Below are 134,231 nucleotides of genomic sequence, written 5' to 3'. Positions count from 1 at the left end.
AAAATTTAATTTTTTTATATTTTTAAATTATTTTTATATTTTGATATTACAAATATTTTTTAAAAATATTTTTTAATATATTAAAACAATTTAAATTACAACGATTATGACAGTCACATAGATACCACGCTGACATTTGTTACGAGGAGCGAGCAAGTAACTGAGAGGAGCATCACGCAAGTGTTAATCTACTCCTTCATGGCTTCAAATCTCGGATGAAAGTGTTGATAATCAACCACATGTCTTCAATATCAAATTTCATTGCTCGTGGTGGCCGTTCTCTAGAAATGCCAGGATTCATTTTCTGTGATCCTCCCATAGTAGTGTGGTGGCTCAAGGAAGTTGGCTATGGAACGCCGTTGAAAACTCATATTATGAGATACCACCTTGGGATTTCAAGGATCCATTTTTATACGGTTTCTTGTCTCTCCAGTCAAAAAATCTGGAGAGAGATTGTTTTTTCTTGTTTTTGACAGGGATTATGTTGGAGTTTTAAACTCAAACGGCTAGTTTTTTCTTTTGTCCTGCAGTTCAAGTATTTACTTTACTTTTCTAATTTTGAATAAGTCTTTGGGTTTGAATAAGTCTGTAACTTGTCGTGCAGATTTTCTTGCTGATTTTTTGTTAGTTTGTTGAGTATGGTAATGCCATGCAAATAGAAGTGTTAATTTGAGAGTCATCTGTTTCTGTTTCTATTTTTTTACCTATATATAGGTATTGTTTCTACGAACATTAAATTTTTATTCAATAAGAATTATCTGTCTCTCCCACTTTGTTTTCTTGTTTTTTCTTGTTTACTACAGATTACTCATATCCTGCTTTTGTGTTTTAGAGGGTGTTTGAATAGGAAGTAGCTTTTGCTTTTTGGAAGAAAAAACATGTTTTTATAGCTTTTAGAGGTGTGATTTGTGCTTAAAAGGTATTGTACCTTTGACAAAAAAACCACCACACCTCGAAGCCAAACACAACCTTGCAATGTGTGTGTGCAAAGGGGAAAAAATAAAAGAGTGAAAGAAGACAGCGGAATCATCGATCCCAATTGCTCAAATCTATCCTGTCCGGGCTATTTAATGCGATTTACTAATGGAATTGGATTCGAGGGAAAGTTCTATGTTTTGAGTTCACAAGGAACTCTTGCAGTTATTGAACCCACTGATTCCCATCTTAGAATCACGGCTTTGGGTGAGAAAAGAGCCGTTCCTTCAGTCTCATCTACGCATTTTAGAGAGTGTGCTGGAATCAGAGGGAGAGATTTTGCCAGCCTTTCTTATTTATAGAAAATCAAGTTTTTAATTTTTTGATCATGTAGAGGTTTACCGGCATGATCTTGATAAACTAAATTGGATTAAAATGGAGAACCTTGGTGATCGAACATTGTTTTCGGAACTAATAGCAGCATGTCTGTCTCGGCAAGCAAATTATGTCTATTTTAACCATCGATTTTGGGTGGTGGAGATATGATTTGGGCCAAGGTACAATCCGTCCTTCCGAAAATTCTTTATCTTGGGCTGAACCTATATGTCTAAAAATAAAATATTGTCTGTTGTTTTTATTAATTCATGTTTGTGTTGTACGGAACTCGAGAAAGAAATGCGAAGTCGATCTTTTGTCAATACTTACATGATGTCCATGATTTTTCCAGTCTTCATTTTTTTTTTATAAGAACAAATTTCTTATCCAATATTCCAATTACTAGTAATCGGTGTTGTGCAATTTTTTCTAATCCTCTCGTACGTATATTGAACTGGTGGTTAGTTGCCTTATGGAGCTGATAATTTCTCGAGGGAGAAAAAAGCACACAGTGGATTTTCGATGGAGTTCAATTTCATATGCAATCTGAAGATCATGTTCTTGGGCTTTCCACAGATTACTGAGATGGTGGTTTGTGGACCTAAAATGGAGACTGGGATCTTCTCATATATACATTTGGGACATTATTCATCACGTTAGCTTAGCCTTTTTTTTTTTTGTTGCACTGTTAGGCCACTGCTATTTTAATTTGTAATTAATAGACCTTCCTTCTAATCTTACTCTCATCCATAAAAATAAATATTTTCTAAGATTTTCATTATAAAAAACAAAATAAAGAAAAAATGTTAGGTAAATTTAGTTTATAAATTTAGGACGCTTTATTAATATAATTACTATACGATATTTATTTTTTAAAAATAAATAAATATAGATATAAAATGAAAAAAATACTAGACTGGGATATTTCTATTATTTTTTTAAAAAATAATTATATAAAATAACTAATAGAAGGATTACTCATAAACGTTATAAAATCTTTCAATTTAATCTACCACACCATCTTTCTTCATAATGGTTGATATGATAGATAAATGTCATGAAATTTGTAAATATATTTTCATTAATTCCATGAAATTTCTAGTAAAACAATATTCCATTAAACTGTCAAAATAGTTAAATTTTCTATGTTGATAACTTAAAAATTTTTTTAAAAAAAACTGTAACCTAATTAAAGTTAAAAAGTTTTGAATTGTGACAATCTGAGCCATTGTTTTGAATAATAAACCGATTATTAATAATCTGGAGAGAGAGACAGAAACTCAATTAATCAAAACTACTCCCTGAACTAATTACTCGAGAAGACAAATCTTTCCCATGTCCTCAACAGATAAAGATCAAGAAACTTAAGAGGAACCGAATCCAAATAAAATCATCAACTTTTCTAAAAAATTAGAAAGTGGGTCTAACTTATTTACTCATGTCTTAACTCATAGTATAATTTTCGGGTCTTCTAGACGTATATATCCTATACATGTATATACTTTATCTAATGCGGACTCCTATACGTTCCTTCCCCCCAGTCTCTAGTAAAAGAAGTAAAGGAGAAATTAAAAAACAGGGAAATAGAAGTCAGATATACGTTGGGACTTTCCCCCTATAATCTACAAAATGTATTTCATAAATTCTGTAAAGTTTTATTGCATGGAGGCCACGGCAGCAGAAGATGTTTAATTTGTTGGGTTTGTGTCGTTCTTTCTTCGTTAATGGTTTGATATTCCGGTGTTCTAGACGTAAAAAACCACATCAATTCATCTTGAACTTAATGATTAAACTCTATTATGGTGAAGATATTATAGGAAGATCCTACGAAAAAATAGCTCGATTCCATGATGATAAAAATCTTAATACTTTTTATTCTTATTACTTTTTTTAATATGAAAAAAAAAATCATTTTTTTAATTTTCTATTTTTTTTTAGTTTTTAAAAATGAGTTAAAAAAATAAAAGATTCTTATTACTTTTTTAATATGAAAAAAATAAAAATCATTTTTTTAATTTTCTAATTTTTTCTATGTTTTTAAAAAGGAGTTCGAAAAATGAAAGTTCTTTTTCGGAGAACCAAAAGGAATAAAATGCATCCATTTCCTCTGTATTGAACCGATTTATGATACTATGGAGTGAAACAAGGGAAATAGAGTGCCTGCACACTGATGAGAAAGGTCGATGCCTTTCATTGCCTTTGCCTCTACGTGTCAAAAATGATTTGAAGGGTCCTGATGCTTTATGTTGTCACGTGCTCTACCGCACACAAGCATGTTCTTCAATGTCAAATACCATAAAAAAAGAGAGTAAAAAACTAAAAATAAAAAAATATTATTTTAATATATTTTTGTTTTTACAATACCAAACTAGTTCTTCAGCAAATGAGGGAACCAGACTAGACTAGAATGCTTTATATCGAATGCTATGAAATTTATAATCCTTTAATTAATTATTCATAGTCTTACCTAAAATTTCTTAACTGCAAGGTAATGGCAGTGCAGTACACTGATTAATGACTTGAATTCATAGTGATAATTACTCTATTATCCAAATCGAAGGTGATGGCTTCAGGAAAATAAACCTTGCCCATGGGTTAAGGACAGAGCTCAGGTTCCCCACCCTGGAGCACACTCTAGGAGACAAGACCCGATGCTATTGCCCCGGTTTAATTTTGGCGATCAATGTTTGCATGATATAGGGGTCTGGATATGTTTAATTTTGGCGATCAATGTTTGCATGATATATTGGTCTGGATATTTAACACTGAGATGACATCTCACCATTATGTTTAATTGAAAAATGCATCAGGTTCCCCTTCCCCACATGTCTCGCTACTTCAGAAAAGTGGATATGGCCACAGGTATAAGTGGACACAATCGCAATCTGCCCTTCAGAAATTTCTCCAGCTCGGGATCATCCACGATCCTGAAAAAATAAATCTCATATGCTGCAATTGCAAAGTTGTTATATTGATTAAGATTGGTTATTCCTGTCATTAATCCCAACGAAAGATCAATTGAAATTCCCATAGATAAATCCTCTTAGCATTTCTCCAAGTCTCGCGTATGCTTTTATGAAATTCTGAACCAGATTTAGTCATCCAGTGCAGCCACATATTGAAAAGTGTTTTTTATGCTTTATCCCATGTGAATGCAACTATCAGTTTGAGAAAAAAAAACCATTATTATCTCAGTGTTAAATACGATCTCTAATGAAATAAATCTTACATCAAGAATTTAACTTGGAAATTATGATACGTCTGTATTAAATTCAAATCTCATAAAAATGGAGATAAGGTGTCTTGTGGATTGACACAGGGTTCCACAAATCAGCTTCAGGGGAAAATAATATTTCCATTCAATTTAAATTTAATAGCTGGTATTTCATTTCCATTAAGTAATCAGACCAGAATGCTATCTATCAGATGTTTCACATGATCTAACCTGTAGATTCTTTACTAAATTTATAACTCGTTATTCTACTATTCACAAGTTTACCTGGAATAACAAGTAATTAATCACAGTGCTGTACAAACTTGAAATCATGTTAGTTATTGCCTGTATTGAAATGCATTCTGTTGGAATTGATGTTAATGGCCTTAATTTCTACTGTCCTGTTTTTGTTTCGAATCATTGCAGACTCTCATTGAAGTAGAGGCACTTCTTCAGGACACCCTTATTGCTCAGTAATTTGGAGTTTTTGTTTGTAGTGTCTTCTTTTAATTTTTATGGCCTTTTGTTTTTTTATTAGATATTGGGGGGCAAGGAAGTGGAAGGGTTTTGGGTGGGTAAACTTGTTGACCAAGGGTCATCAGAGAGCTTGGAGGCCACGTAAAATACATGTTTATCAAGACTTTTTTCAGAGCATGAATCTCACGAGATCATTCTCTTTCTCCCTCTGTCAAACACATTTGTCCGCGGCAATGGGACTCAAGGAAAACAAGGAGAGCAAAATCAAACAAGTTCCATTGTCCAACAAAGAAGCCAATAGCCAGAATTTATGGCCAGATCTTCCACAGCAACTTCTCCACTTAATAGCTCATGAGTCGACTTCATTCCGCAACATTTGTTACAAGGGTGTGACGAAGTCATGGAGAACAGAATCTTACAGGTGCAGTTCACGAAATCCTACTCCACCATGGCTTCAAGTTTTTTTTCATGACAACGAAGGTGCTGATAAGCAACCTCACATCTTCAACATTGCATTTAAGCAGTTGGGATTTTGGTATTGGAAAAGGTGCTGGGATTTTGATCGATATCCTAAGTTACATTTTCTTGGATCTTCCCATGGTATCGTAGTGGCTAAAGGTCATGATGTGTGGAAACCAGTTGGCGGTTCACGGTGGCGTCTCCCACCATGGGATTCCAGGAATCCATTTATATGTGCGTTTTTGTCTGCATCACCATGGCAATGTACTCTGAAGATGGAATGTTTTGTTCTAGTTTTGACTGGAATCACTCATCCAGCTTTTGTTTTCTACCAAATCTGTGGGGGCTGGGAAAAGCTAATTATAAGATGAGATATTATATTTTTTTTAAGATCTATTTTTTTTACTTGGGCTACAGTCCACCTTAGTCTTCTATGCTCCTCCGCCCCTGGGTTCAAGGGAAAGTTCTACGCTTTGAGTTTACAAGGAACTCTTGCAGTTATAGAAAATATTGATTCTCATTTGAGGATTACAGCTTTGGGTAAGAAAAGAGCCATCCCTTCTGACTCGTCATTGCATTTTCGAGAATTAATGGTCGAATCTGGTGAAGAAGTCTTGCTAGTTTTTCTTATCTCTAAAGCATCTTCCAACATTGTGGATTCGGTAGAAGTTTACCAGCTTGATGTTGACAAACTCACGTGGAATAAAATGGAGAGCCTCGGAGATCGAACATTGTTTTTGGGCTCTAACTGCTGTATGTCTGTGTCCGCAAGCAAAGTCGGATGCAAGAGAAATTGTGTCTATTATTCTCATCGCTCTGGTGATTATGGCTGGTGGGTGTATGAATTGGACAAGGCAACCATTTCTCCCAGTTAGGATGATTCCAGTCCTACCCAAAAATCTGCTGTTTGTGTTCAGCCATTATTGCACCAAAAGAACGAATTTTTATTTCGCAAATGCTGAAACTGATGTGATACGTAGTTGACTTCAGGTGCATTGACTTTTCAAAGCTGCTATTTGAATTAATGCAACAGAAGGAACTGTGGTGGGCTCTTAGGCTGCCATGACTTGGAATAATCCATTTCATGTTTTTTTTCCTTTTTGATGTTTTGTCAACCCTTTGAAATAGCATGAGTTTTAAGGTTATGTAATAAATAAAACTTTTACATGTTATACGGAAGTAATTTTTTATTGTAATTGAATTCAATAATAATATTGAATTTAAATTTAATTGAGAATACATTGAATTTATATATTTAAAAAATATAAAATTCAATTTATTTTATGTTTTATATTATCCTTGTCACTATCATCTTATTTCTTCAAAAATTTCCTGAAAGAAGATATGGGTAAATAGATATTTTGCAAAAGCTAATTTTAACTTTTTTTTTAATTGTAAATTAAAGAGGTTGACTTCTAATTTATTTATTTTTTATTTTTTGAAATTAAATTTTATCATAAAATTTAAAATAATTATAAACATAATATTTTTATTAAAATTTATAAATTGAATTAAATTTAAAGGATTGCAAATATGCTGTTAGGGAGTTCTCGAAAGGACTCTCGGGAGTTTTAAGAGTTACCTTAGCACCTTCTCTAGTCAGAAACAAAGGAATAAATTGAGCCGCAGGCCCAACAATGATTATTTGATCAAAGATATGTGATTGCCGACGTGTATGGGCTTAAGTCCCAATAAATGGACAAAAATGTTAACGAGCCTGAAGCCCAACTAGTTATCCTTCTTTTTGCAAGACGGCTATGCTGTTGGGCAAAGTCATTTAATTATTGCGCCGTTCTAGTCTTTTTAAAATATTTTTTTATTTAAAAATATATTAAAATAATATTATTTTTGAAAAAAATTATTTTTAATATTAAAATATAAAAATGATAAAAAATATTAGAAAAATATAATTTGAAATACAGCACCATAAACAATAGAATTTCAAATAAATTTATAATGAAAGAGAATAAAATGTTCGGTGTTATAGATATGTTTTAAATATTTTAAATTAAAAAATAAAGGGATAATGTTTGTATTTAGTATAGTAAATTAAAATTTTATAAATTAATAGATCAAAGAAGAGTTATTAATGCTAATTAAAAATTAAAACAGACAATTATTTTTTTAGAAAAATAAAAAAAATCTGCACATGCTACTAAATATACCTTAATTATTCTTTTTATTCTATATATTTTTATTTACTTAATCTTAAAGGTTAATAATTATAGTTGCTAAGAACAAATGGTTTTCATTTGTATAAATACATCATGTAAATATAACTTATTTAAAGTAAACATAAGAGGAAAAAATTAAATATAAATTACAATATTTTTTTGAAATATTAAAAAAGTAAAAAAATATTTTCTAAATATTATAAAATTAAAAAAATCAATTACCATATGAAGAATTAAAAAAGATTAGATGCTGCCAGGCATGGCAGCACTTTCAGCATGTTTGCAGGTAAGATGCAAGAGAAGATGAGAGGTTTGAAGGAAAGAAGAATTTGGTCTTGTAATTTCTTCAGGGTTATTCGTTTTACCTGGTTCGAATCCTGGTCTTCCCAACCACCATTCTTGTACTATGGGATGAGGTTCCATCTTCAGCCTCTTTTCCACAAGTAAAGAAGATCGATCCGCGCATAAAAATAAATAATAAAATTTATTATAAATCAAAATATTTAATTTTTATTCATGAAAATCATCTCATTAAAATGTTACCACAATCATTTAAATAAATAAAAAACTATAATCTAAGTAGAAAAATAGAATAGAATCCAAAATTAAGTATCCTGATAAATCTCCTCTCTACTCGAATAAAACTAACGAACCCTAACAAATTTAACAATTAAATTAATTTAACAAGGCCAGAATATTGACCTTTGTTAGAAACAAATTAATGCCACTTCCAGGAGGGGAACCTTAATTGTGACAAGCTATAATTATATATTAATTCAAGCTCAAATCCGTTAGTATTAAATCTTTCTATATTTTAAATTGTTAAAAAGTGAGTGCTTGTTATTTTAGTGGTCAGGGAAATGTGAACGCCTTCTATTTAATTTAATGAACTTGGTAGCATACAATCCCCCCCTCAGCACATCTCAAAAGTATAAGTAAATCCGTGATTAATCAAAGCATAATAATAAAAAAAAGCCAGTCCAACCATTGAAGTAGAAATTGGCTTTTTCGCCTTCATTTCCCACTATGTAAACAAAGATCCAGTAGCGTGAGTCTTTATATTTAGTTTTGGACGTCAGGAATCATGCTAAATAAAATAATAGTAATAACAATAACTTCTACCCCACACTCTCTTGAAGTAGACATACTCGCGAGTTTTGCAAGACTTGATTTCTTCTTTTTTTTTTATATATTTTAAAATTATTTTGATACACTGATATAAAATATAAAAAAATATCATTTTAATATATTTTTAAATAAAAAATATTTATAAAAATAACTATTATTATAATATTAATCACTATCTTTAATTTTGACTTTCAAATACATGTTAAGCTACCATTAATAATATTATATACTAATAAGCGAAGTATTCTTAGTTTAAAAGCTTTTCAATTATTTTGTTTAAAAAAGGAGATGAATTTGAACATCTAGATTTTTTCATTTCTAAACATATATTTTTATATTTTTTATGTTTCTTTTCTTTAAATTGGATAAACTAATTATGTCAAAAATGATATTCATGTTATATTCATATTGCATGATAAAAGCATTCACTAAATTTTTTATTTTTAGATTTTTATATTGTTCAATCTCATATACCAACTCAATATTACTTTACTAAAATTATCCTAAAAAATACATTATTAATTTTTCATTATATGCTATTTTTATGATTTTATCGCGGTAGTAATGCACTCATGAACACAAATTTCTTTAAAACAATTACATTTGAAACTAGACATATTTTTACTAATCATATTAGGTCCTATAAATCTATCCTTTTAATAACTCTAATTCTATTAGGACATATAAATCCATCCTTTTAATAACTTTAATTCTAGCTTCTAGTAACACCATCTTATCTTGGTTAATTTCATTTAATGACTTAGTCTTTCATAGGTAAATGTTTCAACAACTACAAAGGTTAGTGTTGTTGCTACCCACACTAAAATAATTAAAAAATATATAAAATAATAATTTAAAATAATAAAAATCAAGATTAAAAAAATTTATTTTTCTCAACAATAATATTGTTAATACTAATTTTGTTATGAACTTAGCGCCGAAACTCTGATCAGCTTACAGATTTACATATGTGGTAATTAAGACAAAACGTTACTCTACTTCGATGAACAATTCGAGAAATCAGCCAAATGCAAATCAACCACAAGTGGTAAGAACTCAAGTTTTTTTTGTTCTCCAAGATGAAGAGGCTTTCTAGTTCAAGTTTCTAGTCTGGGGACCTTCCAAAGAAAGATGTTGTGGCTTGCACGCACGTTCGTAGCTGGTCAATGATTGTATTGATGATGGACACTTGGGCTAATCTCTTACCTGCAAAGCATGGAGCTTGGTTAATTACCTTTAATTAAGTACTCCATGTTTGGTTAATTCAATGACCTAATTGGCGATTAAGGAAACATCGTATCTCTATTGGACAGCGGAATCTCCATCACGTGGTCTCATCCAATCAAAGGTTGAGTTCTCAAAACTTGCACCAAGTCGCATATTTAATAATCTTTTGGTGTTTTAGTTGGTGCGGTCATTACCTAAGGCTGTATGGGTACTGAATAAAGTGATCATCCGTGTTTCTTGAGCGATAATGTTCCTTTTTGCATCCCGTTTGGTGCCGAGGGATAATTTTCTTTTAAGATTCGAGATTTGAATTGGTTTAGCAGTCTAATTAAGCTTATCTCCCCTTTTGTATTTCCTTTCTTCTTCTTATATATATTAAGTGCGTTCATTCATGTTTACGCACAAACAAACACACCTACGTCCCAGGATAAATCAGTTTTAATCCAGTCTAATCTTAAAATTAGCTAGAAAAATAATAATTTAATCTATAATTTGAATGTAAATATGCAATAGGGTAGCCAGATAACAATAATATCATAACGAGAGATTGTGTATATTAAGGTACACGCAACTAATGTTCTTTTGACATGACAGTATCATATATTAACGAGATGGACCATGTTAAACATGTGCAAGAGGTCATGTAACCTGCGAAAATGAGGAATATATATATTGTTTATAACCAGATAGGCACACCTAACCTCCCCCGTCGACATAAAGTCCAGAGGGCCTTCTTTTAAAAAATGGGTGAAAAATGATGTCAATATTCCGATCTACAAGCCGATAGAGTGGGAGAAAGCGTGACTCATGCAAGCAATTTATGGTATTCAATGATAAAAAATTATAAAATACCTGGACAAAGTCACACAGATAAAATATATACCATAAAGAATTGAGCCCTAACTAATGAGATTCAAAATGTTTTCGAAGAAGAATCGTGATTTAATTAGCTATTCAAAATAATCTGATTTGTTATCATATTTGTAGTTACTCTTTCCTCCAAATTAAGCACTAGGAAAACTGTACAACTTAATCTTAAGAACAGCAGAATTTCTCAAATTCTATCAGCCTCGTTTCCCGAAAGCTGCTTACAACTTTATATATGGCGTGTCTCCTTGAAATTAAGTGCAAAGTTCATTGGCAAATAATATTGTACACGTCAATTAATTAATTCAGATCTTAGAATAAATTAAGCATGATGGAAATCTTTATATGTATGTCAAGTTTCTAATTTATCTTTTTATCAAGATTCTTAAACCACTGAGATTTGCTATGTGATCTGCACACAAAACACTTTCATTTGTCTAGGAAATCTTGAGGGATGTCGATGGTTGAATTAAAGATATAATAACAAGTTGAGATATTAACTTATTCATCATGTAAGAACATAATGAGCTCAAACATAAGTAGACTTAATCAGAAGATATGTGTGGAGAACATATTCTTCTGCCTTAATTAGTCATCTTCTGATCACCAGAAAGCAATTCTTTTCCCTTTTTGATGAAAAAGAAAACTAGTGAGTATCTTTTTTAAGTACTTAATGCAGTGACCAAAAGAGTAGAACTTAGCTATACTATCTCTGTGTGTTTTCTTTTTGTTCCTTTTGGCTTCGGAGTGTACAAGCAGTTGCTTGTTCATGACAGTTGCAACTGCCAACCAACAGCCTGGAAACAAAGAAGAGCAGATTACTTTTCTGCTTCCGAATTTCTGTATCCTTGTTATCTTTTTGCCTCTTTTTGGTAACCATACCAAAGCTAATTCTTTGTCATCTCACAACTTGGCGTTTTTAACTCGCTTTGATAATTACGTACGTTAATGCATTCTTTTCCCCTCGAAGCACACTATAGCCAGCTCGTTACATTACTTTTCCTGTATAGCCACTACTACAGCTAATGTGATGGAGCATTAGTCGCCAAACATGCCGTAAATCATTCTCCACAAGCTTCTTCGATCCCTGGTCCTAATTGGTGTCTTCTGGTTCCGATCTATATGTGATACCGTGTTTTAGCTCTTCTTTTTTTCTTTATTTTTTTTTCTTGAAATGTCAACACCCGCACGTCGTTTCCAATTAATTGGAAGTCAGAAATGCTCGAGCAACATATATTTGTCAAATATTTCTAAATGGGCGGTGGAATATTAGTAGCTAGACTTCTGATCCAGCGAAGGCATGATATATATATATATATATAAACTAGTGAATATATAAAAAAAACTGGTGAATATTTGAGACTTGAATGCGAGTCCATACTAGAAGAGGGGTGTCGTGTTGTGCAATATTCTAATGGATACTGTAGCCATAGTGTTTGTACCAATTGAAAGAATGGGACCCTGTGAGAAAATCCAGTCAATTTAACCCTATATTTGTCAATTTCAGGCCATTCCAGCCATTTGGTAACAGTGCGAGGACGTCTATTGTTCTTTAATACTCATCGAGACTTGCAGTGACGGAATGTAACTTTCAATGCTTAGGCCGCGAGGGATTCATGATGGCCGCCTCCCAGATCTTTAAGAAACTAAATTAACTTCCACCCTCATATTTGTGATTTCTCAGGTAAAGACCTTCTAAGATGTTAACTTGTTACACCTGTAGCCTTATCTCCTACTTTATATTTATTTTCATATTTGCCGTTGCATGTTTCTCATGCCGCCGCCCTTCAAGCGCAGAAATCTGAACATGAAAATAAAAAAGAGCTTGAAGTAATATAAAATAAATGACTGTTTTTTGTAGGTTAGATAAAGACGGGAAATGGCTGAAAACAAGAGCAATTCAAGATTTTACTGATTTGTTTGAACAAGAAGATCGAGTCAAATTACCAAGATTATTTTCCTCAAGGGCTACTTTACCGAGTGGGGACAAATACAGGGTCTAAAACGAGGAAGAGTACTTGAGCAGATGCTGTCCTAAAATAAGAAAAATATGAACAAAAATAAGGAAACAAGTGCAAAAAAAGGCAAGGCCCGGTTTTGGTAACAGCACGTGTCGATAATCTATTAGATAGACAGCTAAGCAGGGAATCGGGGACCCAGGTACGAGGAAATCATATTCTCCACTTGATGGGGTAGCGCTATCAATCATACTCGCTCCCAACTACCGACATTTGTCTTTAACAATCTCGTGTCTTCTTCTTAACCCCTCATTTGATTCTCTTGACCCTGAGGAATGGTCAATTAAGACACCTTGGTTGGATTAACCACTTAATTAAAAGAAAGAATTTGTTTTAATCTCTCATCAAAGGCCAAAACACCCACTTTCAACTTTCCACATAAAGCAAAAGATTGGCATCCTCAACATTTCTCCAAAAGAGGAGCAGCAGCTGCTCTTCATCCATCCATTCTCCATCATACCTCCTGCACAAGTATGCTTCTTTTCTCTTCTTTCCTTTATTTATTTTTTCTTGCTTTTTCCCCCCTGATAAATAGTAAACTCCCTATTTATAGACTTTTCTTTAGTTATCTATTTACATGAAATTACTTTCCGTTTATTCTCACTTAATAATAGACCAATTACTCTCCTATGCCTAGACTAATTAATACCACGTCTTCATTTCTATTTTTGAAAAAACAAATTACTGTTTCATTCCCTATAGTTCGTGATCCCTTCGCTTTAGTGTTTTTTTTTTTTTTTTTGTGGAGTATTTTTTGGACGGATCCCAACTTTTTATAGATTTATACGATCAATTTTTTTTTTTGGAGATTCTTTATCAGCACTAAGCAATATATTAATTCAAGAAGGATTTTTCCTGTAATGTTTTTGACAATTGACTTAGTTGTGAATTCAGATCTTGGATCTGCCTAGCAACAAAAGAAGAGTGAGAAAACCCCAAGATCAGCGAGATGGGGAGAGGAAAGATTGTGATACGCAGGATCGACAATTCGACGAGTAGGCAAGTAACTTTCTCCAAAAGAAGAAATGGGTTGCTTAAGAAGGCTAAGGAGCTATCAATCCTTTGTGATGCAGAAATTGGAGTTATTATCTTCTCCAGCACAGGCAAACTCTATGACTATGCAAACACTAGGTCAGACCTCTCTCTCTCGATCTATCCTCTTGTATTTCTATATATTTGGTTTATACAGGATATATGATTTAATTAACAGTAATTAGTTCACATGTACTGATATGCTTGCTCTTGATTTGTCCTCCATCTCCATCTTTATCTTCCTTTTCTCCTCCTCTTTCACAAAATAAGCAGTTCACATGCTCATCAGGTAATTGGAATTTAATTTTTACATAAAATACAGCTTCTAAAATATGGTTCATAGAGATAAGGTTATTGCATAAAATAAAGTTACGACTTTGTTTCGCGAGAGCTTTCCTACCTGAAGACCACCTTTTTTAGACGCATGCATGTTATTACCGGCCGACACCTTAATTTCTCATCAGGGATTCAAGGTGATCAGCCCGGTTATTATATTGTTGATTCACATTTATTTTTTTAGGCACATAAGCAGCTTATTGCAGATGGTAATGGCTGTAGTTTGAGTCTGAAATACAAGTAGCTGTAGTTTTACACAGTTTTATTACTGTTTGAGAGTGTCGGCAGCGGTTATTTTTTAAAATATTTTTTTTAGAAAGATATATTAAAATAATATTTTAATTTTTAAAATTTATTTTTAATATCAATATATTAAAATATCTAAAACCACAAGAAAAGAATAATTTAAAATTCAAAAAATAGCAAAGGTCTAATTACGTTACAATCCAACATACAACCAGGAAGAAACCTGTATTTACTAGGTTTTAACGTTATTCACCAACTACTGGCTAGATACTGTATAGCCACAGTACAGATCAATAGTGTTTTAACAGTTATTTTTTTAGATATACATTACGTATACAGTGGCTTCGATGCTGACACGAACATCTGTTTTGTTAAGATAAAAATCAACAATTAAGATAAAAATCTCCTTGATCCCTTACATATACACAAAAACAAATTCCATGAGAATGAATATACATTCTTCACTTTTCATCTAAGATTTTAGACATTGGATCTTTCATATAGTATAAGAAACTTTTGGACTTCAATGAAGCTCCAGGTTTTTGGATACTGCCCATATAATTCTTTCTTCAAATTAATTAAATTGATATTTCAATATCAGGCATGTTGGATCATGCACGACTCAAGCCTCGGTGGGTTTCATTTTCACTCGAGGAGGAGATACAAGTGAATATTATATGATGTAATAAGAACATAAATATTAGAGTCGATTTTTGCTCTCCAACTAATTACATGTCAATCAATAATAATTTCTCTATAAATGACTTTAAGAGTGCACTTCTTATATGGACTCAATGTATTAAAAAAATAAATTATCTAAATATTACTGAGGAAGGAATGCGCACATTTTTTAACCATCGAATCAACCTCTTAAGATGTATTAAACTCTTGAATGAATGATCTTTTTATAGTCTAATTCTAATGATTCTTTTTAGCTATATATAACTCGAGAGAATATCTAGAAATTAAAATTTTCCCTTCTTATCTTGTAAAGCATTCAATGCATTCTCAATTAATCATATAGTATAATTTTACAAGATATCATAAACAGTAGCTCTGTTATGGGGAAATCTTTAAATTGATATTTAGATGTTACTCCTTACAACCTCTCTTTTTAAAACCGTTCATAATAATAACTTAGATTCATTTACTGGAAAGTAGTTTTTTTTTTAAGATGTTACTCCTTACAACCTCTCTTTTTAGAACCGTTCATAATAATAACTTAGATTCGTTTGCTGGAAAGTAGTTTTTTTTTTTTAGAAAATGAATTTTGAGAAAGTAAATTATTTTCTGATATTTGGTAGTATAATGAAAAATAAGTTAGAAAACATTTTCCAGTATTTGGTTATGTCATGGAAAATAAGCTAGAAAATAATTTATTAATATTTTATTTTTTAAAAATTTATTAAAATAATGAAGAACAAATCTTACAAATTCAAAAGTTGAATGAGAATGAAACTAAAAAAAATATAATTTCATAAATTATCTCAAATAAAATAAATAATAATCAAAATAATAGAGATCAAATCTAAAATATAAAAAAATAAAAGATGAAGAAATTAAATTAATAGTATTAACATTTCATAAGTTATTTCAAATAAAATAAGTAACAATCAAAAGTTTGAGGATCAAATTTGATATAATCAGCAAATAATATAATATTCTTAAATTTTGCACAACTTTCAAAAAGTGTTTTTCACCCAAATTTTCTAGAAAAACACTTTTCTTGAAACCAAGCCAATTTTTTCTTTGACTGGAAAGTGTTTTCTGTTGATCAAATTTTCTAATGACAAACAAACACAATAAAATTTGAAAAGTGATTTCTTGAAAACCACTTTTCGAGAAACAAATATGGCCTTAAATTAATCTTAATTATTCAAATTTACCCTTGTCGTATCTAAACATTTACCTTCTTATTTTTTTAGAGTTAAGTGATTTCCCGAAAATCACTTTTCGAGAAACAAATATGGCCTTAAATTAATCTTAATTATTCAAATTTACCCTTGTCGTATCTAAACATTTACCTTCTTATTTTTTTAGAGTTAAGTGATTTCCCGAAAATCACTTTTCGAGAAACAAATATGGCCTTAAATTAATCTTAATTATTCAAATTTACCCTTGTCGTATCTAGACATTTACCTTCTTATTTTTTGAGAATTTGTTCATTGGTCTAGTATATTTGCCGTGCTACACTTATGGGTTGGATTGAAAAAAAATGAATATAAGAAAAAGCGTTTGGCTAGATGGAAGTTATTTGATATTCTCATCTTTTTATCCCGATCAAGTTTAAAATTAAATCATATAAAAATTATTTAAATATAAATCAATTGATTTAGTAGGTCTAAAAACAATCCAAATGATTAATAAAAAGTATAATTTGACTTAAAAAATAGTGGTGATAATTTTTTTTAATATTAAAATAATAATATATTGGATCAACTAGACTTTACAGCTTAACCCGTGATCTAGGTCATGAATTTATTAACTTACTATAACTTTTTTTTTAAGCTATTGTAAATTATTTTTTACTTAATTATACGATAACAAAAATAGATATTCATAAAATTAAACATAGACTAAATATCAAGATATTTGTTTGAAACTACGATAATCTTATAAACAACAAATTGAAATAAATTATAAATATCAATGCAAAACTAACTAAATATTGAAAAATAAAGCAAAAGTGAATCTAAATTTAATGTTGAAGAATAATAATAATAATAATAAAAGATCTCCTTCACTGATTATGGGTGGTTCATGCCTCATTTTTTCAGCATGTGGTGGCATTCTTACAAAAAAAAAGTGGGATTTGTAGTTGTTTCAATTCAGTTATAGTGTTTTATAAAAATGAAGCAACACTTACCATTAAAAAAATAAAATTAAAAAAAAAAAGAGAGAGAAAAGGAAGGGTCTTCTTCACTTGCAAAAAAAAGCGGGATTTTTAGTTATTTCAGTTCGATTAGTGTTTTACATCTTTGCATTCAAGGCTTATAAATCCTAATCCAGCTCTTGTTAATCCCACTTTCTTTTGGCAAGAGTGCCACTAAATTACAAGATCATTTGTAAATTACTAACTTGCTATAACTATTTTTAGGTCATGAATTTATTAACTTGCTATAACTATTTTTTTTAAGCTATTGTAAATTATTTTTTACTTAATTATACGATAACAAAAATAGATACTCATAAAATCGAGCATAGACTAAATATCAAGATATTTATTTGAGACTACGATAATCTTATAAAAAACAAACTGAAATAAATTATAAATATTAGTGCAAAATTAACTAAATATTGAAAAATAAAGCAAAAGTTAATCTAAATTTAATGTTGAATAATAATAATAATAATAAAAGATCTCCTTCACTGATTATGGGTGGTTCGTGCCTCGTTTTTTCAGTACGTGGTGGCATTCTTACAAAGAAAAGTGGGATTTGTATTTGTTTCAATTCAGTTACAGTGTTTTACAAAAATGAAGCAACACTTACCATTAAAAAAATAAAATTAAAAAAAAAGAGAGAAAATGAAAGGTCTTCTTCGTTATTTATATGAACAGTGAAAAGGTGGTTCATGTTTAGATTTTTTGTATGTAGTGGCACTCTTGCAAAAAAAAGCGGGATTTTTAGTTATTTCAGTTCGATTAGTGTTTTACATCTTTGCATTCAAGGCTTATAAATCCTAATCCAGCTCTTGTTAATCCCACTTTCTTTTGGCAAGAGTGCCACTAAATTACAAGATCATTTGTAAATTACTAACTTGCTATAACTATTTTTAGGTCATGAATTTATTAACTTGCTATAACTATTTTTTTTAAGCTATTGTAAATTATTTTTTACTTAATTATACGATAACAAAAATAGATACTCATAAAATCGAGCATAGACTAAATATCAAGATATTTATTTGAGACTACGATAATCTTATAAAAAACAAACTGAAATAAATTATAAATATTAGTGCAAAATTAACTAAATATTGAAAAATAAAGCAAAAGTTAATCTAAATTTAATGTTGAATAATAATAATAATAATAAAAGATCTCCTTCACTGATTATGGGTGGTTCGTGCCTCGTTTTTTCAGTACGTGGTGGCATTCTTACAAAGAAAAGTGGGATTTGTATTTGTTTCAATTCAGTTACAGTGTTTTACAAAAATGAAGCAACACTTACCATTAAAAAAATAAAATTAAAAAAAAAGAGACAAAATGAAAGGTCTCCTTTGCTGTTTATATGAACAGTGAAGGGGTGGTTCAAGTTTAGATTTTCCGGTATGTAGTGGCACTCTTGCAAAAAAAAGCGGGATTTTTAGTTATTTCAGTTCGATTAGTGTTTTACATCTTTGCATTCAAGGCTTATAAATCCTAATCCAGCTCTTGTTAATCCCACTTTCTTTTGGCAAGAGTGCCACTAAATTACAAGATCATTTGTAAATTACTAACTTGCTATAACTATTTTTAGGTCATGAATTTATTAACTTGCTATAACTATTTTTTTTAAGCTATTGTAAATTATTTTTTACTTAATTATACAATAATAAAAATAGATACTCGTAAAATTGAGCATAGACTAAATATCAAGATATTTGTTTGAGACTACGATAATCTTATAAAAAACAAACTGAAATAAATTATAAATATCAATGCAAAATTAACTAAATATTAAAAAATAAAGCAAAAGTGAATCAAAATTTAATGTTGAATAATAATAATAATAATAATAATAATAATAATAAAAGATCTCATTCACTGATTATGGGTGGTTCATGCCTTGTTTTTTCAGTATGTGGTGACATTCTTACAAAAGAAAGTGGAATTTGTAGTTGTTTCAATTTAGTTACAATGTTTTACAAAAATGAAGCAACACTTACCATTAAAAAAATTTTTTTTAAAAAAAGGGTTTTCTTCACTGTTTATATGAACAGTAAAGGGGTGGTTCATGTTTAGTTTTTCCGGTATGTAGTGGCGCTCTTGCAAGAAAAAAAAGGGATTTGTAGTTGTTTCAGTTCAATTATAATGTTTTATATTTTTACTTTTAAGGCTTATAAATCTTAATCAAGCTCTTGTTAATCCCACTTTCTTTTGCAAGAGGGCTTGGATATTTAGATTGCAAACCTTCTCTTTCACTGTTGTGCTAGGCAATGCTCTTCTCTTGCCAGGATTGCAACTATGCAATACAAAAAGCTTCTTGGAAGACCAACGTGGTATTAGATTTTCCAGTGATACACGCACACTCAGATATATCTATATATCTGAGTGTGCGTGTATCAGTGTGTAAAATCTAATAGTGAGAAAGCTTTTACGTGCATGGGCTAGCTTAATTAACATGCGTAGCATTAGGTTTTTCCAGAACTGCTAATCGAAAAATTGCATCACGGTAAAGAACCTTGATGACAGTGAGGATTCCGGGCCTTTTTGCCTAACCATTATCGAGATGTAAAGTAAATTTTTTTTAACTGAGAGATATGAAGTAAATTGTCCTAGAATGAAGTTTTTACCCAGGTCTATGGGGTGCTTGGTTCAAGAGAAAAATTGTTGATACACCTGTGCTGGGACTTGGGAACCAATGATATATATGCACCTTCAGTATATACACATTAACCGAATCAAACCCTTAAACAAGTTTACCAATTGCATAGGATTAATTAAAATAAATATAGAGAATTTTATGTAATAAAATTATCATCTTTGAATGTTAATCAAACGTTTTTTATATATATATATATATAACACCTTTTAAATTTTCAATTATGCTTTGTCGGCTTCATAGTTTACACCTTTTTTCTTCATGATGCCCACGCTTCTTTATCATTTTCATTATGTTTATTCATATTTATATTTCCTCGTTAGTTTCCTTTGCGAGCTAGGTTCAGCTCTGTAGAAATTGTTCATGAACTTGAATTAACTATGAAATTTAAAGGATAGACAACGATCAGTCAGCCAAATTCAAAAGATAAGGTCATATTTGTCAAGTAATACTAGAAGTGAAAATTGAATAGCAACAGGTATAAGAAAAACGTACGGTTAAGATATTAGAAGGCAAGATAAACAAACCTGTAGAACACCAAGTTAAAGCATAATTGAGATTTGTTTCATCAATATTCTGTGCGGATGATGAAGATCTCCTTATTTATAAATTAAAAAAAAAAGCTTAAGGACTAAAAGTAATTTAAATAATTAGAATTTAGAGCCTAATAGTAATTTTTCCTAAACAATAATCATATAATTAATGATAATGAATGAGTGAACACCTCATGGAACACTCATCCATGAGGCTGAGCGTTTGAGCCTCACCTATCGCCACCTATAATTAATCCCCACGTCTAATTGTAGCTTCTTCGTTTAAGCTTTGGTCTCTAAATAGGAGTGATTAAGAGTGATGTGATATATGCATAATATTTATATTTCATGTACCAAAAAAAAGAGTATAATTAACCTCTCCTTCGACTGCTGCTTGTTTTCCAAAATTTTCTCATAATTTAGATTCAAAATATATATAAAACTTACCACAAGATACTTAATTGTCTTTCTAGTTTATACGAAAAATAAAGGATGCCTTTGATTTTCCCTTAAAAGATATATAGACATGTATGTGCAACTTTATTTAATTTAGATTGGAATAAAGAAAATTGTTTAGATAAAGAAGAATAATAAAGGGCTTTTGACGTTGAGTGCCTTGTGTCGCTTCCACCTCTTCCATGAAGATCAAAGTCGTTCCCATATCTAGCAAGTTATAATACCAATATCCAAAAGAGTATATGCATCCTCAATTTCTTATATTTGCGAACTTTAACGGTCTGTTTTTATATCTAGCAAGATATTCCCATATCTTTTTTTTTTTTTGGTCTTATCAAAAGCAGCAACTCGTTTAGTATGATTGGTTTTAATTTTTAGTTTTTGATTTCCAGAAGTGATGGTAATTACTAGTTGTTGTTATTAGTTCATAGCGGTGCATACTCGCCAAAGGTGGTGGTGAATATTGGAGTTGCTGGTGGCCTACGGGTGCTAATATGGTGGTGATGGTAACTAGTAAGATACTGGTCGGGGGCACCGGTAGTTGGGCCATATGCCCCTTGAATATCTGTAGTAGCGACAATAAACGAGTCTACGATATAATTGCAGTGGTCACCACGTGCTGGTGGTGATGGCAGCCCCCACTGACCTGCGGCTGTGGTAGCAACCAGCCAAACACTTCACCAAAGCACCTAACCTTGGATCAATAGCGTCAATGTTGGCGTGGTTACCTGTGGTGACCGGTGAAAATTGTAACATATAGGAAGGTCGCAGTTTAGCTTGCTGCAACCGGCCAATCATGGAGTTGGCTAGGCGGGCCCAGTGGACATATTAAGTCTGTATTCAGCGATGAAAAATTGAATAACGTTGATAAAATCAGGTATTGTTAGTAAAATCACTCTTTTATTTTAAAAAATCAAGCCAATCAGTTGCCAAATTTAGTTTCTTCAAACGAAAAAACGAAAATATTGGCAACTTTTCATTTTTAGGCTCGTTGAAAACAAATTCAAAGCGCTGAAGACCGAGGGGGGCACAAGAAAGATATTTGAGTACGTTCTCTTTGCCTGTAACTGAGACCAAGGTCCTAGGACCCTGGCCAGTAAAGGGCAATATTCCACACCATACGTCGTTGCAGCCTTGAGAAGTGACAGGTAAAGACAGGGTGCGCCAGCAACTCTCATTTGTTCACTTGCATCTAAACTGTAAATCATTCGAACAGTGACCAGAAAATATGGACAGTATCCCAATTTCACGTGCAAATTTAAGAAGGCATTAATTAGTTACATCAGATGCGCTATAGTTTTCTTTCAATTGTGAGCATGCGTCCCGCTTCTTACTTGTGGATTGCACCTTACTAGTATCATTAGTTTATGAAATTCCTGGAGGCCAAATTCTAAGAATTATCACCACAAAGAAGAAACCATGACTTTCTTTCCTTTTTAACTTCCTGCTCTCATTCAGTATGAAGTCCATCATCGACCGCTACAACAAACAGAAGGAGGAGCAACAGCAGCTGTTAAATCCTGCTTCGGAAGTCAAGGTATGTACTCCGCCCACCACCCCTATAACTTGGCAGCTTTTACAGCATGCATAGTGGCATATGCATTTGAGTAGTTGAATTACTTCAGGAGGATTGCTGTCAATGGCTCTGAAGGTCAATCTATACAGGAACAATTATAACCTGTTACGCGGTTTTTCACCGTTCCCATAGGGGAACTTTACTGGGATTTAAATCTGCCCCTGATTTTTTTATTTAATAAAAAAAAGAACGCCAAAAGTTGGCGTCAACAAGCCACAGAGCAGTTGGTTCCACAAATAGAGCACTGTCAGCCAGAATTAGGGATTTGGATCCAAGGCACCCGTCATTCACAAACACTAGATAGATTATAATAACTGTATGTCAAAGAGATGGCTCCAAGGCTAAACTTCGCATGGCAGCATTGTGGTTCCAAGTCATATACAATAAAGATGCATGGAAGATCATCAACTCTGAGCAATCATTATCACACCATGCATGAGGTTAACCATGAATGATACGATCTTGTAACGGGCCAAGCAACGTCCACTTTTAACTTTCTGCAACCAAATATGGCAGTCAATCCCCCTACAGGAACATCTACAAATTTAAAACATTTAATTACCTTGTGTGCAAAACTCTGTACACGCATAACCATCTTATTGGTTGTAATTGCAATTCAAAATGTTTTTTGGTTTATAAATATCCGATGACAAATTTTTTTAATTTTTTAAAATTTATTTTTGACATGCACATCTAAAAACACAATAAAAATGAAGTTTGATCAAAATAAAAATACAATAACATTTTCTTGAAATGTAGGTTTGGCAGCAGAATGCCAAACACACCCCAAGTGTTGTGTGTAGATTGTTGTGTGACACTCAAATTTCTAAGGCAGTCACTTCTTAATGCAGCTATCATCAATTCTATTCTACATGAATTATTGATTGTCAAATGATTTGTGCTTCATTTAGTTTTGGCAAAGGGAGGCAGCGAGCTTGAGGAAGGAACTGCAATACCTGCAAGAATGCCATCGGTAAAGTTAATAATCACCCAAAATTCTCAATAGATGATCTCAACAACACGTCACCCCTGGAATTGAAATGATGATGTGTAGGTTTGTCTGATCAAAAAATTTACTGCCGTGTGACCTTACTGGCAAAAATATCTCTAAATGTTTCATATCATTGATTACATTTGCAGCCACATCCGCCAGAAAGGAGAAGCTACCAGACTTTTTAAGTATTTGTGGACAGTTTTTTTTTTTTTTCAGGACTATATTCATGGACAAGTATAAGACTCCGGCACCACGCCTAATACTTGCATCTCTGAAATTGCAGGCAATTAATGGGAGAAGAACTGTCTGGTTTGAGCGCCAAGGATCTACAGAATCTAGAAAACCAGCTGGAGATGAGTTTGAAAGGAGTTCGAATGAAAAAGGTAAAGCCCTCCTGATCTCAAGATCACTTTTTATATGCATATGCAGCATGCACATAATGCTGATGCAGCCCTTTTCTTTTTACACAGGACCAAATTTTAACTGATGAAATTAAAGACCTGAACCGAAAGGTTTTCCAAGACTATTGACTTCAATAATTCCCGAATTGATTGTGAAGACATTCTCATGTTCACTGGCTTTCATTGGCTTCATTACAGGGTAATCTAATCTATCAAGAAAACCTTGAGCTGCACAAGAAGGTTAAACTCGTCAGTCAAGAAAATTCGGAACTGCGTGAGGTACAAGTCTTGGCAGCACATGAATCACTAAGAAATATTTTTCACCTCCCCTTCAGCTCCAAACTTAATCTTTTACCACCAAAAAGGAACCTTGACAGAATATATACACCCGGTCGGTGTAGAATGCACTCCCAATCCTACAACCAGTTAGCTCTTCAACATAGAATAGAATTTAATGTCTTGTGCATAGGAACCCTATCAAGAGCAGTAAGCCATAACTAACATAAAGTGAAACCTAAACTTCAGGATTTTAGAAACTGAACACTCATAACCGCACTCTTATCCCAGGTTTATGGAAAACAGAATGTGGATGGAGCAAACAGAGCTTCCAAGGCCCCTTGCACAGTAGGAAATGGATATGACTCGCATGCCCCAATCCACCTCCAATTGAGCCAACCACATACTCATAACATCGAGGCACCAGGAAAATCAATGAAACTGGGGTAAGTTCTTTTCGCGAGATATGGGAAACTGTACAACTGATAGTTATGAGAAATTGGCTTAACCATAATCCAATGACATTCTTTTCAAAATTTGCAACAGGCTGCAACTTCAATAGTGAAAGCAGTTTATATCTGAAGATGGTTATCAATCATCATCCATTAAATTGATCCCAAGTTGAAGTGTGCACGCTTTCTAGCGATGAGATCTCAAGCCTCAGCTAAGATAAATATGTTCAGCAGCTCAACCATCCTATTTGGTATGATATATTTTATACAATGTTTAGAGAATGATGTAAATGATTGCTGGACAAGCTATCTGTATCAAATATGCAAGAATGGAAAGCTCAATATGAGTTGGGTACTCTAGACGTCTAAAACATTTAAATGTGATCAACAATATTGAACTACTAGAAGAAATGTGCTATGTATATATGCTTTGCTTAGTGAAGATTCATAAGACTAAGAGGGAGACTTGCGCAACTGATGATAGTTATTTTATTGGACGATATAATCCGTATATGCTTTCCTGTAATAGCATACATTCTTCGATTCTTTAACTAGAAGTTCACAAAAGAACATGTAGGAAGTCAATAAAACAATAATATGCTGCTTGACCTTACAACATACTAACTTTAAATGAGACGTAGTATAGTTACCAAAACAGAATGCTTGATTTATAGTGACAAAAACATAATCCTTGTAGTTAAACCCAATAAAACCTAGTACATTTGTCATATAGATGCAGCAAAATCTAGGCATTGAGGGAAAAAAAGCGTAACTAGAACAGGATTTTTCATACTGTAAATGAAGAAAAGCTGCATTTTAGTATCATTAAATGATTAAAGAATAAAAATGCTGTCACAAGCTTATGTTCTCTATCAGAAATTTCGTCAACTATAAACCTTGAATAAAGACTAAATTAAAAATCACAGCATAGTTTATGCAGTAATATTGCAAATAAAAAAAAACACGCAATATCTCGAGAATACAAGTTCATAAATCTAAAATCATCAGAAGAATGATTTACAGAATAGATAACCGTACCTCATTTCCCTTTGCCAGGTCTAGCATAGAACTCGGCTGACGAGCTCTAAGCAGACAGGACTCCTCGGTAAAAGCAGTGGATAATATCCAATACCTGAAGTTCAAGACCAATCAGGATTCTTTAAAGTACAAGACAGAGCATATAAAAGCATCGTGCTTGTGTGTGTGCAAAGGAATTCAGTAAACAAAGGGCAGAGCATCTACCTTTGGCCTTGTTCAAAGATTTTCCAGCGCCATTGTTGTGCTGTTACCCAAAGCAACATTAGTTTTAACTGCTTTCTTTTTTCATTTAGGGTTTTAGTTAAACTTTTTTCCTAAAATAACAAATGGATAATTTTCGTGTATAGCAGCTTCTGAGCGGTGTAACTTGCCATTTCCAAGTCTCAGGTAATTCCTAACACAGACTAAAAATTGCCTCTCTGAAATGGCTCATCAATATATAATGGGAAGCCAACAATAAATTCTCCATTTCAAAAGTGAAATTCCAAATGTTTAAGTATACCATCAAACTTCACAACATGAGAAAACAAACAATTGGGAATTGATAGTGACAGAAGCAAGTGATTAAAACCAGAGCAACACAACTGTAAAGGACATTTAGATGTTCATTAGTGGAAAAATCAGAAGACTGGCAAGTACAACCACTGTCAGCAAGCGTGCATGCTGATGCATCTTCCAATATTCATGCTTTACCAAACCTATGTTTCACTCACATGTGTCTACACTACATTAAATAAAGGAGATGGGAATGGATAGTGAGACAATTTTCATGGAACTTGTATTGTTTTGATATCGATTTTCAGATTAAAACTAAAGACATTCATAAAAATAAAAAAATTATACAAAAAAATCCACTTATCTGTGTTTCCAGCATCCACTGAGTTGCCTTTGCAGTAATCAATATATTTGTACCTCCACTCATAATAAAAAGATGTGCTGTAAAGAATAAAAAGATAATTTTTTTTCAGATTCATGTGTGCGCGAGTGTGACCAAAATTTCTCTTTGAGCCTCCATGCTGTTAAAGATTTTATGATTTTAACTTGGTCTTACTTTCGCAGACATAATAACACAACCATGAAAAATAAAAATGGAATTACTTCTACAGAATTTTAATACCTAGAGATCCCTCATGTGAGGCACTTGGCAACACATGATGGAGGCGAACTTCTTTTAGTTTGTTAACTTGGGTCTAAGTGATTTTGGGCCTCAATTAACTTCAATTTAGGCATTGATTCATAAGCTTGAGTATGTCAACAAGCAGCAACAAAATCTAACCTTTTATGGGCTCAGTTAGTTTTAATCTGGAGGTAACCTTACCCATACACATTTTCCATAAAGTTACTTTGTACAAAATTCAAAACAGCATCTCTGCAACCCAAGCCAATAACTTTACCGTTGCATAAGCAATGGCCCTTGAGTAAGATGGCTCTCTGAAATCAGGACCACGAGACCCATGTAAGCAAAAGGCAACAGTTAATGTGCCCCCTACCAGAACTAATACCATAATATAGAGACTGGCTGATTAGGAAGTGACGTGTCATAATGCCAGTGGCAAAAAAGGTTCTTAGTTCCATCAGTTAAACTACATAATGGATTGAGTGAGTCACCAAACCATGTATTCTCAAATTAATTTATAAAGAATTACTTTGTTTTAGAGACATACGAGCAAGATTTATTACATTTAATTTAATTTAATTTACTTACCATACTTTTCAGAGAACTGTGTAGTGTTACTGCCAGAAAGTAGTTACAAGTACCAAAATCAATCCACGTCTCCTGAATAAAAGCATATCTTGTTATTTCAAAACCAATAAAGGGAAGCTAGTAGCAAGACCGGAACAAGTTTCATGCAATGTAAATGAACATGATCCACAGTGGTTCTTTACTAACAGTTAATAGAACCATATAAATTTTATCTTGCAAAACACAAGCCCATTTATTTGAATTTCAAGATTTGATGATGACTATTTTCTTTTGATTTAAGAACATAACATGCAAGCATGATGACATATAACATGACCTACATGATTGTAACCTGCTTTCCGATTTATAACCTATCTTGAAAACAAATTTCTTGAACAATACCATAACCTGCAAGCATGATGACATAAAACATGAGCTACATGATTGTAACCTGCTTTTCAAGATATAACCTATCTTGAAAACAAATTTCTTGAACAATACCATATATTGCACGTAATCTTCAGACAATCATTGTTACACTATAACCTATCTGTCTAAGCAAAAATAGTTTTAAACAAACATGATATGAGTACACAATGCTCCCATTTAGCAAAAACAAAATGTGCACTAAATTCAATCAAAAAACCACTTAAGTGTCCTGAAAAAAAAATGTTGTAGCACATGCCATGATAGTGTTGGTTTGGGGAACTCTCTCCTCAGGAATAGATCCTCTGCTCCAAGGTTGCCAATTGATGATTTTAAAAGTCTTAATAACCCTTGAAACAAAGAGAATAGAGTGAAAGACTTGTGATGAATAAAGCATTGACTCGTAGCCTTGTTGGTGATGGAATAGGCTAAACCCACCTGAAGTATGGGGTCCAGCCAATAGACATACCTATTAGGGTTAGGTGTTTTAGCAACACATGTGAGATGCAAAAACCTGAGTTGAATGCATAAGGGGTTGGACATAAACTCATGTCTTTTAGGATCTACTTCTGGGATTCAAGTAGCTTTTCATGCCCGGTAAAAAGGGAAGTGGACGAGGCTAGAGTTCTAAGAGAAGAGGAGGAGGAGAATGGAGAAGGTGCTCTGAATTGCATTTATTCAGGTTAGGTCAAGGACTCACTACTCTACTGATATTAAAATACCCGTTTTCATCGAAACATTGAAAAACTGGGCTAGACCCAACCCGATCATTTTGGCCTGAGTCAACGCTACCTAGCCTAGTAAACAGTGGAGGATCTCTCCACTATTCACACCACTTACAGTAGCATTGAAGCTCATAACTCCCCTATAGGAACCATAATGCTTGACGAACACCGTAGACTATGAGCAATGCACTACAGGCAAACAAGGAAACTAGGCAAAAGGGGTATAATCTATAATGTATTCATCCTAGGTCATGGAAGAAGGCAGGCAACTCATCCAAAATATAAGATACTACGGACTTTTATTTTAAGGGGCTTGGTAGCCATGATAGGGATCAGGGCAATAGCTTTAGGGCTAGGGTTGTAAGGGTGTGTTTGTTTTTAAAGTAAGTTTTGTGGTTATGGTTTAAAAAAAAAACAGTTTATAAAAAGCATTTTTAGTTATAGTCAATTGGATTTAGATACGTGTTTTGTAAAAATTATGGTTGAAGTTTATACGTAGCAAAAAACATATATAAAATATTTGGATAACATATTATGGATTTTTACAAAGAGTTAAAAAGAGATTAGTAAAAAATATTTACAAAACTCATTTAAAAAAAATGTAAAAACTATTGTACAAAACCTGCGTTTTGAACTCAATTTTTTAGTGGGTCCTGTAACATAAAACTCAGTTCTCTTTGATACCAAACATGTTCCATTTAATTCACCGCTAACGTGAAAGCCAGCGGAAAACAAACAGAGTCTTAATTAGCTTGCTTCCTTTGTGTGTTATGTTAAATATATTTGGCCTCAGCAATCCACTCCGCTTCCTTCTCTCCTTTCCCTATAGTTTATATTAGCTAGAGGACCTCCACGCATTAGGCCTTGCTACTTATCCTAATGCACCCGTGTTCCTCAAATGGATCTCTTAGTTGTTGAGAGGGTTGCCTAAAAGCAATATATAAGGCATTCCCGGTAAATCTTACAAGTAAACCAGGTATAGAGATGGTGAATAGGGTTGCTATTTCCATTATTATATAATAAGAAAAGAATAAAAATTTCCATACCACAATGGATCTATGATAAGATCATTTATTTACAACAGAATGGTATAAAAAGTCAACATATCCCAATTAATACAAAAAATGCTACACAAAGCTTTGAGGGGAGTTCTAGATCTGGTCCAAGACAAAATATTGTAGAGGTTCATTGAAACCATTGAATTTGGAATATGGTAAAGTAGCTCCAGGGTGGGGAACTACTCCTTTGATAAGTGTCACAATGGCACTATTAGGGTGGGGAACTACTCCTTTGATGAGTGTCACAATGGCACTATCTGCAGTATTCCTTTCTATTATTTATTTTTTTATAATGATGGGATTTGAATGGATTAGATTTTCAAGAATCACTAAATTCTAGCTTTTCAATACAAAGTGAAGAGTCCAGCAAAAATAAAAAGTATAAAATAGAGTTACCAACTTCTAACTTTCCAGTGGTATTGAATACCCATAAGGTTTAAAACATGGAGGGTTTGATAAACATTAGAAAAAAAAAAAAAACTAAAACATGGAGGGTTTGATAAACATTAGAGAAAAAAAAAACTTGTCCTTGAGCATTGAAAGAATAGCAACCATTAGGTTAGGCAGAAAAATTAAAGAAAAGAAAGAAAACTCTACCTTTACTACAAGAAGCAGGAGAAAAAAGACACAGTGAGCCTACAGCAAATCATATCTTAGAGATAAAATCAGGAGAGCAAGAAATCATAGTCCATTCTGTTGAGATGGAGTAAGTGGTGATACAAATGTATAATCCCAATAAAAATTTCTCTATTAATTGAGAAGTCACACATTAAAATGAAACCTGAAATTTCCCTTCTGTACTTTATGGTTATTAAAGCAACCATTAAAAGGAGGGAGAAAGAAACATTGAACGTGGCCATGGCAGCACCCAGAACCATCGATAACTACAACTTTAAACACCATTTACAGTCATTTACCAGCTAAACATTACCAAATCAGCAGACAATCATGACTCCATCCAATATGAAAACATAGCAACGCTGATGTATAACTCAATAAATCAGCTTTCCTAGTAAAATTCAGAAGGGTACCTCTATTTACCATCTCTTGACAGAAGTTTCCGTCAACTCATCGAGAATATGTCACTCTACTCAGGCAGTCTCCGACCATAAAAAACTCTAAGTAACCATTAGCACAGGCTTTATTCTCCTCCACTCCTCTAGGTATACCAGACAACAAAACTCTTTTCCCCCTCCACTAGGATTGTATGGCAACACAAGCATAATCAAACAACCTTGAACAAAGTGCCGGCATCTTTTATGGATTTAAAGACTTGTTTCACGTATGAACCTTCTATGCTTAGAAACCTTATCGAGTGATCATATCCTTTAATCGTCAAATATAAAGCACAAATCAAAGTAAGAAGTGAAAGGGCCAAATCCCCTCATCTTCTACTTGTTTTCTGTCATCTTCATTTTCTTCAATTAAATTTCTTAACCATGTATTGAATCTCAAACTAAATCAAGCAAGCACTAGTTTCGATTGCATCCAATCCAAAGGGTTGTCTCCACCACCACTTGTTAAAGTAATCAGTATCGCACAAAACAAGTTAATGAGCAAACCGAATTAATAGAAAAATGAAGAAAATGAAGACAGCAATATGAGTGCGAGCACAAGATTTAATTGAATTGGTAAAATCCTGCCAGCCTGTACATAGAGAAAAAATTTCTTCACTGTTAGGGATAAAAACAACACAACACAATCATTGAGTAATTTCCGAGCTCAATCCAAAAACTCAATTACACCCACTCACATAACCTGAGGAAACCCCTCTCTCATCGCTGTGTCTTGAGCCAACACCACAAATTAGGACACGCCGCTAAACACTTACATGAATAGAGCTCCCGGAACCACTATGTTGTAACAATTCCTTTGTACAAAGGAAAAAATAAACCCTAGACCATGTCAAGCAAAGAAAAAACAGTGATTAAAAAAAACCTAGAAAACGTCAAACCATGTACAATTGCGAGATATGCTAGGAAATTGATATAAGAACCTCAATACACAGATCAATATAAAGTCAGGTAACAATAATCCATCACACAACAAAAAAACCAAGAAGTTATAAAAACAAAAATAATTACTGAAACATGTGTGTGCATAAGGAATGCTCGTTTACCGATAGAAATCAAAGCCAGTCCATAATCTTGAAACTAACTACTACACTCGGAAGTTTAAGCCCCTCGAGGTAAGAAAGCAACCTGCAAATAGAATACAAACCGATCACAACTAAAAAAACTGAAGAAAGACATGAAAATGCAGTTAATTCAAAGGTCATGGAAGTTCACGCACTTAATCAGGAAGACGAGAGAACATGGAGATGGAGAATAACAGAGAGAGGGAGGGAGATGGAGAGGGGGATCTAATTATTCTTAGGAGGAGGTAAATAAAAGGATCGCGCCTGTTTATGTATGTAAAAGGCTGCATTTTGTGTACGTGGATGGAGAGAGAAGAAAATATCCCAACTAACTTCATCCCTCGAGAGGCTTAAATAAGGAAGGGCTGTGATTTAGTACATTTGAACTTAATGTAATTAGTGCACTTGGATAAGTTTCCGTCTTTCGCGGGGCCCAGTGTGTGCACTCCTGAATTTAGCACTGAAAAAAGGCTTGCTTCAAATGGAACACGGTAATTTTAATTGCTCATTCAATATATTTTTTTATATCAATTATATTATAAAAATATATATATTAATTAAAATATTTTGTCAGGTACATCATTGTTTGTCTACTGGTGCTGGCAAAGGAATGGATGGAACTAAATATGATGGTTGTAGTAAAGAAAACCTAGATCATGCGGGAGCGGAGGCTTGATTAAAGATTGGCTCGGTTCTTGGATTAAGAGATTTGCGATCAACACGGATATTTATTCAACTGTCAAGGCAGAATTATGGGCAGTGGCGAAGGGCGTTGAGCTTGCGAGAATGCTAGGTATTCAGAAGCTAGTTCTTGAACCGAAAATCATGCTTGTGGTTAATCAACTTTGATTTGTTGAAGAACTGACTCGATAGGGATCGTTGGATAATTAAGCTAGTAGCCCTCCATTGAGTTTGTATTTAATTTTGTATTTCAATCTGATTTAGTAATCCAAGTTAACTTTTTTAATCTAAGGTTTTTTTACTGCTTTAATCCCTGTTTTCAATAAAAAAAAAATAATGATAATAATTGATTGTATGTGTTGCTCACGTGATCTTACTAGCAGGTGAAGTTAGAAGGAAGTTTTCTTTTTTAATACAACATGAACAATAATTATGAATATTTTTTGAAAATATTACGACATTAATTATTATGTGAAGCATGTGACAGCTCTCGTAAAAGAGTTGAAGGAAAATCATTTAGCATGGGTTATGGGAGGAACATGTAGATATTTGACAATTTTATTAATTGTATAATTTAACACAATGATCGATCGAATTAAAAAATAAAAATTATTTATCAATATAATTAACATGAAAAGTATTTTGAATTTATAGTCAAGGCTATCTTGATAATTAGATGATAAATATGAGATTTATTTTTTTTAAATAATTATTAGATAATAAAAGTATTTTTCAATCTTTTTTGTAATAATCATTATAAGATTTCAAATGGAGAACCAACAAGTTATCAAAACACGACGTGGGTCAGTGAGATGTTAATAAAAATAATAAATAAATACCATCAACTTCATTTTCTTATTAAATTATATTAGCTGCATAATTTTAAATGTTTCTATACCAAAACGAACTTGAGGTGTTGCAAAATCTGTTACCTAAGGCAATTAATTAAGAATATTTTTATTTTGAGTTACTGTAGTTTTTCTTTCTATAAAATGCAATTGAACATTGATTATTGTGGTTCTTACCATAAATTTAAAATTATCTTGATTGGTTGAGAGAAAATAATTAAAATTTGCCATGATTTACCAAGTCTTGTTTATATTCTTTTTTCTTCGAAGATGTTTTAACTTTTTCTTGGTTTTTTAATAACACGCAACCAACATTGGCTATCAAATCAACGTGTTGGAAGAAAAACCCACCTTCTTTCTACTAAAAAATCAACAGAAAAAAAAAATCATAAATCTAAATTCCCGTATTTTCCAAGAGAAACAACGGAGGGAAAAGCAAAGGAAAGGGCAAGAAAGAATCCAATTTATTGTCGCCACTTGTTGGCAATTCAACTACCACGTGATCGAACGGTTAGCGGCAAAGCCAATGTTCTGTGACACTTTAACGTATCTTCTTTTTCTAGGCATCTTGTCTGGTCCCTGTCCAGGTGACCTCTGCGTGGCCGAAGGGAAATAGCTTTTATTAGCTCTGTGGCCGCGCTATATACATTTTATTTTGCATAAAAATATTAAAAAAAATAAAATATTAAATTCTTTTATAAAATTATACTTAATAATTTTATATCTAATTACAATGCCGGATTCACGAGTAATTTTATAATATTAAATTATTTAATTTGAATTTCAATGTATTTGACTGCATTATCACATCCAAAAATCTTGGATATTAATCTAAGGGTACAATCATATCTTAAAAATATAATACTAAAATAAAAAATTAATATTATAGAAAAAAATAAAATAAAAAATATTAATTAAAAAAACAATAACAAAGCAAAATATTATTCTAGTGAATACTACTTTGCAAGGAGGGGTATGGTTGAGATTACAATAATCTAATAAAAAATAAACAAAATAAATCATAAAGTTTAACTCTTAATCAAATTAATATTAAAAGATAAAATTAGAAAAAAAAACTAAAGATATTAAAAGATAAAATTAAAAAAAAAAACTAAATAAAAACAAAAAATTGAGTCAACTATTTTAACCCGCTAATTTAGGTAAACCCGTTAAACTTGAAATTTATGTCATGAGAGTGTGATAACTAAATAAAAAAAATTAATATTAACAAACTTAGTTAAAGAAAAGAGTAACAAAAAAAAACCTATAATTTAAAGATATATGTCTTTCATTATGGATTTATACAGTATAATCCACGGTAAAAGGTTGATCTCTTTTAGTTATAATTACAATATTAAAAGATGAAATTAAAAGAAAACATTAATAAAAAAATTAGCTACGTTAACCCATCAAACTTGATATTCTACAATATTAAAAGATGAAATTAAAATAAAATATTAATAAAAAAATTAGCTGCGTTAACCCATCAAACTTGATATTCTTGTTATGAGAGTGTGATAATTAAATAGAAAAAAATAATAGTAATCAATAAATTAAAAAATATTAATTAAAAAAAAACACAAAGGAAAAAAAACTATAGGAAGAAAAAAACTAATGAAGAAAAAGAAAAAATCTTAATTAATTGAGTTAACCAATCAAACCTGAGATTCGTGTAATAAAAGTCTAATAACTAAATAAAAATAAATTCAATATTAATAGAATAAATTAAAAAAGTAATTAAAAATAAAAAACAAAGGAAAAAAAACCTACATAAAGAAAAAAAACTAACAAGAAAAAAGAAAAAAATCATAATAAACTGTGTTATTTTGTCAAATCTAAGATTCGTGTCATGAAAGTTTGATAATTAAATATAAAAATCAATTAAAAATAAGAAAAAATAGGCATTAATCTTTTCATTGTGGATTACAGTCCATAGTAAAAAACATAAAAGGAGAAAAAAGCAAAACAAAATACAAAAAAAACTAAAGACATCAGCTTATAACTACATAGAAAAAAATGTAATTTTAATGAACTAAGTTAAACAAAAAATATATTAATTAAAAAAACCTATAGAAAAAAAACTTAATGAAGAAAAAAAAATCTAAATTAATTGGGTTAGCCTGTCTAACCTGAGATTTGTGTTATTAAAGTTTGATAACTAAATTGAAAAAAATATTAAAAAACTAAATCAAACAAAAAATAGATTAAAGAGGAAAAAAAAACCTATAGGAGGAAAAAAACTAACGAAGAAAAAAAATAAATTAAGAAAAAAAAATCTAAATTAATTGGGTTAGCCTGTCTAACCTGAGATTTGTGTTATTAAAGTTTGATAACTAAATTGAAAAAAATATTAAAAAACTAAATCAAACAAAAAATAGATTAAAAAGGAAAAAAAACCTATAGGAGGAAAAAAACTAACGAAGAAAAAAAAATGAATTAACCAGGTTAACCCATCAAATCAGGTTAATCCATCAAACCTGAGATCCGTGTTAGCAAAGCCTAATAACTACATAAAAATAAATTTAATATTAAAAAATTAAATTATAAAAAAATTATTTTAAAAAACACAAAAGAAATAAAAAATAAAATAAAAACATCAGCCTTTACACTGTAAACTCCACTGTGTAGTTAATAGTAAAAAGTTGATGCTTTGTTGAGCCCTTTTAATAATAGTTAATATTAAATGATAAAAGTGAAAACAAATGAAGAAAAAAATTGAATGAACTTGGTTAACCCGTTAAATTAGGTTAATTCGTCGAACCTAAAATTCGTGTATTGAGTGTGCAATAATTAAATATAAATTTTTTTAATATTAATTAAAAAAAATTAAATATATTTATTAAAAAGAAAAAAGCCTACAGAAAAAAATGAAGAAAAAAAATAAACTAATTGGATTAACCGGTCAAACAAAGGATCCATGATATAAAAGTTTGATGACTAAAAAAAAAAAAATATTAACAATTGAATTAAAAAATTAATTAAAAAAATGAGTCTTTTAATTGTGGGTTGCACTATGCAGTTCACAGTAAAAGGCTTAGAAAGGAAAAAATAAATGTATACATCTTGGGTTAATTTGTTTTTTTTTCATGAATTTTTTTTTAAAAAAAAACTATTATCTAAAAGTGTTAGGTTTTTCTACAAATATATATTAAATAGCCTTGGGTCTAGTTGCAATAGCTGACTCAAAAAAAATATTTATAATATTAATAATAATATTAAACTTACACAACTCAAGTTTAAGTAAATTTGTTTATAACACCAGATTTAAGAGTTTTGAATATAAGTCTAATTGCAATGTCATTTCATAAAAGTGTGGTAGTGAAATAGATTAATTAAAAAGAAATTTTTTTTGACAAGTTAATCCATCAAACTCGAGATCTGTATCATGAAACTTTGATAACTAAATAGAAAGAAATTTTACATTAACAAACTAAAATAAAAAAAAACTAGTAAAAAGAATAAAAAAATATTTTTGGTTAACTCACCAAACTCAAGATTCGTATCATGAAAGTCTGATATGTAAATAGAAAAAAATTTAACATTAACAAATTAAATTAAAAGAAAAAAAAAAGAGAAAAAAAACCCGAAAGGGAGCAACCTTTTCGCTATGGACTAGATATTGGATTTGTGTTATGAAAGTTCGATAACTAAATAAAAAAAAATTCAACGAGTCAACCTGTCAAATCTAGGATTTGTGTCATGAAATTTTGATAACTAAATAAAAAGAAATTTAACATTAACAAATTAAATTAAACAAAAAAAATAATTAAAAAAAAAATATTTCAAATTAATCTATTAAATTAGGTTAACCCGCTAAACCTAAGATCCATGTCTTGAAAGTTTGTTAATTAAATAGAAAAAAATTAACATTAATAAATTAAATTTAATAAATAAATTCATTAATAAATAAATAAATATAAAAAACCAAAAAGCTTTTTTTATTATTATAGACTGTATTGTATAATTTATAATAAAAAAATAATAATAATTTAGTATTTTACCGTGAAACACTAAAACATTTTAGTTGTAGATAATACTGTCTCCGTGTTGCCGTATTTTGGACCAAATCAAGCGCCGCAGCAGGAGCAGACCAAGATTTTTGGATGGGAAGCAAGGAAAGATGCTGCGTAAAATTTCTAATGTTAGGTTTAATGATGTGATTACTTTGATTAATTTATCATCAATACAATTCTGTAATGCGTTTGGGTTTCTTCTGAAGGATGAAATTTCCTTTCATTTTATTCCTTTTGAAAAAAAATATGAATTAAACTTTCAAAACAATTTTTTTTTTTTGTAAAACTAGTTCTTAAGAAGTAATTGCAACGAATTTTGAAACTGTTGGACTTTATTTGGACGTTCATTGTTAGGTATATGAAAAGTTAAATAGTCAGATAATTTTACATATTAAAAATATATTTTATTTTATTAAAGAAATAAAATCTCTTAATTATTCTTATTTAATTCTCTAAGTAATGATATTTAAAGATTGAGATTTTTTTTTAATAGTATGTGTTTTCAAATTCAACAATAAGCTAGGCGAGAAGAGATTTTTTCTCACACAGAAGGTCTCTGTTAACATTGATATAAAAATATTTTTTAAAAGTAAAAGGTTATTTTAACTCGTCGTTAGTGATTTCTTTATTAACATATAAAGCAAATATTTTTTAAAAAGCTTGAAAGATTCGTTACATCAACTACTTGCTTCCGCTATACTAAATACATGTTATTCTTTATATACCTCTGTAGATAGAGAATGCAAGAGGGGAAAAAAAATCCATATCATGTATGACTTCTAGAGCTAAATAGATATAATGTTTTTTTGAATAGTATAAATATAGTTTTTTTTTAATTATATATATTTTAATAGTAAAAAACAATTAAAAAATCCAATTATATTTTAATATATTTCATATTAAATTAATTTTATTATAATTACATGTTATTAATTATATAATTAATATGTGTAATTTATAAAAGTAATATAAAATTAATTAAATAATATAAAAGTTAAAAGATATAATTTAAAATTTAACATGAATGTTCTTATATACCTTAGCATTTTTTATTATCATTTTTTTCTCTTCGATCTTTATTATATTTCATTAAAATTTATCATGAATCATTCTAATTTTAATTTGTATAATGCTTTTGATTTTGATGATGACACTCTTGTGTTTGTTTTTCAAGTTGTTGTCGTTGTGGTTGCTAAAGAAAAATTGAATAATCAAAGAGGAAGAACAAGATATCGTGGCTTTATTCTTCGTTATAATATTGTCAATCATAATAGAAAGGAAGGTTAGTTAAGGTTATAAAATGATTATTTTGCTAAAAATCCTAAATTCACTGAAAGTTAATTTTGAAGAAGATTTAGGATAAGTCGACGTTTTCTTCTTTAGATTGCAAATTCAGTAGAACCTCATAATCCATATTTCAAACAAAAGATAGATGCTCTTGGTGTTCTTAATTTATCTTACTTTCCAAAGGTAATTGTAGCTCATAGAATACTTGCATGTGGTATTAATACAAATCTTACTGATGAATATCTTTGGATTGGAAAAACCACTGTGATAGAAAGTCTTATAACTTTCGTCAAAGCAATCGTAGAAGTTTTTGGTGATTAGTATCTAAAAGCACCAAACGAGATTGATATTTTTCAATTATTATTAATTGGAGAGCAACGTGGATTTCTAGAGATGTTAGGAAGCATTGATTGTATTCATTGGAAATGAGATAAATGCCCAATTGCATGACATAAAATGTATATTGGTCATTATAGTGAACCAACTATAATTTTAGAGGCGGTAGCTTCACAAGATCTTTGAATATGACATGTTTTTTTTGGAATGTCTGGATCATTAAATGATATTAATGTTCTTGATCGGTCACATATCTTCACTGCACTTGCTGGAGGTCGTATTGCTCTAGTTAATTATACAATTAATGGTAATGAATATACAGTGGCATACTGTTTAGCAGATGAGATTTATCTTAATTGGTCAACCTTTGTTAAGACAATTACAGGGTCATTAGGAGCAAAGAGAAAATATTTTACAAGCAAGAGTTTGTAAGAAAGGATGTGGAGCGGGCATTTGAAGTGCTCCAATCTCGTTTTGCAATTGTATATGGACCTATTCAATATTAGGATGAATAAACACTTGAAAATATTTATGAAAGTTTGTATAATAATGCATAATATGATTATTGAGGATGAAGGAGCAATAAACCTTAGATTTGACCATGAATGTGAAATCAATTTTTTTACATCAATGTCACATTGTGAAATACCAGAACTATATGATTTTCTTCAAACTCATAATCAAATTAGGAATAAAGCAATTAGCTCTCAATTACAAGAAGATTTGGTTAGACATTTATACAAACAATATGGCAATGAATATAATCATTAGATTTGAACTTCTTATATCATCATAAGTTTTAAGTTTTTTAAGTTTATTTTTTTATATTATGATTGTTATCTTTTAAGTTAATTAATTCTATTTATTGTTGTTAAGTGTTAGAAGAACTTCAAAAAAGTATTATGAATTTATATCATTTTTATAAAAATATATTTAAAATAACCAAGAAATTTCTACATATTTAATTAAAAATACATTACATTAAACAATAAATCAATCTAGTTAATTAAAAAATAAAACCCTTATTTTGTATAATTTCTAACTTTCTATTTTGAAAATATGCTGCAGAAATTAAATCCAAATTAGAAATATTTATTTTCATAATTTGTTCTTATTTCTCAATCATGTTCAATTCTTGTTTCTCTTGACTTTATTGAATTATCATAATTTGTTGCTCTAACATAATTTCTCTGTCTTATTTTTTCTAATAGAGTATCCCTGAATTGTTGTAAGGGATTTATTATAGTTACCTCCCAAACTTTAACCTTTTCTTATTTATGTTTAAGTCGTTTCTCTGTAGCTTTCTGACAAATTAATCTATCTTGATAAATCAATGGTTCATTGTCTTCTTCTAAACTAACAGAATCAGAGGTAGATGGGGTTGATGAAGCTGGACATGCATTGACATGACTTTTTTATTTTTTATTTGATCTTTAATGTTGACTTGCACGCTCATATTGACATTTGAGATTTTTTCTTAAGATAACCCAACAATGTTCTAGTTGAAATCGTTTACTAACGCAAGAAGCATACATTTGTCGAGTATCATTAATTTGATAAAAAATTAGATAAATTAAATAGTATTAAAATATGTGTTAAACATTTTAACATGAAAATAAATATTAAAATTTAAAATTATCCTTGATTCTTCAGTCATTACACTTTGCTGATAATTTTTAATTTGAGTAACAAATCCAATAAATTTACCGGCTTATCTATTTATTTCTTGTCATCTACTTAAGATGATTATTTAGGAACGATTATTCAAGTTTTCTTCACTCTCTACAAAATAAGCATGCACTTGAGCCCAAAACTGTTTTGTTTGTTGTTCAACTCCTGTAATTGGATCCTTGCTTATGTTTAGTCATGTAGAGACAAGTAAACAATCTTCTTCTGGTGATAAGTTTTTACGTCTTTGTGATTTTTTTTATTGTATAGACATTTAAATTCGAGTGTGTTAAGTTATCAATTAATTGATAAAAAAATTAAGTTGAAACCTTATAAGAAAGTGTAAAAAAAGCTTGCATTCAATGTTTAACAATTTTATAATTTCCATACATATAAATTAACAATAAGTGTTGCCTCCCACCTAAGTGTAAAAAAAGCTTGCATTCAATGTTTAGCAATTTTATAATTTCCATACATATGAATTAACAATAAGTGTTGCCTCCCACCTGTTCTAACATTACAATTTAACTATTTTTTAGAACTAAAAGAGAATTAATATATTGATTTAATTGTATTTTTAACGAGACAAAATATAATTAATTTCAAATTAAAACAGACAATCAAAGATAAATTTTAAATATATCACTCTATATTTTTATCAATATCAGCTACCATTATTACTTTCTCTCAATTTATTAATATCAGCTACCATTATTACTTCCTCTTAATTTTATTAAAGATAACAATATAAATAAAAAATTTCTTTTTAACCCATATCAAAAACATAAAATTTTATTAAAGATAACAATATAAATAAAATTTTTTTTTTTTAACCCATATCAAAAACATAAAAATAAAATAAAATAAAGATCATCACAAATATTAAATTAACAACAAAAAAATCTAAAAAATTAAGAGATATAAAAAATAAAATAGAATTTTTTCTAAATAAGTATACCTTTTAATTTCAGTTAATTAACACAACTAATATTATTAATTAACCAAAAAATAATTAATTTTTATTTTTTAAAATTTGAAAGAAGAGTGAAGTATAATATAAAATTTTAAAATTTACAAGCTTTTTTTATTTTAAAATAAAAAAAATAAATTGTTGATCAGTAGCTATTTTAACTATTTATTTGTCTGACCTATTAAAATAAATAAAAATTAAAAGTACAACTTTTTTAATTTTTTTTTTATTTAACTCTCGCGTCGAAGATGCTCTTATAAGATGGTTCCCCTTCCAAGCAGGTACAAGTGTTTTTTTTGAACTAGATGACAGTTAAAAAGGAACTGGATTTTAAAAAAAAAACATCAACAGCTAAAAATAACCATCGATAAAAAGTTAAGCACTCGCAAAACCATCTTAAGATCAGTCCAAGCCAGAGCCAAAGGATGCCATCGCACCATCAATTTTTCATTTAGCACTAAAAGTTTTGAAAAAATAAATATGCCCTTTGATTTCAGGCTAGATCCATTAAAAAATAACAATTATTCTACAATAATTATTTTTTTATTTAATTTTTAATTTATCCTAAATAATTTATACTGGCACTCCTATTTTAAAAATTCCAGTTTCATCCCTGCCCTTGGTCCCAGTAAAATAAAATAAATTTCATACAAGCAAGGTATCAATTTCCTTTCAGATCTGATACAAGCCATGCACCCCCCCTCACACTATGCACTATAAAATGCTCCATGAGTCTTCATCCAACGCTCGGTGTATGAAAAGAAAAGTTTCTTGATTGAACTGAATAAAAGACAGATGAGTATGCTGAAGCGAGAATTATATTTATTAGCTGCTTGAACTAATAGTCACTAATACACATGCACGAGACATCATTCCAGCGGCATCCAATAGTTTTCATCGTGCACCCCCACACTCATGTTTCATTATTTATAGACAATTTTTTGTTTCCAGATTCCTTTTTTTTGTCATTATTTTTTTTAATTCTATTATTTCAAGTTATGTCTACATTATTTTATGTTCTGGGATTTATTTTGATTCATGTACTTTAATATATTTGACGTGTCCCAAAATATTCTTCAAATTTTTAGGTTATGGTAAAAACAATTGAAGCTACAATATATATATATAAACCATCGTTTTTCATTTTTATTGTTAAAAGAGTGTGAAAAGTTCTACTGTTTTGTTTTTGTATTATTGGGTCCCTGTTGTTTTAGATTTTTATATTTTGATTCTTCACTTTATTTTTATTATTTTTTAGTTTTGTTTTTAAATATAAAAAAAATAAAAGAGATAAAGAGTCATTAAAAAAATATGAAAGAAAGTGCCTGGCCAACTAGATTTCAAACACACAAAAAACTAATTTTGATGATAATAGATTTACCAAAAAATAGTTTAGTTAAGGTGGTTTTTTGTTTTTTTAAATAATTTTTGCATGTGTTCGATGCTCTAAATGAATTTATTGAGGTTCTCAGTAAAATTTTTAAATAAAAATAAATTAAAATTTGAGGTTTTTAGGCTCAGTCAATATATTATTTACTATATTAAAAAAAATTAATAAACAATGTATCTTTCACTATTTTTTAATAAAAAATAGGCTTACTAGAATGTAATTTTAAAATAAGTGTATTTGAGATTGTAATTGTAGTTATTTTTTAAAGTATTTTTTATTAAAAATATATATCAATAATTTTTTTATTTTTGAAATTAGTACATCAAAATAATTTAAAAATATTAAAATTATATTAATTTAAAATAAAAAAATTAATTTTTTTAAAAATAGCTTTTAAACGCTATGCCAGACATGATGTTGCTATACATTTTCAAGTGCGAGTTTTTCTTTCCGGCCCCAGCAACACTGACCTTATTTATTTATTTTTCAATTATGTTTTTCATTATTATCCTATCTCTCATATTTTTAATTGCTTGGTTTAAAAAATAATGTTTTGTATTGTTACAATCTCATAGTATCTTGAAGAAATTATTCTAATTTCAAATTTTTTCATCTCAAGTCCTAGATGGATCAATTTTATTTTCATAATATAATTATAAAAGCAAAAAATCATACGTAATTAGCAACTTCAATGATAAATAAAAATAATAATTTGGGTAAAATATTTATATGTGCATCTATTTTTTATTTTCTTAAGTAAAAAAATTCAATTTTTTTGAAGTTTTTAATTAGTATTAATAACTATCTATACTATTGATCCGTTCATTTATAGTTTTAATTCATTATGTTAACTCTTTAATTAACACGTCTCGGTGTATAAAAAACCATATCCATCGTGCTAATGCCCTCTTAACTTGCATTCAAATTAACTTGGAATCCTGCCATGAGCATGACAAAGATACGCTTTTTTTGAAGTTTTTAATTAGTATTAATAACTATTTTTACTATTCATCCGTTCATTTATATTTTTAATTCATTATATTAACTCCTTAATTAACACATCTCGGGGTATCAAAAAGCATATCCATCGTGCTAATGCCTTTTCAACTTGCATTCAGATTAACATGGAATCCTGCCACGAGCACAACAAAGATACACCATCTAGTATTTTTTTTATTTAACCATGTCATCAACTTTAAAATAAACAAACAATAATTGTGGTCATGAGAGAAATTTCTTTTTATTTATTTATTGAGAAGAGATAAAAATTATTTTATAGACTAATGCAGTTTTATTTTTATTCAACAAACAAAATATCCTCGAACCAACTTAGTATTTCAATGAGACTAAAGTGTCTATTGGGTATTATTGTGCTTTCAAAGCATAATTGTTTTTATTTTCTTTTGCTATGAAACAGAGGTTTGATTAACATCTACTTTGCTTTAAAACCATAGCAGGTGTCCCTTCAAGAGAAAATTGCTTTGCTTTCGGCCTTTTGTTATTGTGTTTCAAATGGAGGCGGGTAAATTTTATTTTATTTTACTGAAAATTATATTTTATATATTTTTAGATTGTTTTGAAGTGTTAATATAAAAAATAATTTTTAAAAAATAAAAAATATTTTAAAAATAACCGTACGATATTCTTAAACAAAATCTTCAGAACAAAACAGCACGCCAATGAGAGGATCTATTTTATTTTTATTTAAAATGACAACCTTTTCATTATGTTTTTTATACTACTGTTTTACATAATTCTATTTTAAAAAATTTTATATACAATTGATTTATTGAGATGACCTGTCTATTTATACTACCATTCTATTTTTTTTTTAACTTAAGAAGTACTTTCATAAAAATCTTAAACTATTCAATATAAAAAATATATTTATTCAATATCTCGGTACATTTTTTGTTGATTCTTTATATATAAAAAGCGCGGGAGTATAATCTAACCAACTACCGACTACAAACTTGGTTACTTTAAATATCTACTAGCATAATCCAGTAACCAATCACTAAAAGTAAAACGGTGCGTATTGCACAACTTTGCTTAGCCTAACGGTCTGATTTTTTAATTACCCTTGAGATACTGTAGCTTCTTCTCTTCTGCTTCTCTTCTACAGGTTGAGGGATTGTTGAATCTGGAAGATAACGATCGTGTTGAAATGGATCTTTTAAGTACATTGAAGATAGGAACTTCGACGGTGTAGTTTACCTGATATTGGAGCTTTTAATGTTGGAATTAGTGAATGGCGCTCCAAGTTTAGCTATGTCACTCACTTGTATAGGCTTGAACAGCTTTGAGGTTTGATGATTTATTATAATTAACTATAAGGTCCGGTTCGAGGTTCGAGCATTTGTGTGTTTCACTTAAAGATCATCATGAAATTTAAGTGAAATACACAAAATCGAAATGCTGGCCAACTTACCATGGGAAAAGATTTTTCCACTCGTTCACGTATTTTCCTGTTCACCTTATAGCTAATTATAAAATTACTGTGCATCATCTTATGCTCTGGCAATGATGGTCTCAGGCCCATAGGAGCTGGTGCGTACATGCAATGAAATGATCTTAAGATGTGCTTAAGGAGTACTGAGAGTGCTCCTGATATATACTTCTGAAGTTGCGAAGGTTGTGCATTTTGAATAGTGAATATATATCATTTATCTTCTAGTTCCTGAATTGACTGTTTAATTTGGGAGACTATTTCTGAAGATTTATAATAAGGATGGATGAGTATAGTCAGTGGCTTTCAGTTCATGCATCATGATCACATTCAGTAAAGGTATGATTTATCATTAGTTCTTTCTGATCATTATCTCAATCTACCTTTAATTTGCTGAAGAACAAACAATATCGTGCCCACAACATGTGTACGTATTTTTTCGCTTTCTTTTTGTCTGTCCTATTTCATTCTCGATATACCACATACATGTTATTTCAACAACGATATACCATTTGCATTTTGTGTGGCTGTAGATTTAGTCAAATCAAGCTAAATGGTTCTTGATTATAGGGTAGCACAATGTCGATAAAAGTATGAAGTGCCAAATCATCATACCAGGTTCAAGAGAATGAGAATACTATGATAGCAAAATGTTTGCCAGTTATGATGTATCACCCATTAACAATTATTTTGTTGCCACTGCTGCCACAACTGCAGCGTGATGCTTCGCAAATGCATCCTGGACAAAATCCGAATGTGTACTCAATGTGAAATGAGATGGTTTTGTCGGAAGTTATTCAGACACAAGCCGTTTTCCTTGGAATAGGATTTTATTTAAATATTTATAGACACGCATTAAAATATTTATAGTTCAAAACAATGTACACATGAAGCTGGCTTTATAGCTAAACTAACATATGAAACCTTGAGTTGCCACTATGGCTTGATGCATGTTGTTCAATACCTGCTAATTCTATCCTGTGTAACCTCTTAAATAGAAACTTGTATCAGAAGGCAACAAAGTTAGTTAACTGGACAGCCATCAACCATTATGCCCTTGGCTGTTGGACAAGTTGCCAATTCACAGTGTTCACCATTTGTACCCCACCAATTCAAACTCCTATCTTCTATTCCAACTGAGAAGTACAAAAGCACTGCCATGAAAGCCACCCCGGCATCCAATGCAGCTGAAAGAACATAATTGTACCTCTGCCACCACGTCTTTTTGTAACGGAAGATGAAGAAATTGAAAATTGTTCCAACTATGATCCAGGCGTTGTAGTTTACTGGTGTAGCTGGAGGCATCATTGCAGTTGCTCCTAGAAGGACCGGAAGATTAATTAGGGGAATCCAAGATTGCTTGGGGAATGATTTGTGTAGCAACCAAATTATAACTGGTCCTAGTGCACCTCCAAGGAAAAACCAGTTCATGGCCTGATAGTTTCCAAGTGTTCCAAAGATCCGCTTTGGTCCGACCAAACCCCAAATGACAGAAGCATCAAAGAAGACTCGGTCACCTGGGCATGTCCAAGGACTGTTAACGGGTAGCAGATCATCCTGGCATATGTTTTCAATGGAGTTCAGCAGCCACCAGGCTACTGCAAGGTTGATGGTTCCGGCAAGAACTGTTCCTATGAACTAGACATACCCAGATGGAAATGCAACAAGCGAATAAATAAATCAGTAGCTCTAAGTGGAAACAACAAGTAATATGTAAAACTAACAACAAATTGTTCATTATAATTGACTTTGTCAGTTTAAGGTCACGGTCCTGAGGAAATTCTTGGATGGTGGATCCTTTTGCATGCATCACATGAACAATTATAACAATTAAACAGGATATCTGGATTTAATTCATTTATTATCTAGACAGTAGTTCTGAGAAAAATGTACCTGAACCAAGAACATCGATCTTGGAGGGATCTTCATGTAATGTCCTAGCTTGAAATCACTGAGGAAAGAAACAGCCTGAGCCATGCTCATATATCCATAGGTTTTGAAGCATACATTGGCTATTGGTCTCCCCGGTAATATGACACCCATGACATACTCTGTTATTATGTTCAGCCCTGGTGTCTGTATATGAAGTGGTAGAGCATTAATAAAGAACAGATTTAGCTGAGATGATGAAGTGAAAGGGAATGACTATCAAATCCCAAATGAATAGACCGGGAGGTTTCGAATTTTTATTTTTCCGGTTGATGCTGAATTTCACTACATATTCATCTCTTGCTCGGAATAAGATTTAAAAGAGAGCCAAGTTACCTGGTTTGTTGTGGCAGTTATGATGCTGATGGGAAGTGTAAAGACAAAGGCCATGGCACTCGCGAAGATGAGTCCCCACCATGGCATCTGAATTTGATCATTCAAGAAGATGCACAGTGCAAGAGCAACAATTAATGTCACACCAAGCAACAAGTAAAACCACCAGGAAGGTATGTCCTTGTATCTTTTCATCAATTTTGTATGGATATCCTCCTTGCCCTTGTAAGAAGCACGATATTTCTGGAGAATCTCCCTGTAGATCATGTTTCATATGTCAGAACATGCGTCTGTTAAAAATCTGATTGCAACAACATGGATGGGAAATTAAGGCGATTCTGATTCTCAATTCTGTTTGTTGAAAGATTTACCTTCCATAGAAGAAAGCCACGTGAGTAAGGGTGGCGGCAATGGTTGCAAAGCCGAAGCCATAAGTGAGAGCAAAAAACATGCTTAAATGAATTCGTCCTTGCTGTTCATAGTTTGGTAAATCCAGCTGAAACTTGTTATTAACAATAGCTGTTATATTGTACTTGTGACCCTCTGCTGTAAACAGGTGTGAGGAGAAAATGGGAAATTTTCGTGCACTGTACAAGTCGAGGCCCCAGTAAGATAAGGGCATTGCAACGTAAATTATGAATACATATCCCACAAGGACATTGGCAATGGCAAAGAATGGACTAATGAGGGGGCTGAACAAGAAGGATGCCACAACAGACCAGTCAAGTGTAATGGCTCCAAGTCCAAGGCCCCTCATGCCTGAACCAAGTTGCTGTGCGGTTACTGACTTCGGGAATACCCAGCAGACCCATGAAATGCTTGAGAGTGTTGTAAATAGGTATCCTGGGAATAGATACCAGACAAAACTGCAAGCCAGTGCAATTACGAAGAACTTTGCCCGTGTCATGCGGTGACCATCATCTTTCTCGTGCAAAGCCCTGCAAGATTTTTCCAAGGTAGTTTACATGGGCATTTAGTCACATGTGTTATCTGAAGATATTAAATGTTTATGGGTGCATGCCAGATCAGGTGCTTGAGAATTTAGCTGCGATGACTGACCAGATTAAACACCTCTATAATTAAGGCATATCCACAAAGTTGAAGAGCAAACCCATTTATGTAATGCTTTAGAAGTATTACATAAAAATTCTACTGTGCTTGGGGAAAATAACAAAAACCAGGAGGTCGCGTGACAACAAGACAAACGGCTTAACCTTTTAGGTATGGTGGGTATCGCAGTGGTGGTGGAAAAAAAAAAAAAAAACAAAGAAGAAGAACCGTAAATCAAGGACTTGTCAATTTCAAATCAATCTTGTGGTTGTGTTTTTTGCAATCCAAATATATTTTTTTTAAAAAAAATTGTTTTAAATTATAGTTATTTAATATTTTAATATCCTATATTAAAAATATTTTTAAAAAATATATATTATTTCAATATATTTAAATAATCACTACACAAGCCCTCACGTCAACTCATGGACGTGTAATGACGATGACAACATAGGTTGGATCGATGATGCCATTTCCAAAACAGACAAATAAATGATCATTATCGTTATCATTATACTGAATACCTATCTTAAAACCTTTCCAACCACCATTTGTGCGTTTCTTGTTCATGATTTATTAATTGGGAGATTCCACTCTCATCCATTGCCACCGGACACCACTCACCAACCAATAATCTGCGCTCCGCAACCACCTCACTTTTTATATTCTTGACGTACAATGTTCTTTTACATTTTGTTTTGGCGTTTTTAGTGTAATAATAATTGTTTTCTACAGTTTTTTTATAAATATATTAAAACAATACTTTTAGTTTTTAAAAACTATTTTTAATATTATCATATTAAAATAATTAAAAAATGTATTAAGAAATTTAAATTTTAGCTGACCCTGTTTTCACACAAAACAGGAAATATAATACCAATTGAGATTTGATGTCACCTTTGAACTTTGGAAACGGAGTGCACGTTACTAAAAAATTTATTTATTTTTTTGTAAAAAAATAATCTTTTTTATATTTTTTAAATTTACTGATTTTAAAAAATAAAAAAATATTATTTTAATATATTTTAACATAATTTAAAAAAAATACAATCACAATTACCTTACCCAACACACACTTAAACAACTTTTACAAATACTGAAAAAGACACCTGAACCTTTTGTGTTATGACGTCCTTATTCGCTAGTTAAAGTGAGGATTAATTGTGGATTCGTGTGCTTTTTATTCATGAGCTGTCAAGTAGCAAAACTTCAAAATTTCCACCAGTCCTCCATCCATTTCTTTACATGATGTTAGCTTGATTCCGTGGAAAGTCAACAGTTCTTTTTCCTAGTTATTAAGTTAAAAGCACGCTCACCATTTAATTAAGATAGTGCTTGATGCTATAATTGGAGTTATTCTTAAAGGCATTGTTTTTTTGAAATATTTTTTATTTTTAATATCAACATCATTTAAAATATATATATATATATATAATAATTTTTTTAAAAAAAAAAACAGCGGACAGCAGCGTTGTTAGACAGATTCTAAGCCATGAACAAATTACTAATTAATCACACCGAATCACCCAAGCCAACTTAAGATTCTAGTTGACTTGATGGAAGAAAAGGGAGGGAAGATCACAATAATAAAAAAATCGAATCCTGTTAAAAGGGACATGTCACATGTTATCCCGTGTAAACCAAGGAGCAGCCATTCAATAAGAAATTATTTATACTTACTTTGGCTATCAACAAAGTGATTAATAATTGCAACTATTATGATTGAAATAATAAGCAAAATCTAGATAAATTAAAACAACTTATTTTGCACAAGATGTGTGGACGGAAAAGCGGTGATGTGGAAGAAGAAATTATTTAGTATTTTTTTTTTTTAGCTTTGTTACATGCGAGGGAGGGGGCTGTGCATCAAAAGGCTCAATAACTTTTCCTACTGCGAAATAAGAAACAAGCAAGGGGTCTGTGAAGTGAGGGGGTGAGAGAGAAACCTGAAAAGAGAGACCTGAACGAGAGTGCCAGGCCACCACATATGGGCTGGCTCCACCACATACTTCCTCAAAAGCCCTGCCCAGCCATATCCCAACACCTACCATTGATAATCATGCACCCAAATGAAAGGGCAAAAATGCTAAGGGAAAAAGAAAAAAGAAAAAAGGAGACAAAGATCCACCCAGTATTGACAAAAGAACTTCATTGCTTACCCAACTTGAAAGTTGAAACCAAAACTAAGACCAAATTTTGCTTTCGAAAATATTACAAAAAGAATACCTTTTTTTTAGGGATAAAAGAACACCAAGATTTACCTGAGTAGTGGTGATGAGAAGCCAACCAGCCAAGAAAGAAATACGCCTTCCGTAAAATGCTTTGATGATAGTGACAATACCAACAGCATAAGCAGATCCACTACCAAATGCACTTCCGGCGTTAGCAAATATAGAAATGAGTACGTGTTCTTTGATGTTAAACGGACCTGGGTTAAGAGAGAAAGTTCTGGACCCAAAACCAGGAATCTTGAACTTGGTTTTTGGTAGCACAGCAGCCATGGAGCGGCCTATGGGGAGTGAAGCTACCTGGACAGTTATCTGGCTTATAATAAGCGGCTCGGTTCTGTAAGAAAAGAATTGGTTGAGGAAAGCTAAAAGGCTGCATGAAATCAGGCCTAAGAACCACATCCGGAAGGTCCATATAGGTAGGGTTGGGTCGTCCGTGTTGGCCACGGTCAGTCGGACCTCCTCGATAGGGGATACATCGTCGTCTTCGACAGCATCGGCGATGGGTTTTTCCAGGTCAGTAAGTCTAGAGGAGGTATATGGTGTTTGGATCTCTAGGCTGCCCATGGCGAGTGGGGTGGTGGAAGGGAAGGGGTGATACCGTGATAGTTTTTTAGTGGGAGGGGCTTGGCCCTTTTAAGACCTGGTTTGTACTTCGTCGGATTTGGACGCTTTAATATTGAAGGGTAGGGCCCGAGCAAGTGTGAATGGAAAGGAGTCTAGTGGATGAAGCCGGAGATTTTTCCTTGTTTACAAATTTCTAGTATGGGTGGGTTATCTTGTCTGTTTAAAAACAAAAAAGCCTACCCGTATTCGGGGACCATGTGGCTAGATATGGGTGTGGAAACGTTTGCAAATTGACCATGAACTGGAGGTGGGTCACAAACCGCGCCTGCGAACCACTGACCAGTGAGTGAATGTTGAAGAAATGTGCTTAATATGGAGCTGAGGGCTTGCAACTTGTGCTAGTTGGGAAGGAAACGCGTTGCCTTGTTTGAGTTTACTGGCATAAACTTTGGTTATCTCTGCCGTAATCCTTATTTTGACAGTTAATTAAGAAAGGTCTCGACGCTTTCTAATGAAGTGATGGTTCCATGTTCTTGCTATATAACAAATTAATCTATCCATCCTCCATGAAAAGGTGCCTCAAGACCAGCGAGTAAAAGATTCAGAATATATCACTCCGAATAATATAAAATTAACTGTGAATCTTACTCCTTAAAATACAGGGCCTGCTTTGTGTTATACTTATACTGTTCAATGAATATTGTAATTTGTGACTCGTAAACACAGAGCTGAAAGAGTGGGAACTGATTAGGGACACCAACGCTCTCTCTCTTTTCAATAATACAACCCTGGCATCTTTATTTATTTTATAGTTCTTTGATTGATTAAAGTGTGCGGCTAAAATAATGTTCGTTTAAAATTTAATTTTTTTGTTTAAAATATTTTTTTATGTTTTTTTATTGTTTTGATATACTAACATAAAAATATGTTTTAAAATATATTTTAAAATAAAAATATTTTAACACTCTGAATTTGAATGGAATAATCCACTACGGTAATGCGAGGCGTAATGCGAGGGACAAGTGGACAGAATATGCGCCGGCCGGAAAAATTACCAGCCATGTAGGACCAGTAACCTCTTCGTTGACTAAGTGCTTAGTCAGCATAAAACCGAATAAACATTAATTACAATAATGTCTTAAAAAACATCTCGGAACGTGCAGTTAACTTGATCTGTAAAGTTATCTGGAATAATTCTAATTTTAATATAAAAAATAAAGTGTCCTTGGTCTTTATTTGTTGGTTTATTTAAAAAAAATTTAAAATGAGTGCTAGCCATTTTATTTGATCAGCCACTAACCAAAAAAAAATCTAACACAGTCAGCCACCAGCAAAAAGATTGAAAAAAAAAGAAAGAAGGATTAATCACCGTCATCATTTCTCTTTTGATTCTCTAATACAGCCAGCCGCCGATAAGTGGAGCCAAAGGCCAGCTCCCCTCCCTGTTGTGAAGAGGAATCCATCATGAATCCAATCTTCAGAGCGAGTTCCTTCTGTGCGAGAGGTTGAGGATTCTTTGAAAGGGGACCGGAAGGAGATAATACATGAAGATGTCATCATTATCCTGTGAGGCAGATCATGTTCAGAAATCCTGGAACCTTTTTAACAATGTACTTGCAGTTTTGCACTCGACCATGACAAAATTTGCATGTGAACCCTTGAGAGGCCAGTTCATGTCTGAATGTGACGGTGACAATGACATTGATTAAAGGTAAGGGTAAATTTGGCAATGCGAAAATCTTGTAGATTCAGACTCGGTGTGGATTGTGATCGGAAAATTATGTCTTTGTTCCTTGTGACTAAAAAACATGCGGCTAGGCTTCCGGGGGTGACACGGTTTTTTTTTTTTAAAAGCAATTATATTAAATTACCCTCGGCAACTGGGAAGTTTTTGCTATCTCCATTTTGAATTCACATTAAATTTACTGTATTGCCCTTGACGCAGGAAAAAAAAAACTTTTAACTTTGGTGAAGGATTTTTGTTGTTGCTTTACCTTTTTATATTTACCATAGTCTAGTGGGGTGAAGGGATAGGTTTATCATTTACTTGGTAATAAATATTATAAAGAATAGTTGACATGCTTATTGTGCATACGGGTTATTGTTGTGCTCTTCTAATTGCGTGCGTGGCATCTTTTAACGACCGAAGTATAATTTTTATGATTGTGTTTGAATCGTCTTAATAGCTTTTTTATTATTGGTCAACACGTGATTGATGGTTTAGCGCTGCTAGAAGGTTTTTTCTCTCATCTTTAGTTTTTATATCTAGCACTCTAAAATTTCAAACGTTGCATCTTAATTTGTTTTGTGTTCATATGTGGTCCTTGTTTTTTTTTTAATTTCTGATATTTACCCTTAACTCTTTTATAAAGTTATTATTTTTATTTAATTTCATCAACCAATCTCAATCATGTGATATATTTTTTTATTTTGATTTTTTTTCTTTTTTTTTCAATCCTAACATAAAAAAATACAGCTATTCTCTAGTTATTTTTCAATTTTAATATTTATTTTTTTATCTATTTATATTTTTTTTATTTAATATTTAATTAATTAAAAATTAAGGCTCATATGTTTTTTCACGGTATGAGATGCTTTTAATATGATCAGGTAAAGAAACTAATACTAATTGATATTTTTTTTATTTTTTATTTTATTTGATATTTTTTTATTTTTTATTTTATTATCCAGTGTTGTTTTCGTGTTTAAATATTTCCATCTTATAATATAAATTACAAGTTCTTAACTTAAATTAATTAACCTTTATAACTTAAAGCAATATTTTATTTTATTATTTAATATTTAATTATTAAAAATTATGTTGTGTTATGTTTTTCTTTTATAAAAAATATTTTTCCTACATTATTATAATTATTTTTTTACTTGATCTAGCTGTTATCATTACCTCTTCTTTGATTATGCATCTAATTAAAATTAAAATAACTTATTTAATTTGGTCAAATATATATTTTAATTGTTTTTTAAGAAAAAAAGATATGCATTGAAATACTAAAACATATTAAAAAAAAATGATACCACGTGCAGCGGTCTCACTTGTTAATTGTGTTTATTTATATACACGAGTCAAGAGGATCTACATGAATCCGTGGATAATTCAAGATGCGAATCTTAGAAACGAATCCACGTCATCATCACCATCATTTTATCATCCAGCTGTTATTCGAAGGGACCCTCAATTTTCAGTCAGAAATCAGAATCAACTCATCTGCAGCGGTCACATGGTGGTTTCATTGATCGCGCTCCAGAAGGCCACGTGGCACTACGTGCATGCTGAGATTTTCAAAGGTGTCGTGTGACGTTTCTGTACATCAAGCATTTCTACTTCCAATACTGGAAAACGCTAGGAAGTCTTTGAGCATGAGAACAAGTGTCCAATGCATGCGAGATGCTCACTTGTCTAAGATAAATTAACTATTTATCTCATCATAATATTAAAATAGTTGTTTTTTAGAATATATTTTTACTTAAAATATACTAAAATATTATTTAAAAAAATTATTTTTGATATCATAACATTAAAATAATTTAAAAATATATAAAAAATAATTTTAAAAAATCTAAAAATATTTTCTTAACTATAAAAACAAGCATACACTTATAATAAACTGGATAGAAACGAAAAGTATGGCTGTTAAATAAAATTACAGTGTTTGGATATTGAAAATGTTGGAGCAATCCACCCGTGATAGGCAAAGGGCTGAATTAACAATTCAGAACTCGTGTATGATTGATTGCTCATGAGTTTTTTTTAATTATTATTAATAATAATTCTACCACTTAATCACACGTCTTTATATTCCCATGCAATTGAAAATGTGGTCCAGGTTCATTAATTCGATGCCATTAATTTCGGCCACATTATTCCACCTCCGCAACCCTGGTTACCTCCACAGTCACCGGTGCTGAAACCGGTCCACGCGACGAATGCTTGTGGAATTAAGGAACAAGGACGCATGTGGATGGAGGTATTTCCCGGGATGGCAGCTCAGACAATTTAATTAATTTGTCCATGTCATCTGCTTTCTTTCTGGAAAAAATTCAGAAAAAAATAAAATACATTGTCGTGGTCGTCCTTATTGTTCTTGTCAACATCGTTTTACTGATGAGAGAAGTGATATACCAATACTTGAAAGGTTACGGATACGACGTTAGAACATGAAAGCATGATCGAGATTATAATTGCCATCCCCCGACCCCATCAACCCACTGCTTCAAATCACAACGATACAGCGTCAAGCTCTGCGTCGCAGCATGAAGAAAAGTCAACAGTCCTTATCGTTGACAACGATGCCGTTCTCACGCGGGAGATGTCAGAGATTCGTTTTGCATCTCGAAGAAAGAAAAGCTACTCAGAAGAATTAAGTTAGTTATTTAGATTTTTTAATATGTTATTCTTTACATGTACATTCCAGTAGAAAAAAATCATGCAGAAAAACTAATTATATTTTAATATATTTTATATTAACAAATTGAACCATTTATTAGTTATAATTAACTAATAAAATTTTAATTAAAATTCTTTTTCTGCGTAAGAATATATTTAGGTTATATTTATTTCTTGAAATTTATTTTTTTTAAATTAATTTTTAAAATTTCAATGTATTTATTTGTTGTTAGAAAAGTTAGTCAATAAAAACTATTTTTCAGTAAAAAAAATTATTTTAGTTTACATAAAAATATTTTTCTGAAAAATTTGAACGGAAAACACTTTCTAAAAGTTGTGAAAAATTTAAAAATATTATATTATTCGTTAATTATATTAAATTTGATCCTCAAACTTTTGATTCTATATATATTTTATTTTGAATATTTTTTTTTCAATTTTATCTCTTAAAATTTAATTTTTATATTAACCTTAGTCATTATTTTTATAATTATTATTTGTTTTTTCTTTATCATTTTTTTATTGAAATTTTTTATGTATCAAATTTGATTCTCATTCTTTTAATTGTTACTTATTTTATTTAAATTAATTAATGAAATGTTAATTATTATTATTATTATAATTTTTTTATCTTTTTATTTTTTAGATTTGATCTCTATTATTTTAATTATTATTTATTTTATTTGAGATAATTTATGAAATTATATATTTTTTAATTTCATTCTCATTTAACTTTTAATTTGTAAAATTTATTCCTCGTTATTTTAATAAACTTGAAAAAAGTAAAACATCAATAAGTTATTTTTCAAATCATTTTTCATGATATAACAAAATATTGGAAAATATTTTTTAATTTATTTTTTTCCAGATTATTTTTCATGATATAACAAAATACTGGAAAATATTTTTTAATTTATTTTTTATTATATTGCCAAATATCATAAAATAACTCATTTTTTTGGAATTCATTTTCTTAAAATTTCTTTTTTTAAAAAAATTATTTTCTAACAAAAATAAACATAGTATAAATAAATCTTTAGTGCCTTCTGCAAATATATAAGAATGCTATTGATTTTAGCTCAACAATATAGCTTTTTCCTTGAAGTTATAAGAATGCCACGCGTATATATTAATCTGTTTATGCATATCCCCTTCATTTCCACTAACTAATCGTGTAGAATATGGATAAGTGACCTGTATGTTTTTCACTCTAATATTTAATTGCTTGTATGATCTTCAAAAAAGCCATATATTTCACAACAAGTTTTTTTTTTTAATGATAGGTGCAAATGTATATTCATTCATCTTTTTTCCATGCAGAAATACAAAGCGTCGGATGACGAAAAGAAGAATTAGAGTAGCATAAAGAACATATAATATGTTACCTTACCTCCGTATATTCCCTATTTCTCTTCTCCCTCGCACCTTCAAGGCTAAAATCTTTATTTCTTTACATCCATTTTTCAGATATGCAATGATCGACATTGTTGCTACATCTGTATTCATATGATTTTTAAATGAATAATTTGTTTCGGAGCTGATTTACTGCAGCCTAGGGGATGGTAATCGAGGTAACATGCGTCAAGATTACGAGTTAGGGAGAGTGGTGATTGATCGAAAGGCATGCCTCTTTTGTTTTATGAAACACTGAGCCCGCTAAGCTTCTCGAGTAAAAATCCAAGCGCAATCAGACTCAAATGACAAAGCTAAAACTGCAATGGCACTCAACTTCAGCCTCATTCTACGACTCCTGTATTTGAGCTGGCCCATATAACACTACAAAATAATCAACTAACTGGGGATTTCTTAAGACCATAATCCAGCAATTTGCTTGCAAGCTGGGGATCACATGGGCATAGCATAGCAAAAAGAAAGAAAAAAATCTAAAAATTGTAATCAAGCTAAACTAACCTTTACCAGTGTTATTTCAAGCCACCTTTATTTGAGATTTTCCATGTATCTAGTGAGAAAAGGCAACGGGATAGGTCAGACCGTGGGTGGAGGCATGCTAACAGCTGGGGTGAGCTCTAGTCTAGATGATTTTATCAATATTTTGTATTAGTTTTATATAAAAAAAATTTATAATTCTCAATTGAATTATTAAAAATTTTAAAAATTTACATGGAGTCTTGTAATATAATACTTTAGCTTGAGTTAAAATTTTAAATTTTTTAAAGAAATTCAAAAATTTGATGAAAAATCACAATTTAACTAGTTTTATGTTATTGCATGTAATTTTCAATCTGACCTGTAAATTAAACTGAACTTTTATAAGAAATCTTAAAATATATTAAATAAAATTTGTTTAAATTTTTACGATGAACGAATCTTGGTAGTGCTAACAAAAAAGAATGTCAAGTAAAAACAAAACAACTCATTAAGGGTAAAATAATTATTTGCCATTAAAAAATAAAATAAATCAACTTTTCCTTCCTTTTATATATTTTTAATTGGGCAAAAGCAAAATAGAAAAAGAAAGAAAATAAAAGGCAAGAGAGAAAAATAAAGAAAAAACATAAAAAAATCCAAGAAAAAAAATGTAAAAGAATAACCTTGTAAACTTACAAAGTCTAATTTATAAAATATTAATCTATAAAAGAATTAAGCAAAGGAAGGAAGAATTGAGAGAGAGAGAAAATTAATTATTTTATTGATTGTTATTTAAAGAGAAAATTAATTATTTTATTGATTGCTATTTTATTCTGGTCAAGGGATTGTTGTAATATTAATTCAGATTCGATTATAGATGAATTATATTTCATAAAACATCGAATGATGTAATTTTAATAATTAGTTTATTTTTACTTTTTACTTCAATTTTATGTAATTTCAAATTTATTTTGTAATATTTTGGGTAATACTTTTGAATTAAAACTTTACTATTAACTTTAAAAATTTATATCTATAAATTAATAATTAAATTTGTTTAAAAATTATATATCTATTTAATAATTCAAAACAAGAGAAATTTCTAACTCTGCCTCCATCTTACCTGCAACAACTAGAAAAAGAACCATGCGTGAAATGCTGAGACCACGAGTAAGTTGCAAAGACTAAAGATAGTTAGGACTTCAGGACAACATTATTTCATATATTTACCACAACCATAGCAAGTAGTCGCTGCTGGTATTTTGAAAGACATGGCTCGCTTACTTACTTATTCCACTCTCTTGACTCTTATCTATCTATTTTAACGAAGAAAAGAAAAGTCAAAAAGCTAATGGACACGTAGACAAATATGTTGAGGAGCTCAACAAGTGGCCATGGCATTACTATAACTTGTTATAAATAAAAAAATAAAAAAAAATTAAGATTTAAAAGTATTAAGTCTTTCTGTAAAACTATATTTAAGAGTCTTGAGTTTGACTGCAATATCTGACCTAAAAATAATATCTATAATATTAATAATAACATTAAACTTGTATAACTAAAGTTTAAGTGAGTTTAGTTGTAATACCAAATCTAATAATATTGGATGTGGGTATGGCTGCAAAGTCATGTTATAAAAATATGATAATTAAAAATAAAAAAAGAAAAAAAACTAATAAAAAAACTAATGAGAAAAAAGAAAAAAATCAAAATCAATTAGGTTAACTCATCAAATTAGGTTAACCTGTCAAATATAAAATTCATTTCATGAAAGTGTGATAACTAAATGGAAAAAAGATTTAATATTAATGAACTATTTTTTTTTAAAAAAGATTAATTTAAAAGAAAAAAGCAAAGAGAAAAATACCTACATGAAGGAAAAAATTAATGAAAAAAAAATATGAATGAATTAGGTTAAACCATCAAATCTAGAATCTGTATCATAAAATCTTGATAATCAAACAAAAAAATTTAATATTAAGAAACTATATATATATAAAATAAACTAAAGGTATAAGTTTTTTCACCATGGATTGCATCGTGTTATTCACTATAAAAGGATTAAAAAGAAAAAAAAACATACGCTACGGGTTAATTTTTTTCTTATATGAAAAAATAAAATAAAAAAGCTAAGATCTAAGAGTGTTAAGTTTTTTTTGCAAGGATATGCCTAAAAGCCTTGGATGTTGTTGCAACGCTTAACCTAAAAATACTATTTATAATATTAATAATAATATTAAACTTATGACTTAAGTTTAAGTAAGTTTGACTACAACACCAGATCGTAAAGCATTAGATGTGGGTTTACCTATAAGATCATGTTATAAAAATGTGATAATTAAAAAAAAAACAAAGAAAAAACCAATAGGAGGAAAAAAAACTAATGAAGAAAAAGAAAAAATCTAAATTAACTGAATTAACCATTTAAACCAGGTTAATCCGTCAAACCTGAGATTTACTTTATGAAAACCTGATAACTAAATAGAATAAAATAATTGATGAGTTTACCTAAAATTAACCGGATTAACTCGCCAAATTAAGTTAACCCATTAAGTTCGGGATACGTGTCATGAAATTCTAATAATTAAATATAAAAAATATAATATTAACAAACTAAACTAAATGAAAAAATTAATTAATTTTTTTTGAATTAATTCATCAAATTAAACTAACCCATCAAATTCGAGATAAAAAAATTTATTAAAAGAAAAAACATAAAAAAATGAAATAAAAATTTATAGCTTCATTTAATTTTCAGTATATAATATAATATAATAATAATAATAATAATAATAATATAATATAATATATTAAAGATGGGAAAGTGAAAGGCTACAGTAGTTTTTTCAGAAAGGTTTTCTATAATATACATGTACTTACCAGGGCCAAAATAAAAGGCCCAACTCAGCTCAAGAAGAAAGCAGGAGAGGAGAGAGGAGGAGGGAGCCCAAATAAGCCCAAAGAAGAGAAAGAGGAGGATAGAGTGAGCTAATCTTGAAAACGTTGGATTGTTTTTTTGTTTTTACAATTAAAAGTATATTGGGCAGCGTATGGTCGGTTTTTAAAAATTTTTTATTTGAAAATATATAAAAATAATATTTTTTTATTTTTCAAAAATTATTTTTAATATTAATATATTAAATTATTCAAAAATATATAAAAATTAATTTAAAATAAAAAAATAAATTTTTTTAATTCAAAATTACTTTCCAACCAGGAAAACAAAGCCGCCCATGAGATGAATTTGTTAACTGCAAAACCTCAACCTTGCCTTTTTATAGTTCATCCACAGACTCAGATTTACTGCTTCTAGTCTTTCACCTCACACATTATCCTATTCATTTATTGTACGAAAAACGAACCAGCCAATTCTGGTCACTATTGCCCTTTTTAGTGAGCGGTCAATGTTAACAGCAAATTCCTACGATTTATTCAAAGATAAAAAAACCTAGAAAGTGGATAACTGATTTGTTTTCCCCATCAACGTGAAAATATTCTATGTCGTTGTATTTTTAGGCATTAACTTAAATTATTACTCAAAATATTCCGATATTTTTTATTTTCTTTGAACAATTCAATACCAGCTGCCTGGTTGTTTATTGTTGAGCCATAAACCAAAAGAGGATTACTGGGTTTTTATTTTCATTATCTTCTCTCTTTTTGCTGATCTTTGGTGTTTTTTAAGGATTCTTGATCTGGGTTTTTCTTATCGAGGCCTGCAAAGTTTCTTTATTATCAATGAGGTAAAGGATTCCTTTTCTGTTTTATTGAGGGTTATATGCTGTAATTCTGATATTTTGGGATTGAGTATAAGCTGAAAGATGGGAAATTTCTATTTGTCATTTCAAGGATTGATGAGCGAACAATCTGCAATATTGGAGACTTGTAGAGGTGAATTATTGGGTTTGTTGCGTATTCTGTGAAGATTTCTGTTAGGTTCTTTTCTTGCATGTCTATTGTCTAGTGCTGGTTTTGGTTTGTAATGAGGCAGTTTTAAGGGATTTTGATTTGATTCAGTATCACCTTCGTCAGCTCTGATATTGGAGCAAATGAGGAGTTCTTATGTCTACTCTTGTGATTTGACCATCAAAGAAGGATTTTGTTGTTGACCTCAAATTGATTTAAGCGAGGTTGACTTAGCAAGTTTTTAGATTAGATTGACTTGATTTATATGCTTACTGCATTTTGGATTTGATATTCATAGATATCTGAAACATTATGCACATAGACAGGGAAGAGCCTGTTGGGAACGTGGAGGCAGAGGAGATGGACGGAGACCTCAAGGAGGATACTCCTCTCGGGGATATCCCTATCTACCGCCACCGTTTTTTGGGTATGGTGAGGCAAAAAGCCTATATATTTGACGGTGATGGAAATTATTACAATAAAGATTGGGATTTTGCTGAACCTAAAGAAAACGAGTTTTGTCGGTACCATGTAGAGCTTCCAAAAATTAACCAGAAGCTTCCGCTTTTCGCACAAAGCCTCATTGACATTCTTTGCCCTCCTTTGAAACTCCAAGATATTCTGTCACTAGTTAGCAATGGACCCTTCTGTAGTCATGTTGATGGAGCACTTGTGTTCAGAGTTAATTCTCCTGGTCCTCCAACTAGCAATTATACATTTAGATTAGCTGCTAGAGTTACTGAGAATTCGGTGATTACCGTGTCACTAGGACGGGTTCCAAGATTGGGTTTCTCACCAACGAGTAAATCCCTTCTCTCTGAGATTCCTAGTGTAGAGACTTATTCAAGTGGTGGGCTGCCCTCACATAATGGAGGGGATCAAAAGGAAGGAAGTGGGTTTGTGATTAGAGAGCATGTTCTTGAGTTCTTATTGACAATGAACCACTCAGAGGAGGCTGATAATCCCGTGCCGGAATCTGTCTCAAATCTTGTTGTTCACATCATTGACACGCATGTCGATCACCTTCAAGATGTTACCACCAAACTCGAGATGGAGCTTGACTCTGTGGAGCTTGAATTAGATAAAGGTAAAATTCCTATGTAATGACAACTTATGGTCCCTGTTACAAAAAAAAGGCTGCCTTAAATGTACGCATTGTTGTACACTTACTATTTAGATTTCTTTTGGGTGAAACACTGTTAGTTTTGTTGCCTTTTTTCTGGACATGGAGATAATTACAAGTGTTGAGTTCATTCATTCTTCTTTAATGCTAATATATTTGCTCCACATTTCTAGCAACCCTACAATGGTAACTTTTTAAATTGATCTGGAAGAATTATTGTTATATACACTCTCTGCCATATGTTTATTTAGTAATTTCTCATCCAATTTTGGGCATGTTAGTTCTGTTATAGTTTTGGAAAATTGCCACCTCTTATACCCGGTCCTTGTCGTTTGTCAACAAGCAGCAGAACAAATGACAATTGGAGATGTCAAAACTTGTTGAAAAACCAAATGTTGAAATGAAATTTGATAGGATTAATCTTGTATTTGCAACCTTGATGGCTTTTCACTCTCAGTATTGAAATTAAATTTGATAGGATGTATCATGGATCAAACAATGAATCCTGGTAACTGCAGCTTACAACTTGGAATGCATGTTGTGATGTTTTTCCAGTGTCATGCGGAACTGATATTTTATTTGATTGGCTAATAAAAACTTTTTTGGGAAGAGTTAAGAGTTCATCAAAGCATTGCCAAAGTTCACTTGTGAATGGGGTGGGGAAGCTTGTTACTAAATGTGCTAAATATTGTGTCAAAATAAGAAACGGTTTGCAGTCTGAAGAAAAAATATTGACTGTTTTCCACATTGACGTGTCTGAATAAGAAGCTTACTTCAGTAAAGTTGGTTATCATGCCCAAATGATAGTTCCAGGACAGTTATCCTTCTTCATGTGGCATGTTTGTGCCATTCCACATGCCTAATATTTATGTACCGTGAAGTCCTTGCAATTACATGATGGAATCTCATTGTTACCTTAAAATCTATTTTCACTCGCAATAGATTTAATTTTCAGAATTTCTGCTTGATACCTCAGGTGTTATTCTTGTTAAACTAAAGTCTATATGAACTCCCTGGGCAAGAAAATAGGTCTACACAAAAGTCTGGATTGCGTGAAAAATTATGATAAATCAGCATTTCCATGGACCATCAAGGTACTAGAAAACATGGTCAGCAACAATTACAAGCCTCTATCTTTATCAAAGAAAGTATTCCCTTTTCTGTTGGTCCTGAAACTCAAATTTGAGGTGCTTTCTGTTTGTTACATGATTTCTTTCAACTTTTGAGTGGAAACTGAGTGTTGTTTTTACGGCATACTGCAGGAGGTTTCGCATTAAAGAAACAGATGCTTGATGATAGAAGATTTCCTAATATGCATCTTAATCTTCAACGAATATTGCAGGTAGTTTGTCCACCCTGTTTGATTTCTTGTAAATATAATAATAATTTTAAGTTGATGGGTACAGAGCCACATAAGTAGGTATTTAACTAATGCTCATACAAAATCAGTCTGGATAAGGTGTAAAGACCACTCTGCTAGAACAGCAGAAGGTGTGAAGATTGAAGTCCTAGATTGCTATGGTTGAATACTTTCAGGGGTTCATATTATGGAGTTCGAAGCACTTTATTTTGGACATTGACCATGGTTTTTAAGTGCTTTAGTTTTTCTCCAATAACATCATCTCTGCATTTTTTACAGCAATGCATCCTAGACCTTGATGTTTTTGGATCATTTCTAGGAAGATTGCAGCTTGTTAAATGTGTGTTTTTCTCTAACAAATATAAAATTGAAATGCATGTATTAAACCTTGTATTTTAACTGAAATCAGGTGATTGCACATGGGGAGCAAGTATTTCCACGAGTAAAAGAAAAATGTTCTTCAAAAAAATGGTTTTCCAGTGAAGACATAAACTCCCTAGAAGAGTTAATTGGAAGGCTAAGGAGGCTAAAAGAGAATGTGGGGTTTATATCAAATCGTGTCACGGCAATTCAGGCTGGTCTGGATAGCTGGCAGGCTGAGCAAATAAACAAGAAACTATACTATCTCTCGTTCCTTTCAATTATATTCCTCCCATTGTCAATCATCACTGGAGGTAAATGTTTCTCACTTTTTTTTTATCAGTCGTAGTTAAACCTTCTTGGATAACTGTTGAGAATCAAAATTTGATAATGCTGATATTTTTAGAAGCTCGTAACAGTCTTTGGCATGAATGTGGGAGGAGTTCCATGGACAGAGCAAAAGAACCCAAAGGAGAAAGATGGTTTCCGCAATGTGATGTTTCTCTGCGTGGGAATGCTAGTTCTCGTTCTTCTATGCTTCCTTTTCCCAGCTCTTTACACCCATATAGCTGCCTGGCGACGAAGGATGGCTTTGAAAAGAAGCTGGTCTCTCAATAGGAAATCTTTTCTCAAGAGAACTGTTCCGGTTAAAGAAAGAGGTGGTTATATTCGCCTTTGAGAGTGTAAGCCTAAGGAAGAGAGTGATGATGCAATTGTGGTACATGCACTTTTCATGCTCGATGTGATTCCAGTTGCGGAATTTATCTTCACTCCTGAAGATACATGTCCTAGAGGAGACTTCTCTCAGCAAGCCTTGATTCTGTTTCTTTTTCTTGATTCTTGAACGACATGCACTCTGCCGATAAACAATTGTCAATGTTATCACAGATCCTGTCTCAGAATGGTAATTCTGGTAGAAAATACCTTCTTCCTTTTCAATCTAGATAAGAGTTTTTTCGAAGGGCCGATTCCTTTTTTTTTTTGCAAGAACGTTGTTAATGACTGCATTCTTTTGCAATCTTTGTAACAAACTGTACAGATTATAACATTCATCGCACTGAATATGCATATAAATATTCAGAGCTTGTATCATCATGATTCCACTCAAACAATAATTGTGAATGCTGCTTGACATATTTCATTCTCTTGCCTATTTTTTTTTATCAGTGGTTATCCATTGTCTTTTATACACTGCCATTCTGATTGTAGAAATTACAGTGAGTAATATATTTAATTCAATCCCTATTGATATATCCGGGAATCAAATTCAAAAATGGGATATTGTTAAGAGATTGAAATTTATGTGGTTTAATAAATGAATGACGCATCAATCTTATTTTAATATCATTTCCAGGAAAAAAAAAACGAAGAGCCAATCTTCAGCAATTCCATGAATAACCATTTCGTTCTAGGGATCATGTGACAATTGACATCATTCTGTCTACTTGGTTTTTTTCTTTTCTTTTTTCAACTCTATATTTATATAATTATTGTTTTTTTCCATGAACGATTCCTTTTATTTATTTTATTTTTACAGTTGAAAACAGTTGGTGCCGTGGGAGAAAGGAGAGTCAAAAGAAACCACCCGTTCAAAATTCAAACATGGTATGGCCACACAAATGCTTGGTATAAGAAAAGCCAACTTTGCACTGCTATGAACCGCTCAAAAAATGGAAAAACTCCTAAATTATGTAGTAGCCATGGTCAAAGATGGACTCTTTATTCTAAATTAAAAAAGGATTGTATTGAAATTTGCCACGTATTTTTTCAATGTTTTACATTATGCCCCCCTGTCTTTTAATTTTGTTTTTACAATACAATTTAAAACCATATCTCATGGAATTAGGCAAAAAAAGATGTAAATGAAAAGAACAAAAAAAAAAGGAGTTGCGTTTTGCCGATTCTCCCTGTATCTGAAAGACCGAGTCGTTGACGGTACGGGATGAACAATAGAAGAACTGACGGTGGCTTAGGGATAGCAGAGCAAACGACAGTTAAAGAAGAGGTTTCAATTGCACTCTTAAGAACAGAGGGATGAAATTGAAAGGGGGAGCTACTTAATTGTTCGTAAAAAAAAGGATCAATTAAATAAAGTCTAAAAACATAATGGAAAAAATTAAAAAAATAATAAAAAAAGTAGCCTCATCGTCTATGTAAACAGTGATTTTAATAAAAAATAATTGACGAAATTGATAATATAAACATAAATTAATCTAATAATTCGATGACCCATATCCTTAAGCTCCAATCAGGAACTGGATGCACATGTTCGGTAACCTTTTCTTTCATCCAAGAAAAGAACAAAAAAAGAAAAGAAAAAAAGCCAGCTAGGCAGGCACCTACCCCTCTAGAGATGTGGACACTCCTCTTTCACTCACGTGACATGCAACCCTAAACTTCAATGGCCCCAAACGGCAACACCTCAAATCCCAAAGTGACTTCCATCTCAAAAGTTATGACTCGACATGTCGTTCAGGGCAGGCTTATTCATCAAGAAACCGCTTATGGTGTTAGTTGGTCCCCTACTTTCATCTCTATTACATTATCATCCTTAAAGTATCTTTTTATAATTTGATCCTCTTTCCTCGTTATGTAACTATTTGATCCTTCATTCAATTTTCACAAATAGATATATTTTAATTATAAAAATAATTTATCGACTGAGAAAAGGAAAGACACTAATGATTATTGAACTACAATTCACTAATATCATGAAAAAATAATATATGACAATAAAAAAATAAGAAAAATACTGAAATCATTTCATTCTGTAACCAAAGATTGTACAGTATAATACCATAACAGTTTCTTACAATGACTTACGGAAAGATCGCATCACCATAAAATAAATAGAAAATATAAAGTAAGAGGATGATGTTGAGATATAAAAATCAAATAACAAGAGAGCCAAAGTAAAACGCTTAAGAGAGTAAAGGGACCAGACTCGGCTTATAGTGCATTTTGTGTATTTTGCAGGAAGAGTATATATCTAGAACCTTCTACGATTGCCAGCAAAATCGTTTGCGAGTTGCGCCTCATTAAAAAGCCTTTGCTCCACAAAACCCTAAACCCTTCTTTATAAACCTCCAAAAAACTGTCCCCGCGTCGTTCTCCGCTTCCAATCCAAATTAACCGGTAGATCTCCACTTATGGCCACAGCTGCTCTCCTACGCTCTCTACGACGCCGTGACGTCGCCTCCGCTCCTCTCGCGGCCTACAGATCCGTGCGTCTCTCGTCATTTCTACTCCTTCGGTTTTACTAATTTGGTTGTTTGTTGATGGAGCTCAAACGAGACTTGAACTTGATTGAGAGATGAATAAAAGATTTAGACTTTTTTGTGATTGAGTTTTTGATATGGTAGTTTAGAAAGTTGGGCCCTTTAAGGGTTCATTTGTAATGTGTTTTTTCATTTGATATATTACATAATCATGCATAGCTGTTTTTCTTCGGATATTAAATACTTTTTTTTTTATTTGTTTTGTTGTTTAATTCTGAATGATCAGCTGAGAGTTATGATCAATGTAAATTTTAAGTACTTAGGCTTTTAGGCAATGATTGAATCGTTTTTACTTATTCTTGTGAGGATAAAAAAATTGTAGATGACGGTTGAAAAGTGTTGGTTTTTGTTTCACTCCTGGTCTGTCTATTAAAAGTTGTTTGCAAATTGAGGTTGAGATTGTGAAATGGCTGAGCTTTGGTGCTTATCTGTTGTGCAGCTGAGTAATAATGTGAAGCCATCGTGGGCTCCTTCTAATTTCAGCCATAATCTGGCTGGTTTGTCCAGAGCTTTCAGGTAGCTTGTTAAGTATTTTGTGGTTTTGATTTGTATTTCTGTCATTTGCTGTTCCTTTTGGTATGTTGAAGGTGAGCGTTTCCTCTTCTATGCAGTGCAAAACCTGCAGGCAGTGATGTTATAGGTATTGATCTGGGTACCACAAATTCATGTGTTGCGGTCATGGAAGGGAAGGTAAGCATGAATGGTGTTTGTTCAGATTGTTTATTCATTTGGTTGTTAGGCTTCCTTTTCCTTTTGATTCTAATTGATTCCATGATTATATACAGAGTCCCAAAGTTATTGAGAATGCTGAAGGATCTAGGACAACCCCTTCAGTTGTTGCCTTCACCCCAAAGGGAGAGTTACTCATGGGCACGCCAGCAAAACGCCAGGCTGTGACAAATCCGAGCAATACAGTGTTTGGAACTAAGCGTTTGATTGGTAGGCAGTTTGATGATCCTCAAACACAAAAGGAGATGAAAATGGTTCCGTATAAGATTGTTAGGGCTCCGAATGGAGATGCATGGGTTGAAGCCAATGGACAACAATATTCCCCTAGTCAAATCGGGGCCTTTATTCTGACCAAGATGAAAGAAACTGCAGAAGCATATCTTGGAAAAGGTATTACAAAAGCTGTGATCACTGTGCCAGCCTATTTCAATGATGCTCAAAGACAAGCTACAAAGGATGCTGGAAGAATTGCTGGCCTTGATGTGCAGAGAATCATCAATGAACCTACTGCTGCAGCACTTTCCTATGGTATGAACAACAAGGAGGGTCTCATTGCAGTGTTTGACCTTGGAGGTGGGACATTTGATGTTTCTATCTTGGAGATCTCTAATGGTGTTTTTGAGGTATGTGACATGTTTTGCTATTTAGGCTAACTCTGATTTTCATTTAGTTTGGTAAATTGAACCAAGTGAACGGTCCTTGTTTAGGTCAAAGCTACAAATGGTGACACATTTTTGGGAGGAGAGGACTTTGACAACACCCTTTTAGAGTACTTGGTCAATGAGTTTAAGAGAACTGAGGGAATTGATCTTTCAAAAGATAGGCTAGCTCTGCAGAGGCTCCGTGAAGCAGCAGAAAAGGCCAAGATAGAACTCTCCTCGACCACTCAGACTGATATCAACTTACCATTTATCACAGCTGATTCATCAGGTGCTAAACATTTGAATATAACACTGACCAGATCCAAATTTGAAAGCTTGGTAAATCACTTGATTGAGAGGACAAGGATCCCATGCAAGAACTGTTTGAAGGATGCTGGCATTTCTACCAAGGAAGTTGATGAGGTTCTTCTTGTTGGAGGAATGACTCGTGTTCCCAGGGTTCAAGAGATAGTATCAGAGATCTTTGGAAAGAGCCCTAGCAAGGGAGTAAACCCTGACGAGGCAGTGGCAATGGGAGCTGCAATTCAGGGTGGAATTTTACGGGGAGATGTCAAAGAATTGCTTCTTCTTGATGTCACTCCCTTATCACTTGGTATAGAGACTCTTGGTGGTATCTTCACCAGGTTGATCAGCAGGAACACAACAATTCCTACAAAGAAGAGTCAGGTGAGTCTTTAGTGCCGAATCTGTTTTCAATTTATCTGCAAAAATTTTAAGTGTGGGCAATAAGTTGCCATGCCTGTGCTAGTGCCCAGGCAGCCCTGGTATCTATCTGCTGTTCTTTGTGTTTCTGGGCCCAGTTACATATTTCTCTGATCTTTCTGTATGTAATCCCAGGTCTTCTCTACAGCAGCTGACAACCAGACGCAGGTTGGTATCAAGGTGCTGCAAGGTGAGCGTGAAATGGCATCTGACAACAAGATGCTGGGAGAATTTGAACTTGTGGGTATTCCACCAGCTCCCAGGGGCATGCCTCAAATTGAGGTGACCTTTGACATTGATGCCAATGGTATTGTCACTGTCTCTGCCAAGGACAAATCCACTGGTAAAGAACAGCAGATCACCATCCGTTCATCTGGAGGTCTTTCAGAAGATGAGATTGAGAAGATGGTCAAGGAGGCCGAACTGTTTGCCCAGAAGGATCAAGATAGAAAGGCCTTGATTGATATTAAAAATAGTGCTGACACCACTATCTACAGCATTGAAAAGAGCCTTGCTGAGTACAGGGAAAAGATCCCTTCTGAAGTTGCAAAGGAGATTGAGGATGCTGTTGCAGATTTGAGGAAGGCAATGGGTGGAGACAATGTTGATGATATCAAATCCGAACTAGATGCCGCGAGCAAAGCAGTTTCAAAGATTGGAGAGCACATGTCCAAGGGCAGTAGTGGTGGAGGTGATAGCGCTTCTGGAGGTTCACAGGGTGGCGACCAGGCTCCTGAGGCTGAATACGAGGAGGTGAAGAAGTGAGGGGTTAATTTTGGTAGCTGTCTTTTCTTTTTTCATGGTTTTGAACCATATTCGAGGAAAGATCCTTCTTGATTTTATTTGCACTTGGGATGTACGTTTCTTAGGGTTTTTGTATCTAAATGGTGGAGGTTAAATTGAACGTGTTAGTCTTTTTGTTCATTTGAAAACTGCCATTGGGTGCCGAGGCCGAGACCATTTTTATTACAATAACCATTTTTTGTCTCAAGGAAATTGTCGGTTAATTTGAAAGTTGTGTATTAGAACACAGTAAAGGAAGTGGGTTGAAGCAAGGTTGTTAAAATCGTGATTTTGACACGGCACGGAACATGCAAATCAAATTCGGATCGTAAAAACGGATCGTAAAATCGAATAATAGAGTAAAGGATGTGATTTTAAGTGTTTCACTCTAGATGGAGTTCTAATTAATCCGCTCGCAGTCGTTGCCAGCGTGATGGCAGGCTGTCTCGAGTTCGCTTGTTATGGTAATGAAATGGTCAGGTGAAATGCACGCTTTACTGTTTTCACGAGTAGTTCCATGCATTTATGATGCCATCTTCGTTCATCTTGCTTTTTGATGCTTGTGTTTTAATTGCTACATGACCGATTTATCACGGTTGCCACTGGCACCAGCCCCCCTATCGATGTAACAACAAAGCTCTTGAATTTGTTTTTTCAATTGAATTTTTTTTTTATAACTTAATTAGATGAAATTCAAATTCAAATTATTATAAAAATAACAGTAAAGCTGTCATTTTCATGCACTTCTCAGAACTTTTTTTATTCATTTTTCAGCAAGTTTACTCGATATATCAATCTCTCGGGGTGTATTTAAATCTGTATATTTATATTTTTTTTTGTCATTCATTAATATTTTTTTATTTTTATTGAATTATCAAGTTGATTAAATATAGTCGAGCTAATTTTCATATAATTTTATTTTAAATTTGAATTAAATAAAAAATCAAATTAATTTTTTTTTTAATTTTATTTACTAAATGGCTATCAAATTAATTTTTTTTAATTTTATTTACTAAATGGCTGCTAATGCTGTTGAAAACTGACAATTGTTGTGTTCTTACACCATAAAATCTTGATTTGTATATATTTTTATGTTAATTTTTAAAAATTTAATTATGTCTATCTAATTTATTTATTTTTACAGAAAAAAGTGGGTTGAAAGTTTTTTGTCGTCATATTTCACAATAATTACAATACAGTCTCTAACTTGTTTTCGATTAAATTCTTTCATAGATATATGATATCATATGAAAAAAGAATTTTAACAAAATCACTATAGTATCAGGCTATCAGCCATAACCATAATAAGCAATCACATTTATGGTTAATTAATCCAATGAAACAGAAAAAATATATAAAGAAGGTCAGGGACCGGGCTATTATTTTGAGATAAAATCTATTCCTATAGTATAGATTTTCTTGAGGTTAAAACCAGGAAATATATATATAAGAAATAAAATTCTCATAGTAAATATACGAAATTATATGAAACAAAGTTTTTTATTTTTTAAAGATGTATACCTATTAAAATTAACTTAATTTTTAACTTATTCATCCATGTATTTAAATTGTTTGACCAATCTTGAACAAGTTAACAATTTAACATGCAAAGATTTAATTAAGAAAATCAATCCAGGGACTAAAATGTATTAGCTATAAAATATAATAATAAAAAACTATTAATTAAGGAGTTTCTAAAAGGAGAAAACAATACAGAGATTAGAGTGATTTTGTTTTTTTTAAAAAGGGACCAAGACATGTATCAATAAAATTTTTGTTGTGTAAACTGCCAGTTTTTAACAATATTAACGATATTAGTTAATGAAAAAGATATGACAGGCAAAATATAATGTTTAAGAATATTAAAACAAAAAATAGAATAAAAAAAAGGTTTTATAAATATAAAAAAACATTAATCTTCTAATTATCACCAACTATCATCACAGGATATGACATGTAAAATATAATGTTTAAGAATATTAAGACAAAAAATAGAATAAAAAAAGGGTTTTATAAATATGGAAAAACATTGATCTTCTAATTATCACCAACTATCATCACCGTCTCAACTCTCGCCACTATCTTTATAACTAGTATCTATTGTCATCTTGTTGCCATTATAACCACCACTTCATCGTTACAACCACCTCATCATTCCACCACTAGAGCCCCCTCTCCCCTGCACCACCACCAACTTGTTACTGATACAATTTCATAACCATTATTGCAACACCATTGTATTTCTCTTGTTGTCATTGTTATCCTGCTACAAATATTATCATCATTATCACCACCTCTTATCAACCTCCATCGCCATCATCCATATTCTTACCATAATTAGTTTTCTTGTCTTGCTACCATCGTTTTACAATATATATATATTTTGAAGTATCTAGATAATGAAAAATAACTAATTTTATGACAATATTTATCTTCAAAGCAAATATTGTCACAAAATAAAAACACCCTATATACTCGCAAGTTTTAGATGCATCTTTGTATTTTTGCTTGGTATATTATTGTGTTTGCCATAAAACTTTCAAAGAAAGTGATGGCATATAAATAAATAAGTACAAGGCTGATATACTTGTTGTCTTTGTTGTTGTTTGGGCCATACCCAAACTCCAATATACTCGACATTCCATCGTGGCCCAAACCATTATGCCCCTATAGATATATTTTTTTGTTTTGTTTTTTCTTTCAACATAGTGGTCAATACACACATACCTAAATATTCTTTTTGAGTTATGAGAAATTAGAAAACTAACATACTTGACATTCCATCATGGCCCTAACCATTATGCCCCCATAGATATATTTTTTTTTTCTTTCAACATAGTGGCCAATACATACATACCTAAATATTTTTTTTGAGTTATGAGAAATTAGAAAACTACACGCTACTCCCACGTAAATATTTTATACTTTTACTCTTAAATTCTTTGCAATACAAGCTTTTATACAACATTGTAATCATATTTTTTATTCAATAGTAAACAATGCAAACACTCACTAATCACTATATTTTATGCAATTAGACATCTCATTTCTACATCAATAATTATTTATAATCAATGTATAATTATCAATCAGCCAGACATTAAAATTAATGATGAACACTGATATTTTTACTAATTAATTATCATATAAATTTTTTTTACATTCTTAGATAAACTAAATAATTAAGGTTTATAAATACTTAGATCAACAAGTAAATGTGACAAATAAATTTTATAAGACTCAATGTTTCACTCTTCAGCAATGTCATGCTTATATTGCTTTTATTTTTCATCGTTTATTCACTAATTTAAAAAATGAAGTACCTCATTTCACAATAAACCTATTTTTCTATGAATAATCAAGCAGGTATGAAGCACATCTCAAGCTCACATGCACTCATCCATAATTATAATCCATGAAAAATTATATGTGAAGTTTTTTCACCGGTTCATTAGAAATAATATCTACATAGTCAAAAGATTAAAAAGCCCATTGAGTAATTTGATTTTTTATTAAAAAACCAAACCAAACCATTTATGTTTAGTTTGCTTACGATAACTTCTTTTTTTAATATTTTATCCAAACCAAAGCAAACTTATTCCATAATCCTTCAACTTTCATTTTATAGTGATTAAAAAATAACCATGAATTTCTACTGGTTATTTTCTACAACTTAAAAAAAACTGAAATAAGAAGAAAGAAACCCTCGATGTAGACATAATTATTATTTTTAATGAGATATGAATTTTATTTTTTTAATATTTATCTCCTTTAAAATAATCCTATAGATAACAGTTATTACTCTCTCTGGGCCACAAAATTTTCCATCAAGAATTGTAGTCTTGCCAGCTCGAAGCGATTCAAACTCAGCATAAACCTTAACCCGACCCGAGTTTCTAACGGGGTCAAAATCAAATAACCTAAAGAAGATGGATAAAAAAAAAGAGTAGATGAGAATGGGCCCGGTAAACACTTTTAACCCTCTCCTATATTTCAGACAGGCTACTGGACTGGGCTTTCTTTAGCCTAAATGGGCTCATATGTTTAATGGCCTGGAACAAACCGTGGTCTCGTTTTTTCCTCTCTCTTTGAGCACCACAAATAGAGTTCGCCGCACAGAAAGGGAACAAGAGCAGGAGAAAGAAAACCTATTCGTCTCTGTACCCTAGCAAATCCTTAGATTGACTGGATTTGATATGGCATCAGCTGCTATCTCAAGAGGCCAAATCCTCAATCTGTATCGTTCTCTTCTACGCACAGCCCGTCAGTTCTGCGATTACAACATCAGAGAGTACACTAAACGACGCACTATCGACGCCTTCCGTCAAAACCAAAACCTAACCGACTCGTTGGCCATCTCCGCTGCCTATTCCGATGGTAAGACCCAGCTTGATGTCGCCAAACGACAGGCCGTTGTTTACTCTCTCTACGCTCCCCCAATCAAGAGCGTCATGGAGGCCAAATCAATTTGACTTTGCCAACCAATTCCAAGCGACCAATTTGGTCTTTCTCTTTTCTTTTTTATTTTAATTGAAATGACTATGCTGTTATAAAACTTGTGAAATTGAGTATTTTACTTTCGGTCATGGTCGTAGTGATACTAATGGCTTATTTTGTTAATTGTGGTTATTAGCCGAGTGATGTTTGTTTCGTTAATTAGAGATGTGCTAATGCTATGTGATGAGTTGTCTACTGGGCGTGCCATGAAAACACTGAAAGCCATTTCAATCAAAGTTAATTTTTTATGTGATGGACTGGTTTTCCGTCATAAAAACAAGCTGCAAAAAAGAATTTGAGGTGTGGTTACAGATGGAAGTGTGGTTGGTGTCTGGTGAAGGAACGGATATGTTCTTTAGAATTTTAATCTTAAACGTATGAATGTTTAGCTTGCGTTTGTAACTTCAGCAGGACACTATTTTGAGATTTTTTTTTATTAAGGTGGGTGGTCGTGGGTGTTCCGGCAGTTTGTGTATATCTATTTGGATGATCGGATAATTTGTGTATATAATGTATATTTTAATTAATTTCACGAGTTTTAAAATTATATTAATAACTATATAAATCCGTGGTGTATCCATTATATTAATAATTACAAGGATTGAACTTGAGATAACCACCAGATCACCTATTAAATGGTTTAGTATGAGACATGTTTTCATGCACGGCAGCTGTATATTTGGTTCATAGATACAAAAAAAGGAGGGAACAAGGAGCTGTGCTGTAGTCTTCCTCGAGGATGTTTTTCAATGTATGTTTTTCTGGCGAGTCGATTTAAAGCTGAAACTGGACAGAATTGAAAAAAAAACAAAAAAAAAACCTGACATGACCGGACAATCTGGTTGATTTGGTGATCTATAAAATCCTGTTAAAAACTTAGTTACAATTAATTATCTTTTATTTTTTTATTAAAATAATATTATTTTCTAAATAACTTGATTAAAATATGAAATTCAATCTTGAACTAGAACGAAGTTTAAAAAGTTTGGTTTTAGGAATGAATTTCAATCAAAATTAAAAAAATTTACAAAATGGAATAAAAAATTTTATCCACAAGATCTCCATAGGCTTCCAAAATAATCCTACTAGTTAATCGAAGTTGCGTACGTGTTAGTAGACCAGTGGTGTTAGGAAAAGAAGAAGAAGAAAATGACACGGACTTAGAAAACTTGCCTAAAAGACCATTCCCATGTATTAGACGGGCCGCTAGCTCGGCCTATATCAGTTCTCTAATCGGGCTATTCACTACTGTTTGATAAGAGGAGCCCATTAAATAACGGTTCAGAAAAATAAACGGCGAGTCGGTGACCTCTTCCTCCTCTTTTAAACAATAAAGACAGTGTGGTTAATCAGCTAGGGTTTTTGATTTCCGCTAAAACCCTATCCCACGTAGAAGAAGAGGAGGAGACTCTCCATACCCTATAGGTAACAGTTGCATAACCTCTCTCGATGTACCTTGATTAGGGTTTCTTTCTATTCATTCCTTTTACCTCTCCAACTGAAGCTCACTTAACCTCAAAACTCTTTTTTTTTCCCCAGAAAGTGTGTCAATTTGGTTACTTTTTTTTTGTTATATATAGTTTTAAATACAATTCAGTGGTTTGTATTGGTGCTTGAGCTTCAGTCTTACCACTTTATCTTAATTTTTAAGTCGATTTTTTTTGCCTGGATTTTACTTATTTTTTCTTTGGTGTATACAATTTTAGCAAGGACATCTGATTTTTTTGGATTAAATGGGAAGCAAGAAAAGAAGCCCCAATTCAGTAGCGGAAGTTGAGGATTTAGATAATACAGACACAAATATCGAGAATGCAAAATTAGAGGATACGAGTAATGAGAATGCAAGTTCAAATTCAAGTAGAAAGAAAATGAAGAAAGATAAGAATAAGGAGACTAAAGCCCCGGATGGGGATGCTTCCAAAGCAGGGCTTTCTACCATTCCTAGCTCAATGAAACCCATGGAAAGACGGAAGAAAAGGAAAGCATTGGATAAAGAGCGGCTGCATGCTGCTTCAGAGAGTAAGGAAGTGAAGACTAAAAAAATGGATGTTGATTCAAAGGTTACCGAAAGTAAAGAGCACATGGGAGCTTCCTCGAGTGGGACGTTGCCGAAGTTTCATATTGGTGTCTTTAAGGACCTGGCATCGGTGGATGTATCTGTGAGAGAAGGTGCAGTGGAGAGATTGGTCACGGAGTTGCAAGAGGTTCAGAAGGCATATGAAGTTATGGAGAATAAGGAGGTGGTTGAAGGTGGATTGAAACTGGAAGCGGAGAAGGATGATGGGTTGAATGATTGTGCACCTTCTGTGAGATACGCTGTGCGTAGGCTTGTTCGTGGTGCTTCTTCATCAAGAGAGGTATGATTGGTTAAATTGCGCACTGTGCTCTTGTTCCTTCTTTGTGAAAGCTATGTATCATGCACACACTCACCCCTTTTGAACCAATTTTATGGCTCTCTGTATACGCTGTTAGGGGATGGAAACTTGATTCATGATATCCAACAATAAATTTTACACAATGTTTTTTAAGTTCAATTTCATCAAGGATAAATATTTCCTGGAGTTGAATCAGCTTTTAGAATTTTCTTTTTGATGAAAATGGTACATCAGTTTAGTTTGATTATCACATTCATGCTGTGTGATTAATTGCACAATCATGTCTGATGCCTGTTGGGTTTTGATTCTCATGAATGATTCCATAAAACATGCATTCTTGGTGTATCTGTTGCATTGGCTTATTTCTCAGTACCTGCTCATCTCCATGTTAATAGTTGCTTTATTCTTTTGACCCTGCATTTTATGCAACCGCACCCGTTATCTGGTTCTTGTTTCTCAGGGCATTATATCTTGCTGGACATTATGTGAAAACTCTTTGTTTGGGCACTTAGATCTCACGTGAGCTGGATAAGACTGTTGTTAACCTGTAAAACATTACTGTAAACTGAACATGGTCAAATGGTCACCTTTTCAAGCATCGGATAATTTTTTCTGTAGAATGTAGTATCCATTGTGTGGCTATAAACTTGGGCTATCTATAATGTGAGGTTTTTGGCTAACTTGTGTGTATCACATAATCTGGTTTTGCTTTTTGGAGTGTGCAAGGCAAGGATTTGCACTGGGCTTGACGGTGTTAGTTGATACAATTCCTAGTGTCAAAGTGGATTCAGTGCTGAAACTAATAGCTGATTTGTTAGAAGTTTCTTCATCAATGAAGGGTCAGGTGGGTGAGGATTGGCCCTTTGTATTCTGTTGCTATCTTCTCTGCATACTATTCCTGAGATTGCTTCTTTGTGGCACTGCAGGATATAAGAGATTGCCTTTTGGGTCGGTTATTTGCTTATGGTGCTCTTGCCCTATCAAGAAGACTGACTGAAGAGTGGATTTCTGATCATAACACCCTCATCATTAAAGAATTCACCAATGTGCTTATCTCCCTTGCAGCAAAAAAACGATATCTGCAAGAGCCTGCTGTTGCAATTATATTAGAATTGGTTGAAAAGGTGCCTTATTCTGACAAATGAAGAAAATTGATTTTCTTGGACAGTTGCATCCTTTTTATTTCCTTGGGGCTTTTCAGTTTTATTTGTTTTGGGGGGTGGGGTGTTCTTATTGTATGCCCACTTGGGATGCGTGTCTTGCAATTCCCTGTGTCTCTTGATCTTTGATCTTTAATCCTTGATCCCTCCACTGCCTTGTCTTGTGATTGCAGTTGCCAACCGAGGCCGTGCTGAATCACATTCTTGAAGCTCCAAGACTGCGCGAGTGGTTTGAAGGTGGTATTGATGCTGGAAATCCTGACACTGGAAATCCTGATGCATTGCTTTTAGCTTTGAGAATCCGGGAGAAAATTTCCATTGATAGTGAAATGTTTGGGAGATTTTTGCCACATCCGTTCAGCCCTAGTAGACTTTTTGTGCCTGGTCATTTGTCCTCTATTATTAACTGCTTGAAGGTGATTCTTTAATTATTTGTGCAGGACAATAATATTTCATGGTCATAAAAGGTTTTATTATTTACTCATGATGTTAATGTTTGTCAAAAATGGCAGGAATCAACTTTCTGTCAGCCTAGAGTTCATGGTGTATGGCCTGTTCTGGTAAATATTCTCTTACCTGATATTGTTATGCAAGCTGAAGATGTGGTGTCAGCTTCTAATTCTCTAAAAAAGCACAAAAAAAGTCGCAAGTCTAGCTCATCTGAAGAAGAAATTTCCAGGAGTGTTCGGTGTTTCTGTGAAGTTATTATCGAAGGCTCCCTTCTTCTTTCTTCGCATGATCGCAAGCACTTGGCATTTGATATTCTGCTTCTCCTTCTCCCAAGGCTCCCCGCTTCTTTCATTCCATATGTTTTCTCTCACAAAATTGTGCAATGCATGGTGGATGTACTTTCGACAAAGGACTCTTGGCTGTATAAAGTTGCTCAGCATTTTCTCAAGGAGCTATCAGATTGGGTTGGAAATGATGATGTCAGAAGAGTTGCTGTTATAGTAGCTTTACAGAGACACAGCAATGCAAGATTTGATGGCATCACAAAAACAAAAACAGTTAAAGCTTTGGTGACAGAGTTTAAAACTGAATCTGGTTGCATGTTGTTTATTCAGAATTTAATGAACATGTTTGTGGATGAAGGAAATGCTTCAGAAGAACCATCAGACCAGAGTCAGACTACTGATGACAATTCAGAGATGGGTTCAGTCGAGGATAAGGATTCAAATGGTGCAATGGCAAATTCTGATTTCTTGAAGACTTGGGTGGTAGAATCCCTCCCAAGTATTTTGAAACATTTGAAGCTGGAGCCAGAAGCAAAGTTTCGGGTGCAGAAGGAAATTTTGAAGTTTCTAGCTGTTCAAGGTCTGTTCTCTGCATCTCTTGGCTCTGAAGTGACATCTTTTGAATTACAGGAGAAATTTAAGTGGCCAAAGGCAGCTACCTCAAGTGCTATTTGCAGAATGTGCATTGAGCAGATCCAATCACTGCTTGCAAATGCTCAAAAGATAGAGGGGTTGCGTTCTTTGTCTAGTGGCCTGGAGCACGGTGATCTTGGGTCTTACTTCATGCATTTTCTCAGTACACTACGTAACATTCCTTCGGTTTCTCTTTTTCGATCTTTGAGTGATGACGATGAAAAGGCCATTGAAAAATTGCAAGAAATGGAAACTAGGCTTTCCAGAGAGGTAAGCTTTGTGTTCTTGCTTTCAGCAACTCTAATTATTCTTACATTTGAATATGGACATCAAATTGGTTCTGATTTTAGAGTTGGGATGCATGCTGAATCCTCAAATAACAGATATGATGTATGTCTTGATTACACTTTAAAATCGAATGACTGGAGGGAACCTTTGGATATGAATCAGATTGTTTTTACCTGTGGTTTTTTCAGCATGGGCTTTGCCTTACATAGGACTGGTATTTTTGAGAATAGTTTCAAATGCTAGCAAATTATATTTATACATAGGACTGTTCCTTATTGAGTCTGCCAATAATTGCTTTCCCTTGCATTATTATGAGTTCTTTGAGAACTGGTATTTTTGCTCGAGTTTCAAATGCTAGCAAATTATATTTATTTACTCGTGTTCTCAAACATCCCAGCTGTTACTTTATCAGCTTTTTAATCAATCCAACTTTTAAAATGTTTTAATTATGCAGGAAAAAAATTGTGTAATTGGTGCTGAAGCAAATAAATTGCATGCAATGAGGTTCTTGCTGATCCAGTTGCTGCTTCAAGTACTCCTTCGACCTGGAGAATTCTCAGAAGCTGCATCTGAACTTATTATATGTTGTAAGAAAGCTTTTGCAGCTTCTGATCTTCTTGACTCAGGAGAAGAGGAGTTGGATAATGATGCAGATCCTAAGTTAATGGATGTCCTTGTGGATACATTCCTTTCATTGTTACCTCAGTCATCAGCTCCCTTGCGCTCTGCTATTGAGCAGGTGTGTGCAGTAGTGGAAGGTTAATTTGCATTTGTATTTGCACATGGATGTTGCATATCTATATGTCCCCAACCTTAATTTTGCTTTACAGTGCACATCCTATAATAAAGTTTTATAGTACTTTCATGACAGGGTAAGCTCTTGAGTAATCATATGTGGTTTCTACATGTTGATACATTAGTTCTTTGTGATTGTTTTTGAGAATTTCGGAAATTCAACTTGCTATTGGAATGATGCAGTTGGCCGAGTCCAGATTGAATAGCTCAACTGTTAGTCGAGTATGAATTGCTTTCAAAAATCATTGTCCATGTCATGTGTAATCTTTGTTTCACAACTTATGTAGGGAAGAAGTCAATTTGGTTAGAGTGAAGGGTTGCTAACAATGTCTCTTCTTGTACATGGATTCCCATCAACAACATGATATTAAGTCTGGTAACAATTTTATGTTTTTAGGTTTTTAAGTACTTCTGTAATGATGTGACCAACGATGGACTTCTTCGGATGTTGCGTGTCATTAAGAAAGATTTGAAGCCACCTAGACATCGGGAAGAAGGTAGAGATGATGGAGATGATGACGATGAAGATTTTCTTGGTATTGAAGAAGTAGAAGAAGAAGGTGAAGGAGAAGAAGAAATGGATGAAGCTGAGACAGGCGAAACAGGTGAGGATGAAGAACAGACCGATGACTCTGAGGCAGTGGCTGAGGTTGAAGAAGCTGGCAAAGAGCTGTCTGATGATTCTGATGGAGGAATGGATGATGATGCAATGTTCCGGATGGATGCTTATCTTGCCCAGATTTTCAAAGATAGAAAGAATCAGGCTGGAGGTGAAACCGCTCAATCCCAGCTTGTTTTGTTCAAACTTCGTGTCCTTTCATTGCTGGAGGTTTACCTACATGAAAATCCAGGTAAGCATTTGTGTCTTGTGTTAAATTATCTGGGATATGCGAGTTAGCCTTTTGTTTGTTCTAGCATAATTCATAAATTCCTAATAATTCTCTCAAGACTAGATTTAGCGGTGGCTTTGGATCAATGAGAAAGGAATCATTCATTTATATACAACATTGGTTGTTGTTAATGACTTGTCAGAAATGCTAAATGGTATTTCTTGCCTGGAGCTGGGGTTTGGCAAGCTTCTTTTTTGGCTGTGTCGGCAGAATCTCCAGTCTCAGTTGCAAGAATTATTTATTTCCACATTATGTTGCAATTTTAGAAAGTCTGTCTTGCCTTACTTTCTCTGGAAGACCTTTTATTAAAAAACTGCATCCTCATTTGTGCTTTCTTGTTGTCTTCATTCTACAGCCAAGCCTGAGGTTCTGATGGTGTACTTGAACTTGGCTCGGGCATTTGTTAACCCTCAGACTGCAGAAATCAGTGAGCAGCTTGGACAGCGAATATGGGGAATTTTGCAAAAGAAGATATTAAAAGCGAAGGACTTCCCAAGGGGTGATGCTGTGCAACTACCCACTCTTGAATCTTTGTTGGAAAAGAACTTAAAGTTGGCATCAAAGCCATTAAAGAGAAAGAAATCTGCTGGTAATTTATCCAAGAAAAAACAGTCGGCCATGTGGAATCGACACAAAATGATTGTTTCCCTTGCTCAGGATTCAACCTTTTGGATTCTGAAAATTATTGGTGCCAGAAGTTTTTCAGAGTGTGAACTACAGGGGGTTATTGATATTTTCAAGGGTGAACTGGCGCGATATTTTGAGAGTAAGACATCTCAAATAAAATCTGATTTTTTGACAGAAATATTTCGAAGAAGGCCATGGATTGGGCACCATCTCTTTGGTTTCCTTTTGGAGAAATGTAGCAGTGCAAAGTTGGAGTTTCGTCGAGTTGAAGCACTTGATCTAGTAATAGAAATATTGAAGTCAATGGTTTCTTCTGGTAATGATGAAAGTAATCGCAATGCATCAAAGAAAGTCTTGAAAAATCATCTGCAAAAACTCAGTCATCTGATAAAGGAATTGGCAACAAATATGCCAGAAAAACCATCAAGGCGGGCTGAAGCACGCAAGTTTTGTGGTAAGGTCTTCCGGTATGTGTCAACGTATGACCTAACCAAATCATTTCTTAAATATCTAGCCCCAGAAGCTGAAGCTGCTTGTGAATCTCAACTTGGAGAGCTTTATCTCAATTTCAAGAAGATCGAGAGATAACTACAATAATTGATAGGGCTTCATAGTGCCAAAGCCCTCGACACTTTTTCCAGCTCTTGTTCCATTCAAACATGCCCAAAGTATTTATTCAGGATTGTTTGCTTGAAATAGTTTGGAGAATGAACTTTTCTTGCAGAATTTTCTTTGTGATGGTTGCTTGGTGTCCAGCATCATCAAGTTATCTATTGATATGACTATTTAAAGCTATCGTTAGCTGTTTTTTCTAGAGGTTCTTTTTAAACGAAGACGGAGTATTAATTTGTTTTCGTATAGGAAAAAGTTCAATCAACGAAAACTTGAGAGGGTGAAAATCCTTTGCCATTTTTGTCGAACACAAACGTGCTATCTCATCGTTATTTAAGTTATCTACTTTCTGCGTCTGCGGTGGAAACTTGCTAGCATGATGTTGACGTTTCAATCTTGTTGATGGGTTTGGATATTTTAAAAAATTGCTTGACATGTTTGTAAAGTTGCCGAATAACAAGTTGCTAGAATATGGCAAGCACAGGGAGACAAAAAGGTTACGAGGATCCTCTCTGCTAGTACATGAATTGACTTCAACCCGGGTTATCTCCGGCTCACTGCCAAGTCTTCGCCGGCGTAGTGGTTGAAGCAGCAGGCAGCCCTCGAATTTACAGAGTGGTTTGGAGAAGAGTAATGCCCACTGGTTTATTTATGTAGTTGTGCTCGCCACAACATTAACATGTTTGCTTCAACTTCAATTATGTGAGAGGGAGTAATCAGTCATTGGCTCTGACTTGTCAAGGTCCCACGTAAAATAAATCCTTTCAACTGCGTTAGATGCATTTAATTTACCAAGCTGGAGATGGTTAAAGCGCTTCCCAGAATCCGTTGTTGGGGGATGCTGCTTTCTTGGTAGCATGTCTTGACAAGAATCACCATCCATGGTTTTATTAAAGGGTGTGTCTCTACCAAGCAGCTTGTAGCTCAGTGGCGTAAGGCGCTGCTCGTCTTCTTTCGAACTTCGGTTTGAATCCTAGTGGCAGTGAGGCTGGTGAGTGGTTTCCTTCCTATGTCTGCTGGCTCCTCTTTGTGTGGTACGCCTGTCACCCTCGCGGTGCCTTACCTGTCCACTGGGCTTACAGGATGTTTAGTGGATCGTAGAATTAGTTGTGGTGCGCGTAAGCTGGCCCGGACACCCACGTTAATAAAAAAAAAAAAAGAGTGTGTCCCTTCCCTAAACAAAGAAAAGAAAAGGAAGAAAAAGATAGCAGCATGACATCAAATGAAAAGAGCGTTTCTGAGAATGTCATTTGTGTTGGTGAGGTCATTTTCAGACTAGGTTTTACTAGGAAATATCTCGAGGGGGGCTTACGTGATCTTGAAAGCAACTTGCCAGAGTTCATAGAAACTTCCTCGTGAAAAGTTTACTGGCGAGTGATTAGAGGGAGGAAACTTCATTTGTTAAAATAATTGCGATTTGCTTATCAAGTGAAAAAACTCAACGTAACCACAATGAACTACTGCTTCCTTAAATCGACGGTTTAACTAACCCTTCTTTTCTATCAGTAAAATTGCTAACTTCAATTTGAAACGCCCAATTATTCCGTTCCTCCTCTCTCTCTCACTCTCACCAGTCTATCCTTGTTGTTTATAGCCTTTAGAGTGTGTTTATAATTATTTTTTAAAATATTTTTTGTTTAAAAATATATTAAAATAATTTTTTAAAAACAAATTAATATTAATATCATTAAAATAATAAAACAAATAATAAAATTTCATTTTTTTAAAAAAATTAATATTAATATCATTAAAATAATATAAAAACAATAAAACAAATAATAAAATTTCATTTTTTTAAAAAAATATTTTTAAAATATAAAATTAAATATGCTCTTAACGCTTGATTATTTTAGAAAGAATAGTGGGTGATGGTGGGGTGTCTTCCAAGTTACTGGCGAAACACGAAATTCCAACTTTTGCTTGGGAAAATTGATCTTTCGAGTCTTTTAGATGATTGAAATGGACATTTAATAGTGAGGGGGTCTTATATATCAGTGGCGTTTCTTTCATGGATCTTCATTTTATCAATTTGATGTATTCAAATCTATCTTCTGCTGGTCAAGTCTCTTTATTTTATTCTATTAAGTTTTTACTAGTGTTGTCGTTTAGAATCATTTTTTTATTATAATTTAATTTAATTATAAATTTTTAGTTTGAATTGAGTTGATAAATAAATTAAATTTATATTTTTTAAAAAGATAAATTTTAATTAATTTTGTTTTTTATATTATCCTTGCTCCCTTCTTCAAAATTCCCTAATTGTTTTTTGATAAATAAGCATTTTAAAAAGTTAGTCTTAACATTTTTTTAAAAAAGTAAATTAAGGTTGACCTTTAATTTATTTTTATATTATTTTTAGAGATTAAATTATATAATTTTTTACACTGAAATTAATTTTAAATTTCATTAAATTTGAAAGTTCGAAACATGCCGTTCAAGAGACAGTTTCTTCTTAATATCTATAGAGTTTATCTCGAGGTAGAGAGACTTGAAGGGTGATTATTAATGAGTCTCAACTTATTTTTTTAATAAAATTTAAATTTTTTTATTTTACTTCTAATTAAATTTTTTATATAATAATATAAAAAATAAATTTTTAAAAATGTATTATTTTAATATATTTTTTTAAAAAAATATTTTACAAAACAACCAATAATTTTAAAATGTATACTGACCTATCTATAGAAGGATCTCCACGTTACTCAGTTTACAACTAATTCTATGCTTTGCTAAAAGAAGACTGGGTCCCTCATATTAGCCATTAGAAAAAACAGAGCATTAAAACAGAGAGACGAGAGAAGAGAATCCTATCTCTTTCTGACAAAGGCTTGAAAGGCCAGCAATTCCTCTCAATTTTTTTTATTTATGTGGGATGTTTCGAATCCAGATATAAAAGAAAGAGACAAACCCCTCCCACCATTAAGACAGAGCCTCACTTGCTCCTCTCAATTATCTTAATACAAGGCGTGGGGGGCTTTGAATTTGGTCTGTCCGCTCAGTAAATTAAGAAATGCACAAATTTGTCACGTTCAAACGGGGCTTGCATTGGCCAGATGAAATACACGGCCGGATCAAACCTTTTCCATTAGGCGGCGTGATTATTAATTAATTAAAGCCACCCGCGTGGCTGACACTTTTTCCCCCCCATCCAGCCCTTCTTCATATCTGGCACACCTAAATTTCACATGCTTGCTTGCTTTCATCAGTTCGTCTCCCTCAAAAATATATTTGCATGGCATACGCTCCCAAATGGTCCGTTTAACAAAACATTTATATATATATATATATATATATATATATATATAGAGAGAGAGAGAGAGAGAGATGGGATATTTGCTTTGCTTCCAATCTTTCCGGTCAAGGAAAGAAGGAAAGCACTCACAACTCACTTTCCGAGATCCCTAGTGTGCAACACTTGCTATAGGAGGAGCTGGTGAAGTACTTTTTTGCCTCCGCTGCTCGCTTGTACAAAATGCTTAATATCTGGGGAAAGGAGGCTACGTGCTTGTTCATGGTTCATCAGTTGTTCAATGGTAAAAACCAAGAGGAAGAAGAGGGCATTTACTAATAAAAATCCATGTATTAGGTGCTGTAATGTGTACAAAAGTGATTCAACCACCTCTCTAACCATCTACTCTACTTTTTCACTGCTTTTCCTACCATCCTAACCTACAACCTTGATTTCTACTATTTCCTTCATCTTTTTACACAAATTGCAAAAGCTTTCAGTCCCCAGCCAATACAAAGCCACTCCCACCTCCATCAAATTTACCTCTCCAAGACGCAACCCAACACAATTGTTCCCTGTACACAAAGAAAGGGAATCCATAGAACTCCATCAGTCTACTACTGAAATGAAAAATTTGGGTTTTCAACAGCAACTCCACGCATCAAGTGAATCGCCACATACCTCATCCACAACCCATTTCAAGGTACTTCAAAGACACACCTGGAAAGCTTTAAAGCAATCCAGAATTCATTCAACTCCAATAAGATATCATCATGAATGTGCATCCTCTGAATCACTCCCTGAAGAACTCCCTGAATCAGAATCTGCAGTTTAATTCAAGATTAGCACTTCTGCAACAAAACAAACTCTCTTAAATTAGGCTCCAAACATCAGAATTGAGTCGTACCACTTGAAGATGAAGAATCATCACTCGAACTACTGGAGCTACTGGAACTGCTACTTGCATGTCCATTATCTTTCTCAATCTCCACTGGAGGAAAACTACTCATTGGCATCTCATCGCCAATGTCAACATCTTCATCCCCAACGTCCCCTTTCTTTGGCTTCTTTGCCTCATTTACCACCTCCATTCTATCATTTCCAGGTACATCCTACTCAATTGAACACCCAATAGTAAGCCATTCAAGCTCTACAAATACAAAACAGAAATGAAATGAAAACAATGCCATAATAGAAAACTAAGACAAATCATATACCTTATTATTGCCTTCACTGATAGCAGCAGCACCCGCATTTCTGTTAATACCCATCAAAGCTTGCCGCTTAATCTTGCTAACCATCTTCTTGTAATTAGTCACAAACCGATCCAACTCCCACAACGTCTCTGTATCAACAGCCTCAATATCAAGCTCAATCTCATCACCCTCTTGCCTCAAATGCCCATTCCTCTTCCTGATAATCTGCACAACTTGCTCCATTTTCTCTTGTGGCAGACTCTGCAAACCAACACCTAGCTTGTGCTTCTCTTCAAGATTCATCTCTCGCTTATTTGGATCCTTTGCTTTCGGCTTTGGTTGCTTCAACGGCTTCACTTGCGGCACCCTCATTGGTGAAGGCGTCCTCACGGAATTAGGGTTTTGATTCATCCCGGTTGGCTGCTCCTGCTGCCCAATTGGATCAGATTTCTCTGTAACTGGCATAAAATCACCATCGATTTTACTAACCCTCTCTGGCTCTCTTCTAATATGATCCCAAGAACTCGCTTGCACTTCTTGAACTAGATCATTCTCCTCCTCTTCACCATCCTCACCCACCTTCTCCTTAATCGGCCTATACAACTCCTGAAATCTTGTAAAAAACTGCTCGGCAAGAATATAAACTTCATGACCCTTAGGGTTATACTTCATGGCATTAGTAAATGTCAATCTAACATCAGCAGCGAAATCCCTTGGCGATTCATACAAATTCTTGCTCAAATTTGACTTCACCGTTCCTAAATCCATCGGATTCTTGATTATATCATGGTAATCATGCAATTGCAAACCCACAACATCAACTGGAGTATTAAAAATATACCCTAATTTTTGCTTCATCAATTTCGACAGAATTTGGCGGCAATTCTTCATCAATTGGGCATTATCTGGACTTGATCGCTTAAAATTGTTAAAATTTGAAGGGGCCGGAAACTGCCGCTTGTTGCCGGATACTTTCTTGTTTGTAGAGGTTTGCTTTTTGCTACTGAAGTTGGAGCTGGGTTGTCCGATGTGGAAATCAGAGGATTCGATTCTGTTTTTCAACTCTCGGATCTTTTCAAGCTCGTAAACTAATCGACTTTTAAGCTCGATTAGTTCTTTCTTAGAATACGAGCTAACATTGAACGACACGTATCCTCCGGTGTTGAAGTCGTGGTGATTGTTCTGTGGACGGCGGTTGATAGAAGACGCGTCATCTGAAGCGGCGGAAGGAGATTCATCAACGTCGGGGATTTGTGGTGGTTGAGGTGGCTGAAATTGGCGTTTTTTGGAGAACTTAGGGTTAGGGTTGGAGAAAGGGATTTTGCCCATGAATTTAGCTCCACCACCACGTGGCTGTGGCTGCGTCCAATTCGGTTCGTTCCGGTTCGCTAACACAGCTGACGCCATGAATCCGGTTCGATTCCGGTGGATCTCCGGTGAGAAATTAACATGAATCAAGAGGGCGTGAGTTACACGCGTTGCCGGGATTTTAACCTCCACGCGCTATAAAAAATATAATCGGAAACCCAAAAAAAAATCTAATAAACGTGAAGAGTTAGGGTTTGTGAGGGATTGATTTAGAGCGAGGAAGATAGGAAGCGAGGGTTGGTTCTTAAAGGCGATGAGATCTGCCCGAAGATGTTACGGGCAAGATCAGGGCCATTGACTTTAATTTTGTTTCTTGATTTGCTGCCCATAAAACCGACCGACTGACCTGGCATTGATGGTGAGGATTTGATATCAAGGACACGTGGTGGTGTTTAGATGCGTCTGATTGTGATTGTGATTTGGTGTGAATTTGGATTGAATTTGTCGTGAATTTAGGGTTTTTCTAGGTGGGGGCCAGGCGGGTGATGACGTGGAGGAAAGCCAACTGGGTTGTCCGGCGTAAGTGAGAAGCTGACGCGAATGTGATGATACCGAATGCCTATGAGGGTAATTGAGTAAATTTATGTTTGCGGGGGAGGGGAGAATGATTGGGGTAGCTGGGGTGACGTTTTTATTTTAGTGCTTGTCTGGGAATGAAGTGCAGGGAGGAGAGTTTCAATTTCTTTTATGTATAATTTTTTATAGCACAAAATAATTTTTTGTAAAAGTTAAAAACATGCGGTTTTTTAGTCCTGTCAAAAAGTTTAACTGCACCTCAATTATTTCTAAGCAGTGTAATAATACTTAATTTTTTAAATATTTTTTATTTTTTAGAATTAATTTTAACATAAACATATTTAAAAATAAAAAAATTCAATAATATTTGTTAACTGCAAAGACAAACACGTGTTGAATTATAGAATCACCCTTGCTCGTGCAGATATCAAAAGCTGGATTTTATTTCCGGAAGTTGTAATCATTAAGTGAGTTGTTCGCACAAGAAATAAGAATCGATGTATGGATTCAGGCAAATCGGCATAGCATTTCTTTAAAGTGGATAATAACAATAAAAAAGTAGCGGCGAGGATCTCATAAGATCCAGGATGGTCCAGTTGTGTTTTGGAGGGAGAGTGAAAATTTAGAAATGCCTCTTCTTTGCCATTGCATTTGTTTTGGAGGGAACTTGGAATTTCATACATGGTACTTTGGAATCCATCATGTTTCGCATTGGTCTTTATAAAACATGCTGTGTACTGGTCCATCATGTTTCACATTGGTCTTTATAAAACATGCTGTGTACATAATGTTATAAGTACATGCGGGCGGGCTTTGCTTTTAATTTTACTTTTCAAATTTTAAAGTTATTTTATCAAATAAATATTATATTGAATTTTTATATATTTTATTATGTTACTATTCCCTTTGAACTTAAACTTAAAATTACTATATATATATATATATAAAAAAAAAACTTGTTTGTATCTAGAATAATTTTATATATCATAATCATATAAGTTTTTAATAATTTTAAGATTAGTAAAACTTAAATTAAAAAATTTTAAAAAATAAACTCAAAATTTAACTAATTGAATTACCTCTTTTAATATTTTATTATATATATTTAATCTACTACCTGATAATATAGTTTTTTTAATCCTTAAATCCGAGGTCAGGTGTTAAATATCCACTGTACTACCCAATATCCGAACCACCACAAGCAGCAACAGCAACACCATTTAGATATTACAGTCATTCGAAGACAAAATGGAGAGTCTACGAGAGAGAACAAAAAACAATGATTGTAGTATAAGAAGCAGCGGCAACAAAATTATAGCAAAACATAGCAATAACAAGTTCAATGGTGAATAAGGAGCGACAAAACAACATCATTGTACAAAGAAGACATGGAGTCTAGATTGGAACTCGAACTAGTTCGTGGTTAGTATTATGATAAAGGATATGTTTTAAAAGTATTTTTTTATTTTAAAATCATTAAAAAATTCAATTTAATATTTTTTTTCAAATCAAAAACACACTTTTCGGGAAAAAAAAATAGAATGCCAATCAGCTATCTGATTTCAAATCCAAAAACAACCACAATAATACAATCTAATAATATTTTGGCAAGTCAGATAATAAGTATGAGAGGAGATCGTCGATGACCATTTATAGGACCAGAAAAAATTCTAATATAAAAATGGCTGTGAGACACAGGAATTTGAGAATTTTGATTGGGCGGCCCAGGTTGGGGATCAGGCTTCGGAGATTCTTGGGATTAGCATCGCTTAGCTTGGAAGAAGTTTCAGGTAATTGAAGACTAAAAGCCCATTTCTCTTCGAGGCCTCCTTTGTTTATTTCTCTCCTGGAACCCTAAACTCTTATATATAGCTAATGATAGTGTTGTAATTTTAATTAACTTCATAGATATAATAAATTTCAGTCGGATATTGTTTGATAGAGCAGCATCCACAACACGTTTCAAAATCCAATTTTGTCATTATTATCAATATTAACCGTCTATAAAATATTCATCAAATTCAAATGAAATTATCATTTCTAATATTGTGCAGGGAAAAAAAGGTAGAAGCAGCTACAACGATATTATTTTCTTCCATTTTTAAACTCTCTTGATGAACTCAATACAGCCACCAGAGAATGCTACACAATTCTTTTTCAGCCCAAATTTGGTGAATTTGTCTAAGCTGGAGAAAAAGGGTCCTTTCTTCTGCTGGCTTTCTTTTACTGTTTCTTCAATGAGGAGAGCCGTATGTACAATGGCAATGGTGATAGAACAATAAATTCGTCCCGTGACATTTGGTTCCCTTTCCAGGGCCCTCATGATTAGATTTTATACATCGGTCTAGGGCATAGACGAAATTGTCACAAGTTTGCTGCTCCAAACTTCATGTTAGTTGAGTTGTCTATACAAAGAAGATAACCCCACTTCCTCAAACAATTCTCTTTCTTTTCCTCTCTCTCAGGTAAGGAGGTTTCTGAATCACAACCACATATTTAGTGCCGTGTTTGTGCTGTTTTAGTTTCACACCAACGAAGTGCTATGCACAATTCATTTGGTTCAACAAAATTCTTGTGCAGCCACCACAAGCATTAAACGTTGTCTAGAAGTAAAATAAAATCTCAGCAGAATCTGAGTTTGTTTACTGTTGCTATTCTAATGGCTCTTTTTGTTCCATGTAACAGAAAATCAGATATGCTAGGAGAATATCTTGTAATTCTGTTTTTCCTTATTGTATAAATAATCGTATTGAAATTCAATAGAGTAAGTGTGTTCTGCTGCAACTACAATAAAAAAGTTTACTTTTCTGTTCAGTATATACAACAAACGCTGTATATACTGAGACCCTATCTAAGGATGGAGAGCAAGGAAAGCGGAAATTTTTCGAGATTTTTAATATTCTGACACCCAGAAATTCTGCTGTCATTTGCAGGAATCCGCAGGAAGTTGCTAGAGGTGAATTGGATAGTGCTCTGGCAACCTACCCTGATGGATGCAGAGATGGCAATACTAAAAGTGGGGATTAACCCTGTCTAATGGAGGATAGTACTCGTAGGAACCCTACCCTGATGGATGCAGAGATAGCAATCCAGGCAATACTAAAAGTGGGGATTAACTCTGTCTAATGGAGGATAGTACTCGTAGGAAAGGCTTGTGAGCAATGTAGTTGTTTACATTCAGAATCTGTTTTTCTTTTCAACCCCGTTTGTTCTGGATTTGATGAAGACGTCCAAAATTTTATATGTACAATGCACTTGGACTATAGGAGACCACTTATGATCAGCTTTTAAAATACACTTGGACTGCTATTCCATTAAGGTTGAACACATACATTTTTTAGCAGAGGCTTATCGCCTTCCTGCTGGCTCTCTGTTTTAAGGTTGGATATGATGGCCGAAGTTCAGAATTATAGATAAGGTGCTAATAATACAGGATAAACGTAAAATATATTACAGCAGCGTTAGTCTAGTCTAATTAAAGATCAGAAACTTTATATGGCAACAAATCCTTGAAAGCTATTGAGGTCACAGGTGGTGGAAGTTACTTTATTACATTAGAGCGGAAACACATTGCACAGTACTCAATCCCTTGGTACCATTATTTGGAATGAAAATCTGGAAGTGTTTGTATGTTGTCACTTTTCAAAACAGAACTATAATTCTAAATCTAGAAATGCTACTGATATATCCTACATTCAAATTAAGGTGCTTGTTGCCGATGATAAGGCTCAAGGCTATTGCTTTCCATATTGGATTTGGCCGGCCAGTTGGTTCATCTTGGCCCTTCAGATTCTTATTGAAGTAAATCTACGGCAGTATGCTTTGCCAAGTTTTTATTTTGCCGGGGAGCGGGCTTGGCCTTACGAATTAACCACAAACTGCTACACGATAGGTTATTTGATTCTGCGATGTTCATAAAGCTCATGGTTGATTCCTAGCATACTACAGAACAACTTCTGAGCTATTCATGCTGAGTATTCAGATAGTGAGTATACGTCAGTTACATCTAAATTCTACCACTCCTGCTGTTAATCCATGTGCAAAAGAGTGTGCCATCTGGTATTAATTATAATGGTAAGAAGTGGATGAAAAAACTACATCTTGGATGTGCCAGAGCTCTAAATCCTTAGCACAAACATGTACTAGAAAGATCCACCATGATCAATAAAAGATAGCGAAAAATATCGCATACTCATCAATCAATAGTTTTATATAATCAACAAAGACCCTTACATGTGTCCTAATATAAAACATCCATTCTTTGTGCCGTATAATCACAGGCGTCATTAGGTGACAAGTACAACTGAAGGGTCACAGCAACACTCATCCAAGAGACAGCAGCAACATAAAGCTGCAAGACTGCAACACATACACCATAAAAAGAACAATCTTTAGATCATCAACATGACAAGCTACAGAGTCTGTGGATGTAGCAAACATTCAGAGTGAAAATAAATGTAGAAAGCATACCATCCCTCTAGAAAGCCTACTTTCCGTTGCGGTGGTGGTGGTGGTGCATAATATTGAGGAGGCGCCATGACGGGAGGCGGTCCTTGATAAGCCCCTGCATCATTACTATTCTGGTCAAGAAAAAACCAAAATTTCAAAAAGAAATGGTGGGCATAACTTGAATACGATCCATTTGTTTCTGTAGCTTTATTTTGCTCATCTGTAAAATTATTTTGCTAGCAAGGAAGCCATCATCTAACCGTCGAGACTAAGATTAGATGATCGTTTCTAGCCTGATGACAGAGAAAAAAGTTTTCAATCCATGACTTAGGATTAAATGGTGACAGTGATGTATCTGTATGTGATGCAACATGCAAGTAACTTAAATGCTGACAATAAAATATTACTAATTGTACACGATGACAAAGAACTCTCTTTCATAGAGGAATAGAAAAGAAAAACAAGCAATACCTTGAGGGGGGTAAGGATAACCATACTTGGGGTCATTCATAATGGCAAGACAAAGCCAGAACACAACACCAGAAAGAGTTGATGGAAGATTGGACTTGTGGGCAGACGTTTGGCTTATTAATATATGCAAAAAAGTTGAAAGGAATATGTAGTGTGGAAAGGAACTGAAAGGTCCAGAGACGCATGTCTCAAGTCTAGCACTACTAGAGTATAAACTATGCGTTTAGATGAACTGGAATATGTTCTTTTTCAAGTTGTTATATTCTCCTTTTGTGATGATTAAAAATGTTAATGAACTTAGTGAACGTATTTTTAAAAATAATAACTAGCTAGTTCAACTGTGTAACCGGTGGATTCTGGGGTAGGATAGATATGCAGTGCAACGGGGCATGTAAAACTGGAAGGCAATAGTTCTACTTTACATGTTTCAGGTTTCCTTAAATAGGCAGAAATTCCTGTTAAGATTCTGTTTGATTTTGTATTAGCTGTTGCTTTTTAATGTGTATTTTTTAAATATATTAAAATAATTTTTTTAATTTATTTTTTATATCAACACATTAAAATAATAAAAACATAATAAACAAAACAAAATCATTTTTTTTTAAAGCTCAGATGGACAGAGGAAACCAACAGGGTATAAATAATAATGGGCGCAAAGTATTCCTTACATGAATGAAAAGCTTTCACATTAGCTTTCGGCCTGTAAGATCTTATTAATGAACTTCATCAAGAATATCGGGTCCCTAAAGCAATTGTTCCTTGCACACAGCAAGACTTGTCTACATTTTAATAAAATGACAGGGTATACCAAAATAATCAGAAGGAATTCCCTTTTTTCCCCTTCTTTCAGCACAAGCAACTGAACTCGATGCATTCCCAGATTATTACAGCACTTGGTGGAACATGGGATGATCATGAAAAGATACCTCTGTTTATGTTTATGGTAATTAATGCTGGCTGGAATGCTATTAATTTACCATGCACAGTGCTTCGAGTATCTGTAAAATTTCTTTCTCTAGAGTCACTGGTGCCTATAATATAAAGAGATGATTCTCTTAGTTATGCCCTCACCACTTTACAAGCAATTCCATTCCACTTTATTCCTTTTTCCTCTTATAAAACAACCTGTATCTTGTATTTTGTAGGCTCTGCCGCCCATATAGCTCAGAGTTTTGACACATCGATGATCTATCACTGTATGCATGTACATGCCTTATGTTCACCAGTACAGTCATCTTCTACTTCATTTTTCAGATATGATAAAACTGATGTGTGAAATGAATATATCTACTGGAAGCCCTCAGCATGCCTTTCGGCTCTATTTGTTGTACTTGTAAAGGGTCTTGAGCGGCTTCCTCTTTCTTTCATGAGCTATGGCCATCGACACATGTATTGTCCTATCAAAGTAAGGTACAAACAGAAGGACTTTAGAATCTAGGGTGGGTCTAAATCCAATATCTCAAATTCTAACTCCACAAATGTTCAGTAGCATAGGGTGTGGAGCAGAGGATCAAGGTACATAAAGCAACGCGTGAAGGTTGTGTTTGATTTTTTTTTTTTCAACAACTTTTTTTTTTTCAAATTGATTTTTATTTAGAAATATATTAACATATTATTTTTTTAATTTTAAAAATTTATTTTTGATATTATCATATAAAAAATATAAAAATATAAAAAAATTAATTTAAAATAAAAAATTTAAATTTTAAAAATACAATTAAACCATGTAAACAAAACATCACTTTATATACATTAAACAAGGATGGTGCAAAACCCAGCCCATGAACATGTTAGATTGTGCAAATAATAGGCAGTAGCGCAGTACATACTCGTGGCTTGCAATCATTGAAGGATTATCGTTAATGAATGTTCAGAGTACTGGTGACTTCATTTATATTTATTTTTACATAAAAGTTAATAAAATATTTATATATATATATATATATAACTTATGAATCATACATATTTTATACATATTATTTTTATTTAAGTTTATATTTAAAAAAATTAATAGCATAATGATAACTCAATATCTTTAAATTCATTTACATTATAAGTTTAAGAAAATGTAAATTTAACGAGTTACTAAATTTAGTATTTTTAAGCTTGGTTTCATGTTATGTCCAAATAAATATATAACTAATAATCTTTTTATGCTTTATTTTAAACCATAAGATTTTATTTATTTACTCTTATCACCCTTAAAATGTTAATGTCAATAATATTTATTTTTCAATAACTCTAGGTATATAAAAGTTTTCTGTGAAACTATCATATTTTCTGATGTATTTTCAATAACTCTAGGTATATAATAATGTATAAGTGATATTTATTACTTGATGATTTTTAAAGAAATCCAAGTAGCTTGGGGTCAAGGTTTATATTTAGAATAATTAGTTAATTTCTTGATTTTGATAATCTGATGTATTTTCTCTAACTAAGGTGGTTGGTGCTCGATACGTGCAAAAATATCTTTTTTGGTGAATTTGAAGATCCTCTAATGTTTAAGTAAATATTTTTTTGTTGTAGATAATTCAAGGATGTTTTAGAGAGAGACTTTAAAAATAAATATACAATACTAAAAAGAGATTGAGAACCTAGTATTTAAAAGATTCATGGTGTATTTATAATTCATGAGTTTTATCTCTTTAAGAAGAGTAGAGGTTAAAGTGTAATTTTTTTCTAATAGTTTTAATAAAGAAAAATATTCATGACATGCATTAATGAGGAATATAAATCTTTTACATAATATTAATATCGATGAAAATATGACAGGTCTTTAAAAAACTTTCATACTATCTATTACACAGCATTGATATCAATGAAAATATGATTGGTCATTAAAAGACTTTTATATACTTAAAGATATAGAGTGAGTGAGATTCAAAATATAGTTGAACCCGTAGGGCTTGGCTTTTCCCCTGAGCTGAATCCATGATATTCGACTCTTCTCCAATGCTAATCCTATGAGAGTTAGGCTCTTCCCTAAATTGAGCCCATGAGAGCCGGGTCCAAACACGTTGCTTGAAAGCGTGAATCTTTAGGCCTTTGAGGGGATTTCTAAGTCCATTAAATTCGAGTTTATCATCCTATATTGACGCTATTAGAAGAAAATTATATTTCAGTTAATTCTTTTCATAAAAAACAAGACTCGTAGATTATATATACCTTGTAAATCCTTCAAACTTTAGGTTTATAATCTTCATTCTCTATTACATATATATTTTTAAAGCATCTCTCTAAAAAATATTATTACATTTTCTCTCTAAAAAGATACTTACTTAAAGATCAAAGAATTCTTAAATCTATAAAAAATGAACCTTTTGCAAATACCAATCAGCAACCACCTTGATTTACCAAGTATTAGGAACCAACAATCTTGGTTAGGAAAAATAAATTAAATTACTAGAACTAATAAATTAACTGATTATCCAACGCATAAACCTTACTCTTATACCATTTGGATATTTAGATATACATTATTTTTTTTGGACAATGTAAATAATTTTTTTTTAATAAATTCTAAGATCCAATGAACGATAATGTTCGCTTTTGCTTTTTCTTTTACTTTTTATTATGCGGGTATAACCCTCTACATAAAAAATTACAAGAGTTAAAACAATAACTTTATATTTTTATTATTGTATTTTTTACTTTCAGAGTGATGGGTGTCACCACTAAAAGCATAAAATAGCAACAAAAACAAACATACACGAACTCAATTATAAACGTTTTTGCTATAAAATCTCTTATTCATGGCCCAAATATTCTCATACTAGTTTGCTTAATGATTACCCGATGATTCTAAGAATCTAAATAACATTTTTAATCATTTTTACTCAAACCACGTTTGCCAAATGTATTTGCATGGATTTTTTAATTGAATTACAAAAAACTATTTAGAGTTCATGTTGGCCTTCAAATAACCTTGTTATACATTTACACACACTAAAGAAAAGTTTTAAACTTTGAAATTTTCTGAAAAAGAGAGATAAAGATGTGAGTTATAGTTTATTGATTTTAGAGAATTATTTAAACTGGACTTATCTATAAATATTTGGTATCTCACTTTGTAATTTCTAGTTTTGATGGTTAAGAAAAGAGGTGTGCCCGTAAACACTTGTAAAACAGAAGAAGCTTTCAAATTCCATTGAAATTGGTGTATCTCATGATAAAACTATTATGATTCTGCTAAATATGAGCCAGAAAGCAGAGGCACAAAAAATCCCACGCAGATGACTTGTGCATATGGGCCGGGATGACCCAATAGTTTTCCTTGACGAGGCTAGTTTTTCATTTTAACTTTGCAGTCAACGTCGAACAAGAACAATCCCCACATAAACTGGCGCCACGCCATCTCAAGAAAAGGTCACCAGATGGCGACCGGAGCACCATTACAGTGGGAAGATGGTGATGGAGCTTGTGAGGAAATATATGAGATAAAATATTAGTGTTAGATAAAGACTCTGCCTTCTCTTACACTTCAATTCAAAGAAACAACAAAGGTGGGGTGGTGATGGGGGGTCATCATTCTGGGGGTTTTGATTGTCAGTCGGAAAAAACTGCACCCTTGTCTGTGGAATTTCCCAACTGCAATGAATAAATAAATATTATGTCTTTTTCTCTTACTACTATTTCTATTATTATTTTTGTATTTTAATAAATATGAATCTCTTTGGATGAGAACAAAAACATCTGGTTACCCCTCCGCGTCTGTCAACGAACTTACAGTGCCAATGGTACGTGGGGAAAATGACATGTCATGTCAGGACTAGATATTTTATCAAACCTATGATTTTTTTGAAGGGGGACAAAACCTGAAGGTTAAGAGATTAGAATCCTTGTGAAATAAAAGGACAGATAACTTGCAAACAGCTGATGATCTTTCGATTTCGAGCAGAAATTGGATCCATGCGAATTTTGTATCCTCCATTGATAATGAAAGATCCTACGATCTCATATGATGTATTAATCTGCAATTATTTTTGTTCTTGATGAACCAGGTTCCCATTGTTCCATTGGGATAATAGAATGAAGACAGACTTGGAATTCAATATCCACACGCTTTATCATCCATGTGAATGAATAAGTTATCATAATCATAGGAAATTTTAATTAATAATGTCAAGATCAATCCAGAGTAAAGCTCTTTGCGAATGGACCACAATATAATTATACTAGGCTGGTAGCTAATCGACCAAAGATACAGCTACCCCGTACATTTTCCTCTCCATTCTTATGATTAAGTGTAAGAAATTCATTTGTTTCGAAAATCCAATAATAATAGTGACGGCATAGACAAAAGACGACTAGGTGTCAATTTCCTATAGAGTGCAGGTTTTGAAACTTGTTCAAGTTCCTCTCGAGGATAGCCAGTAGAGGCTTAAATCTCTATGCATTATTGAAGCCGCTCAATGAAGACTTTTTTTTAACTCTCGACATTACTGGCCTGTCAATAATGCCTCCTCCACCTGCTCTCTCCCGCAAAGCAAATGTCAAGATTATGATATCATAGACCACCCATCCCAAATTTACCACCTACATAAGAGAGTTTTTCAGGCCGGATTCAAAGTTCATCATAAAACTAAGACGAAAGGATCAGACTGCTTTTAGAGAAAAGGGGCCATGACTTTCTACAGGTGAAAGAATTCTGGAAGGATAATAAGAGAGAGAGGGGAATCTCTAGGAAAAGGAGGTGAATAGCAGATTTAGTAAAAAGAATAATTATCTGGGGCCGGTAACAAAATGATATTAGAGGGATCAGGAAAGCTATTGAAACCCACTGTCACTGCCCTCCTTGTCAACACATAAATCAGAACGACGAGAAATTTTTTTTTTATATATATATATATATAGCTTTTATAGCCAAGTTGAGATTGGAGAAGCGCAGGAGGAAGAAAAGTCCGCAAGGACCACTGGCATCTCGTTGAAAAAGCTGGCAGCGCTTCTAGCAAGTGAGAGTGACACCAAACTTGCTATAACCTGAACTAGACTTGCACCAAGAAAACTAGATTTGTAAGCTACTAAGAGAAATTCAGATAACGATGCTGGATCAAAATCGAACTGGTAGATCCAGACTAACTCAAATTGGCCGACACCAGATAACTAAACAAATCTAACAGATCACAAGATAATAGCATTAAGGGCAACCAGTCAGGGAAAAAAACCACAATTAACAAGGGTCAAACAAACTTCCTAGTGATATAGCGATAATAAACTCATTTAATTCCCACCACCAGTGTACAAAACCCCAACATTTATCTTGACATAAAAACAGCATTTACTGTAATCGGAAGGACATATCTATAATACCTTATAATATAAATATTATATGTAATCATGATTTAACATTTTTAATTTACCCATAATCACACAGAAGCCTGTGGAACCTTTGATGTAACAACCTTAGCTTCTGGACCCAATGGCCCACCACCACCACCGTGTCTCATTTCCCCACTTCCTGCTGCACCACCACCAATCCCTTGATACTGTAGTGGTGGTTGCTGTTGTTGCTGGTGAACTACCCCCCCCGCCGCAGCATAGTAAACCTGTCTACCAACCGTACTATCATAAGCCATCTGTGCGTATCCGGCATCCGGCATGGCTACCCCCGGCCCACTAGGCCTCACAACTCCCATTTGACCCATTGGTGGTGGGGGCTGTTGATGTTGTGGGACCATATTATATACCGGCTGCTCTCGGTAAACATCGGGTCCGTGACCCGGACCACCCATTCTTTGCATGTAATAGCCCTGACCGGTTTGTCCGGTAACCTGTCGCATTACAGGGGGTGCATGATAAACAGTCCCTGGACCTGGACCCTGTATCACATAAACGGGTTGCTCCATCTGACCCGGTGAGGTGGTCACGGTCATCCCTGCCGGAAAACCGCCTCCGGCAGCCTGTTTCTCCGACCAATAACCTGGTGAAGCGTTCACCTGTTGTGGCATTGTCGCAGGCAAATTCGCAGGAGGGGCTCTTTCAGGCAATTTTTGCATGTAATAATCACCGCCAGCAGCAGCAGCATAACCACCAACTAGATTTTCATCGCTGGTTTTTCTATTATACCCAACTTGCTGCTCAGGTTCTCTAATTTGCATCCTCTGCAACTGGGCCTGCAAAGTCAAAGGATCCGACCCGATAACCCGATCATCATGACCCGATCCAGCATGGATTTCAGGCAAATCCGGCACTTTCACAGGCGGCGGCGGCGGGGGGGCTCCTTTATCTAACCCGAATAAGAAATCAACGTTATTCGCTGCCGTTTTGGTTGCTTCAACAACCTGACTCGGAACCGAATTCAAAGCCTCAACAAAGCGCTCCCGATCCGATCTGCCACCATCGGAGCCAAAACTTGCAGGTGACGGGTTAACCGGGAAAAGAAACAGCCTCATGCGGGCGGGCTTAGCAGAGGCACGATAGAGACGATCATACTCATGCATCATGTGTTCAAGATCATCATCATTAGTGACAGATATTAAAGCGTCAAGATCTTCACCTGGTAGCTGGTACTTGAAGGCCACGTCGGTGTCACCACAAAGCGCAGAGAGTTTGCTTATCATGACAGAGAACTTAATGTTTCGATCAGCAGCCAGGATTTTGGTCTCTCCACCCATGTAAACAAGCTGGTTGTCGTGCGGACGTGGGTGGATCTTGCCTCCATAACTACACATGAACTTTGCTTTGTAGCTTTGAGCTTGTTGTGATTGATCTTCCCATGGTGTCGGGTTGTCAAAATCGATTTCACGAGATCTAGGCGACGAGTCGCCTGAATCTGGGTATGAATTATAAGAATAGGTGTTATCCATGAAGACGACCTGTTAAGAGAAGAGGGTTTGGATAGAAACTAGATAGTTGCGGTATTTTGTACTTATGGAATTATTAGCAAGCCATGAGACCAGAGGAAGAGGGGTGGGGAGAGAATCAGAGGTGCAGACTGAACAAATGTTTTATAGAGAAATAATGATAGAGTGGATTGTGGTTTGATGGATTTCTCGTGCTATGTTGCGTTTTTATGGTTTGTTTGCGACAGGTGGTGGTGTAGGAATTGGGGAGGGAGGGAATTAAGGTGATATGAAGTCGGGGAGGGAGAGTTGAGCATAAGGGCTAGATGGACTTTTCAGGGTTAGAGTGGTGGGTCCCTGTGAGCATTGATTGAGAACGTGAAGGAGAAGGAGATAAGGGAGTGCTGTGTTGACTGGGGGGGTCAGGCGCCGTAGTCTTTGTTTGGCTGTTTAAATTTATTTTTAAAAAGTTTTTTTATGAAAATATAAATTTGGTTTTTTAAACGTTTTATATCAAATATATATAATAAATTTTTAATTAAAGACTATTTAAAAAAAAATATAATGCATTGGATTACTGAACACACATTTAAATAAGACAAGTTCTTAGCAAGGACTCGCCTCCTATTTATAAAAGGACGAGTTAGTCCTTTTGATTTTTAGTCGAAGTAATGGGCAATGATGGGATAACGGGGAGTAGAAGCAAAAAGGCTCCTGTTTTCGAGCTTGTTTGTGGTAAAGAAAGGGCAAATGTAAATGCAGCGTGATTTTCGCGTTGTTAGTGGCCCCGCGTCCAAAGCAAAAGGAGTAACAGAATTTTTATTTTTTTATTTATTTTATTTTTTGTTGGATGACCTTTTTTAAGTGCATGTTTTCTAGTATTCTTGAAACAACTGAGATTTTTGTAAAGGAATAACCTTTCCAGCCAACGTGAACAAATTAGCAGCGATTGTGTTCTTAGGGCAAATTAAGTGGTTCTTACAGGACACGCTTTTTTATTTTAAAATAAATTTGATTGGACATATTTCAATGGGATACCCCTTTGGTTATCCATCGTTCTGAGAGAATAGAGGAAAAAATATATGTTTTTTTAATTCCATATCTTTTCCCTTCAACCAAACATAAATTTCAGGGCTTGAGATTCTTCGCGGGTCTGTGCTCGTGATTTTATATTTAATAATAATTAAAACCTCTGGTATCATTCAATGTTTTATATACTGTAGATTTGTGAATCTGTTCGCCAGTTTACGGTGTTTGTGAAGGAAATAGCCTTCATCATAATATAGTAGAAAATCATGTTATTCGCTCAATTCAGAGAAATCCTAGTCATCTTTTCAGGGTGGGAGTGCAATACAAGTAGCATCCCAACGCCAGCAAAGTGGTTAAACTGAGATACCTCTTGACAGCTTAGCCATCACACGGCGATCCTATTTAAAAAATGAAGGTAAGAAGTAGATTTTCTGCTATGCTTCTAATTGTAAATTAAGTTTCCATTCTGAGAGGCTCTATAAAGGTTACACAGCATATAATATAATATATGTTGACCGTGGAGAGAAGTCAAAAATAAGGAAGAACAGCCGGAAAACTTGTGTTATTAACTGGAGCTAGCAGTGAGACAACGAGATCCACTCCTCGGAGAACGTGGCATGTACAGATTAAGATCCTCACTTGAAGATTAAAAGAAATATTTGACTGTGATTCTCCCTCCAGTAATGACGGGTTAGCAAACAAAAAGAATCGTGATAATTTGTTTTGCTTCATGTTTCACTACTCATTTGATGTTTTTGGAATAATTAATTATCAGATAATTTTGTATATAATCTTCTTAGTGTGATTTATATTATCTATAAATTATTTTCTTAGACACGAGTACACGATCCATTTATGGTATATGGTGTGCTTCGAGAGAAGCTACTTAGTCTAGATAAGTTAAAAATGGTTCAAAAATATTTTTTAAATCAAGACAGCAAAAAAGAAAGAAAGGCCAGCCCTACTTCTTTCAATTAATGGTCGATTAGTCATTTCTTATTTTAAAATGTACAAAGACCTCCCGACGTCGTCCTCGCCTTGCCGGCCGGTAGCCAGCCACCCCTCCGTCTCCAAGGAAAAAACCAATGTGCCATGTTTCCGAAGGAAAGCTGCGTGCCATGCCGAGTGGGGCAGTTTCTGATGCACTTGCTTTCATGCGACTAATATATCCATAAATCTAAATTTACTTGAATCGAGACCTCAAGAAGGAGAAAAATGGAGATCGTGTTGACTAGCTGGTGTTGGACATGCTCGAATAAATGCATCCAGGAGTCTCCCACCCGATACAAATCCACGTAAAGACCCTTTCGTTTTATTTTTGTTGATCAAATGTAGGGCCAATATACTGTCTGTTAGTTCCCGCTTAAATGACATTTACTGGGCTCACGTATTTTTGGCACATCGACTTTTGTATTTGATAATTTTGTAAGGTTATGTTTGTTATTGTGATGAGGATTTAAAAAAATATATTTAAATCATTTTTAATATAAATAATCCAAGATTATAAAAAAAATACTAAAAAATATTAATTTTATATTCTTTTAAAGAATACATATTTTCAAAACACATTCAAAAACAAAAAATTACAATACTCTCAGACACTCACTGAAATAAGTTTGAATATATTAAAAATATATAAAAATATATTTTTTATTTTTTAACATTAAAAATATCAAAAAATAAAACAAAAAAGTTAATTTAATAATTTTTTGAGCCACGCACATTTTTGAAATACAATTCCAGCCACAACGTTTCTCGAATAAGGTGTTTAATTTATTTTCCTTTAGGATTGTCCTCTTTTACATTCAATTTACTCTATTTAAATCCCCAATTAATAAAAAGAAAAGAAAAGAAGAGGCTTATCTAAATCGATGTAATTTTGAAGCAATGTCATGAGAAAAAAACGAAGCAGGCAGACTCACCGAGAATCGGCAAGAGGGCAAGAATTATATGGGAAAGAAGAGGTGAACATGATCCATCAGCAGGCCAATAAATATCTAATAATTAAAGAGATGGTTCCTTTGGAAATTCTTTGTTTCTTGGAGGAATAACTGCCAACTCGATCCTAGTTAAGGAGGCTGTCTAAAATACAGTATTCTCGGCGATAATATCTCAAGGAAAACATGACCGGTCAAAGTTGTATCCATGCATGTTCTCCACTGATTTATTTACTCCTACTCCAGTCTTGCCTGGGAATCTTCAAATAATTTTCATCCTCTCAGACAGCAGGACTATGGGATGCAAGATGTCATCTGTTACATAGAAATTCAAAGATCTACCGAGGTTGAATTCTGAGATTTCAAGGATTTTTGTGCTTTCTCTTCTTTTTTCAACAAGGATTTTGTGCTTGGCTTGCAAGAGATTTCAGACTCTTTCAAGAACTTTACATCTTCAAGTGCCACTAAAATGAGAGATCAGCATTTCCGTGCATCTCATCTTCGTCGGTCTTGAATTTTTGGAATCTTAAAAAAAAAATAGTTAAATTCTGCATTCCAAACGGCCTCCGACCAGCAGCTGAGCCATGTAATGTGATGCGATCCGCACATGTGCTTCACGTTGATGCATTTTACCTTGCTGTTCCTGTCATAAAAAAGCTATATGATTCGGGCTGCAAAATTGCGATAGCAACGGCTGGTTCGCCCGTTGCCACCCAAGATGTTTTTCTTTGTAAAGACAAGGAAATGGTCTTTTTCTTGATCTCCCCACGTTTTTATTGTTGATCCATTATTCTTCAGACATTGAATGGTTAAGGTTCAGCTCTAAGCTTTGACCGAATTAGGATCGTGGGCAATCGTACATGGGTTGATGTGTGCAAGAAGAGAGGAAATGCTCGTGTATCTATGCGGTGAAACAGGATTTTATAAATTTGAGCTATACCTGGTACTTGCACCCATCCTTTCTTTACTTTACTGCAGTTGAATTTTAATTATATTATCTAATTAATAAATAAAATAAATGTATGTGTTTGGATGAAATAAAATTTGATTTATTTTGTTTATTATATTATTTTTATCTACTCCATCTTATTTCTTTAAAGATTTATAAAAAAAAAGGAGTAGATAAATATTTTAGAAAAGTTAGTTAAATATTTTCTCTTTAAAATTATAAATCAAAAGGGTTGATATTTGATTTATTTTTTTAATATTAAATTTTATTTGAAATTAAATTCTTAATATTCAAAATGATTTTAAATATAAGATTTTATCAAGATATCCGAATTAAATTTAATTTAGAAACTTCCAATAACGCCGTAAATATTAAAATTGAACTTGAGTAGTTTAAAATATAAAGAATGGAGGCAATAAAGTAATTATATCATTAAGCATGCACTTGAATGATTAACAAAACACACAGACAAGATAGATTAAAGTAATTTTTCATTTGAAAGGGATATGAGAATAGACTAGAGTAGTTCAAATTCAAATCATTGTAAATTTTATGTCGATTCGAGGCTAATAAGTCCTGGTTTACAACGCTGCATGCCGATAAAGCCAGCATAACTCAACTTTAATTAAACTAGATGTCATGCTAGGATATTATCACGGGTTTCTAAAATAAATATATATAATAATGTTATAATTATAAATTAATGTTAAATAAATAATAAAATTAAAAGTATAATAAAGCTAATATATCATGATGATAAAAAAAATTGTATTAATGGTTAAAAACTTAGAGACTGAACAAAATAATTTATATTAATTTATAGTATTTTGTGAGAAAAGATACAATATTTTCGTCACTTGATTTAATTTTTTTGTTAATAAAAAATAAAAAAAAAATTATAAAGCTAAATTCTTTACCAACTTAAAGTATTGAAAAAAAAACCAACAAAGATAATTTTAAAAGAAAAAAACCCATAACAAAAAACGTTGTAGCAATTGATAATGTTTTATGAGAAAAATTATAATGTTTTCTCCAATAAAATCGATAAAAATAATTTTAGAAAAAATCATTAAAAAAACCGTTTAGAGAACTTCCGCGGCAATTCACATTGTTTTGTGAGAAAAACTACAATACTTTCCCCATATGATTTAGTTTTATTGTAATTATAATTCTTAACCAACTCAATATTTCAATCAACAGATAATTTTGAAAAAAAATCATATGAAAAAACATTGCAATAATTCACAATGTTTAAAAAAAATACAAAACTAAATTCTCAATAAGCTCAATATTTAAAAAAAAAACTTGATAGAGATAATTTTAGAAAAAAACATAAAAAAAAGGAAAAAAACCACGTTAAAAACACTATAGCAATTCATAGTGTTTTGTAATAAAAGTTATAGTGTTTTCCCATATGATTTAGCCTTATTTTTAATAACTTATAATTATAATTCTCAACCAGCTCAATATTAAAAATATAAAATTAAAAAAGATAATTTTAAAAAAATCTTAAGATAAACAAACAATTTTGAGAGACAATCTAGCAATTCATAGTGTTTTGTGAGGAAAGCTATAATGTTTTCCCCATATGATTAAGCTTTATTACAAAGTTAAATTATAACTAGCTTAATATTAAAAAAAACAAAATCGACAAAAATAATTTTAAAAAAAATATTACAAAAAAGAAAACAAAAAAGAAAATGGAAAAAAACCATGTAAAAATATTATGGTAATTCACAGTAATTTACTAAAAAAGTTACAATATTTTTCTCACATATTGTAACTATAATTTTTAACCAACTCAATATTAAAAAATAAAATAAAAACCATACGGAGAAGTACTATAATAATCAACATTGTTTTAAAAAAAATTACAAAACTAAATTTTTAACCAACTCAATATTAAAAAATAAAATAAAAACCATACGGAGAAGTACTATAATAATCAACATTGTTTTAAAAAAAATTACAAAACTAAATTCTTAATCAGCTCAATATTAAAAAAAAATCAACAAATATGATTTTAAAAAATAAATAAAAAAAATTATGTGAAAAAATACCATAGTAATTTACAGTATTTTAAAGGAAAAAAATTACAAAACTAAATTTTTAACCAACTCAATATTAAAAAAATAAAATCAATAAAGATAATTTTAGAAAACAAACATAAACGAAAAAAAAGGAGGGAAAATTGGGGGAAAAAAAAGAAAAGCATTTTTGAATAAAAAATAAAAAATAAACCAAAAAAAAGGGGGAAATTGGAAAAAAAATAAAAAAGTAAAAATGAAATGAAAAAAAATAAAAAAAACTATAAATTATTATTATAATCTATAATATATTAAATATAAAAAACATAAATTCTCTGCACCCTTCTTATTATTTAATTGTATTTACAGTATTATGGATGTTTTTGGAGTACCAATATTTTTTTTTAAATTAATATAGATATTTAGATTAACTTATACATATTATGACTAATTTTTTTTTTAGATTAATATAAATATTCAAGTTAGCTTACATATATTACAACTAATTTTACAAGCTCTAAAATTAACAATTTTACAAGCTCTAAAATTAACAATTTTATAAACCTTCAGTTATAACACAAAGAACTCGAACAGTATAAATATTTTATAATATTTTATAAGGCTGGCAGGTCGCATTTGCGGTTAGGTATTTGTTAGGAGATGATTTGGGCCTTTCGATATAACAACTCAAAATTTGGCTGGGGAACTTGTCAATTCATTGTTCTATGAACAGTACCATACCTGAATAATGGCCTGTTTTTCTTAAGAAGCTCCCTTTGATTTGAGTGACTGTTGTTGATGATGATGTCGAAGTGAAAGGGGATGGAATTTAGATTTTAAAAAAACCTTTTGTTTTAAGAGAGGGATTAGAAGGATTTTTAAAAGGTTTTTCATAAATTTCTCAATGAAACCCTAAATTCACAGGTGAGTTAAAAAAAACACTGTTTAGGGTGAAAAATCAAGGGTTTTTTGGTTCAGAGTAGTATTTATTTTTTCGCCCAAGTTCAGAAGGTATTTATAATTTAGCCTTCCAAATAACACGACTCTGGCTGCGAATGCATCTCAGTTACCAGTACAAGGAGGGAACATTGGAGCAAAGAGGCCACAATTCTCCAAGAACGCCAAACATTTCATTTTCAATGCACAAATCAATGTCAACCTGTTCATCCCCTAAATTGAATTGGGTGCTTCTTCCTCGGCATCATCACTAGGGAGATCCGTTCCAGGAGGAACCTTTCCAGGATAGTTAGTTGTTGAAACATCTGATCCAATCATACTGGAGAAAGAATACAAACTCATGTAAGAAGCTGCCCAGATAACACCATCATTATACTCTATTATAGATTACCGCACCTTCTGTCAACAATGACCATAGATCGAAGCTCACAGTTAGCAAAGCTGCAAGAAATGGAAGTAATTTCTTATTTTAGGAAAGTATTGTGCATTAAAAGAGAATTAATTTGACACAAAGTGCAATCCAACTAGATACTGCAAGAAAGTGCCCTACCCTGAAATGCAGTGCATGTGATATTAGTACACAATAGAATGCATGACAAGAACACAAGATGCCTTGGGAAAGAAAATAAGGCAGTAAGGCAATAAGAGGGCAGGTAAAGGCTGAAGTCAAATTTCGTTGGCCAAAAAATACATGATTCCTTTCAGTTCAAATTCAAGCAGAAAGGAAAGGTAACCCATAACTTCTACTGAAAGGACTGCCGGAAAAAAAAAAAAAAGGAAAACTAAATTGTTGTAATAATGCAAGAAAAATAGCAGAAAGCTCCAGAAGTTCATGAGAGCAGCCATTGCTTGGTGCTATGGCAGAAGCCTCAGCATGCAACCACGTGGTTGCAGCTTCAAATTTTGGGCAGCCACGTCATGGGAAAATGCTAAAAGGTGATTGCAACTTCTCCAATGGCATGTGCACATGGCGAGCTAAGAATTTTGCAATTAAAGCATGCCATCCATATGCAAAAGCTAAGATAGCAGGCAGCTTACCGTGTGCACATTTCTTTCTTCACTGATGGATGGCAGTCATTTCCAAATGCACGTAATGTATGAACCAAAAACCCGCTATGGGTAACAATTGCTATCTCCTTCTCTTTCCTAGTCCACAACCTGCCAAGTGAATGGTTGAGGCCTAAGGTACAACATGTAAGAAAACTTTACAACAAATTCAAGACATAGCAACACATGAGTTTCTTAATTAAATATTTTTGTAGAGACTATACTGCAAGACCAAAGCTTTGATATCTAAATTTAGGAGCTCAAAATCGCACATGACAGCAAAATGAACAGATGGTGATAACAGATACTATCAAGCAAAATGAGGAATGTCTGATGAAAAGCAACCCTGGATTCTAGTCACTTAGATGGTGAAGCACAGGTAAAACACAAGGAGCCTATGAGGTTTGAGCTGATACAGAAAGTTTATACATAATTTCCAGATGGAGTCTTGAATAGATTTACGCGATTCTAACAGAATATACAGAAAAACGGTGCACTATTAATGGAGAGATAGTATTCACCAGATGGTGATAACAGATACTATCAAGCAAAATGAGGAATGTCTGATGAAAAGCAACCCTGGATTCTAGTCACTTACATGGTGAAGCACAGGTAAAACACAAGGAGCCTATGAGGTTTGAGCTGATACAGAAAGTTTATACATAATTTCCAGATGGAGTCTTGAATAGATTTACGCGATTCTAACAGAATATACAGAAAAACGGTGCACTATTAATGGAGAGATAGTATTCACCAGATGGTGATAACAGATACTATCAAGCAAAATGAGGAATGTCTGATGAAAAGCAACCCTGGATTCCAGTCACTTACATGGTGAAGCACAGGTAAAACACAAGGAGCCTATGAGGTTTGAGCTGATACAGAAAGTTTATACATAATTTCCAGATGGAGTCTTGAATAGATTTACGGGATTCTAACAGAATATACATAAAAACGGTGCCCTTTTAATGGAGAGATAGTATTCACCAGTTAAGAAACTTCAGTCCCCTTGTAGCAAGTTCTTCAGTTGACTCTCTCACATCAGCCTTCCACAGTACATCCTCATCTGTTTCTATCTGAAAAGAGCATCAAATGTTTATTTAGTTTAACATTCAAGGAAATAACGAGAATTTAGCCTTAACAAATATAACCACCTACGGTAACAGGGGCAGCAAATGAATTTCTAACTTTTAATTGTATAACTTTTATCTTAGATATCCAAGTACTTGCCAGCGAAAAGTCAACTGCAGGAAAGAGAAATTGATAGTCACTGACATCGTGTCTCTTGTCACAAGGATGTACACCCTGCAACCAATAGGACACATAAGAGAAGCGTGTAAGACTGTTATGCTTTAGTTTCCCTCTGCATGAGAAATACAAATTCATTAAGAAGTAGAATTAAGTTTAAAGGGGCTCAAAGAGTTCTTGTAATACATAAAAGTGAAAGAAGTTAAGAATCAAGTTCAATGTCCAATTTTTCTCAAAGAAAGAAGTAATTATTCTCTTCAGATTCCCTGCAGAACTTAGAAATGTGGAATTTGTACAATTAGAAGTACATGTTATTGCAAGAAAAGCAAATAGTATACTAGACGTACAAAATGTTCCCGACAATCTTCTACTGCAATGAATGGTGGAGAATTGTGGCTTGAAATTGCTGCTCGACCACTGCTTCCAACATTTGCCACCATTAGTGGCAGTACATTTGTCCTATCTGTGTAGCCCTCCCCTCCAAAAACTCCAACAGCTGTTTGTAATGTCCTGCAAGTCACAGTGATCAAAACTTACTAATGGAATGTTTCAAAAAGAAGAATAGGGGAATGAGAAAGCATCCAAAGATATTCTCTCTTCAGAAGACTTAGTCGGATGCCTAAATGAAAATTTCATGTCTCCCGCTACCAGTTAGAAGCTTGATGAATATAGAACTTGATATAAGATCAATTTTAACAAGAAAAGAATTAATTTATCAACAAAAGAAATGCTATCTATCTGTACTAAAAATGGCTGGATATATATCCATAAAATCGGTACCTGAGCAATGGGGATGTAACAACTAATTCAACCCTCTTGGAGAGCCCAGATGCATGGACATGCTTGCGCAAATTATCAACCTATAACAAAAGCAGTAACTTCGTCTATGAGATATCTTAATAATACAAAATTCTCTTCAGAGCCAGCTTAAGAGCATGAATTGAATGAGTTTCCTCTCGTATTGAAATGTGATTGTTTGGTTTGTTACCTGTTGCCAGCCTAGTTGAGTGAGAGGGGCGTCCAAATATTCAGGATTCAAGTATGCTTTGTAGTTCTTTTCTCCCTCGACATTATGCAATCCTTGTGCATGCCTCACCTGGATGCAAGGTTTTGTAAGACCACAATGCCTTGATTTCAGCGCGAAAGCCAAGAAAGAAAGCAATCTTGGACATCCTTCATTCATTCAGACCATATACGTAGCAGATTCATATCCATAATTGACACAGTAACATCATTTATGAAATAAAAAATTCAATACCAACCAGATGAATAGTTTTGCAGCGGTGCAATGGATACAAACTTGGACCTGGACCACTATCCATAATCTGCAACCGAGCCTAGCAAAAACATCCATTAGCTATTAAAAACACGAGAAAACAATACCATTAATAAAGAAAAACAATGATTCGGGTCAAAGATACATTTTTATAATGAAAGGGTTTCAGTTTCGGGGAGAGGATAATACAAGCCAGTTTACCAAGCACAATCAACTAAATCAGTAATCATTTCATAAATGAACTACAATAGGGACAACTGACAAAATGAAGAGACACAATCAGAAAAATAACTTAGAAAGCAGAATTAAGATAACAAAATTCGCTCACCCCACTTTACTATTACAGTTCATTATTAAGATGAAGCAGATGAAATCACCGGGCAAATTGGAATTTATCAACATCCATCATACTAAGAAGCAGGTATGCATTGAAAACATAATAGCAAGGTTGAAGTTTCTGTAAGCAGATTCAAAATTCAAACACAAATTAAATGTAAATCCATCAACGTTACCTCATAAAGAGCAAAAAAATAAAAAAAATAAGCAATCACACTGAGTAAAAGGTATACAGAATTTGTCTAAGAACCTAACAAAAAGAACGCCTGCATTTCTACATAAAAACAAACGAACAAAGAAAGAAAACACCACACGCGATTACCAAATCGACAAGTAAAAAACTGAAGTCGATAAGATGAGATTTAATGGCTGAAAAAAGAGAGGAAACGAACATAGACAGAGACAGGCAGCCAAGCGATAGATGTTCAACGAATTATTGAGTTTGTAATAATGTTTTAGTTATGGTATTGTGTTCTTAGTTCTTACCTGAGAGAGGTGGAGGAGTGGTGGAGGAGGAGGCTTCTTTCTTCGTTATTATTATTATTAAATTTATAATTGCACGACTGGCTGTACTTAAAGTAAAAATATCTCTCGTCCCATCTCTCCCTCTCCAGGGACAGAGAGTCAATTATTAATTTTTGCGCCTTTTGATTCGCTGTTAGTATTTTATTTAATTCATAATACCAGCAGTAGACTTGCATTGTCCGTGTACATGGAATCGGAGTGGCGTCTTTTTCATTGCCTGTTTACGCAAATAAAAACAGAATAAATCATTTTATTATTATTTTTACAATTCTTATATAAATTCAAAAAACTTAACCTAAGCAAAGTATATAACTAAGAATCTTAAACAAAAACCGAATAAAATGCTGAAGAAATTAAAAATAAAGAGAAAAGGTAATAAATTATTTTGAGTGGGAGCAGCTGCCCCTTCCTGACCTTTCATGTCTGGATGGGGATGGGTGCTTGGTCAGTGGCAATTGAGTGGCGTGGCAAGGAACTGTGAGAGGGAGTTTCTTTTTCTTTTTCTTTTCCTTTTTTCATCTCATATATTCGATTGGATGGTAAGTGGGTTCGATTCCAATATTGTCATTGAAGACTTGATTTTTAAAGGAAAAGAAGCGAAGCTGTGAGAAAGAAAACTATTGTTATGCAATGCATCTCCAGCCAGCAGAATATGACCTCTATTTGACTGAAAGATCAATAGAACATGAGGTAAAAACAAATTTGTTCCTTTTTCTTAGGTTTTAATATTTTTTTATGGGATGATACGACTTCTATTGCTGCACATAATTTTATAAAGTTAAGGAGTGATGTATATGTATATATGTATGTATGTATATGTATATAGCCCAAATTGTAGAAGAAAAAAAAGTTGAAAAGGTCCGAATTTCAGTACTTTTTTTTGTAATTTATCTTAAAGGGTGATTTTGATAATTGGTTAGATTAATCCTTATATTTTAATTTTGAGTACGACAGTCCGAGTACTTGTAACAGTGATCCCTCCATATGGGTGGGGTGGAGGGCCCGCGGATTCAAAGCTGGGGGTTGAACTGCTAAATTAAAAATAGAGGAGCTGATTTAACCAACCTTTTAAACTTGAGGGACCATGTGGGGATGAACTTACCCACTATTTAATGGCAAAGGGTGCCATTGGGAATTTCTTTGAGTTTAAACTCCAAATGCTAAAACAAAATAAAAACAAATTGACAGGGATTTGCTGGACAAAGGTAGTAGTGACACTGTGGATGATTATAGTGATGAGAGTTTTGAGACTCCTAATTCTAAGAAATTAGAAGCATATCTTAAAAAAAACTCCATTGGTATTCATTTTTCTCCCACTTGAGAGTCTTTCTGTTTTTATTACAATATTTGTTTTCCTTTAAGATGATGAATCTCTTCTAATTCTATGCAGCTTGGTTACAGTATTATTGTGTTTTTTGAAGACAATTCATAAGAGAAGGGCCTTCCTCGGAGCAGCAGCTTGCACCGAATGCACTTGATTAGATAAGCTTTTAACCTGCAAGTTACATATGATTGTCTTCGATGGTTTTTTGGCTATTGGTATTCAGTGGATGGATTCTGTTGTTCTTCTATGTACACAATTTTCTGCAAATTATTCAAAGGAGACAGAAGAAGCAATGGAAATTATTTGGACATTCATGGATGCTGACTCTGATGATAGCGTTGACTTGCTTATCTTCAACTTTAATAAAAAGAAAAGGCTCTCGCATGCTACTTGATTTAATCTCAGGAAGTTGCAAGCAAGCATTCAGCGACTGTTCTAGCTGCAGCAAATTCTGCCTGGTCGTTTCTGCTCACAGCCATGGAGGGATGGAGACTCAGCGAAGAACGTTGGCAAGGGCATGTAAAGTTCCTATACTTTGCAGGTATCGCCATAAATGGCTTTCAACACGAAGGTGAAAGGTCTGTTAGACAGTGGTGAATTTTTATGAGATGGGCAACACATCTTTCATTGCTGCATAATGGTTTGCCAAGAACAGCCATGAATTTAACTCTTTCCAGGATTCGAAGACAAAACCTTCACGAAGAAATTTAACCAGTGGGGTAATGTGGGTCAAAACCAATTTGATGGCATTCCATTTCTTGACCGTGCTGAGTTGATTTGAAATTGGTTTTGTTTGACCTGATCATCTTGGAGGCCCGAGTGTTTAATCTAGTCAAAACTTGAAAACTTGGTAAAACCTGTTGATTTATTTTTTAAAATGATGTTTCATTGACTTTTTTTTAAAAAAAAAATTATTGATCCGGTTGCCTGATATGTGATTGGACCTGACGCTGGATAAACCCCGGGTCGGTTTAATAACCAAGTCATGTTGCCTCTAAAAACTAGACGATGTCGTATAATGTTGCCGTCTAAAGTTTAATAATTTTTTTAATTTCCAAACACAGCACAGCACTACCCAGGGAGTCCTAGTTTCTCACAAAATCGTCCTTAACCACCAAACCCTAAAACCTCAATCTCTCCAAAATCCCACCCAAACTGTTACTTCAAAAATGGCACTCAGAACACATCTGTTTTTTCCAAACACCCTTATCCGACCTCCGAAATTCCACTCTTGTCCCTTCCCGACTACAACCCATTTCAGAACCCGAATCCCATGCACCAACAAAAACAGCTTAACTGATGCGGATCTTGCATCAGGTTTGGCCACAGAAGTTGCAAAAATAAATACCCATTTGGTGCAAAGAGAAGAGGCCATGAAGAAAAGCAGAGAATTACTTTTCACTGAGCTTTGCAACTATTTGGCATTGGATAAAGAGGAAGTGAAGAGGAAATGGAGCAAAATGGATAAAGAGGAGAGAAGGGTCTTGGTTAAAGGCTTTGTTAATGAATGGGGTGCCAATTTTCACCCTTTATCTGCTAGGTCTGTCAAAGAAATGATTGAAGAGTATTTACATGAAGAGAAGCCATCTTCAAACTCTTCTCGTTCAACGCTGTTTCCTGGTTTGAAGAGGATAATGGGGTTTTCTGAATAAGTCCAAATGTTTAAGATAGCATGGTGGCATATCTTGTAGTAATAGAAATTGTGTTGGAATGGATGGTTCGTTGTTTTCTGTTAACTGCTGGATGTTGTTAATAATCATATATGGCTTCTTTTTGGCTAGTAAGTTTGATAAATTCACAGAAAGAGAAGATTGATAGGTGAATACTCGTTGTGTGTATGATGCTTTTTTTTCCCCTGAAAGCAGCCCCCATATTCTTTTTGCCGTCACTTGTGGAAAAGCAAATTGGAACCACCATAAAAGACATCAAATGGCAGGACATTAGAATTGAATGAGATCATCGGTTATGCAATTTCACCGGAATTCCACTCTGACCAGATAGCTAGCCCCTCCGAATCTTGTTAAGCCGCCTCCCTTTATCCATGTGACGTGCAATAATACATGTATATAAAATTAAACATACACTTAACTCAAAGATTTCGGTGCCTCCGTTCTGCACCTTCCGATCTATTTTCGGCCGCTCTGATCAGTTCGGTCTTTCCCACCTCAATAAGATCCTGCAGCAGGCATGCATACAATACTCGGTGGCCATAAAGGGCAAGTTGGTTTTTCGGGTGGCCATGAAGGGCAACATCTTTCTGATTTCTGGTTGGATAGTCCAATTGAACAAAGTTAAATTTGGATGGCAGCAAGCGTCACTTTCCAAGGTCATTTCTGTAGTACCATCCTCAATTCACAGTATATGAACACTGGTTGCAAACACAAATTTCAACTGAAAGCTGACGCCCTAGTCCAGTCATGATAAAAGTGTTGAACATCAAGGTAACATGTCCATGATGTTCTTTTTTATGTATTTACATCCATATAATTGGGATTTCAGCAACTGAAAGATCTGAAAATCAAAACATAAATCTGGAAAGAATGTTTATATACAGCAACCTCAAGCAAAAACATGTTCTCATCACCGACCTCCACAAAATCTCCAGACTTTTCCTACACAGGAGTGCAAATTTTGTCAGAAATATAGCTGCCTGCACTGAGTCGCTGAAGCCTCAGCTGGACAGTAAGGACACTTGAATGCCCTGGAGCTGCCTTTTGATAGCTTCATGATAGACTGCTTGCAGAGAACATGGAGGCATGGCAGCAGCATCGGTGGATTTTCCTCACTGCCTTGATCCCTACTTACAGGACAGACAAAAATAGAATGGAATTGAAATTCCTTTCCCAGCTCTACTGGCACGGGCAACTGTTTCAAAGCCTGCCACTCTTGCTTTTTTGCAGCCATTACATTTGCCAGCTTCAAGAGAGTCGGCAAACCTTCAATCCCAGCTACTATTGCCACACTTAATGGGCTCTGAAGGGACTGACCGACAAAGTTGCAGAAATCCCGAGTCAGCTCCTCGGTCAACTTGTCCCAATGGATTGGAGTAAACAGTTCAGAGTGAGGACAGTTTTCAAGTCTGCCTATCCACATTATGCAAACTATTAGCTTTTGAAACTCTTTCAAGTGACTAGAAGCAAAAGAAGCTAGGTGAGTTTTGGCATAGTTGAGGGCATCAGCACGATTTCCTCTCTTTAGAATCTCTACAAATTGCAGCTGGTGAAGTTTCAGCTCAATATTTGAACCATTCTGCACTAGCTTTTCACGGTTGGTGGAGGCCCACTTCAAAGCTGGCTCAATATTTTTAATCCTCAACGCCTCAAGTATTTGATGCAGTTCCAGGAAATGAGATCTTAGAGCAGCTGCTTCTGGTTCTCCAGATTCTTTTATGAAACAATCTCCAAGATCAAACAATCCCTGATGGTAAAAATGACTTGCTATTATCTGATTCACTATATGAAAGTCAAAGTCAACATCCCTGTATGCCTTGGATATGTCAGGAAATGATTTTTCAAGGATCTTAGGGAACTTGCTAAGGTTTAAATTCAATTCCTTCTGTGACCCTTCTAATAGCTTGAGAGGACTAATTGCAATAAGCTTGTGCTTCAGTTCTGTGAGGATGGATTTCTGATCAACGGGAGACATAGGATCTTCCACAGAATGTATTTTTAACAATGCCTGCTCAATTTCCTGGCTCACTTGATCGATTACTTCTTGGCATTTAGAAAAAGATAAGTTTTGCTTCTCAACAACGCGATCAAATGCATCTTTGGCAGTAGTTAGTTCCATTCCTGTAGAAAAAGAAAAGTCAATAACCTCACTACTGATTTAACTCAACATAGTCGAATAGCATGAAAATTCTAAACCACCTGCTAGTCAATAACAGATAACCCATCAAAGCTATCACAACAAATTGTTGAGCACCACATAGATATGAACAACACACTTAAACTGCAGTATTCAATATCTATGAGAACAGAAATTTAATAAAGAAGGAAAAGAAACTGACATTCATCTTCTCTGTCAATCAGTGAGGACAGTGATAATGCTAGTCATTCCATCTTTCTAGGTTAATTCAGGACACATATCCTCCTCAGAAACAAAAAAAAAAAGGTGAGAGAGAGAGAATAAAGAAAGAGAAGAGAAGGGATACAAATAATAGACAACAATTAGGAGATTAACCCAGCTAACACCTACATAACAAATCTTTAAATGTTGTTAGGGAACAAATCATAGATGGCAATTAAAAGATCACCCAAGTAGCCAAAACTCGCATGATGACAATAAATACAGAACAGGAGATACACTGACGAGTAATAATATTTGACAAATCTGGGAGGAGGCATTATTTGGGAAACATGGCTGGAATAACACCGTAAAAAAACTTCTTTTCCCGTCTCTTTTCATTTTTTTCCTCTTACTATTTGTAAAGGTCAAGCCTACATTAATGAAATGCCTGGTGTAAGAGGCACACCGGAGTAGGAAGAGGAAGAGGGAATTGTTTGGAGCGGGCCCGGGAAAAGGAGTGTTATAGTCAGTTCCGAGATGGATAACAATACAGTTTGCATGAACTTGCTAAATAAACGAAGATACAGTAAGCAACTTCAATTTTATCAACTACAATGATTTAAGTGATAACGAAAGATAGGAATAGGAATCATCCACCCTCATAAACCAAAAACTAATAAAACAAACCATGAGAGAGAGATATACCTTCCTTAATCCTCCTCGAAAAACCCAAAATAAACCGTAAACAATAATAAACACAATCATAGCAAAAACAAAACACACAGATTAACACAAAAAAAAAAAATCATTCCTGTGAATAACACCATAGCATAAACTGAGTTACATACGCATTAATTGAGTCTCTCTCTCCCTCCTGACGATTTCCTTTTCTTTTTTGTTTTGTAACATAATTTTAACAAATTTGAAAGTAGAAAAGATCAAGAAAAGGAAAACTAACTACCTATTGAAATAAGAGAGAAAAGGAAGCCAAGATTCAAGCAAGAAAAGAAGCAAAAAAGAAAAAACAAATTGTAACTGCTACGATAGATACAAATGATAACAGATTACGGTTAGTTTGTTAGGATGGGGATCTTTGCAAATCAAATGATTAAATTTTGTAACTTCCCAGTATCAAGATCATAATCACAATCAAATTTGAATTTCAATAAAAAATCCAAAAGGAAAATCAAAAGGCGTTACCTGAACAATTTTTCTAGAGAAAGAAGACTGCGCTCGTCTCTAAAGAAACGAGAGATTTGGTGAGCGTGGGAATCGAGAAAGAGATCTGGCAGTAAACTTGTGGGGAACACGTGTCAGTTTATATTTCTTTTTGGACGATATTGCCCTTATTTAATTTCTTATTTACCATTTATACATTCTCCCGGGTTTTTAATTTTGATTGATTTTGCTATTAGACATTATTGCGTAAACTAAATTCTAATTACAAAAAAAATCAAGGGCTGACAAATAAATATAGCGTGTAGAATGCAAGGGTTTCGTAGAAGAAGAGGGGGCATTTTAGTATTTACACGGATTCTTTAGAATAACCCCGCATTTTAAGTATACTCATGCATGGGATATTCATGATCTGGCAACTTTTTTGTTTTATGCTTTTTTATGGGAATTTAATAACTTTTAGTTTTAGTTTTAATTTCAATGATGAACAAAAAATTTTGTTTAGAGAGTTGAAAGGATAAAGAAACTTTTTAGAAAAAATTTACAGTACTCACTTTAAAAAAACAATAAACACGAGTGGAAGAAGAAATAAATTTTATAATTTATAAAAAATAATAAAAATATTTATATATTTTTTCTTTTTACTTGCACCTATCTATTTCTATAAAATTAATTTTATAGAATAATTAATAAAATATATTAGTTAACATAAAAACTGGATACCTTAAGAAAAGGTGGAGTCCTGTAATCTAATAAGAAAAAATTATATTATATTTTTTTTTTTAAAAAAAAAGGAGCATAATAACGCACAAACACAGTTATTAATAAATAGAAATTGATATTCCCAGAAACATAAAGACCTGTAAAACATTTGTGCAATTTGTTATCAGTTTCAAGAATTATCAACTGGCAACAACAAAAGTTGTACAAGTAAACGTTGCATCAGAACGGAATCACAGTAAAAGCTTGGAAGACGACTCCAAGGATGAATGACTTGTCGAGTGTAGCCATAAAATCTGTGAAATATTTACAAAATAAAGAATCACGCTCCTCATTCCTCGACAATTAGGGCGATCTGTGGCTACAAAATTTTCATCTGAATCCCTACCATCCTGACTCTATCTTACTATTGAGAACAAAAAAAAGGTATGACAAGCCACCATTGAGGATAGCAGCCATTATTTCTCTCTCTCTAAAAAATGGGTCTCCAAAGAATCGATTATTCTGTTTCAGTGTATAACATCACAACAAGAATACCCAAGGAACATCCCTTTGGTGCAGTAAAACGGAAAAGTGCCCTTTATGAAGAGTTCACTTCTTGATTCTTTCCATTTTTGTTCGAACTGTGTCCAAAACTATCTCCGTCTCAAGGTCAAACATTCTATTCACAGCATGCATAATCTCAAGCATCTCCTCTGGTTTTTGGCAGTCACTCCTCCCATCGCATCTTAGGTGCTGCATTGGACCATGAAGAAACTTCTTCATCATGCCCATGCTAAGATCATAAATAGCTTTCTTCTGTTTGTCTGTAATATCACCCATCTTCGAGAGACACTTGTCCAGTTCAGAAGCCCTAATCCTTTCAAGATAAGCCCGTAGCTTTTTAATGGTGGGAACGGCTTCAAGGGAATCCTTCCAAGCTTCAAAGTGCTGCAATTCCTCGGAAATAATTATTTGTGCTTCCATAGCCTTCCGGAGCCGATCCTCCTTATTAGCTGCCACAATATCCTTGAGATCGTCGACATTGTAAACTTCTGCTGTCTCAAGATCCGAGACACATGGTCCTACATTCCTGGGAACTGAAATATCAATGAAAAGCCGCCTTCCCATTTCTGTGTCCACAGGGAGTGTCTGTGCATGCTCTTTCAAGAACAGTGGAGTGTCTGATGCAGTGCTTGTGAAAATTACATCTGCTTCAGCAGCACATGCCATCATTTCTGAAAGGGGCTTATAGATGATTTGAATATCCTTAAGTTCTTCACGGATTAAAGCAACTTTCTCCTCAGTTCTGTTCACAACCACCATTTCTTTGCACCCTTTAGCAGCCAAGTGTTTGATCACAAGCCTCCCCATTTTGCCAGCTCCAATTACTAATACCCTAGTAGTAGCATATGAGGACTCTGGAAGCTTCATTAATGCAAGCTCTACAGCAGCTGAACTAACAGAAACTGACCCAGAGGAAATGTTGGTTTCAGTTCTAACCCGTTTCCCAGTAATGATTGCATGCTCAAACAACCCACCAATTTTCTTACTGAAGCCATCAACTCCTTGTCCAAGTTTTTTAACTTGCTTCACCTGAGCAAGGATTTGACCTTCTCCTAGAACAATGGAGTTGAGTCCAGAAGCTACCTCAAATAGGTGTCTTGTGGCATCTTTATTATACAACATAAATCGGTGTTGGCATAGCTCTGAAACGGAAACCCCGCTAATCTGTCAAAAGAAAAATTGTTAATTATGGACCGTGGTCGACATTGATTTTACCACTATGTCTGAATATGAACAATTTAATTGATATTTCCCTAAAGATGTATCCTTATTCAATAGATGTTTTGACCAAATATGTGTAGAGCAACATTCCCGGTTGATGCATGTAGAAATATATCAAATATATTTTCAATGAATTTTGAAAAGTCTATATACAGTAAGAAATGGTAGGAAGAGTCTAATATTAGAAGGACAGGTGGATTTGAGCAAGGTGAGCCAAGTCAATTCAAAAGAACACTCCAAACAGACGCCATGCCGAGTCAATTCAAAAGCACGCTCCAAACAGACGCCACGCCAACATGCAATTTAAAGGTATTTCATCTCTCTTTCATGCTCTATTTGAGAATTCTTAAGAAACACAAAAAAAGGCAAACAAGTACCTTAGACATCCATTCAGTAACTTCTTTGACTCCACGATGTTGAGAAAGAGCCACAACATATACTTCCATTCTGTTACAAGTACTGAGAACAGCAGCTTCTTCTATATGATTTAAAGCACAGAGCTCCCTAATGGCTTGAGGCCACTGGGCTTCTTGGATGGCCAGCTTCTCACGTACATCAACTGGTGCTGTGTGCACACTGAGTCCAATGACAATGATGCTGCTCTTTTCCTTTGTATACCCTGATAAAAAAAAAATAGTATTTCAGCAATTAGCATTGATGACCAATTCCAGGAAGGTTTAGCAAGGAGTCGTATAAGAACAATAAGAAAAACAAAATTGACACAAAACTGGTCGATTTCCAAGTGACAAACATGATATAATAAATTCACACCCCTTAGCTACGTGAAATACTCGTAAATGAAAATACAAGCAGGAAAAACCTGAAACTAAGGCTACAGTTAAAGGAGATTTGAGATTTTGTTAAGACCATTAATGCAGAACAATAAATAGGTGTCAGTACAACCAGAAAGGCTGGTGTAATTCAGCGCTTGGGTGTCGCAGGCCTCTGCTTCTTCAATTTTAATTTTTTTTTTCTAGCTAGTTAATGGCATCACGGACATCCAAAACCCACACAAGCAAATTATGATTGATCTAAATACTCACAGAATTAACTAATCCTTCGAAGTAAAATAAATTCTTGAACCCATAAATATGGCTGCAAAACATCTTCCATTATGTGTGTGTGTGTGTGTGTGTGTGTGTGTGTTCACTAAAACACTCTCGAGTCATCAAAATCAGTTTAAAAATCCTTCCACTTGATAATTGTTACCACACAATACTCACATCACCACCAGGATCACTGTCTCTTTCTTATCTAGTAAAGCTAAATTCCACTAACTTTACAAGGTTTTCAATCCCATGCTTCTAAATAGAACATATATTTTTTTTATCGTAAATATAAAATAATTTGAGCAAGCTAAAAACACAGCCTTTTTGCACCACATAATAAAACGAAGCACACACATTATCCAATTTCAAATAATCGAAATAAAAAAGAGCAAACTCACTGTCGATTGCAGAAGCCTTGAGTTGCGCAAGCGCCATAACACTCGATCTCTTCAATTCTTCCTTATCGATTGAATTCAAATTCTGACTCACACTTTCACATCTAACACGAAGGCTTTGATTTAAAGCCGACGCCCTTCTATTGTTCAAGGGTTTGTAGAAGGTTTGCAATTGAGGACAAGACACGGCCAATGGACGAATGTTAGGATTTGATGGTGTAGAAGTAGCAATAGAGGTGGCGAAACCGAATGCCGCTGCCATCGGCGAAGAAAAGATGAAGGCGACGACAAGAGAGTTAGTGAAACTTGATCCCCGAGTAATATGAGGATAATTTGGAGGTGGATTGGAGAGGTGAGGAGGAAAGTGATATAATTTTGAAGATGTCCTGTTGGGTTAGAGAGGGGAGGTTTGGTGAAGGAAAAAAAAAAAAACTAACAATAATTTGACAAGGAAACTGCGTTGCGGTGGTCTTTGTTTGGGTTGTGTGTGTATATATATATATTGACCTGTAACAACTACTCCCCTGATTTTATGACCTTTTCCATCAAAGAAAAGGAGGAAGGGAATAGGTCGGTTTTAGGCAGGAGGGAAACGGGATTGGGATTGGGATCGGAAAAGGAATTTTTACGCGTTTTGTCCACACGCCCACCATGGACTGCGCTAGGAGTTAGGAAAGGTCAGATGTTTGATTCTTTTTATAACTGTCCATGATTTTGTTCTAATCTGTCACCCTCCGTTGTTTGTCAACTATAGTGGCCAGGAAGGGCCAGTAGCTGATTGGTGTAATGGTGAGCTAACTTTTTATATTGCGGTCATTTATAACGTGGAGATTTTGAATTTTCCCCAAAACCATATTTGTTATAACAGAGGCCTGATTTACTGAGTTGACTTGGCATCTAGTTAGGTGGGTTTGTTTTTATATTTTAAAAAATATATATTTTTTATTTATTATTTTAAATATATTTTTTATATGTTGATATAAATATATATATATATATATATTATTTTCAAGTAAAAAATATTTTAAAAAATATTTACAAGCACACTCTTAAACATACAAATTATTTTTAAAAAGATTTTTTATCTAATTCAAGCGTGAAAAAAATAATTTAGATTTTTTTTATATAATTTGATAAACTTAAAAGATTAATTTATAATAAGATTCAATTTAATTTTTTAAATTAATTTTTTATTAACTCAATTTAATTTATTAGATATATAAAGTAATTCTTATTAACCCAAAACTGGTTTAATAACTATAACCACGAATTATAATTAGTTGAATAGCTACATCTTTATTTGTTATTGTAGCTGTCTCCTACGTTATTCAGGGTCATGGAGCAGAGGATAATCTACCAACCTTTCGTGTTATTGTTATAGATTGATGTTTTTTATGGTTTAATTATTTGTATTGTCTGTGCAATACCTATTCGATCATTGCTATTTTTATATTTTTTATTATTATTAATATTTTGTGTTCATACATGATTATTCAAATTTATTCGTCCGCTTGAATTTCTTTTTTTAAAAATAAAATAAAATGGATGGTTAATGGTTAATGGTTAGCTATGTAGATGACCAATAACCAGTGGTTATAGTTATGGTTAGTGATTTTTGTTTGTTTTATAATTATAATTATATGAAATCGTAATCATGATTAATGATTGCCATTTCTAAGTGACGAATGATTTATTTCTCAGGTTATTTTTTATGGGGTCCAAATACTAAAAAGACCGTAACAAAATTATATTTGATCATCAGTGAAACCAAGAAACATTGATTGATTGTTACCTAACTTAATTTTGGAAGGGTCCGGCCTGATTTGAGATCGGCTAGGTTTCTTTTTTAAAAAAAAATGTATAGTATTTTAATATGATCATTATAATAGAAATTATTTCCTGTGATGGGGTGTTAATTTTTCAATATACCTGGCGGTGCATTTAGAGACCAAAAAAAAAAAAAAACACGTATCATTTAACTACTGAATCGGAGGTGAGGAAGCTAGCTCCAAGCAAGGCACTGTAAATAGAGATGGAAATAGGTACTTCGTCAGAATTTTTATTATTCAAAATTGTCAATATATATATTGTATTGTATTAAAAAATATGAATATTTTACTGATATATTGATATAATATAAATATACACTACAATTTAGCTTCGAGTAGATTTCGAGTTAGGTTTAATAATATATTTACTTATTATCCATTAAATTTAGAAAATATATATTCAATTGGTTTGATATCCATCAAATTTATATTAAATTGTCATTTCTAACTATAATCTCATTGTCGCCCAATCATTTCTGTAGGAATCTTGGTTTTTTCGTGCAAATATTAGTTTAACAGTATTTTGTTTTTGAATTGAGAAAATGTTTTAAAAGATTTTGTATTTTTTTAAAATTAATTAATTAATTATGATTTTGAATTATTTTGAAGTGCTAATATTAATAATAAATTTTTTATATTTTTTAAAAATATTTTAAAAACCAGTTATTATTATTATAAACTCAAACACAAGAATTACATGTAGAACACACTCTCTCTCTCTCGTCATTACACCTAGTATAAATCCCCAGTTAAAACCATCTAGGTGGTAGCCAAGTGGTAAGAACTTGGGATCAAGGGGTTTGCTCCCTTTGTGGTCTCAGGTTCGAGTCCTTGGTTGCTCATATGATGGCCACTGGAGGCTTACATGGTCGTTAACTTCAGGGGCCGTGGGATTAGTCGTGGTACGCTCAAGCTGGCCCGAACACCCACGTTAATCTAAAAAAAAAATCCCCAGTTACAAGGCATGATGCAGCTAGGAAGATTCTTGGTGACATGTCAGCTCGAAAATTTGCTCAATTTGTGAAAGAATTTTTTTAAATATTAAAATGATATTATTTTGAATTTTTTTTATTTAAAGATGATATTATTTAAAAAAATATAAAAAAATTAAAGCTTGGGTTGATTTATTAGATTTCTAATTTGAAACGCAACCTGACCTTGAGCTATGTTAATCTCCAGGTCACATCCCACAACCATGGGTAAAACTAAATCGTTTTTACCCGCACGAGGTCACTGCAAAATCTCATTTTTTATTTAATCTTGTGGTTAGTAGAATAAATATTCAAAATAATTTCAATGATTTAAACTCTAGAATGAAAAATGCATTTTTCCTTTTTATTTATACATTGAAATGATAATTTGTAAGAACCTAAATGATTTAGACGTGGGAGAAGAAATAAATATCCGTTTTTTTTTTTGAAAAATTATGCATATAAATTTCATATATAACCATTAAAAAAATAAAATTATTACCATGAAAATATTTAATCTTATTTTAAAATATAGAATGATTGAATGATTCTTGAAATATTATTATAATTTTTTATTTTAAAAAAAGTCGTTTTAAAATATAAGAAAAATTAAAAAAAAAAAAAAAGAAAAAGAAAGAGGAGGGCATAGACCGAAACTGCAACGTCCACACGCCTTGTCCATGAAAAAGCCCAGGCGCGACCGGCATTATAAAGTTCAAGTGGATGACGCAGTATCCGTTTGAGTTTTTTTAAATAAACGGACAACTCAGCGACCACTGGAGCTAGTAATGTGTAATCTGCTACAGCTAATTTGGGGTGTCTCCGGTGCTCGGGAAAAAAAAAAAAAAGATTTTGTGGTTTTGGACCTAAAAAAATTAAAAATTATTTATTTTCATTTAAAAGCCCCTGTAACCTTCTATAACTCTATTTACTATATTCTAGTAATTTAAAAATTCAAAATCAAATCAAATACAAGAAAATCTCCTTGATTTAATTTTCCTATCAAGATTAAACTTTTTAACCACGTTCATAAAATACTTTTTTTTAAGATGAATTAATTGTTACAGTGATTGATTTTTTTATGACTCAAATATGATTGCTTTACAGACCGTTTGTTTAGAAAATTGAATATATATTTAAAACAAAACACATAAAAAAATCATCTGTTAATGTCAAAACATAGTTTACTATGCACGTGAGACTATAGTTTTAAAATCCGGCCTGGCCTGCCGGGTTGACCTGGGACCCGGCTGACCCGGAGGAGCTATTGGAAAATATGGTTCAACCTGCATTTTTAAAATATTTAATTTTTTTATTAAAATTTAATATAGTTTATATGTTTTGGATTGTTTTGATATACTGATATTAAAAATAATTTAAAAATAAATAAATATCATTTGCATGTATTTCAATATAAAAAAAATATTTGAAAAACAACCGTTGCTATATTGCCAAATACACTCTCTTAGTTTCTTTCCACAAACTTGTGGTGGAGAGTTTCCACTGGGATCGGATCTAGTCCGAAACTAAATGCATTGGACTAAATTCAATCCAGTTAAAAAAACTTAATTTTTATTTTTGTTTTTAATTGTGTTTTATTTAAAAAAATTAAAAAAAATCACTTAAATGACATAGTATTTGTAAAATTTGAACACAATCCTAACTTTATTCTTCATGATATTTTTTCTAATGTTATTGTGCGCTTAAGAAATTAAGAAAACTATAGTCCTTGTCTAGTAGATTTTATACGTGATGAAATTATAGATTATTTAATGGAACAGTAAAAAATATTTGATACCAGTATTATTTATTTCATAATGTAATAATAGTAATTACAACTATAATATTTAAATTAACACACACACCTAGTAGATTTTATACGTGATGAAATTATAGATTATTTAATGGAACAGTAAAAAATATTTGATACCAGTATTATTTATTTCATAATGTAATAATAGTAATTACAACTATAATATTTAAATTAACACACACACACACACACATATATATATATATATTATTTTATAACCTTTTGTTTCACTGCAGTTTTAACCAAACATTTATAAATACTAAATCAAACTTAATTAAAAATACTTTTTATATAATAATTTTTTAAAATTATAGCCATAAAAGATACCATGATACCCACCTTCTGTATCTCTCTTCAGATTTTATTGCTTATTTCTTGGTATTCAAATTTTAAAATATAAACTATAAGGATTAAATAAATAAAAAAACAAAAAAATTCAAGGACCTAAACATAGTTCTCCACACCTAACATCTGCATCCAACGGTACAACAGAGGAAGTAAAAAAATATTATTTTTTAAAATAATTTCTTGTTTAAAAGTATATTAATAATATTTTTTAAAAATATATTTATTTATTATATTAATATATTAAAATAATAAAAAACACATACAAAATTATTTTAAAAAATATATAATTAAACTACAATACAGATAAAAAATTAGGAGACATGATTAATTAGAAATACCATGACGGAAATCTCGTGTTTGTCATACTGTCAGAGTAAATTCTAAAGCTTCTAAGCTACGATAGGAAGTTCGTGTTTACAAATTCTCAGGAAAGGGAATTTCTGCGCGAACTGATTTGCTAACTGGAGACTTTCTTTTGAATTTGAAGTTTGATGTCTTGATTCCTTTCTCGCAAGAATCACTCTACTTTTGAATTCGGATGTCAGCGAGGCAGCTATTCTCCCACTCTAATGGTTTCACTCTTCTTATATATCATGGTAGGTTTGTTTTTATATCTTTAAAAGTTTTTTTTTGAAAGAAATGATTTTTTTCAATTTTTTTTTTAGTTTTATAAATTATTTTAATGTGTAGGTGTTAAAAAATAATTTTTAAAAAATTAAAAAGATGTTATTTTTATAATTTTTCTAATAAAAAATATTTTAAAAATCAAACATTATCACAAATTCAAACATTACATTAATCATATCTGAGCTATAATTAGGATGATGATAGGTACATATTATAATTTTTAATATTTATATTTTATTTATTATTTATTATTTATTATTTATCAAATAATAAATTTAAATATCTATAAATTACACGTTGAGTTACATATATCTATATAAATATTTATTGTTATTTATTATTTAATAAAAAATAAAATAATTAATACATACACACACTCATATATACATATACCACATACATACATCCAAAGTGTGAGTGTCTATATACTATACTTATTACACACACACACGAGGAATGGGGTATTGGAAGGAACTATGAGCCCATTGACCCTAACAGAAAGCTACTGATAATCCAAAGGAAAGGCCGACAACCCGTTCTGGCCCGACGGCCCAGTACCCTTCACTCTTTCCCCCTTTCTGTGGAAAAGATTACCGAACACGTGAGCTGGTCAACGCTAAACAAAATGTTCGGGAACGTGGTTGAATTTATATCTTTTAAAAATTTAATTTAATTTTATATTAATTTTATATGTTTTTAATTAAAAAACACTTTAAAAGCGCTCGTCAACGCACCCTCGCATTCTGAACCAAGAAAAGAATTAATAAAACCAATATCCAAAGAAAGCCTCGTCACTCTGTGACCGAGTCTCTCAAATGGGCTTTAGCATCCCGAAACCTCCCCAATTCTCCTCCACCAAAACAATTCTCTCCTCCACACCAACCAGACACGCTTTCTCCAAACTTCTCTCTCCACTTTCCTCCATATCCACCTCCACCTCCTTCACCAAAACCCATTTCAAGTTTTTATCTCCAAAACCAACTGCCCACTCCATTTCAGCTACTGCTTCTATTGGGTCCATCTATCAAACCAAGCGTCAGTTTCGTGGTGGTGGGGTCATAGCCATGGCTGCTCCTGGGTCCGTCCAGAAGTCCGAGGAGGAATGGCGTGCTGTTTTGTCCCCAGAGCAGTTTCGTATTTTGAGACAAAAAGGCACAGAGTAAGATTCTTATATAGGATTAAATTTTGATTTTTTTTTCTTTTTCATGTTGTTTTGTGGCTTGATGCTCTGGTTGACTTTTTGAGGAATTCTTGGTTTGTTTTTTTCTGCGTCTGGTTTTTACATTTTTTTTGGTAGCTTAACCTCAACATCAAGATTCTTATCTGTAACAAAATTTTGATTCATTTTCTTTGATGTTTTGTGGCTTGATATTCTGGCGATGAATTCTTGGTTTGCTTTTTCATTTTGTTGTTTTATCCTGCCTCTGGGCTTGGTTAACTTCTTAACAATCAAAGTTCAAGTAGTTCTTCTGAATTCTGTTCTTTGCTCAAGCGATTCAATTGAACTCTGTTGGATGGGACATGCTCGAAATAATCTCTTTTAGTGTCCCTTTGAATGTTATCCCTATTGAAATGCATGTAAAATCCAGCGTGCATGAAAAATTTCTAAGAATATGATTGCAAGAGGAGCATTTGGTTTTTACATTATTTTGTGGCTTAATGGTTTATTGAACGTGTTCGAGTTTTGTTTTGCTGATTCATGGCCCATGCTTTTCAGTTTTAAGAAGTTAAAATGATGTTTTCTACTTCCGGGGCTGATTGGCATTAATGTAACACGGGACTCAGGAGTTTGCAGGGAAAATAATTGTGATAAAAATAGGAAAAGCGGACATGTGTGTTTGTTTAGCATGTAAGAGATCGAGAACGTGCTAGATCTTAAGAAGTTCACCAAAAGAGTTTCATCTCAAAAGCTAAGCTAGTTAGATTTCCTTTACAAGTTCACAACAACAGAATCCAGGAGGAATAGAAGCATAACCCACCTGTTAGGACTTGGTGACCTGGCCAGGTTTCATTTTGAACTAGTTTGGAGGTTGACCTAATCCGGGTTGACCCTATCAAATATGGCCGACTTGGATGAGATCTGACTAAGTCAACTTTGAGGATTAATTTTCTTTTTTTAATTTTTGTCCAAAGCGACATCATTTAATTTAATTTTTTTTTCCCAAAACAATGTTGTTTCATTATAAAAAAACCAAAATGATATTGCTTTGAGGTTGACTTGGCAAACCTGCAACCCAGGCCAGTTCTAATAACTTAGGATTGGTTAGAGGAATTGTTTTTTCAGATCTTTCTTTAGACAATAAGGTACATTGTATAGTAGCAAATAGAACATTGAGCCAGGGTGTACCTATGTTCTGTTCTGTGATTTGCCAAAGCTGACGATCCAAGCTGGGTTGAGAGTGAAAAAGGTTGATTGATTTATGCCTTGGCAACTAGTATGTAGCTTTTATGGTTGTCTATCAGCTGGACGTGTGGCTTTTTAGCATGTTCATGTCAGGATGATCATAGATTTGGTGAAGTAGCAGTACTTAAAATTTTACACTCTGATGTTACTAACTTGGCTGAATGTCCTGCTGAGTGCCTCGACTGCCAGAGCCAAGAGGGAAGGGAGTGAGATAGCAACATGAAAGGGATGAGAAGCAGAAGATGGGTGGTAGTCAGGATAATATTAAAAGTCTAGAACTTGGAATTTTATTGCTGGATGGCATTGAATTGGCTGTTAGGAAGATCTCAGATTTTCCTTTCTTCCGCCTTGGTTCTTCAAAAATTAAATGAAGGACTAGAGATATGCATTAGAACCTTTGCCTAAGTGCCTATTCTACAACAGCAACAACCAAGCCTTAATTCCAAAATAGTTGGGTTCTGCTATACGAATCCTTTTGTGCCATTTACCTCAATCACGTACAATCTGCCTGGTCTATCTGTTTGAAATTTCTATTACTAGGTGAAGTGCATAATGGTCAAGTGGTCTTGAATGAATCCTGCGGATGTTTCTCAAGAAAGCTAGCAAGGTTTTATGCTTTATTGCAGGTATCCTGGCACGGGGGAATATGACAAATTTTTTGAAGAGGGTATCTACAGTTGTACAGGATGTGGAACACCCCTGTACAGGTCAACAACGAAATTTAATTCCGGTTGCGGTTGGCCAGCTTTCTACGAGGGTCTTCCTGGAGCTATTAATCGCAATGTGAGCTCTTTTGCTCTGCTAGTTTCCCCTTCGCTTACCATTTTATAGCAATTTATGTCATGAAATATTAACAAGCTTGGCAATTGTTATCAGCCGGATCCAGATGGTATGAGGATTGAAATTACATGTGCAGCTTGTGGTGGACATCTGGGACACGTGTTTAAAGGCGAAGGGTTTCGAACTCCCACCGACGAACGCCATTGTGTCAATAGTATATCACTTAAGTTTGAACCTGCAAATTCTTCCCAGTGAAAACTAATGGTGTGGTTATTTCATGGTTCAGTACCATTGGTTCTGTATAAAACATTGCGATAATGTCGTGTTTAGCCAAATAAAAAATGACTATTACTGTTGGTTATAATTACCCCTGTTACGTGCTTATGAACTTTTTGGAGTATAAAGAGAATGCTGTCATTTTGCCATCGTGCTGCTTCTGTTCTGGAGATGAGAGATCTTCTTCCTGCGTGGAAGATGAATAGGGGGCTGGGAAGATAAACTATAAATTAACGGTAAAAGTTGTATATTTTGCAGTTAAAAAACTCACACTTCCATTTCCAGTAATTTGGTTAGGTCACTTTTAAACCATACCACTGTCTCCACACTAAAAAAATTGTTATCAATTAAGCAATTTTTTTGTTTAAACAAAGGTGTAACTCGGTTGTTATAGAAAGCTTTTGGTAATGAAGTTGTATCTGCGTGTTAAATAAAATATAGATATAATTCATTTGGTAAAAAAAAAAAAAACTTACTATTCATAGGTTTCCCATTGTTTTTGCATTTAAAACGCAGGAGAAAGAAAAACAAATAAATACTACTTTCTGTGCGTTTCATGCTAATTATTTAGCATGAACAGTGGATAGCCATGCTTATGCAAATTAATTAATAGCTCATGAGCATGGCTATCCACTATTCATGCTAATTAATTAGCATGAAACATACAAAAAGTAGTATTCGTTTGTTTTTCTTTCTCTTGCGTTTTAAACGCAAAAATAATGTGGGACTTATGAATAGTAAGTTGTTTTTTTTTTTTACCAAACGGGTTATATCTGCGTTTTATTTAAGACGCAGATGCAATCTCATTACCAAACGTCTTCTATAACAAGCGAGTTACACCTTTAGCATAAACAGTGGAGTATGACTATCCACTGTTCTTGCTAATTAATTCGTTGAGTTCTTAATTAATCTGTTGAATTCTCCTATTTGTTTAGAAAAGAAATGAAAAATCACTCTTGTAATATTTTTTATTATGGTTAAAAGGAACAATGTAGCATGATATACTATTCATGTGAACAGTATAGTCAGCTATAGTATTTTGGTCGGACCGGTTCCAAGCTCAAAATATATTGAATTAAGTCCGACCTAGTAAAATAAAAAATAAAAATTATTT

General features: G+C 33.1%; 13 protein-coding genes across 41 annotated transcripts; 6 read left to right on the top strand and 7 right to left on the bottom strand.

Annotated features, from left to right (window-relative positions):
• The first annotated feature begins 13,210 nt into the window (after nt 1–13,210).
• Nucleotides 13,211–25,297, top strand: LOC105109886 (MADS-box transcription factor 23-like). Of its 3 annotated transcripts, XM_011004769.1 has the most exons (9): nt 13,211–13,325; nt 13,749–13,985; nt 22,441–22,519; nt 23,470–23,531; nt 23,836–23,935; nt 24,023–24,064; nt 24,152–24,232; nt 24,521–24,675; nt 24,776–25,297. In XM_011004769.1, the coding sequence occupies exons 2-9, from the start codon at nt 13,804–13,806 to the stop codon at nt 24,789–24,791; spliced, it is 717 nt and encodes a 238-aa protein (XP_011003071.1). In that variant the 5' UTR covers nt 13,211–13,325; nt 13,749–13,803; the 3' UTR covers nt 24,792–25,297. The 3 variants fall into 3 exon arrangements, with proteins under 3 accessions (XP_011003071.1, XP_011003055.1, XP_011003063.1); XM_011004753.1 differs by having other exon boundaries at nt 13,213–13,325; nt 24,152–25,138; XM_011004761.1 differs by having other exon boundaries at nt 13,213–13,325; nt 13,737–13,985; nt 24,152–25,138.
• LOC105109907 (uncharacterized) lies at nt 22,549–32,076 on the bottom strand. Of its 16 annotated transcripts, none has more exons than XM_011004785.1 (8): nt 30,644–30,739; nt 27,425–27,811; nt 27,038–27,150; nt 26,579–26,655; nt 25,924–25,960; nt 25,720–25,813; nt 22,989–23,055; nt 22,549–22,639 (listed from the first exon to the last, which is right to left on the bottom strand). In XM_011004785.1, the coding sequence occupies exons 2-8, from the start codon at nt 27,425–27,427 to the stop codon at nt 22,635–22,637; spliced, it is 396 nt and encodes a 131-aa protein (XP_011003087.1). In that variant the 5' UTR covers nt 27,428–27,811; nt 30,644–30,739; the 3' UTR covers nt 22,549–22,634. The 16 variants fall into 16 exon arrangements, 4 of the variants coding, with proteins under 4 accessions (XP_011003087.1, XP_011003079.1, XP_011003095.1 ...); XR_839377.1 differs by lacking the exons at nt 22,549–22,639; nt 22,989–23,055; nt 27,038–27,150; nt 30,644–30,739 and adding exons at nt 23,948–24,181; nt 24,278–24,369; nt 31,732–31,813; nt 31,905–32,076 and having other exon boundaries at nt 27,425–27,496; XM_011004777.1 differs by having other exon boundaries at nt 22,587–23,055.
• A 14,126-nt stretch (nt 32,077–46,202) lies between these two features.
• On the bottom strand, nt 46,203–51,679 carry LOC105109875 (oligopeptide transporter 4). The gene is made up of 6 exons (XM_011004743.1): nt 50,965–51,679; nt 50,650–50,747; nt 48,025–48,591; nt 47,657–47,909; nt 47,285–47,467; nt 46,203–47,029 (listed from the first exon to the last, which is right to left on the bottom strand). The coding sequence occupies exons 1-6, from the start codon at nt 51,496–51,498 to the stop codon at nt 46,415–46,417; spliced, it is 2,250 nt and encodes a 749-aa protein (XP_011003045.1). The 5' UTR covers nt 51,499–51,679; the 3' UTR covers nt 46,203–46,414.
• Nucleotides 51,680–61,075: 9,396 nt separating this feature from the next.
• Nucleotides 61,076–65,665, top strand: LOC105109855 (uncharacterized). Of its 4 annotated transcripts, XM_011004718.1 has the most exons (5): nt 61,078–61,515; nt 61,622–62,765; nt 64,064–64,143; nt 64,571–64,835; nt 64,941–65,665. In XM_011004718.1, exons 2-5 carry the CDS (start codon nt 61,991–61,993, stop codon nt 65,198–65,200), a joined length of 1,380 nt encoding a protein of 459 aa, XP_011003020.1. In that variant the 5' UTR covers nt 61,078–61,515; nt 61,622–61,990; the 3' UTR covers nt 65,201–65,665. The 4 variants fall into 4 exon arrangements, with proteins under 4 accessions (XP_011003032.1, XP_011003027.1, XP_011003020.1 ...); XM_011004730.1 differs by having other exon boundaries at nt 61,076–62,765; nt 64,931–65,665; XM_011004725.1 differs by having other exon boundaries at nt 61,076–62,765; nt 64,928–65,665.
• Nucleotides 65,666–67,523: 1,858 nt separating this feature from the next.
• On the top strand, nt 67,524–70,888 carry LOC105109848 (heat shock 70 kDa protein, mitochondrial). The gene is made up of 6 exons (XM_011004698.1): nt 67,524–67,745; nt 68,239–68,315; nt 68,411–68,489; nt 68,585–69,151; nt 69,236–69,856; nt 70,028–70,888. The coding sequence occupies exons 1-6, from the start codon at nt 67,671–67,673 to the stop codon at nt 70,655–70,657; spliced, it is 2,049 nt and encodes a 682-aa protein (XP_011003000.1). The 5' UTR covers nt 67,524–67,670; the 3' UTR covers nt 70,658–70,888.
• A 5,568-nt stretch (nt 70,889–76,456) lies between these two features.
• On the top strand, nt 76,457–83,631 carry LOC105109835 (DNA polymerase V-like). 3 transcript variants are annotated; one of them, XM_011004684.1, is made up of 9 exons: nt 76,457–76,597; nt 76,884–77,529; nt 78,266–78,391; nt 78,474–78,671; nt 78,881–79,123; nt 79,220–80,344; nt 80,817–81,101; nt 81,555–82,008; nt 82,403–83,631. In XM_011004684.1, exons 2-9 carry the CDS (start codon nt 76,906–76,908, stop codon nt 83,260–83,262), a joined length of 3,915 nt encoding a protein of 1,304 aa, XP_011002986.1. In that variant the 5' UTR covers nt 76,457–76,597; nt 76,884–76,905; the 3' UTR covers nt 83,263–83,631. The 3 variants fall into 3 exon arrangements, with proteins under 3 accessions (XP_011002986.1, XP_011002970.1, XP_011002978.1); XM_011004668.1 differs by having other exon boundaries at nt 76,879–77,529; XM_011004676.1 differs by having other exon boundaries at nt 76,873–77,529.
• A 3,141-nt stretch (nt 83,632–86,772) lies between these two features.
• LOC105109818 (transcription factor GTE7-like) lies at nt 86,773–89,307 on the bottom strand. 3 transcript variants are annotated; one of them, XR_839337.1, is made up of 4 exons: nt 87,733–89,307; nt 87,426–87,627; nt 87,197–87,339; nt 86,773–87,090 (listed from the first exon to the last, which is right to left on the bottom strand). XR_839337.1 is itself a non-coding variant. In XM_011004654.1 (3 exons), exons 1-3 carry the CDS (start codon nt 89,116–89,118, stop codon nt 87,287–87,289), a joined length of 1,644 nt encoding a protein of 547 aa, XP_011002956.1. In that variant the 5' UTR covers nt 89,119–89,306; the 3' UTR covers nt 86,773–87,286. The 3 variants fall into 3 exon arrangements, 1 of the variants encoding a protein (XP_011002956.1); XR_839333.1 differs by having other exon boundaries at nt 87,423–87,627; nt 87,733–89,306; XM_011004654.1 differs by having other exon boundaries at nt 86,773–87,339; nt 87,423–87,627; nt 87,733–89,306.
• Nucleotides 89,308–100,693: 11,386 nt separating this feature from the next.
• Nucleotides 100,694–102,568, bottom strand: LOC105109812 (uncharacterized). Its single transcript, XM_011004644.1, has one exon. It carries the CDS (start codon nt 102,321–102,323, stop codon nt 100,884–100,886), a length of 1,440 nt encoding a protein of 479 aa, XP_011002946.1. The 5' UTR covers nt 102,324–102,568; the 3' UTR covers nt 100,694–100,883.
• A 6,662-nt stretch (nt 102,569–109,230) lies between these two features.
• Nucleotides 109,231–113,685, bottom strand: LOC105109794 (phosphoglycerate mutase-like protein 1). 3 transcript variants are annotated; one of them, XM_011004621.1, is made up of 10 exons: nt 113,592–113,685; nt 112,756–112,830; nt 112,482–112,589; nt 112,274–112,353; nt 111,841–112,003; nt 111,476–111,550; nt 111,233–111,321; nt 110,237–110,356; nt 109,595–109,639; nt 109,231–109,517 (listed from the first exon to the last, which is right to left on the bottom strand). In XM_011004621.1, the coding sequence occupies exons 2-10, from the start codon at nt 112,813–112,815 to the stop codon at nt 109,412–109,414; spliced, it is 846 nt and encodes a 281-aa protein (XP_011002923.1). In that variant the 5' UTR covers nt 112,816–112,830; nt 113,592–113,685; the 3' UTR covers nt 109,231–109,411. The 3 variants fall into 3 exon arrangements, with proteins under 3 accessions (XP_011002923.1, XP_011002933.1, XP_011002915.1); XM_011004631.1 differs by having other exon boundaries at nt 112,756–112,818; nt 113,592–113,649; XM_011004613.1 differs by lacking the exon at nt 113,592–113,685 and adding an exon at nt 113,428–113,565.
• A 2,438-nt stretch (nt 113,686–116,123) lies between these two features.
• Nucleotides 116,124–116,606, top strand: LOC105111417 (uncharacterized). The gene has a single exon (XM_011006764.1). It carries the CDS (start codon nt 116,124–116,126, stop codon nt 116,604–116,606), a length of 483 nt encoding a protein of 160 aa, XP_011005066.1.
• A 733-nt stretch (nt 116,607–117,339) lies between these two features.
• On the bottom strand, nt 117,340–120,248 carry LOC105109776 (protein RMD5 homolog A-like). 3 transcript variants are annotated; one of them, XM_011004596.1, is made up of 3 exons: nt 120,163–120,233; nt 118,964–119,043; nt 117,340–118,745 (listed from the first exon to the last, which is right to left on the bottom strand). In XM_011004596.1, the coding sequence occupies exon 3, from the start codon at nt 118,741–118,743 to the stop codon at nt 117,589–117,591; it is 1,155 nt and encodes a 384-aa protein (XP_011002898.1). In that variant the 5' UTR covers nt 118,744–118,745; nt 118,964–119,043; nt 120,163–120,233; the 3' UTR covers nt 117,340–117,588. The 3 variants fall into 3 exon arrangements, with proteins under 3 accessions (XP_011002898.1, XP_011002888.1, XP_011002905.1); XM_011004586.1 differs by lacking the exon at nt 118,964–119,043 and having other exon boundaries at nt 120,163–120,248; XM_011004603.1 differs by lacking the exons at nt 118,964–119,043; nt 120,163–120,233 and adding an exon at nt 118,824–118,935.
• Nucleotides 120,249–120,999: 751 nt separating this feature from the next.
• Nucleotides 121,000–124,757, bottom strand: LOC105109767 (glutamyl-tRNA reductase 1, chloroplastic-like). The gene is made up of 3 exons (XM_011004576.1): nt 124,073–124,757; nt 123,003–123,244; nt 121,000–122,568 (listed from the first exon to the last, which is right to left on the bottom strand). Exons 1-3 carry the CDS (start codon nt 124,329–124,331, stop codon nt 121,450–121,452), a joined length of 1,620 nt encoding a protein of 539 aa, XP_011002878.1. The 5' UTR covers nt 124,332–124,757; the 3' UTR covers nt 121,000–121,449.
• A 5,626-nt stretch (nt 124,758–130,383) lies between these two features.
• On the top strand, nt 130,384–133,266 carry LOC105109762 (peptide methionine sulfoxide reductase B5). The gene is made up of 3 exons (XM_011004564.1): nt 130,384–130,816; nt 132,688–132,844; nt 132,938–133,266. The coding sequence occupies exons 1-3, from the start codon at nt 130,473–130,475 to the stop codon at nt 133,094–133,096; spliced, it is 660 nt and encodes a 219-aa protein (XP_011002866.1). The 5' UTR covers nt 130,384–130,472; the 3' UTR covers nt 133,097–133,266.
• Nucleotides 133,267–134,231: the final 965 nt, after the last annotated feature.

The sequence above is a fragment of the Populus euphratica genome, unplaced genomic scaffold (assembly GCF_000495115.2).
Source record: "Populus euphratica unplaced genomic scaffold, PopEup_1.0 scaffold3.1, whole genome shotgun sequence".
Taxonomy (NCBI): domain Eukaryota; kingdom Viridiplantae; phylum Streptophyta; class Magnoliopsida; order Malpighiales; family Salicaceae; genus Populus; species Populus euphratica.
The sequence above is the reverse complement of the archived record's forward strand: the minus strand, read 5'-3'. Positions and strand labels throughout refer to the sequence as shown.

Coding starts and splice junctions, on each gene's coding strand:
- LOC105109886 (XM_011004753.1), top strand. CDS start 13,804: ATGGGGAGAGGAAAGATTGTGATACGCAGGATCGACAATTCGACGAGT. Junction 22,520..23,469: donor ATCCTGCTTCGGAAGTCAAG/GTATGTACTCCG, acceptor TGCTTCATTTAG/TTTTGGCAAAGGGAGGCAGC. Junction 23,532..23,835: donor TACCTGCAAGAATGCCATCG/GTAAAGTTAATA, acceptor CTGAAATTGCAG/GCAATTAATGGGAGAAGAAC.
- LOC105109907 (XM_011004777.1), bottom strand. Junction 25,961..26,578: donor AGTGGATGCTGGAAACACAG/ATAAGTGGATTT, acceptor GGGTAACAGCAC/AACAATGGCGCTGGAAAATC. Junction 23,056..25,719: donor ACCTGGCAAAGGGAAATGAG/GTACGGTTATCT, acceptor ATTTGGTTGCAG/AAAGTTAAAAGTGGACGTTG.
- LOC105109875 (XM_011004743.1), bottom strand. CDS start 51,498: ATGGGCAGCCTAGAGATCCAAACACCATATACCTCCTCTAGACTTACT. Junction 50,748..50,964: donor TTCTCATCACCACTACTCAG/GTAAATCTTGGT, acceptor TATCAATGGTAG/GTGTTGGGATATGGCTGGGC. Junction 47,468..47,656: donor TAACTGCCACAACAAACCAG/GTAACTTGGCTC, acceptor CTTCATATACAG/ACACCAGGGCTGAACATAAT.
- LOC105109855 (XM_011004718.1), top strand. CDS start 61,991: ATGCACATAGACAGGGAAGAGCCTGTTGGGAACGTGGAGGCAGAGGAG. Junction 62,766..64,063: donor GGAGCTTGAATTAGATAAAG/GTAAAATTCCTA, acceptor GGCATACTGCAG/GAGGTTTCGCATTAAAGAAA. Junction 64,144..64,570: donor ATCTTCAACGAATATTGCAG/GTAGTTTGTCCA, acceptor AACTGAAATCAG/GTGATTGCACATGGGGAGCA.
- LOC105109848 (XM_011004698.1), top strand. CDS start 67,671: ATGGCCACAGCTGCTCTCCTACGCTCTCTACGACGCCGTGACGTCGCC. Junction 68,316..68,410: donor GGTTTGTCCAGAGCTTTCAG/GTAGCTTGTTAA, acceptor TCTTCTATGCAG/TGCAAAACCTGCAGGCAGTG. Junction 69,152..69,235: donor TCTCTAATGGTGTTTTTGAG/GTATGTGACATG, acceptor GTCCTTGTTTAG/GTCAAAGCTACAAATGGTGA.
- LOC105109835 (XM_011004684.1), top strand. CDS start 76,906: ATGGGAAGCAAGAAAAGAAGCCCCAATTCAGTAGCGGAAGTTGAGGAT. Junction 77,530..78,265: donor GTGCTTCTTCATCAAGAGAG/GTATGATTGGTT, acceptor TGCTTTTTGGAG/TGTGCAAGGCAAGGATTTGC. Junction 78,392..78,473: donor CTTCATCAATGAAGGGTCAG/GTGGGTGAGGAT, acceptor GTGGCACTGCAG/GATATAAGAGATTGCCTTTT.
- LOC105109818 (XM_011004654.1), bottom strand. CDS start 89,118: ATGGCGTCAGCTGTGTTAGCGAACCGGAACGAACCGAATTGGACGCAG. Junction 87,628..87,732: donor TCAGTGAAGGCAATAATAAG/GTATATGATTTG, acceptor TCAATTGAGTAG/GATGTACCTGGAAATGATAG. Junction 87,340..87,422: donor TGATTCTTCATCTTCAAGTG/GTACGACTCAAT, acceptor ATTAAACTGCAG/ATTCTGATTCAGGGAGTTCT.
- LOC105109812 (XM_011004644.1), bottom strand. CDS start 102,323: ATGGATAACACCTATTCTTATAATTCATACCCAGATTCAGGCGACTCG.
- LOC105109794 (XM_011004613.1), bottom strand. CDS start 113,499: ATGTTCGTTTCCTCTCTTTTTTCAGCCATTAAATCTCATCTTATCGAC. Junction 112,831..113,427: donor GTTTTTTACTTGTCGATTTG/GTAATCGCGTGT, acceptor TGTTTTTGCTAG/GCTCGGTTGCAGATTATGGA. Junction 110,357..111,232: donor GGACTGAAGTTTCTTAACTG/GTGAATACTATC, acceptor TTCACTTGGCAG/GTTGTGGACTAGGAAAGAGA.
- LOC105111417 (XM_011006764.1), top strand. CDS start 116,124: ATGGCACTCAGAACACATCTGTTTTTTCCAAACACCCTTATCCGACCT.
- LOC105109776 (XM_011004586.1), bottom strand. CDS start 118,743: ATGGAACTAACTACTGCCAAAGATGCATTTGATCGCGTTGTTGAGAAG.
- LOC105109767 (XM_011004576.1), bottom strand. CDS start 124,331: ATGGCAGCGGCATTCGGTTTCGCCACCTCTATTGCTACTTCTACACCA. Junction 123,245..124,072: donor CAAGGCTTCTGCAATCGACA/GTGAGTTTGCTC, acceptor TTTTTTTATCAG/GGTATACAAAGGAAAAGAGC. Junction 122,569..123,002: donor TTACTGAATGGATGTCTAAG/GTACTTGTTTGC, acceptor TTCTTTTGACAG/ATTAGCGGGGTTTCCGTTTC.
- LOC105109762 (XM_011004564.1), top strand. CDS start 130,473: ATGGGCTTTAGCATCCCGAAACCTCCCCAATTCTCCTCCACCAAAACA. Junction 130,817..132,687: donor TTGAGACAAAAAGGCACAGA/GTAAGATTCTTA, acceptor GCTTTATTGCAG/GTATCCTGGCACGGGGGAAT. Junction 132,845..132,937: donor CTGGAGCTATTAATCGCAAT/GTGAGCTCTTTT, acceptor AATTGTTATCAG/CCGGATCCAGATGGTATGAG.